This window comes from Salvelinus alpinus, chromosome 15 (genome assembly GCF_045679555.1).
Source record: "Salvelinus alpinus chromosome 15, SLU_Salpinus.1, whole genome shotgun sequence".
In the NCBI taxonomy this organism is placed as follows: Eukaryota; Metazoa; Chordata; class Actinopteri; order Salmoniformes; family Salmonidae; genus Salvelinus; species Salvelinus alpinus.
In genome coordinates, this window is record NC_092100.1 from 38,239,614 (window position 1) to 38,381,610 (window position 141,997).

Genomic DNA, 141,997 nt, shown 5'->3' on the forward strand with positions numbered 1-141,997 from the left:
CCATCACCCACTGTCACAGGACACCATCACCCACTTACCCCAAGGCAGCTCAACTTACCTTGTCCCTATGCTCAACTTACCTCATACCTGGGGTAAGTTGTTTCAAGAGAACACTTTTTTTGGACAAGCTATATTTTCAAAACTGTAATGTTTACATAAATTCTGATTATTTCCAGGGATATACAACATCCTGAAATATATGTACAGTAGATATCTTTGTTAGAAAGAATACTATATTTCCAGTAGGGAAGCTGAATATAAAGAATGTCTCAACGTACCTACTCTCCCCTAACTATTCTTTATTCAGTTGCAAACTGTAATGTTCCACACAAGAAACAAATTCTAAGTTGTAAATGTATTGTTTTTTATTTCACCCAAATTCTGCATAACTACATCCAACTGCATTCTGCATGACATGATTCAAACTGCTGTGCCTTCCGACACCTCAGGGGCCTATAATCACATTCCATCTCAGAAATGTGTCTGTTAAAAGACGCATCACCAGTACATCAACTTGTGTCAACTCATTCATTATGTTCCTTTTGACTGTTTTAATCAATCATATTTTCCATTCATTAGCTTGAAATATGTGTAACTGAACATACCAATGATTTTATTTTAAACAAATGGGAGTACCTTTTGTCTTTTAGCGATACAAGTGATAATGATGATGATTCCAAGCACCAACCAAATTGTTTGTGCTTGACAAAGGCCAAGATGTTAAATGTATAGGCTACATTATGATTCCTTTTCAAGTCTCAACCACATTGTTGAGTGAAACTTTACTGTGAATAAATCTGGAAGAGGAATTTTTACAAATGTATGAGTAGAGGTGAAAAGGGATGTAGTATTACAGAGCAAATCATATAGATTCTCAAAAGGTATTTGCGTTTCAGCTTTTTAAAATGTCATCATATTTCCTTTGGAATATTACGCTTAACCTTTTGGAACTACATCTCCCAAAATAATTGATTCATAATTTTGTAGAAAAATAGTAAAATAACATTTGTCAAACTGGGTAGCAACAGTTGAGATCCATTTAAAGACACTTACCCAGTCAAACGAATGGACTAGATACTGACTTTGCATTTGCGCCATTATCATTGAGTATGACTCAAATAATTTGTTTTTAAAAAATCTAATATTTCAAATATGAATATTGCATGCTTTAACAAAGTATTCGCATTGATACTGCAGTTTTGTAGGGCCAGGTAATCTAAGAAAGTGCTATGTTCATCTAATCCATACTAAACTAATGTCGTACCTACATTGTGATAGACCAAACTGTATTTTCTATTTCCTATTATATCACATTGATTAGACCTTATTCTGTTACTATTTCGAAGTGTGAACGCTTTTCCAATGCTATGTCATTATCAGCGCAGTAATACACATCGCCAAGTCTGGTAACATCTTTTGGTGGCTGTTGATCTACACCTAACTGCACTGATGAACTGAACGTAGCATGTACAGTACATGGTAAAGGGCCCTAGCCATCACGTTTTACTTGTTTTGAGATTCTGGAAACTCAGTAAATACTAGTAAAACATAGAATTATCCATCATTTTGCTTATGTTATGACCGAGTGAGTAATTGTGCATATACCAGCATATGCACCGACATGAATACATTCGAAATGTGGTATTTGTTTTACACTATGTGATCCTGTGTTGGTACCCTTTGACAAATTAGAAAATAGGATTGAAAGCAATCTGACCATCCTTCAAATTCAAAAATGCAGTAAAGCAAGTCAACATGTCTAAAGAAAATGGTGTCAAAATATACAAGAAAATCTCTCGCTCTCTCTTGTCTCTCACGGCTGGCAGAAGTCTCGTCAATAATTCATGTCATCACGTTATATAATATATTTAATCAACACACCTGTGGCCCATCCGACACCCATCTTCTTTACCACTCTGTCCAGTGAACGGATAGGACCCAATATAAGTCAAAATCTCCGAATACAAAACCGTAACACGTGAAGAACCATTGTAAGATCATTTGTGTGCAGCAATATACGCCTCTATCCATCTTTTCATAATCATGGTCAGTAGACAAACTTCATGAACATATGAATGACAGAACAGGTGACCGGTGTTTTTTTTTTTACTGTAATCTGATTGGGTAAAGGTCATGAGTACATTTTAAAAATACAGAATGACATAGCCACTCACACCAAAGCCTTTCTTCGCACGTTTTTTTTGTTGGGCCTTTTAATAAGGTGAGCGCACAACATACACTCACTAAATTATTTTCCCCTTTTAAAAAGAAGTAAAGCATGAAAGTAAACGACAAAGCACACAAATATCCAACAACTGAAACTGAGAGACTAAGTTAGTTTTTTAAATACACACAAACCACCAGTAGTAGGTACAACTCTTCTGTCCATTAAGGAATTTGGATAATCAAAAAGCACAGTTAGTTAGACCAGCTTTGCCAGCCCTGTCGTTGGATGGTGTGGACCAGGGTAGAGGATGTATGTGGCACTACCATGAGGGATAGTGCTGCTGTACTGTAGTCTAGGCCATCCTCTGCTGGCTGGTGGCAGTTGACATGGAGGCTGTGAGGTCTGGGAGACCTGGGGCTCAGAGAGCAGAGCAGAGAGGGCCTGGCTGGGCTGAGGAGGAAGGCCAGGGGCCAGTAGCCAGAGCCAGGGGTGAAGGGCAGGGCGGGGTGCTCGAGTCCAGGGGTACTCAATGTGAGGGAGGGAGGCCCTACTGCCTAACCAAAAGGACACCTGGAAGACAAAGAGAAGGAAATGGAATGAGAGGAAATGAGCCACAACAACCCTGTACATTGATCGGAAAATTCTGTGTTGTGTTACCCACCGAAATATATGCTGTCTCCACTCAGCTCCAAAGACCATGTAATCTCAACAAATGGTTTCTAAATGACACGGATTCTGCAAAGAGAAGAGACTGATTTAAAACAGGGACAAATAGTGGGGATAAATCCAGATCAAACCAACAGAGTTATATAGGGACAATATCAGAGGATATTGTTTGGTTCAGATACTAACAGTATTTACAGTATCATTCCACTGGTGTGGGATGTCCTCGGGTTCTGGTGGGTAGGACATCCAGGATGGGCTTCCATACGACGCTGGTGGAGGCATGACAAAGTAGTCTGAGTAACCAGGGCGGTTGGCTGATATGGCGTAGACTCCTGTCATTGGGTTTCCTGTATGATATAAGCAGTGTTTAGCCAATCAGAGGCTTGAATGAGTGAACTGAAGCAATTTGACAGAGAAAGGTATACATATACATTTACATGTATATACGTATACATTTACTAGTCATAATATATATATATATAATATTTATTATTCTGACCTGAGTAACTGGTCATGGACTGGTCAACAGTAACAGCAGGGAAGGGCGCTCTGTTGATAAGCAGATAGGGGGCACCATTGTGCTGACTCTGCATCTCAGAGGCCTCGGAAACACGAGGCTTCAGGCTGACATCGGGTGAAGAACTGCAGAAGGGGAAACAAAGACAAAAGCCTTGTAATTCATACATCTCACCACTGGGTGGCCTGTAATACCTCACACGCAAACCTGGTAAGAGTCAAGGCATTCAAATGAAGATGCTGTTTGTTTTAAATAATGCGGAAAAAAGTACAGCTCAGAGTAGAATTACAACACAATGCACGAACAGTATAACATCTAAAGCCAAAGGACTTAAACTAAACAATTTTTCAACTTCATATTCATCATCTCTAGCACCATCCCAACATCAACACCAATGGCAAAAAATTGCACATTTCTATGTTTGTAGTAAAAAATATAAAGAAAGACAAGTGTTTCTAATGACATCATCAACCAATTAGCAGGCAATTAGCAGGCAATTAGTAGGCAAAGCCTCCTCTAAAACTGATCAAACTCACACGATGCACACCGATGAGGTCCTAGGAAACGCTTATCTTCCTCTATATTTTTAACTACAAAACATAGAAATGTGCCATTTTCACACGTGTTGACGTTGGGGTGGTGCTGGAGATGATGAATATGAAGTTGACATTTTTCTTCTCCGTTTCCCTTTAAGCGATAGACAAAAATATGGGGGGTTGCACTACAAGGATACACAGTGCACTAGTTAAGTAGACTTAAAAAATAAAATAAAAATAGGTTGGGCATGTTTAGCATTGGGAGGATGTGAATATATCAGAATGAATGTTATGTTCATCAGTTTACTGTCTTTCTAACAGCTAGAGGAGTGTTGAAGGGAAAAGGAGGAGGGCGGTTCGTACAGCCTCATTGAGGTCCCGGTTGGGGGTCCAGGCCTGGAGGGTATCAGAGGAGGTGGGGGTCCAACGCCCATGTCAGGAAGCTGAGTGAACCTGAAGCCCTGCAGCACCAAGCACAACACACACACACACAACATAGTTAAACATAGTTAAATCAGTGTGTTTAAACATATGTACTGTGCAGCTACTCTCTCGACACATCTTGATTTTCTACAATAGCATTCAGGATTTTTGTTCGGAGCACCACCATAAGCAATTCTACAAGAGCACACGTACACAAATGCTTCGTTCTAAATAATGTGCTTTACATTGCACAGTCTAATCAATGCACTCACAGGTTTGGGTAAGCTACACTGGTGGATCTCCGGCCCGTAGGCAGACCCGCGCTGGTGGCCTCCTCCGCATGGATGGTTCATGGTGCCAGGGGCGCTGGTCACCCCCTCGGAGTAAGCGCTAGTGTGGCTGGGATTGTAGGAACTGTGGAGGTGGGGGTGAGGGTGGTGGTGGTGGTGGTGGCTGGCAGGCGAGGGCTCGTCTGGGGCCAGCCCAAAGGCATTACCCAGCAGGATATGCATCTGCTGCCGGACCTCGTCGATGGAGGGCTGAGAGCTCAGAGTGGACGAGTCCGAGAGACCTTTGACCTGATGGCTTCCACCATAACCCAGGGAGCACATCAATCGGTCCACGTTGGTCTCCTGGAACGTCTCTGGCTCTGCCTGACTCACAGGAAGACAAAATACACACACACACACACACACACACACACACGAATCGTACACATACATGGTTATCCATTTGCAATTTAAAAGCACCGAACATTCAGAGCTATTAACTGGTATCGAACTTCCAATCTAAATCACTGAGCAGGCTATAAATCATATTCACTGCCATTGACATTCAGCAAGGTTCAGGCAGCATAAAGAACGGGCTCGCAGGCTGCACTAGATGGAGGTTTTAAAGTTCGGCTGAAGGTAATCCTTTTCATTTCAGCCATGGAGCTTAAAAGTGAGGATTGGGAGAGGTAGGTATAATGGGAAAGGCTTTGTCCTAGGGTTTTCCCTAGGTTATTGCACCCCAGTTCCAGAACTTCTCTAGGCTCAACCACCTTTGCCCCTGCAGTGACTCCAGGAGTACGGTGTTCATTTTAGGACATTCACCCTGCAGTTACTTCGGCAGTACGGTGCACATTTAAGGACATCTATGTCTCATGGATGCAGTGATACTCAGTGATGACTCACGTCATAACCGCTGTTGCGGATGCCTCTCCTGGACCTCTCCCTGAGGACCAGCAGGTCCATCTCCGTCTCCACGGGGCTAGGGCTGCTGGCGACCAGGGACTGACGGCTCCAGTAGGCTGGCTCTCTCGACGGGGGGTGCCTGAAGTAGGGATATCATAGTTGCGGTCGTCATTGTTACAGCCATCATTAATATCATCATCATCATCAGTAAAAAATGTCATCTGCAAACATCTACAGTTGGGCTGATTCAATGATTTCTCTGCGCTGCAGCACAGGTTTAAACTGAACACCTGGATATACAAAATGGACTTACAATGCTCCCTTACAGTAATATTTCAGACAGTTACTAAACAGGTACCAGGGAGAAGTGGCAGTCAAGCATCGCGTCAGCAGATACTCTCGCCCAGACATAGCACCGGTGCTGCAGCACAGGCATTTTGAAAAGTGACTTAAAATAGTGGATCTGCATACGCTGAACGCCCACTGAACGCCCACTCAAACATGAAATGAATGCTTCCTGTATAGCATACTGTATGTCTCTTGGCATATTACCTCCTGATGTGGCATCCTGCATAGGAGGCCCTCTTCTCCTCAGCAGTCATTGGCTCCTTTGCCATCTCAGGCCTACTGTGCCTCTCTCTGGGGTTGAATGGGTGGATGCCATTGTCTGTGATGGGGAAATCACAGTAGCCTTTTCTCTTGGCTTTCTGGCGTACTTTGTTCCTGTAGTGTTCGATGTCGGTTTTCTGCTTGAGCCCCATGTTTGCCTGTGGACAAAGTCATTTGTATCCATTACATTTGTATATTGATTCTAGTTTGGCATTGCTTGGTATTATGAGTATACTTGGTGAGGTTCCTCTTCCCTATAAATAAACAACTGGTTTCAATTCCATTCTTATTTCCCCTTGGCTCTAACTCATTGATGTTTGCAGATCTGTAGTCCAAGTGCAATATACAGTAGCTCCACCTCTACACTGCCTGTTCTGTACCTATCCAGAACTATCTTCAGATCTGGGGGAAGGGGAAGGGGAAGGGGAAGAGAGCAATTTGGGACAGGCTGGCTGGCAGACTCAGTATGACATCATTGCCAGCAGGCCGGGGACGGGCTCTCACCTCCCCGTTGAGGACGACTGAGTCCTGGCTGTGACTGGAGGAGGATGGGTAGGAGTATGTGGGCTGGGCCGCCATTGGCTTGATGGTGATGAGTCGCAGTGAGCCAGTGTGGTCCTCGTAGGGATCTGCTGGGGTGAGAGGACATTGCTATTTAGCACAGCACTAGCTAGCCCAGCTACTACTGATCCTGCTGTTATCCCCACTCACACTGCCTGAGTTACTGCAGTAAGACATGCGGTGTGTGTGTGTGTGTGTGTGTGTGTGTGTGTGTGTGTGTGTGTGTGTGTGTGTGTGTGTGTGTGTGTGTGTGTGTGTGTGTGTGTGTGTGTGTGTGTGTGTGTGTGTGTGTGTGTGTGTGTGTGTGTGTGTGTGTGTGTGTGTGTGTGTGAGAGAGAGAGAGAGAGAGAGAGAGAGCACCGTGTGAGTGAGGGCATGTGTCCATGCATATATGTGTTTATTTACAATTCATTAGCTCTCTCCTATTGGTCCTACAGTGTCTCAAGCCTGTGTGATGACATAACATTGTGTGGACAAGCAGCAGTAGCCTACAGTAGCCAGAGTGTCGCCTCTCTCTCACCGTTCCTCTTGTGCAGCAGATCTTCCTTGGTGCTCTTCTGTGCCGCAGCCCTCCGTGCCGCCAAGCTCTTGCCCGTGTTGAGTTTCCCGGATTCGCTGCTTGCAACCGAGCCGTCCTCGCTTGGCAACCTGCTGCGGGTAACCATAGCAACAGAGGCAGGCAGTGGTAAGCTCTGTGCATACAGTATTATCCAAGGTTAATGCTGCTATCACACAGCCCCCTGGCCACAGTTTTAACCCGCGAAGACTGACTGCAGTGCGTAACATAGACACCTCTACAGGTGGTGTGCTAGCTAAGACCACAGGCTAGCACAGTGGGTGCTTCTATCTTAATGTAAAAATATCTCCCCTGGTATCTTTTCAGGAGTAACCAACAGGCAGACACAAGTGACTAACACACCAGTCTGATGTGATGTCATATAAGATAGCTTGGAACAAGTACACACATCATGTCAGCTCATATCGACATCCTCATTCAGAATGTATGAATCAGATCATTCTATGGGTGTTACGCATTCAGAAATGCAAAATGGAATCCACATTCGCATTCATGAGGCTTGTATAATGAGGTACCGTTCTACCCATGAGAGAGAGAGAGAGAGAGAGAGAGAGAGAGAGAGAGAGAGAGAGAGAGAGAGAGAGAGAGAGAGAGAGAGAGAGAGAGAGAGAGAGAGAGAGAGAGAGAGAGAGAGAGAGAGAGAGAGAGAGAGAGAGAGAGAGAGCGAGAGAATGTATGTCTGTATTCCTGTCAATGTGAGCCCAGAAAAACACTGAATCAAACATGGCCCTGGAAGCATCTCTCCAGGCTGTGTAGTTCACTCACGTTTCCATGCCCAGTGTTCAGCCTCTATTCACTATACACCACTGTGTGTTCACCCCTTGTTTGTTTTTTCCCCAGTTATTATTCTCAGTATCCTTTCAAAGGCGTTTTAATGTATAATCATCACACTGCAGAATCCCAATGACAGCAGCAGAGGAGCTGTGTTTGTAGCCTTGTGAAGCCTTGCTAATCCCAATCTGAATGAGCCCTGGGGTCCATCCAAAGGGTGACTGGAACAGCAGCTGCCGCTGCAGCAGACCTGGGTTCAGATACTATTTCAAATCGTTTCAAATACTTGATCAGTGTTTGATTGAGCTTGCCTGGTTTAATGAATCAATAGAACAGTCAAAAACGACAAAGCCCACTCGTCTGGTACTCCTGGCAGGCTAGAGCAAAGCAAATACTCAACGCATTTGAAGGATTCACAGTACTATTTGAACCCAGGTCTGCACTGCAGTGCCTTCAAGGCCCAGTAATCATTGCAGCAGACTCATGTCACACCTCCAGCATGGCGGCCGTAAATATGGCACTAAAAAGTCCAAGTGGGTCTAAATCAGCCAAAGATAGGGGAGATCTGTTGGACAGCTGACAATGACTGATGTTTTGGGTTGGGTCGGTAAAAAAAAAAATCAAGCCTTTGGTGGTCTGTACATTTCTTCCAGTGTGTTAGAATGAGCATTTTATGCATTGTAAATTCAAAGGAAAGATGTCTCAATAGGCAGCTCAAGCTTAGCTTTGGCTGCGTTTAGACAGGCAGACCAATTCTGATATTTCTTTCACTAACTGGTCTTTTGACCAATCAGATCCGCTATTACAAAGATCTGATGTGACAATATCTGGTGTGATTGGTAAAAGACCAATTATTGGGAAAAAATATCAGAATTGGGCTGCCTGTCTAAACACAGTCTTTACTGTTCTACGCTAGAGGGAAGAGAGAAGGCTGTATTCATTTTGTGGCACGGCAATAACGCATTCATGAATCACATGTTTTTCATGACAAATTTTTCTTTCTATTGCCTTTTCCTAGTGATAGATGGCTACAATTCTTGGAATTGGCAACACCCAGGCAAACTGTAAGCCAGTCAACATGAGCAGATTTAAGCAGATTCTATGCAATCTGTCCAAGACTGTCATATTTCTGCTGCATTTTCCTTGACTTAAAGTATTGCCACAAACAAATCCAAATGTGTTCTGGTAATCTAAAGAAAACAGGGAGATCATTCTGTTTAAATTGAATTCAGTGTTCTTCTTACCCTTTGTGGATGATGTCAACAGAAGGAGGTCTTTTAGAGGCGGTCCCATCCTGGTGCACCTTCCTGTCCAATGACAACGGGGCATCTCTCACTGGGAGGCCCAGAACCAGTGTCTCCTTGGTAACAGAGATGGTCTCCTCACCTTGCTGATGGCCCATGTGCTTCTTGGCATAGTCAAATCCCTGCACATGCTGGGACAGAGAGGGTTTACGATGACATATGATCTATGGTAAAGTAAAGGAGTGCCTTAGGAGAACGACATTTCATTTACAGTTAAGGTAAATGAGCAAAGTTGGCTCGGTGAGCTCTGATTTCTCTCAGTCAGCGAAGAAAAGACTACTAAATGTTAAAACGAAATGTCTAATGGCACCTTTGAAGTTGGGATATATTGGAAGAAAGAAATGGACAATTAAATTGGTTTATGATTTATATTGTACCTAGGCAGTTTCTTTGTTTCACCAAATTACTCTCATTTCATGAAGCCTCTCTGCATTGCAAAACAGCGAAAGGAACAGAATGTACAGATGTATTTGTTTTCAAATTCCATTTTTTTAATACTAATTTTGGAAAACTCTAAATATGTAAATACATTTTCTAGTGCATGTGGGGATAGAAAGGGAGAATACAACCTCACACAGCTTTAATAATTAAACTGTCTTGCACGGTGCCATCAATTGTATCATCAACACCTGGTTGTGAGATAAATCGATACACTGTTTGTGCAGACATCTTTACCTCATCCTGAGATGAGTGATATTTCACAACAGTGAGAGTCTGGCTGAGATAATGTATGAGACCAGCATGGTTTCATCATATTGGACATTCACAGTTAGGGGGAATGTTTCTACAGATGAACCTTGAATTTCACTGGCAGGAGGCAGACCTCTCTGTCTACTTGATGCGGTTAACTTTATAAATGGTCTCCTTTCATCTTTCAACTGCCCAGTTTGATAAAGACATGGAGTTGATCCGAGACTCTGCACAAGGCTACTCTGTGATGTACTGGACAAAGATGGATTCTGTGTTTTGACTTGGGCTCCTTTGGTATACTGATGGAGAAGGAGAGGTTTGATTTTTTTTAAAGCCAAGGGACTTTATGTAAAGAGACCTCATGGTAGAACCACTCGAAACAACTCAATTATGATTGATATGGTTTTTGTTTTTCGTTGCACAAACTGTCAAAAATAAAGCCACGTGACGGACTATACCACATACTGTATTTGGAGAGCAATGAAATACGCTCACATATTGAATGATCAACACAAAAAAACACCCATGCAGACTGAAGCCATGCCATTGATTTGCAGCTTTGTGTTGTTGTCCCACTTTGATGGATAATGATGTGCTGGGACTCGTGTATCAGGAAGTCCACTATCTCCCTAACGGGTGATGCTCTGCTTGGCGTTCTGTCGTCATTCCCAGAACGTTTGGATACAAACACATTCCACGGCAACAGACTGCACATATGTGCAGCGTAGTGGAACCAGAGAGCTCAACTCAGCACATTTACCACTAACGTTCTTTTGTCATATCGCCACGAGCTATTCATAAGCCAAGTAATTAGAAGAACGTGTGTCTAATTTGCGCATGCGTGCCACATCTCTGGATCAGAAAGGGAAAGAGAGAGAAATCTGCCTCGCAGCATCGCATGCGAATCTCCTATTTGGTACCGTTTTAAATCATTCATGTCACATTCAAAACCAACCCAGTGACATTAAATGTTTACAAACAGTTTCACAAATCAACAAAACCTTGAAGCACTGTACTCGCACATGTAAAATACAGTTGGCAAGTATGGTGCTATTTGGCCACGTTTTGGGAGAAAAGTCCTATCCAACTGTCCTATTTTTACTTGACACTAGTGTATCTCTGACCTTGTCCTACACCATAAACTGGAGCTAGCGCTTGTCTTTCCCCATCCAGAAATATGCAATTAAGTATACATCTGTTCTTCTGGAGGGAGTGATTTTGTTATGACGTACAGAAATTACACTGAAATCAGCTGACTTTCTCTGCTGCTGCACGAGTGCACGTTGAGTCGGAAAGGTTGCGGGGCAGATTTAGATATGAATCTAAATGGCACAATATTTAATCCAGTAACAAAATTACTGATCGCTTGGATTGCGCCACTGAGCCACTGGCTGGTATGAGATGAGTAGAAGCCTGGTGGATAAGAATCATTACTATGCATCGGAAGGCAACAAGGATGTATAAAATGGCCCACTGATCGTAGACGATGAGCCATGGTGAGCCCACTCCATCCCTTCCATTGATTTCCCCCAGGCACTGTCAACATGCTTTATTCACAAATAACACTCAGTCAATACCTGGTGGTGATAACTGCCCTCCCTCCGATAGGATGTCTAAACAAGAAGACAATTAAAGGGACATTTAGCCGAGGATTCATTTCCATCACATTAACCATCTGGATTCTTATTTCGCCCCCCCCCCCCCCCCCCCCATCATGCTTATTGAGCACCCATCACTATCGTCACCGTTGGCTATGAGTAATTGAGCGAACGCAAGACGAAGTGTTAAGACCTGCCCAGATGTGACATTTCTCTGAACTGCACATTGAGATGTTAAGAGATATGTAAAGTTCACCTTGGAGCGGGGTTTGAAGCTCCTGAAAGCATTGGTCTTGAAGATGACCCTGTTCCTCTTGCACAGGATGGCGGTGACCATGGCGACAACGACCATCACCAGGGCAACAGGCGTCAGCACAGCCATGATCCACAGATTGGCAGGCGGGACCTTTACCACAGCTGTCGGGAAACCATGGAGACAAAATAAATACACGCCTACACACACCCCATCTATCAATATGTATTTCTGTTTGCAATCATTACAAAATGATTGAGGCACATAGCTATTCAACAGGCTACGAGACAGATAGAAGTGCTTCAGCCTGAGCAAAACTAACATATACTGCAATAACTCCTGTGCATCCATCTGTTTATGACTGAAAAGCTAGTTCTGTACACTTCATGTAAGAGAATAATGTCAAGGCTGTTTGGTAAAGATGTGTAAAAAAATAACCTACGATCAGCTTGGAGCAGGACAAAGTAGCCCAGAGTGAGGGCCATGGTTTGGGAATCCAAGGTACTGAGGGTCTTAGCTGCAGTGGTGCCAGTTATGGGGGCACCGTTCAGTTGGGCATAGTAGGTCATTTCGGCTGAGTTCTTCGGCCCAGGGAGTCGACGAATGCCAACCATCTAGACAAGAGCCACACAATTTGGAGGATTCAGTGCTGTCATATGGCATGAAAGAGCCATTGCAAAAAATACAATAGCAATAACTATGTATCTGAAGGGGCAAACACTCAAAAAAGAACAGCACTCAGGGAACACACTCATGGGATGAATATGAATCAGTGGAATTCATTGTGTTTTGGTATAGATCAAATGTTTAATGTCCATAATACATCATCATGGTTTCATCAAGGGCTGTGATTAAAGCTTGCCATAAAGAAGGGAGGGTGTTAAATGGAAGAGATCAACATCCGTTACTGAGCTCTCCCCCCCCTCATAAAACCTGATCATCTGTGACGTTACATAAAAATGTTAATCTGTGACAAAACCTAAAAGGGGACATAGAAATTACGCGAGTCTTCATTAAAATAGTGAAACTCTGGGGCAAGTGAACATAAAATGGGACTGAGTGGTTTATCAGTGAGTGAACATGCAGTCCCCTGTGTGTATGTGTGTGTGTGCGTGCCCGCCTCACCTGGACGGTGTAGCTCCCGACGGTGGTGGCCCTTCTAAAGCGGCTCCCCTGACTCCCCTGACGCCCAGACACCAGAAACAGCTCAGCCAGCCGCTGCTCCATTAAACTAGCAAAGCTCTGATAATTCCCTTCCAGAGAAGAGCTGTCAACATCCTGAATTACTGCAGAGCAGTGGAGTACAGAGTGAGAGAAAGAGAGAGAGAGGTGGAGACGGGGAGGGGGACGTGAGAGGGGAGAGGGGGGAGAGAGGGAGTGCAGGGAGGAGGGAGGGAGGGAAGGAGGGAAGGAGGAGAGAGGGAAAGAGGGAGAGTTGGAGAGGGAGAGAGGGGGGGAGAGGTAAGAGGAGAAGAGAGGGATAGAGAGGTGGGATAGGGACAGAGGAAGAAAGAGAGGTTTGGTCATTCCTCAATTTAAAACTTGTAAGTCATATTATAGTAGGGCTGACCTGGGCGCACTGCAGTCTCATCACGACAGTGGCAGAAAGGTATGCCATTTAGAGTCCTCTCACAAAACAGGGCCTCCTTCACACTGAGCATTTATCCGATGTGATCTCACAGAAACAGATGTCAGGAAGCTCTAAATAATGCATCGATAGGATTCGGAAGGAAAGGAGGAGCTCAAAGATGTTGGGAGAAGAAACACCACAGGCAAATGTACACAACACACAGTCGACCAAAGCACTAACTAACTAGCAGTTAGTGAAAATCAATGACAGTTTAAATTACCTGTGATCACCCAGTAGTGCTTTGTGGCAGTGGATGTGTTGAGGTTGTGGTACTCTAGTGCTGTGGAGTGAAAGGGAGAGAGAAAGAGAGAGGGAGAGGGAGAGCAGAGATGAGAGAGAGGTTACAGAGAGTAGTGTAGGCTTGGGCAATATACCGTTTATACCGTATACAAGGGGCTGCAGGGGTGCGTGCTAGGCCACTGCTTATAACAATAAGTTAAGTATAACTACAAGAAATCTAAGATTTACATTACATTTAAGTCATTTAGCAGACGCTCTTATCCAGAGCGACTTACAAATTGGTGCATTCACCTTATGATATCCAGTGGAACAACCACTTTACAATAGTGCATCTAACTCTTTTAAGGGGGGGGGGGGGTTAGAAGGATTACTTTATCCTATCCTAGGTATTCCTTAAAGAGGTGGGGTTTCAGGTGTCTCCGGAAGGTGGTGATTGACTCCGCTGACCTGGCGTCGTGAGGGAGTTTGTTCCACCATTGGGGTGCCAGAGCAGCGAACAGTTTTGACTGGGCTGAGCGGGAACTGTACTTCCTCAGAGGTAGGGAGGCGAGCAGGCCAGAGGTGGATGAACGCAGTGCCCTTGTTTGGGTGTAGGGCCTGATCAGAGCCTGAAGGTACGGAGGTGCCGTTCCCCTCACAGCTCCGTAGGCAAGCACCATGGTCTTGTAGCGGATGCGAGCTTCAACTGGAAGCCAGTGGAGAGAGCGGAGGAGCGGGGTGACGTGAGAGAACTTGGGAAAGTTGAACACCAGACGGGCTGCGGCGTTCTGGATGAGTTGTAGGGGTTTAATGGCACAGGCAGGGAGCCCAGCCAACAGCGAGTTGCAGTAATCCAGACGGGAGATGACAAGTGCCTGGATTAGGACCTGCGCCGCTTCCTGCGTGAGGCAGGGTCGTACTCTGCGAATGTTGTAGAGCATGAACCTACAGGAACGGGTCACCGCCTTGATGTTAGTTGAGAACGACAGGGTGTTGTCCAGGATCACGCCAAGGTTCTTAGCACTCTGGGAGGAGGACACAATGGAGTTGTCAACCGTGATGGCGAGATCATGGAACGGGCAGTCCTTCCCCGGGAGGAAGAGCAGCTCCGTCTTGCCGAGGTTCAGCTTGAGGTGGTGATCCGTCATCCACACTGATATGTCTGCCAGACATGCAGAGATGCGATTCACCACCTGGTTATCAGAGGGGGGAAAGGAGAAGATTAATTGTGTGTCGTCTGCATAGCAATGATAGGAGAGACCATGTGAGGATATGACAGAGCCAAGTGACTTGGTGTATAGCGAGAATAGGAGAGGGCCTAGAACAGAGCCCTGGGGGACACCAGTGGTGAGAGCACGTGGTGCGGAGACAGATTCTCGCCACGCCACCTGGTAGGAGCGACCTGTCAGGTAGGACGCAATCCAAGCGTGGGCCGCGCCGGAGATGCCCAGCTCGGAGAGGGTGGAGAGGAGGATCTGATGGTTCACAGTATCAAAGGCAGCCGATAGGTCTAGAAGGATGAGAGCAGAGGAGAGAGAGTTAGCTTTAGCAGTGCGGAGCGCCTCCGTGACACAGAGAAGAGCAGTCTCAGTTGAATGACTAGTCTTGAAACCTGACTGATTTGGATCAAGAAGGTCATTCTGAGAGAGATAGCAGGAGAGCTGGCCAAGGACGGCACGTTCAAGAGTTTTGGAGAGAAAAGAAAGAAGGGATACTGGTCTGTCGTTGTTGACATCGGAGGGATCGAGTGTAGGTTTTTTCAGAAGGGGTGCAACTCTCGCTCTCTTGAAGACGGAAGGGACGTAGCCAGCGGTCAAGGATGAGTTGATGAGCGAGGTGAGGTAAGGGAGAAGGTCTCCGGAAATGGTCTGGAGAAGAGAGGAGGGGATAGGGTCAAGCGGGCAGGTTGTTGGGCGGCCGGCCGTCACAAGACGCGAGATTTCATCTGGAGAGAGAGGGGAGAAAGAGGTCAAAGCACAGGGTAGGGCAGTGTGAGCAGAACCAGCGGTGTCGTTTGACTTAGCAAACGAGGATCGGATGTCGTCGACCTTCTTTTCAAAATGGTTGACGAAGTCATCAGCAGAGAGGGAGGAGGGGGGAGGAGGGGGAGGAGGATTCAGGAGGGAGGAGAAGGTGGCAAAGAGCTTCCTAGGGTTAGAGGCAGATGCTTGGAATTTAGAGTGGTAGAAATTGGCTTTAGCAGCAGAGACAGAAGAGGAGAATGTAGCGAGGAGGGAGTGAAAGGATGCCAGGTCCGCAGGGAGGCGAGTTTTCCTCCATTTCCGCTCGGCTGCCCGGAGCCCTGTTCTGTGAGCTCGCAATGAGTCGTCGAGCCACGGAGCAGGAGGGGAGGACCGAGCCGGCCTGGAGGATAGGGGACATAGAGAGTCAAAGGATGCAGAAAGGGAGGAGAGGAGGGTTGAGGAGGCAGAATCAGGAGATAGGTTGGAGAAGGTTTGAGCAGAGGGAAGAGATGATAGGATGAAAGAGGAGAGAGTAGCGGGGGAGAGAGAGCGAAGGTTGGGACGGCGCGATACCATCCGAGTAGGGGCAGTGTGGGAAGTGTTAGATGAGAGCGAGAGGGAAAAGGATACAAGGTAGTGGTCGGAGACTTGGAGGGGAGTTGCAATGAGATTAGTGGAAGAACAGCATCTAGTAAAGATGAGGTCAAGCATATTGCCTGCCTTGTGAGTAGGGGGGGAAGGTGAGAGGGTGAGGTCAAAAGAGGAGAGGAGTGGAAAGAAGGAGGCAGAGAGGAATGAGTCAAAGGTAGACGTGGGGAGGTTAAAGTCACCCAGAACTGTGAGAGGTGAGCCATCCTCAGGAAAGGAACTTATCAGGGCGTCAAGCTCATTGATGAACTCTCCAAGGGAACCTGGAGGGCGATAAATGATAAGGATGTTAAGCTTGAAAGGGCTGGTAACTGTGACAGCATGGAATTCAAAGGAGGCGATAGACAGATGGGTCAGGGGAGAAAGAGAGAATGTCCACTTGGGAGAGATGAGGATCCCAGTGCCACCACCCCGCTGACCAGAAGCTCTCGGGGTGTGCGAGAACACGTGGGCAGACGAGGAGAGAGCAGTAGGAGTAGCAGTGTTATCAGTGGTAATCCATGTTTCCGTCAGTGCCAAGACGTCGAGGGACTGGAGGGAAGCATAGGCTGAGATGAACTCTGCCTTGTTGGCCGCAGATCGGCAGTTCCAGAGGCTGCCTGAGACCTGGAACTCCACGTGGGTCGTGCGCGCTGGGACCACCAGGTTAGAGTAGCAGCGGCCACGCGGTGTGAAGCGTTTGTATGGTCTGTGCAGAGAGGAGAGAACAGGGATAGACAGACACATAGTTGACAGGCTACAGAAGAGGCTACGCTAATGCAAAGGAGATTGGAATGACAAGTGGACTACACGTCTCGAATGTTCAGAAAGTTAAGCTTACGTTGCAAAAAATCTTATTGACTAAAATTATATAGTACTGCTGGCTGGTGAAATAGGCTAGCTAGCAGTGGCTGCGTTGTTGACTTTGTTTGAAAGTGTAGCTGGCTAGGTAACCTCTAACTGGCTAGGTAACCTCGACAATTACTCTAGACTACACAATTATCTTGGATACAAAGACGGCTATGTAGCCAGCTAAGATCAAACAAATCAAACTGTTGTACTGTAATGAAATGAAATGTAATACTACCTGTGGAGCAAAGCGGAATGCAACTACTCGCTCCAACCCGGAAGATAAGATGTGCCAAATAAATTATATCCAGCTCCGGAGTCCAGCTATGCATTTGGTTGGCTGACTTGAAAGCTACGTGGCTAGATACCAAGATCAAGCCTCTTGGTTACAGCAGAGACATTCAATCCCCTTCTGGATCAAGATCCCTGTTGCCTAAATAGTTTTGTGCTTAAAAAATGCATATATACAGTACCAGTCAAAAGGGTTTTTCTTCATTTTACTGTTTTCTACATCGTAGAATAATAGTGAAGACATCAAAACTATGAAATAACACGATGGAATCATGTTGTAACCAAAAAAGTGTTAAATAAAGATTTTAGACTCTGCAAAGTAGCCAACCTTTGCCTTCATGACAGCTTTGCACACTCTTGGTATTCTCTCAACCAGCTTCATGACCAATGCTTTTCCAACAGTCTTGAAGGAGTTCCCATATATGCTGAGCACTTGTTGGCTGCTTTTCCTTCACTCTGCGGTCCAACTCATCCCAAACCATCTCAATTGAGGTCAGGTCATCTGATGCAGCACTCCATCACTCTCCTTTTGGTAAAATAGCCCTTACACAGCCTGGAGGTGTGTTGGGTCATTGTCCTGTTAAAAACAAATGACAGTCCCACTAAGCACAAACCAGATGGGAATAGTATCGCTGCAGAATGCTGTGGTAGCCATGCTGGTTAAGTGTGCCTTGAATTCTAAATAAATCACAGATAGTGTCACCAGCAAAGCACCCCCACACCATCACACCTCCTCCACCATGCTTTATGGTGGGAAATACACATGCAGAGATCATCCGTTCACCCACACCGCGTCTCACAAATACATGGCGGTTGGAACCAAAAATCTCCAATTTGGACTCCAGACCAAAGACAAATTTCCACTGGTCTAATGTTCATTGCTCGTGTTTCTTGGCCCAAGCAAGTCTCTTCTTCTTATTGGTGTCCTTTAGTAGTGGTTTCTTTGCAGCAATTCAACCATGAAGGCCTGATTCACACAGTCTCCTCTGAACAGTTGATGTTGATGTGTCTGTTACTTGAACTCTGAAGCATTTATTTGGGTTGCAATTTCTGAGGCTGGTGACTTTAATGAACTTATCCTCTGCAGCAGAGGTTACTCTGGGTCTTCCGTTCCTGTAGTGGTTCTCATGAGAATCAGTTTCCTCATAGCGCTTGATGGTTGTTGCGATTGCACTTAAAGAAACTCAACGTTTTTGAAATGTTCCGTGTTGACTGACCTTCATGTCTTAAAGTAATGATGGACTGTCATTTCTCTTTGCTTATTTGATCTGTTCTTGCCATAATATGTAATTGGTCTTTTACCATATAGTGCTATCTTCTGTATACCCCCCCCCCCCCACACACACACACACACACACCCTGTCACAACACAACTGATTGGCTCAAACACATTAAGAAGGAAAATAATTCCACAAATTAACTTTAAGAAGGCACACCTGTTAATTGTAATGCATTCCAGGTGACTACCTCACAAAGCTGGTTGAGAGAATGCCAAGAGTGTCCAAAGCTGTCATCAAGGTAAAGGGTGACTGTTTGAAGAATCTCAAATATAAAATATATTTTGATTTGTTTAAGACTTTTTTTGGTTACTACATGATTCCATGTGTTATTTTATAGTTTGATGTCTTCACTATTACTCTGCAATGTAGAAAATAGTCAAAATAAAGAAAAACCCTTGAATGAGTAGGTGTTCTAAAACTTTTGACCAGTAGTGTATAACAAGGCAATTAGAAATGCCGGACGGGCAAATTTGTCTTACTTGATCACTACTAATCAGAATTATTCGAGTGCTCTTCTCGATCAGTTGATGGCCTGATAAATCCAAAACTATGTGAACTTTCTTCCACATCTAAATGTGATGAGTTTGTGGCATATTACAGAGATACGATAAACAACATTAGGCTGGGTATCAGTCAAGCAATACCTGATGACAGGCTACCACGCAAAGGCACAATGGATGTATTTGACCTGGTTGACACAGACATGCTCAGGAAAGTGATATCACAACCTCAGCCATCTACCTGCCTTCTCGATCCTATCCCCAGCACCTTCGTCCAAAATGGTTTTAATTGCATATCTGAAGAACTGTAAGCTATTGTTAATCATTCCCTGGAGAAATTGGTGTTCAAACAGCAAAATTATTTTTAAGTGCCAGCTGTATTTAAAAAAAAATAATACAATATGGTTTACGTGCCAACCACAGCACATAGACAGCCTTAGTTCAAGTGATAAATGATCTTAGAGCCAACACAGGCCAAACAGCTCTCTGTCCATGTACTCTTAGGTTTAACCTCTACAGGATTGGTGTATCCCTCTCGGGACGGTTGAGCTAACGTAGGCTAATGCGATTAGCATGAGGTTGTAAGTAACAAGGACATTTCCCAGGACATGGACATATCTATGGGCAGAAAGCTTAAATTCTTGTTAATCTAACTGCACTGTCCAATTTACCGTAGCTATTACAGTGAAAGAATGCCATGCTATTGTTTGAGGAGAGTGCACAGTTATGAATTTGAAAGTAAAAAATAAACCAATTAGGCATATTTGGGCAGTCTTGACACATACATTTTTACATAAATGCAATGGTTCATTGGATCAGTCTAAAACTTTGTACATACACTGCTGTCATCTAGCGGCCAAAATCTAAATTGCGCCTGAGCTGGAATAATACATGATGGCCTTTCTCTTATTATCTTTTATCAGATCTAATGTGCTATATTCTCCTACATTCATTTCACATTTCCACAAACTTCAAAGTGTTTCCTTCAAATAATATCAAGAATATGCATATTGTTGCTTCAGGTCCTGAGCTACAGGCAGTTAGATTTGGGTATGTCATTTTAGGTGAAAATTGAAAAAAAGGGTCCGATCCTTGTGCTGCATTTGACACTGTTGACCATGATGTCCTTCTGGACGGACTGGAGATGTGGGTTGGCCTCTCCGGTCCAGTTCTACATTAGTTTACATAACTCAGAGAAAATACATATCAAATGTTGAGTTCCACGAGGTTCGATTTTGGGTCTGATACTGTTCAGTTTATATACTGTATGTTACCCCTTGGCAGTGTTATCAGAAAGTGCAGCATTGATTTTCACAGCTACGCAGACGATACACAACTTTACATTTCTGTGTCACCAGACGACTTTAGCTCCACAGATAAATTATTATACTGTATTAGTGATTAAAATACTTGGATGGCTCACAACTTCCTCCAGCTAAATCAAGACAAGACCGAGGTACTCATTGTTGGAGCCAAAGCACAGAGAGAGAATCTGGCCGTACATTTGAATTCACGGGCAATAAAGATAAAACACCAGGTAAAAAACCTAGGTGTTACTTTAGATTCTGAATTTGTTTTTTAAGAATGTGACTAAAATAGCTTTTTATCACCTGAGGAACATTTTCTCTCTCTGGCTGATAGAGACAGACTCATCCATGCTTTTATTATAAGCAGGCTTGACTACTGTAATGCTCTCCTGTCTGGTCTACCCAAGAAAGCCATTGGTGAACTGTAAAACATACAGAATGCTGCAGCACGGGTACTGACCAAGACCAGACGGAGAGCACACATTACACCGGTTTCAAGGTCTCTGCACTGGCTGCCTGTGAGTTTTAGAATTCATTTTAAGATTCTTCTATTGGTTTTTAAATCAATCCACGACTGTGCACACTAATACATGTCAGACATGCTTTTAAGTTATGTAACCAGTAGGTCCCTCAGGTCCTCTGGCACTGGCCGTTTAACTATCTTAAAACCCAGGACCAAGAGGCATGGAGAGGCAGCCTTTATTTATTACGACCCCAGTCTCTGGAATTGCCTGCCAAAGAACCTGAGGGGGGCCGAAACTGTGGGGGGGCCGAAACTGTGGGGGGCCGAAACTGTGGGGGCCGAAACTGTGGGGGGCCGAAACTGTGGGGGGGCCGAAACTGTGGGGGGGGCGAAACTGTGGGGGGCCGAAATCTTAACACATCTTTTTAGCTCCCCTTTTCCTAAGGGTGCTTTTTAGTTGTTCAGTTTGTGTTATTCTTTGTGTTTTTTATATTATGCTTGTTGTGTAGTGGATATTTTAGCTTTTATTTTCATTGTTTTTATTCGTGTTTTCCTGTAAAGCACATTGGGTTGCATTCCATGTCTGAAATGTGCTGTATTAAAAAAGCGTGATTTGATGGGTTCAAATACACTGAGTGTACAAAACATTAGGAACACCTTCCTACTATTATGTTGCACCCCCTTTAGCCCTCTGAACAGCCTCAATTCGTCGGGGCACGGACTCTACAAGGTGTCGAAGGCGTTCCACGGGGATGCTGGCCCATGTTGACTCCAATGCTTCCCACAGTTGAGTCAAGTTGGCTGGATGTCCTTTGGGTGGTGGACCATTCTTGATACACACTGGAAACTGTTGAATGTGAAAAAAGCCAGCAGCGTTACACTTCTTGACACACTCAGACTGGTGTGCCTGGCACCTACCCCATTCAAAGGCACTTACATATTTTGTCTCGCCCATTCACCCTCTGAATGGCGCACATACACAATCCATGTCTCAATTGTCTCAAGTCTTAAAAATCCTTCTTTAACCTGTCTCCTCCCCATCATCTACACTGATTGAAGTGGATTTAATAAGTTACATCAATAAGGAATCATAGCTTTCTCCTGGATTCACCTGATCAGTCTATGTCATGGAAAGAGCAGGTGTTCCTAATGTTTTGTGTACTCAGTGTATAAATAGAATATTATTTGATCTTCCCTTCGTGCTCAAATCATCCATTTTTTAAAGAAACACCCAGAAGGTGCTGCAAATGATTGCAGGTTAGCATGAAGTGAGCTAATCAGCCTCCTCTCCACTGCACAATATTGGACCATAACTTCACCTTTGTCAATTAGTTCAACATCTAATTATCTACTTACATCTAATTATATGCTGGTATAATGAAATAAAGACACTATTCATATTTTCGTGTTCAGACCACACACTTACAAACACACAAACTCAAGCTTTCGCTGAAGGACAACACTCAGTGGAAATATGACATATTTCTGTACAAAAAATGAAGAAAACAAGAAGAAAACGCCACTGGAAACTTCTATCACGCAAACCCTTCCCATGATGCCCTGGGGCACTTACGCTCAGCGATGATGAGCGGGGGGAAGAAGAGGAAGTAGCCCACCAGCTCTGCGGTCAGCTGGTTCAGGAGACCGCTGGAGACGGTTCCGTTCAGCACCGCGTTCTCATTCTTCACCACGTAGACCAGAGACACGGCAGGAGAGCCAATCACCTGGGCGGTGCTCTGGATCTGAACAAACACAGACGAGGATGTTGTACAATATCAGACATGTCGAAGGAAATACAACACGCTAAACAGGTATGCTAATTGCGTGGGATTGAATTTGGCCCAAAGTCATTAACACACCTCCACAGAAAGGCCGTTGTAAGATTCCAGCACTTTGTCCTGAGCTTCCTCAAATGCATTCTCCAGCCGTTGTTCCATCATTTGAACAAAACTGCAAGAGTTGACGTTGTCTTCTGGCCCTACGAACCTGAGAACTAAAACAAAACGCAGAGCAACAATCAATATACAAGTAGAGTACATTCAGTTACAGTACATAAGAGCGCAGTACTACATTTTCTACAATCATGGTCACATCATTCAGCAGTGTTACTGCGTTGGATGTGTTGTTGTGGAGTGTTGTCCCTATTGGGCCTCACCTGTTTTGAGCTGCAGATGGACACTGAGGCTGGAGGCCCAGGGGGCTACAGGGAGCAGAACAGCCTTCACCAGAGGACTGTGCTGCCGGATGTCTGCCAGCACTTTGTCAAAGCCATAGGCATTCATTGTCTCCACCACCACAGATGCTATGTAGACCGTTTTCCCACTGGCTACATAGTACCCAAGAGTGACATTATGAGGGCTGCAGAGGTCACGTTCAACCTGAGAAGAGAAAACGTGTTGTTTATATCTTGATCGCTATCGCTAACACCCAACACAATTGCAGTGGGTCAAGACTAGTGTTTATAGCCCTATGTACTACCACTCACTCCTCTCCAGTCTCCACCAGTATGTGTTAGCTAGCTATCCCCGGACACATAACTATGCAGCTTGTGTTTGTGTTGTTTCCTGCTGATCACTTCCGGGCTCAGTAATAATACATGGGTTCTGATGGGGAGAGAAGAGGACTGGGATAGAGTAGCAACCACTGAATTACACCTCAGGCAGACAGACAGACAGCACAGACAGCACAGACAGCACAGACAGACAGACAGACAGACAGACAGACAGACAGACAGACAGACAGACAGACAGACAGACAGCACAGACAGACAGACAGACAGACAGACAGACAGACAGACAGACAGACAGACAGACAGACAGACAGACAGACAGACAGACAGACAGACAGACAGACAGACAGACAGACAGCACAGACAGACAGACAGACAGACAGACAGACAGAAAGCACAGGTAGGAAATCAATGGACTTAAACTGAGTCAGCCATCAGAGAGAGAGAGAGAGAGAGAGAGCGAGAGAGAGAGAGAGAGAGAGAGAGAGAGAGAGAGAGAGAGAGAGAGAGAGAGAGAGAGAGAGAGAGAGAGAGAGAGAGAGAGCAGAGAGAGCAGAGAGAGCAGAGAGAGCAGAGAACAAGAGAACTGAATAACGGACATGTCTGAAGAGGAGCTGCTAATAATAGGTTTTAGTCATTCAGCTAGTAGGGTCAATAAAGAGCTATTCTCTTCACATACTGTTAACAGCCTCTATAAAGCAAAGCCTATTCACCATTCAAGATGCCATTTATCATCATATTGAAATCCTTTCACCGTTAGTCACTTCAGTCTCCTCCTCTATCAAAGTGAGAGATTGTACCCCATGAATAGTATGGCTAAGAGGGGTGCCAGAATAAGTAAATACACTCACTATAGTTCCTAGAGCTATATTAGTTACTCTGGCCATCTAGAGTAACTAATATGAAATCCTTGTCCAACAACGTGAACATGGACTATCAACATTTAAACAGGACTACGGCACTGTATTCTGTATTTGATGTAGTCGATTTTCTTCTCCAGTTACACTACAGCAGTAACAACATCCGAACACAGAGAGTAGAGTGCGGAATAATACGGACCTGGACATAAACATTGGTGTCATTGAAGGCCCTCTGTAGAGCATGGGTGAGTCCTTTAGACAGATTCTGCCTCGTCATGATATCAAGCCTGTTCCTCCACAGCTGCATGGACAAAACTTTGGAGGAAAACAAACAGTTATATATATATTTTTTTTTATGAAGGTCTTCATTAGGGATGTAATCATACGGTGGCATCTCAAATCTTGTTTAATTTATTTGCCGAAACAGAGTACACTAACGAAAGGTTTTCAAACTGAGCTGCTGTTGATTGAGAGCCCATACTGTACCTGTTTTGACCCAGGTCTTCTCAGTGATGTTACATGGTAGATGCTCCCCTTCAGGACTGGTGGGGGTAGGTTCAGTTGTGGTCGGTCCAGGGGTTGTTCCTTTGGTGGTGGTGGGGATCGTCAAAGTGGTAGTCGGTGCATTTGTAGTTGTAGTGGGAACGGTTGTGGTTGTGGTCGTGGTTTGGTCAGTTGTGGTTGCCATCACTGTGGTCTCTTGGAGGGTGGTCACTTCCTGTGTGGTCGTAGTGGTCCAGGTTGTGGTTGTAACAGCCTCTGTGGTCGAAGCTGTGATGGTCTGGGGTGTCACAGTTGTGGTGGTCACGGTCAGGGGCGTGACGGTTGTGGTGGTCACAGTTGTGAGCTGTAGACTGTCATTGGTCACAGTGTCTGGTGTTGGGTTGGTGTGTGCTGCTGTGGTGGATGGTGTAGTGGTGTTGGTGTCAGCCCTTGCGGGTGTAGTGGTGTTCCATGTGTGAGTGGAGAAAGGACTAGTCACATTGTCTGGGAGGATGGCGTCGCTCTCCCCCAATGTGGCCAGAGAGGACACTGGGACTGTAGGTAAATCTGGGTTCGCAGGCAAACTGCTGTCTCCCTCCTCTGCAATGAAAGATGGAGCAGCGTTTAAATGATGCAAAAATCGGTTCATATCAGGTCATTCATGTCAGGTGAAAAATGTCCCGTTTGGATGATGTCCCATAATGTGAGGATGAGGTCAGACCTGGAGAGGCAGCATGATGGAGGGGATGGAGCAGGGTAATGTGGGACTGAGCTAGACCAAAAGAAAATGGGATTTTGAGGGAATGAAGGTGCAGAGCATAATGATGATGACGATGATAATGATGACAATGATGAGGATGATGATGATGACGACAACGATGATGACAAGAAACCAAAGTGTGTAGAGACACTAACAACAGTCATGAGGCTGTATGTACGTACATAACATTCCGATTGTTTTTTTTCCCTTCTACAACAAGATGGGGTTGATTATTGTTTGAAGACGTGTCCTACCTGGGCTGATGTTTGAGGTGCTGTTGGTTACAGGGGCTAAAGACAAAGGGTCTGTTGTTCCTGCTGTTTGATTGTCACTGTTGATGGCTGAGGAGGAGGCTAAGGAGGAGGCATTAGCTAGCACTGACGGTTGCACAGGCTGCTCTCTGGTGCTTTCTGCTGTCACCCCTGATGGGTCTGTTGGGTCCGTGGGTATGGCTGGAGGGGCCCGGGGCCCGTCCTCCACTGGCGTTGCCCTGGCAGAGAGGTTAGAGGGCACGGCTGGGTCCTGAGGCAGAGCCGCATGCCTTGATGACTCGTTGTAGTGCCCTTCATCTGGAAAACGAGGAGAGAGATGGGACGTAAACAGCAACTGAAAGCATGTAGATGTAGCATGGAAATGTAGAAAGAACACATTCTATATGGTCACCTCCCTCCCGCGCACGCGCACACACGCGCGCACACACGCACACACACACACACACACACACACACACACACACAGCGCATACATTCAGGCACGGATAGAGGTTTACCTGTGCCTGAGCACCTGCCCCTTTGCCCTCTCACTCTCTTTTGGGTATTGGTATCATTATTTTTTTTTTGTATACAGTTTATGTCGTTGGCCCCAAATCGTTGTGATGTCGTGAAGTTCACCACCCCCCCACCCCTAACCCATCTGTTGGTCTGTACGGAGCTCACGTGTGCCCTTTTTTGCCTTTTCCCAGTCTGCCCTGCAGGGTACAGAGATTGCGTGTGCCCAGTATCCAAACATGCATGGCTTGAGAATTGACCGGTCGAGTGTGTGTAGCAAGCTATTTAGTTTAAATATCAACATTAGGCTACTACCACAGCAGCATAACACTTGATTTAGGCTACATCATCATCAATATTCAGTCTGGTTGGCCTACACACAGCAGCAATTCATCATTTATTTCCTTATAGAATCATAGCTATGGGAAAGGTGCTGGAGGTACTGCAACCCCCTGATGAATTTAAATACATTTGCCAAAGTTATAGAATTAACTGCCGTATGTTCAAATGTAAATTAAATCATTCAGAACAGCCTACTACACCATGAGTAGGCTTATAACATAGACACAGAGGAGCCATAGCTTCTTTTAAAAAATGGCCTACCTGTGGATTGTATGTAGCCCAATAAGAAGGCATAGCCTAGGCTTGCAGTCTGGGAACACGCGATAAATCTATCAGTGAACAGCATGCAGACAAAACAGGCCTTTCACTAAATTTCTGGAAATGGCTCCTACAGAAAAGAGAAGACTATAATCTGTCTGCTGTAGGCTACCAAAATATTCTCTTAACATCCAAATAGGCCCATTGAGCAAACATTGTTTTACAAAGCAAAACAAGGGAGAGATAGGCTTTTAGCACGAGTGCATCAGCCATCAGCGAGTGAGCTGCGCAACGTTAGGTATTTTAGTGAAACTGGAAAGCTTTTTTAGGACTCCTCATATTCAGACACCTAGGCGTAGGCTAATCTATTGATGGATTCAAGATGAGATCCTTTTGATTGATCGCAGATTCTCAGTTTGTTAGTGTCAAAGTAGCCTGTCGTGATCATTTGTGAGCTATTGAAAAAGATTCTGTGAGGTATTAAAAAAGATTCTGTGAGGTATTGAAAAAAGATTCTGTGAGGTATTAAAAACGATTCTGTGGGGTATTAAAAAAGATTCTGTGAGACATTGAAAAAAGATTCTGTGAGGTATTAAAAAAGATTCTGTGAGGTATTAAAAACGATTCTGTGGGGTATTAAAAAAGATTCTGTGAGACATTGAAAAAAGATTCTGTGAGGTATTAAAAAAGATTCTGTGAGGTATTAAAAAAGATTCTGTGAGGTATTAAAAAAAGATTCTGTGAGGTATTAAAAAAGATTCTGTGAGGTATTGAAAAACGATTCTGTGAGGTATTAAAAAATATTCTGTGAGGTATTAAAAAAGATTCTGTAAGGTATTGAAAAACGATTCTGTGGGGTATTAAAAAAGATTCTGTGAGACATTGAAAAAAGATTCTGTGAGGTATTAAAAAAGATTCTGTGAGGTATTAAAAACGATTCTGTGGGGTATTAAAAAAGATTCTGTGAGACATTGAAAAAAGATTCTGTGAGGTATTAAAAAAGATTCTGTGAGGTATTAAAAAAGATTCTGTGAGGTATTGAAAAAAAGATTCTGTGAGGTATTGAAAAAAGATTCTGTGAGGTATTAAAACAGATTCTGTGAGGTATTGAAAAAAGATTCTGTGAGGTATTAAAAAAGATTCTGTGAGGTATTAAAAAAGATTCTGTAAGGTATTGAAAAAAGATTCTGTGAGGTATTAAAAAAGATTCTGTGAGGTATTAAAAAAGATTCTGTGAGGTATTGAAAAAAAATTCTGTGAAGTATTAAAAAAGATTCTGTGAGGTATTAAAAAAGATTCTGTGAGGTATTGAAAAACGATTCTGTGAGGTATTAAAAAATATTCTGTGAGGTATTGAAAAAGATTCTGTGAGGTATTAAAAAAGAGGCTCACAGGTAGTTTAACCACCATACACTCAAATTCCACACAAGCCACTAGCCAGCCAGCCAGCCATAAATCATGAGTTAGAAGGTTATGAATATTAGGATGTATCATAAAATTATTATTAAAGAGCACTGAAGCTAAATCGCAATCAGTAAAACAAATATTTAACGAGCTAACTAGCAGATTTACATCAATCATCAACAATTTTGAACACCTGCCCCCTGAAAGGTCTGTGCACGGCCCTGCATGCAGTGACGTGGGCTGGTGTAGATAAAATGGCAGGGCTGAATTCTTGTCCCAGTCCACCCCTGGCTTCACTGACATACAAGGACTGCTTCCAATAGACCATTCCCTTAATGTCAATCAGAACTTAACCAGAAGGTGGTTACCATGGTCTTAGAATATTTAACATTAATGTTCCTGTCACGTTTCTTGGAAACGTTGCAAAAGCATACCTGCATCTAGTTTTTTATGGGTTAGGAGAATATTCCATCAACGTCCCACCAAACATACACAGTACATGGGTTTCAGGGTTTTTCTTTCTTTTTTACTATTTTCTACATTGTAGAATAATAGTGAAGACATCAACACCATGAAATAACACATATGGAATCATGTGGTAACCAAAAAAGTGTTAAACAAATGAAAATATATTGTATATTTTATATTCTTCAAAGTAGCCACCCTTGCCTTGATGACAGCTTTGCACACTCTTCGCATTCTCTCAACCAACTTCATGAGGTAGTCAACTGGAATGCATTTCAATTAACAGTTGTGCCTTGTTAAAAGTTCATTTGTGGAATTGATTTCCTTCATAATGCGTTTGAGTCAATCAGTTGTGTTGTGAAAAGGTAGGGGTGGTATACAGAAGACAGCCACTACTAAAGGACACCAATAAGAAGAAGAGACTTGCTTGGGCCAAGAAACATGAGCAATGGACATTAGACCGGTGGAAATCTGTACAAATGTGAGATTTTTGGTTCCAACCGCCATGTCTTTGTGAAATGCAGAGTAGGTGAACAGATGACCTCCTCATGTGTGGTTCCCACCGTGAAGCATGGAGGAAGAGGTGTGATGGTGTGGGGGTGCTTTGCTGGTGACACTGATTTGTTTAGAATTTGCTCAGTGGGATGAGTTGGACCGCAGAGTGAAGGAAAAGCAGCCAACAAGTGCTCAGCATATGTGGGAACTCCTTCAAGACTGTTGGAAAAGCATTCTAGGTGAAGCTGGTTGAGAAAATACCAAGAGTGTGCAAAGCTGTCATCAAGGCAAAGGGTGGATACTTTGAAGAATTTAAAATATTAACTACATGATTCCAAATGTGTTATTTCATAGTTTTGATGTCTTTACTATTAAAATAGTCAAAATAAAGAAAAACCCTTGAATGAGTAGGTGTGTCCAAACTTTTGACTGGTACTGTATATACTGTATATATTTTTGTTTTATGTACAAGGGTCCTAACATTAAAAATCAAATAGCTAAATGGTCCATTTTATGACCCTCTTAAAATAATTCCATATGTTAGCTAGGTTTTGCTTCTGGGCAGGCCGAACAAGCACATGACCTAGAGATATCCCTTATTGGGACAGTGATTAAGGTGTTTGTCATTGGCGCTGGTGGCCTGGGTTTGAGACCTGCTAGGGGAGTCACACTACTCTCACATTCTTAGCAACATATGTTAATATCATTACTTGGCAACATTTACAACACCCTCATCTGGTCTAATTAAAATCAGTTCCTCATTGAAAGATGAGAATCTGTAGAATTCTACTTTCAGCACAAATAATATCCACTATCTCTCATAAATGATGAGTATTTATTCATTCTGAATAGCTGAGCATCTCTCCATCGTCTTCTTGAAATGCACTTTGAAGTAAATCTCAGCTCTCCTAAAAGTACACTCAAGAAAAACTGTTTTATTGATTATAGTGATTCAGGAGTAACATTAAGACCGGGTAAAATGCCCCACCAACATTTAGACCACTACACAGAAATGTTCCTGCAATGTTCCCATGAAACGCGTCTACAACATTAATATCTTATATTCTGAGAACATGTTAACCATGTACTGTGTATGTTTGGTGGGACGTTGATAGAATATTCTCCTAACCCTCAGAAAACTGGACACAGGAATGTTCTTGCAGCATACAATGAAATGTGTCTCGAATATGAATATAGGATATTCTGAGAACATGGCAACCACGTTCTGTTTGACATTTAGGGAACGTTCTCCTAACTCTAATTCCAAAACATGCAAAATAGCTTCTCAGGAGAGTTTTGCTTACATACATAGAATGTTCACCTAACTAACTGAGAACTGGACACTTAAACATCTAACAATACAAAAACCTTCTCTCTCTCCCTAGAATTGTTAACTGGGAAGGCAGGAACACATTAATTCTCCATTTGACTCATCAATCCCAGAGGCCTGATGATGACATCCTGACTGTCCCCCTATGTTTCTCATCAACATCGTCTCACTCTATAACTACATCTTGAAAGCATGAAATATTGTTCTCCAAAACGCAGCCTGGCCGTGCCCCCTGTCAACAACATGAGTGGCACGGGGAGAAACCGACTTCAAACTATGGCGCAGAACATTTGAGGATACAAACACTTCTTAGTCATCCAGGAGCAGTATTATGAAACCGTGACGGAGGACAAATAATCTTAATAAGTAGGTCACTTATGTTTTGTTCAGGATAAGCATAGGGAATTAATTTAGATGCTCTCAAGTACATATCTGGGGCACACATAAGCAGCTGCTGTGATTTAAAAAACATAGAATCTCAACCTACGAGGGAAAGCTAGTGCGTTGAATCTGTGCTGATACGGTGGTGGTGTTTTCAAAGACATCTTTCCTCGGTACAAGTGAACGATGAGGAATGGGCAGCTAGCAGGGTTTATTGCCTTCTATAAGGGAGACGATTAAATGCTGGCAAACCTCCAGAGCGCATTTGTACTTCCATACCGAGCACATGCTTCCCCCACACTCTAAATCTATTCATTGGAGGATTGTTTAATTAAAAGGAAGGATTTCCGAACCAGGCTGGCTTTGTACAGTACAACCAGGCCTGTGCTTACATCCCCAGGATGCAAGCCCACCGTTTTCCATTAACACTACCTACTGGACTGTTCATCTCAAACAATGAGTCTAGCAGGAACTAGCAGCGCTTAATCCTACAAAAAGCTCAGATGAACCAATCATTTAAAGCCCTACATGAATATATATATGACAACGAGTTTGTACGTTCTTTATAGCAAACATGATCATTAGATATTTATCCTAAAAGACCCTATAGCCTCAGCAGTGAGAGTGTGACAGTATTTGGTGTCTTCAAGACAGGACACACTGAAGACCTCTCCTGTATCTATCCTATACCCCCACAGAAAGCCACCTGCTCTAACAGGGTGCAACATAAGGGCCCTCCCTCAGAAGCACTGAGAGATCACTGAGAGGCTGAGCCATGGCAGTAGACACCAAAGCTCCTCCATTGGGCTCCTATGACAACACATGGCAGCTCCAGCCGTCCTGGGATTCATGAAGAACCTCTGCCCATTCAAAGCAGTGAGCCGTTGGGGCAGGAAAGAGGGAAGCATGGAGAAACACAGTGCACCACCATCCAAGGCACAGGTGGTGAGGAGGGGGCCTTTGGGAAGTGTCCAACTGAAATTAAACCCATTGCGACAGTGTGGTGTGCTTTCCATGGAGTGACACCTTTCCAACAGGATGTACAGATACACAGTTCCTGAAACTATTCATAGTGTCCATCTGTCTCTCTGGGTTGAATATTGGATCTAGAGAGTAAGTTACACTTCTACAGTACTTTTCAGGAAGACTACAGGACCCAAATGCAACAATTAACCTTGAAAAGGATGATTAGAGCAATTTATTCCACACGCAAAACACAGGAAATGTGAATATGAAAAATACAAAAATAGGTATCACATTTTATTGTACTTAGCAAAACTGCACGAACCTAAGACTCCCTAAGCTATGTTTTATCACAGCTACAGTGGCAACAAAAAGTACACTACCGGTCCAACATTTTAGAACACCTACTCATTCAAGGGTTTTTCTTTATTTTTACTAATTTCTATATTGTGGAATAATAGTGAAGACATCAAAACTATGAAATTACACATATGGAATCATGTAGTAACCAAAAAAGTGTTAAACAAATCCAAATATATTTTATATTTGAGATTCTTCAAATAGCCACCCTTTGCCTTGATGACAGCTTTGCACACTCTTGGCATTCTCTCAACCAGCTTCATGAGGTACTCACCTGGAATGCATTTCAATTAACAGGTGTACCTTGTTAAAAGATCATTTGTGGAATTTCTTTCCTTCTTAATGCTTTTGAGCCAATCAGTTGTGTTGTGAGAAGGTAGGTGGGATATACAGAAGATAGCACTATTTGGTAAAAGACCAAGCACATATTATGGCAAGAACAGCGCAAAAAAGAAAGAGAAACGACAGTCCATCATCACTTTAAGACATGAAGGGCAGTCAATATGGAACATTTCAAGAACTTTTAAAGTTTCTTCAAGTGCCGTCGCAAAAACCATCAAGCACTATGATGAAACTGGCTCTCATGAAGACCGCCATAGGAATGGTAGACCCAGAGTTGCCTCTGCTGCAGAGAATAAGTTCATTAAAGTTACCAGCCTCAGAAACCTCCCTACTCTTCTACATTTGCACACACTGTACATAGATTTTTCTATTTTTCTTTTCTATTGTGTTATTGACTGTACGTTTGTTTATGTGTAACTCTATGATGTTGTTTTTGTCGCACTGCTTTGCTTTATCTTGGCCAGGTCGCAGTTGTCAATGAGAACTTGTTCTCAACTGGCCTACCTGGTTAAATAATGGTGAAATAAAAATAAATAAAACTAAAGCAATTGCAACCCAAATAAATGCTTCACAGGGGTCAAGTAACAGACATATCTCAACATCAACTGTTCAGAGGAGACTGTGTGAATCAGGCCTTCATGGTCGAATTGCTGCAAAGAAACAACTACTAAAGAACACCAATAAGAAGAAGATACTTGCTTGGGCCAAGAAACACGAGCAATGGACATTAGACCGGTGGAAATGTGTCTTTGGTCTGGAGTCCAAATTTGAGAGACACGGTGAGACACAGTGTGGGTGAACGGATGATCTCCGCATGTGTGAGTCCCATCATAAACATGGAGGTGGAGGGGTGCTTTGCTGATGACACTGTTTGTGATTTATTTATAATTCAAGGCACACTTAACCAGCATGGCTACCACTGCCATTGCTACCACTGCCATTGCTGTCCAAATAAACCATTGCTGCACGTCTGAAGTTTGCAAAAGTGCACCTGGATATTCCACAGAGCTACTGGCAAAATACAGTTGAATTGTTTGAAAGGAACACACAACACTATGTGTGGAGAAAAAAAGGCACAGCACACCAACATCAAAACCTCATCCCAACTGTAAAGTATGATGTAAAGTATTGTAAGTCGCTCTGGATAAGAGCGTCTGCTAAATGACTTAAATGTAAATGTAAATGGTGGAGGGAGCATCATGGTTTGGGGCTGCTTTGCTGTTATTAGTTTAAGCAGACTGTTTGTCTATTGTTGTGACCTAGATGAAGATCAGATAAAATTCTATGACCAATTTATGCAGAAATCCAGGTATTTCCAAAGGGTTCACATACTTTTTCTTGCCACTGTATGTCATCTCATTTGAAGATAAGGCAGATAAGAAAAGGGAATCATCAAGTATGGACAGAGTGCGTTCAGCATGCAGTGACAGCAGGGCTTGCAGATTTGAGCTCTAAGCGATATGAAAGTTCAGCTGATATATCACTGTTTTGTTTGTCAAACACAACAGAATATGGCACCTATTTACCCTGAGTGGTACTGCACAGACACCTGCTAAGCATGGTCACACTGCAGCTCAGCATGCATCTTCTGTCACAGCATAGCAACAACATTGCCTTTTAAAGATGGGGAGGTGGGGAGAGGTCTAGCCGCAATAAAGAGATGCTCTGCTTTTTTGACACCACACTCAAAAAGCAAGTTCTGCATGCTCTAGTTTTGTCTAATCTTGATTATTGTCCAGTCGTATGGTCCAGTGTGGCAAGGAAAGACCTAGTTAAGCTGCAGCTGGCCCAGAACAGAGCGGCACGTTTTGCTCTTAATTGTAATCAGAGGGCTGATATAAATACTATGCATGCCAGTCTCTCTTGGCTAAGAGTTGAGGAAAGACTGACTGCATCACTTCTTCTTTTATTAAGAAACATTAAGGTGTTGAAAATCCCAAATTGTTTGCCTAGTCAACTTACACAAAGCTCTGACACACACACTTATCCCACCAGACATACATTTACATTTAAGTCATTTAGCAGACGCTCTTATCCAGAGCGACTTACAAGTTGGGACATGCCACCAGGGGTCTTTTCATAGTCCCCAAATCCAGAACAAATTCATGAAAACGTACAGTATTATATAGAGCCCTTATTGCATGGAACTTGCTTCCATCTCATATTGCTCAGATAAACAGCAAACCTGGTTTCAAAAAACAGATAAAGCAACACCTCACGGCACAACGCCTCTCCCCTATTTGACCTAGATAGTTTGTGTGTATGTATTGATATGTAGGCTACGTGTGCCTTTAAAAAAAATGGTATGTAGTTCTGTCCTTGAGCTGTTCTTGTCTATTGATGTTCTGTATTATGTCATTCTGTATTATGTTTCATGTTTTGTGTGGACCCCAGGAAGGTTAGCTGCTGCTTTTGCAACAGCTAATGAGGATCCTAATAAAACACCAAATACCAAAAGGCTGTTGTTCCATCTGAGTCAATGGAATTCTATTCACAGTAATTCAATAGTATTGTTACTAGTAGTCATTAAATATCACTAATCAGTAGAATCAAAGCAAACAACCTAGGCTACTGTAATTGCATGCACACACAAAAAAATCGTAAGCTAGTGCCACTGTCTCCCAGGTAAGACATTACCATAAATGACGATCTGAAGATAGATATTTTTGTTCTCCATTTCACACTTGAAAGAAAACGCACACCAATTATTCTTACGATAGGAGCAAGGTATTAAGTTATGACAGTAAAGCCTACAGCACACTAACTCATGGAAATGCCAACCTAAAGTAAAATCAGAGCCTGAGTTTTGCACAGCTTATGATTAAGGAGAGTATTATACTTTTTTTTCGAAAGTTGAAAAAAAGCCTATGATGTGATGTTGTGACAGTGACAGTGACAGTGACAGTGCTGCACACACGCTGCTAAAGACAGCTGTGAAAAAAGATTCAGCTGCAGAATAAACTAAGTGCCAAATTCGGTTTGATCTCTTGTTGGAGCCCAGGCCCTGTGTGTATGACCCATATTGCAGTGATCACACTCCTGGGTCCTGGGAGAATATGATGGACATACTCTGGCTCTTCAGTTATCACACACTTAAAGCCACAGTCTGCAATATATGCTACTGCCTGCAATATTTCCCAAACAATTAATGATTGATTAAAGTGGCCAGTGATTTCATAGACTTGAAATCACTGGCCACTTTAATAATGTTTACACATTTTGCATTACTCATCTCATGTGTCTATACTCTATTCTATTCTACTGTATTTTAGTCTATGCCGCTCTGACATTGCTCGTACAAATATTCATATATGCTTAATTCCATACCTTTACTTTAGATTTGTGTGTATTGTGGGCATTGTTGTGAAATTGTTAGTCATTACTTGTTAGATATTACTGCTCTGTTGGTGCTAGAAACACAAGTATTTCACTACACCCGCAATAACATCTGCTAAACATGTGTATGTGACCAATAAAATTTGATTTGATTTGATACGGTGCCTTCAGCAGGTATTCATACCCCTTGACGTATTACACATTTTGTTGTGTTACAGCCTGAATTCAAAATGGATTAAATATTTTGTTCTCTCATCCATCTACACACAATCCCTCAAAATGACAAAGTGAAAACATGTTTTTAGAAATGTAAAGCTGTGAGTCTTTCTGGGTAAGTCTCCAAGAGCTTTCCACACCTGGATTCTGCATCATTTGCCCATTATTCTTTGAAAAATTCTTCAAGCTGTGTCAAATTGGTTGTTGATCATCGCCACGCAACTATTTTCAGGTCTAGCTATATATTCTCAAGTAGATTTACTGCAAATATAAACTGTAACTCAGCCACTCAGGAACATTCACTGTCTTCTTGGTAAGCAACCACTGTAGATTTGGCTTTGTGTTTTTAGGTTATTGTCCTACTGAAAGTTGAATTAATCTCCCAGTGTCTGGTGGAAAGCAGACTGAACCAGGTTTTCTTCTAGGACTTTGACTGTGCTTAGCTCCATTCCGTTTAGTTTTTACCCTGAAAAACTCCTTGGTCCTTAACGATTGATTACAAGCATACCCATAACATAATGCAGCCACCACTATGCTTGAAAATAAAATATGGAGAATGGTACTCAGTAATGTTTTGTATTGGATTTACCCCAAACATAACGCTTTGTGCTTTGTGTTCAGGACAAATGTTATTTTTTTGCAGTATTACTTTAGTTCCTTGTTGCAAACAAGATGCATGTTTTGGAACATTTTTATTCTGTACAGGCTTCCTTCTTTTCCATCTGTCAATTAGGTTCGCATTGTGGAGTAATTACAATGTTGTTGATCCATTCTCAGTTTTCAGCCATTAAACTCTGTAACTGTTTTAAAGTCACCAAATCCCTGTGGGGTATCTTTCCCCCTCGGCAACTGAGTTAGGAAGGACACCTGTATTTGTGTAGTGACTGGGTGTATTGATACACCATTCAAAGTTAAATTAATAACATTAATAACTTCACCATGCTCAAAGGGATATTCAATGTCTGCTTTTTATTTTTTACCCATCTAACGATAGGTACCCAACCTTGCGAGGCATTGAAAATTGTGTTTAGGCCAGTGACCAAAAAATCAAAATTTAATCAATTTAAAATTCAGGCTGTGACAAAAATACCCATAGATTCTTGAAGAATATAAGTTATAAGTTTTAGCTTAGTACAACTGTGTTATAACACAAGATCGCAAAAAAACAACAACGAATAAGCCTACTTGTTAAACTTCCAACCAAAAACTAAAATGATTTGGTGTTAAAGAGCCTGGAAATGTATTTCATTGGAGGAATAAACAAGGTAACTAGCACATTGCACACACATGAAGAATGCTTTCCAAATGTGATAAACAAAACTAGGTTGTTATGTCAATGATGCAGATGGATAGCAGCTCATCTGTGTAGGCATTACATGGTCCCATGTGACTAGACAAGACAATCATGTGACCATTTCCGGCTCGGGGTATGTCAAGGCAGTCTAGCAAAAACAGAGTGAGACATTCTGAGCCACGACAATTTTAAAATTGGTCACGTAAGGACATACTGAGAGAGTGGAAATGATGCAGTTGACAATCTGGCCATATGGTGATCAGGCAGGCAGCAATGAAGAATCCACTAAGTGAGCTGCACTGAGGAGAGAGGCTCCTTTGACTTTTTCTACTGCATGCCTTTGATTTGGAGGGGACACTGCTGGGAGAGCTCTAGTCTAGCACTGTAGCTCATGAAAAGCAACACAGAAGGGGACACAGCAAACAGCATTACAGTACATCGCCCTAAATCCACCTTGGCAAACAAACATATCCTGATCCTGCCACACTGGCTTTCTACAACAAACCTGATGGCTTGCGGGACAGTGATAACGAATGGCGACAAAGATGGATGGAGCATGGATTTCAGCAGGCCTGGTTCGTTTTTGTATTCTGAATCGGGCTCAGTCTGGCTCTGCAGCCTTCTCCTTTGGTTAGCATCACAGCAGCCAGGGACTGAAATATTGAGAGCTTTCTAAGCTCCTGCAAGAGAGAGCATGTGAGATTCCTTCACCTCAGTGCATACTAAGAAACAGATGCTTCAAGCTTCAAGTCCCAGGGATGCAGCAGGCAATCACAACCCTATTCAAAGTGAATGAGTGTCTTGCTCCTCCAGTACGACCCTGCAAAGGAGCAGCGAGAATTTTCTTTCTCATAGCTGAGGAGTCGAAACCGACCTCAGGGTACCAGAAGTAAGACATAGACACTGGGAAAGTTAGTTTCACTCTGCATTAGTTCTTGTTGAATTGTTCTTTGTAGCCTACTGATCCTCAGACAGACAATATCATGTCCACGTGAGTAAGACTCAATCATAAATATAAGACCAACACTAAAGACAATCCACTTAATTTCCAAATAATATCAGAAGCAACGTACGGCCTTTTGACAAAACAAGATAGTGACATGATTGGTGTTGGCAAACACATTACTGATCATACAGAAATAAAACATTTTCATAAACAAATATATGTAATTTAAACAATTCAATACAACATGCCTGTTTTAAAACTGATTTCCTTACACTAGCCTTCTATAAGACCAATTTGTATATTAAGAATATTTTTTCAGTCCGGATATTTTTTTTTAAAGGTGTCAAAAACATTTCTTATAGCTTCTCTCAAATTCAGATATCGTGTGAGGAATTCACAGTTATTTCACTACAGTATGATCAACTGACAGAACTGGCACTGAGGGTAGAGCGAAATTAGAAAAGTAAGCCACCTGAACTTTTGTAGCTAAGTGACAATGCGCGCACACACGCACGCGCGCACGCACGCACGCACACACACACACACGCACGCACACACACACACACACACACACACACACACACACACACACACACACACACACACACACACACACACACACACACACACACACACACACACACACACACACAGTACACTGGCAGGCATGTACACAAACCATATTTTTGATTATGAATTCCTATTGACTCAAATGGCCAAACACAGACAGTAAATCATAAAAGCCCCTAGCAACAGCCTATCCCAGGGAAGCAGAAGCACTTCAATTGATAAGACTTTTAACATGATAGTATGCATTGATTTTTCATAACAAATGCCAAAACTGCTGCAGGACCACGTGACGCCACTTGTCCAATGAGGAACCACTAGCCATGCTTTGCCCTTTCTTGTCCCCTACCCTGGAACAATACATAATAATATAAGCCATTTAGCAGACACTTCTATCCAAAGCGACTTACAGTCATGCGTGCATACATTTTACATACAGGTGGTCCCGGGAATCGAACCCACTAACCTGGCGTTACAAGCGCCATGCTCTACCAAATGAGCTACAAAGGACCCTGATTCATAACCTACTGTAGTGGGAGACTTGCAGGTACATATGGTGTGAGCATTAGAAGCGATTTCATCATCGTTTCTGGGAATCAGAAGCATTAACCTAACAGAGGCCACCACATGATCCCCTGACTTTCCAACCCCTCTTAGGAAACACATTTGTTAACTGGCTCTGATTCCATTGCATATAGTATTCATTAGAAGGCCAGGACTCAGTTGGCTGTCCTTTCCCGTTATATAATAGACACAGTCATACAACACACAGTGAGAAGGATCTTTGCAGCTCTCCGCCAGTTGAGGATACAGCAAGTGGGCTCTAAACGGACGTTAAAGTTGTAGGGAATAATATTTCTCAGATTCCAAACTCATTGGGGTTGTGCCAACCAGGTTTCATTCGCTTTACCTTCAGGGTATACAGCACAAGAAAATGTACATGCAAATTCCAAATACCTTTACAGCCATATATTTAAGCTGTGCCAAATAAATCACCACACAGAGCTTCTGTATGTCAGTGCCGAAATGAATCAAAGCAGTTACTTTTCTGTTCCTCTTTCAGTTTCTTTGAGTTTGACCTGCTGATCTGCTCAGGTCAAAGGTGAGGCCAGCCAGACAGCCCTTCTCTTTGTGTTTCTCTCTTTAGTCGGTACTGAAGCCTCCCAGGCCAACACAAAGTGAAGACTGCTGCTACATAGCAGGCAGCATCTATTAAGGCCGTCACACAGCCGTCACTGTGAGCGATGACGAGAGGGCGCTCTAATACATTGGGAGTTCAGAGATGCTCAAGGAGACGGAGACATACATCCATTCTTCATTCAATCTTGAGGGACTTGATGAAATGTTCATGCAAGTCAAGAGCATTCACTGGCTGTGATTTTTACTGAAAAATCTGTTACCTAATGTGTTGGTTTTGGGGTCAACGCTATTCCCCAAGGAAAGAAATGACAAAACACTGTGTCTATGAATATGGACAATCTCTGGGGACGTCTAAGCTTGTCAGATACAGATTACATGGCTCTCAGAATTACAGCTTTTAAAAAGGGGACACAGTAGCTGGACTTGTAGCTGCTGTGCAGACTCCAAAGTACAGACATTTGGAAAACACACATACGCACACACAGTATAATATACTAACATGTATTTATGTAATAACATGTATTACCCACGAATACATGATATTGTGCATATATAATTACATCTTCTGCATCAAGGATTACACTTCATTACAACAACAAAAACACAAACTGTGTTTTGAACATACTCTCATGTTCAGAACACGATATAGAATTCCCCATAGATCGGGAAATAACTACTATACCTAATTGGGATTAGAAATCAAATTAGCCAACAAGCTCATCCCAACCACATGATTTGTAGAGGCTTGTCATGCATAATGTATTTAATGTACAAGGGAAATATCTATTTAAGATCTGACACAGTGAGAGGGGCTCTAGCAATGCATAATTAACTTTCACAGCACAGGCAATCACCCTAATGAAGCACAGCAGAGTGCATGGGGCAAGGTGCTGTACAGGCCATGTTTGAGGCGGATCTATTAGAAAACACTAGGTATCCAAGCAACCCAACTATTAATCCAAATTGTGGGCATCTTATTATGGGGTTGAATAAAGCCAGTGTTTCCCAAACTCGGTCCTGCACGCCCCCCCGGGTGCACGGTTTGGTTTTTGCCCTAGCGCTACATAGCAGACTCAAATAACCAACTCATCATCAAGCTTTGATTATTTGAATCAGCTGTGTAGTGGTAGAACAAAAAACAAAATGTGCACCCAGGGGGTTCCAGGACCGAGTTTGGGAAACTCTGGTATAAGGAGCTAGCAAGCAGGACACATAACAGAGGCCCACATTTTCCCGCCATCATTTGAGCTACACATTCTTCATCAAGGACACCACTGAGCAATTGGAAAGGGGTTCTATAGTCTATCTCTACCTTTTTATTTTTCATCCTCTGACATGTCAAATTGTATGATTTGAAACCTAAAAAATCGACCAAACTGTGCCATGCTGTTTCCTATGATTGGTATCAACACATATATATATTTTTAAAGAAATCCCATTGGAGCAGCATGCATAAAAATCAGAAACACTATGAAAGACTAAATCAGCAGAATGCGAGTCCTGGTTAGCATAATTGATCAGTGCAATTGATGAAGACAGATTAAATATTATTGGGAATTCATTGCCTTGCGACCAGCAGCAGCTGTCATTATATACTCTGCAATAAATACACTGGCTTTTCATTGGATTACCACCACTAAACTAGTAGTGGGTTACTGGTTGTTTCAGCAGCCTGCTCCAAGACCAGTGTGCTGCCCATTTTTCCACACCAATACTGATACAGCAGCAAGACATGACCACATCATGGACATCATGGTTAAAGAAATGTGAAAGGTCTAGTTGTGTGTAATGGTAGAACAACACTGGAAAGAAAATGGAGCACAAAATTCAGTGTTTTCTTGTGAAGAAAGGCTTATAGGCCTAGGCATGCACTGTACTGTATCTCCAAAATGCCTGTTGATGCTGTCGAGCAGTGTGAAATCCTATCTTCCATAATTTACACAAAGAAGCATTTTGTTTGCACGTACTATTCGATTCACACAGCACTTCTAATCATTTTAAATCAATCTTAAACTATTGTCTAAAAGCAGACACAAATTGGAGCGTGTACTGGTTATTCAGATGCTATAGGGCAGGCTATATATTTCCCAGTCAGAAAAAAAAGCATTAGACAGATCAGTTCCCATGGCAACAAGGCACAGTGAGCTCCATGTTGACTCAAAGGAACAGCTCAACCCCCCCATCCTTCAGGAAATACAGAAAAAACACCTCATTCTAAAAATGGTACGTGGATCTAGCCCGCCCTGGACCACAGCCAAACGCCAAATTCCAATATTGTTTTATGAATGGAGGAATAGGGGTATATTATGGCAATCTGAGAGGACTTGAAAGTGTATAGGTCAAGCCCATGGCTAATTCATGAGCTGTTTTTCCTACTTGAAGGAACAACGAGATGAAAACAACTACCTATGGTTAAATTATAGGCTAATAAACACCAGGTACAAATCAGAGAGGAAAATAAAAAACTAAACCCAATTTAGGCTAGTGGCTAGTTTTTGCTTCTTATGACAGCTTTATAAATAATGAGTATGAACGTTTCACGAGTTGTGTTCTTTTTTTCTTATATATTGTGAATAACCTCCACAAATGTTGCCAACACTGTCGATCAAGTAAGTTAGTATGGATATTATCAAAAGCGCGCTTCTGCGGCGCGCGCACGTTGCAGTATTGACTGCACACAGGCATGCAACCCCAGGCACAAAGGCCACTCCAGCGGTTATTTTACTAATTCGAAAGACAGTGTCTGGGAGGCTGCATTATAGAAAATCAACATTCATATTGATTTAGGGACGTTCAATAGCTTGAATGTGTCTGCGACAGACAACACGGCTAGTGGGACATTTAGATCATGCAAAAATAGGCGCAATGTCATCATTTACGCACAATAAACCACTACTACCCAAATTTTTTGAATATAACAAATTATGTGGATTTGTAAAGTGCCCTCCACAAAGGCTACATTGCAAGTGGCGCTTTTTTTGTTGTCTTCTAGATTGCTGTAATACATTTCCTACATCGACAAAAATAACTAGAAGGTGGCTACTTTCTCCACGGTCATTATCCCCGTGTGTGAGCTGATAGTCATAATATAGGGACAGGGTACGAAGAGTTCCACCAACCTGAAGAGCAACCAATTTGGGGTACGGGTCTATAATAATACAGCCCAACATCTCAATGAAGACCAATTAGTTTGTCCAACCAAAATCAAGAAAAATATTACTCGAACAGGTTGTCATCAACCAAATAAGTCTTACCATCAGCAGCTAGGACCGACGGCATTAAAAGCAAAACCATTCCAACGGATAAAATACATTTAGTCCACATTCGATCCAGCCCCAGTGTTTTTCCGTTTTTCTGTAAACATAAGGTGGATCCCATCCCCATACCTATCCATTCAATCGAACCAAGCGCGCGAGCATTGTTTATTCCGCTGGCGATCAAATCATCGAGGCTGTTATACGCATGTTTTGAAGCCATTTGTTTATCCTTGATACATCTAACAGTCTTAATCTTGTAAAATACATTTGATCAATCCTTCACTGCGGACAATGAGCGGTTCTGCGTAAGCCCGTCTCTCCCCGAGGTTGACACAAAACGGCAGCATTGACACTTGTGTGTAATGCGTCTGTAGGGCACACTCCATGCACCACGTCGACCTGCTAGCGCGTAATAAGCTATTCTCTGCGAAAAATTAAAGATGCACTCATATCCATAGTAGTGAATTCAATCATTCTGACGAAACAAACGTCTCCCATTGAAAAAACGAACTGAGAAATCATACTACACCGTCAGAATATTTACTTTCAAACCAGTCATTTCACGCCAGTGACGCCAGCATTGACTGCTAAAAATATTTGCATTCTCAGTGAGACGACCGCTTGTGGGTATAGATGGCAAACCAAACTAATAAGTAATCAATACTAAACCAACTGGAAAAAGCTAATTCTATCACCAATTTGATTTTCATGAATTAAAATTAGGCTTCAAAAGGACAGGTTGTCACCAGGGGGCAGCCAGGGCGGGCCAATGGTATCGCATACATAAGTGATGAGACATTTGAGATCTGGGTTGTGAACAGCATTGCATAAGCTACATGTCATTTAAAAAAAAATTGGCCTGGTTTCAAAATGACAGCTTATATTAACATGTCTGCTATTATTTAGAACACTCCAGGCATCAGCTGAGGAACATTGTGTCATGTAAATCATAGTGATGTAGCATGCCCTATACTGTACGTGGTCAATGCAATCAACATTACAGGTAGTGCTTTTCTACTCTGCTTGCACAGGGTGGTGCTATTGGCTTCGACCCGTTTCATCTACTGTATTGTACTGCATCTGAAATTGGACAAACTGTAAAATACAAGTTAGCAAAGCAAATACCTTGTGCAAAACTGGAGTAACACAGTGACAAACAAGATGGCTGAAGCAATATCATTTTTTTTTTATTCAAAGTGAATCTTGACAATAGTACACCAATTCTTAATTTGACACTCGCCAATATTCACCAGGAAAACCCGCTTTTTGTGACAAAGTACATAAGGCTTGGTCACATTGAAATCACTGAGAACTAGAGAGAAATACGACCGCAAACTGTAAAAGACATTACATCCAAAATAATAAATTGTCCCAGTCCTCATAATGTATATATATTGCACAGTGCATTTGCTACATGGCAAACTAGTGTAGCATAAAATCAAAAGCAAACAAAATCATAAAGCCACAAAAACTACACATTAAACCAGTAACAGTTCCAATCAAGTCTATATGCTGTGTTGTTTAGATACCGTATATTATCCAATAAATTGAAGTGAAATACAACTTCTGCTAACAGGTGAAATTACTGCAAAAAAGATCCAAAGCAATCAAACAAAGTGGTAAGGATTGGAAGGTTAATACAGTAGAATACTGGACAACACAAAAGACCCTGAATGAATCATATAGGAAGTCATAAAACAATACAGTTGCAGTATATGTGACAACTTTGGACCTAATATTTACGTGGGATGTTAAAGCAAATACCAACAAGTGATTCATCAAAACTAAGGCTGCTATATGGATGTTTATCATATACACAGAATAGAATTCTCTGTAGCCATCAAACAAAAACAAAAAAATAACATTTTGTCAAGTCTGCAAACCAACATATGCTCAACTCCACATATACATTCACATTGTATGTAAAGCTTTGCATTTCTGCATGTCCAATAAGAGAGAAACTGCGTCTTGGGTGAAGAGTGTAAAAAAATATTCCCTGACTAAGAATAACATTGTATTTTTATATTCTGTAGAAAAGCTTTATGGATTCAGACCATATGGTTAAGGTTGCGCATTGGGGTCGAGTGATCTGAAGATAGAAGCCAGCACCCATAAGAGCTTCTCAGAGAGAAGAATGCATTGTATTTGTCAGCTCTACTATACTGTACACGAGTCCAAAAGCAGAATGCTTTCTCACTTGATGGCAAACATGTAAAACATATTTGGATTTGGAGACAGGCTGCAGAAGTCCTGAAAAAACACGAGGCTGCTTAATCCTAACATCCTGCCACTTGGATGTGTAATACTCTATTCTGTTGAGGAGCATCCACGTCTGACTCTACTGCCACCACTCTGCAGGAGAGGGGACTGCCTAGGGGTAAGGGAGCTATCACCACAAATCTGAAAAGGCACTAGGTTGTAGACAGTCAGAATGAGAAAAATGCATCCGTGTGTGTCTGGGGTTGTGGAGCTAGTGAGTAAACAATCTCTCAGTCCACAATGTAATGAAAGACTACAAAAGGAGTAGCAAGATTTGAAAGCGAATAAGATCAGTCATCATCCCCCTTGTTTGGATTAAAGATTTAAGAAAAATCCCACCCATATGCCTCAGTCAATCAACTATGAAAAGGTCAGAATAATCTGTAGAAAATCTGTCTCAATCCACTTTAGATACAAAAAGTGGGCTTAGAAATTTTTTTTAGGCTTAAAATAAATGCCTAAGAAAAAAAATCATAGAGTCAAAGTCCACAGAGCACAGGAATTTCATGAAAACTGAGTGGGATTTTGCTTTATACCGAACCTGATGAGCATATTGAGAGTTCAATCAATTTGAACAAGTGCTTACCGATGCATTTCATAACAAATAGTACGCGTGTGAAGGCCTCTCTGTAGCCCAATGTTTAGATAAGGACCAAATAGATGTGTTGCAGTAAATATATCTGCATGGTAATACAGATCTGTCAATGATAATGTGAGTAAGATATAGGCTCTTGAGCGTGTTAACAGAATAATAACTAAAACTCAACACAAAATCGTCAACACATCAATTACTGTATGCAATGATGAACCCAACCTATAATTAATAAGATAAAATACTGATGCTATATGCGCACACAAAAAATAAAATATAAAACCCAACAAAAAAAACGCTAAATTCCATTACTTGCAATACAGTAGATACAATCGCACTTCAAAACGTCAAAGCAAATATACAGAGGCACTAACAAGTCTTAATGCCATTAAGTATACTCTATACTAAAATAAAATCCACCTCTATTATATGGTAATTAAAACTATACAAAAGTAAGAACGCAGAGTAAGAACTAAGTTAATCATTTTGATGTGGCAATCAGTACATAGCTAGCAGCTTATCTAGGATACATTCAATACATAATATCATACAACTTGCCCAAAATGCTGAAAATAAAACCTCAAACCTTTAAAAAATATATTTCATCTCGATGACTCCAGAATACTTGAGGTCAACGGAAAAAGAAAGAGTAGCTACCTTGCTTAGGATATGAATTAGTCTTTGGTGCTGAAAGAGCATTTTCATTTGAAAGTAAGGAAAGACAAAAACCTAATGCAAGCACTTAAAAACAAAATTCACACAAAAATATATTTCCTCCCTGACGGAATGTAGAAAATAAGCACTAAGCAGTTGACAACGACAAATCTTTAAATGGAACAATGAAAGCAAATTGCACTCAACCAATACACCTTGTCAAGCACTACATAGTCCAGCAATTATACTGTAGGTTGATAGATGGGTATATCAAACACTGTATAGGTGTTCTGAAGATAATGAGATCATACTGTACTAAGAACCAACCAACTATTTGCATGTTTGTCGATAGTCAACATTATGCCTCACATCAGTATTAATCTAAGAAAAAGGCTGTAAAAAACCATAACACAGCAAACCAGCGCCTAATATCTAGATTGTACTGCAATTTCAAAAAAACAATGTCAATACTGTTAGTAAATAAGTACTAAGTGACTAGAAATTGATTATCAAATATTAAAATCATTCAAATTGTGTTTTATGTACATTAGTTCATTTGGGAAAAGTCCAAACCAAATAAACATTTGCCACAGCAAAGCATGCCGGCGTCCTCTGGTAAAAGAAGCCCAACTACTCAAATATACAGTGAGGCCAAATAAGCATGACTTATTTGATTATCTGATAAGCATATCAGAGTAAAAATGATCTTCAAGTGCTGCAGTCCAGTACATTTTATATATATAGACGTGCGATAAGTAACATTAACAACCTCATATATTTAAGGCACTAGTAGGTGTGGGAACAAGTTACGATGCAGCAAGTCTCACAGTACACATATAAAGAGTGACATCTAAGCATCTGTCAACGACTCGACTAAGTTATTTTGCCCATGCGACGTCATGCAGCGCGTGGAACAACCTTTTCAGACCACTGACAGTATCACACTGAAAACACAGAGGACATTAGCAAACACAGTAACACCTTTACACCACAATGAACCAACAAACGAACGGAGACAAACTTCTGCTGTCCAAGCACTGGAGACTGGGATGGCTTAACGAGTGATGTGATTAGCACACGTGCTAGATAGAAGGCAATACAGGAAAAACAGGAAAAGGGGGGGTTGAGAAAACAACCTCTAACCCCCTCCATTTGACCCATTTCATAGAGAGAACCATTCGATCCAAATGACAAAGCAGAGCAAATGTGCAAAAACACATTAAAAGTGAGAATTTCTTAATCATTCACTGATTCATTCATTCTTTTCCATGATGTGTTTATAACTATTATATATATTTTTAAAGCTAACGGTTTCAATTCTATTATCATCACCATCAACCAACATAATTTGTAAAAGTCAAAGGGGATTCTTTATCTGTCATAACTTGAGAGATGACAGATGAAGGCCTTGGTTGTAGTTGTCACTGCTGGCTGCCTCTGCTGGCCCATGGCCCTGGGTGGCTGGTTCTCAGATGTAAGGGTACTGGTTGAGTTTGGTGGGGCTGAGGGGAAAACCTGTATAGGCGGGCGAGGCGATGTAGGAGTGTGGTGGAAAGAGGGGTTTGTACTGGCCCTGGTGGTGGATGGTGGGCGAGGGCAGCAGCCGGTGGTTGATACCCATGGTCACCTGGTGGACAATGCCGTAGGTGGGCTGCAGGACGGGCCGCTGGGCACAGGGCGAGGCCAGAAGGTGGGCGACGGGCGCCGAGGGAGGGTAGGAGAGTAGAGCGGCCTGGGGGTGGTGTCCCGAGTTGTGGGTGGGGCTGCTGTGGGGGAGGGTGAAAGCGTGGCTGTGCACCGTGGGAGGGATGTAAGCGTGTGGTCGCCGGTGCTGCCCATAGTTTCCGTTCCACTCCTTGTTGCAGGAGCTGTAATGCTGGACCTGAGGGTGGGCAGAGGAGAGAGAGAAACCGTTAGACACCACTACAAACTAAGTCGTTCTAGATAAGAGCACCTGCTAAATTACTCAAATGTTAACAAAGTAAAATGATGCCGGTAGAATTAGATTTGAATGTCAAAACTTGGAAGAGACCAGTAAGAAGGGGGGGACTGACCTGGCCAAAGCCCAGGGGCTGCTGCTGGAATGCGGTCATCTTCTGTTGCTGCCGGGGATGGAGAGGTGCGGAGTGGTGGTTCAGTCGTCCGGGGGCGCAACGCCCTTTGGACTGGCACGAGATTTCGAAGACTGCAAGAGAAATCAGAAAAGGGATCGGTAAGACTAACAGATAAAATAAGTATTTTAATATAACAGGGTAAAACAACACCAATAAGGACCCACTGGAAACGAGAGCATGTCTTGCTGAAATAAACACAGAGAGAGAAACTTCGGGCGACAGAAATAGAATTGCTCCTCCTTGCTAGTGGTAATGAAGCCCATTAGTAAGAGTATTCATCTCGGTTTCATCCGCATGGCCCACTAGAGAGGATCTCTATTTGGCACCAGGTCTGAGGCTTACGATCAGCAGATGGCACATGGATTCGATTTCAGGGCTAAGGACGGCAGGTAGCTTAGCAGTTAAAAGAGTAGGGCCGGTAAACGACAGGTCGCTGGTTCGAATACCCAAGCCGACAAGGCGGGGAAAAAATCTATCGATTTGCCCCTGTAGCGTCCGCACGTTTTAACCTACAGAATATTATGACCACTCTATGGAAAGGGGAGACTCATGAACACAAGTGCAATGGGACTCGTCTGAAGGTAACTGGTACCAGTTTTTTAAAAATTATGGAAGTATGAAGGTAGTTTTGTGCCTACCCCAAAAAAGGGGTTAAATGTGCACAAAAATATATACTGAACAAAAATCTAAGCGCAACAAGTGTTGGTCCCATTTTTCATTAACTGAAATAAAAGATCCAGGAAAAAAAGATCCTTTCCATATGCACCAAAAGCTTCTTTCTCTCAAATTTTGTGCACAAACTTGTGTACATCCCTGTTAGTGAGCATTTCTCCTTGGCCAAGATAATCCATCCACCTGACAGGTGTGGCATATCAAGAAGCTGATTAAACAGCAGGATCATTACACAGGTGCACCTTGTGCTGTGGGCAATAAGAGGCCACTCTAAAATGTGCAGTTTTGTCACACAACACAATGCCACAGATGTCTCAAGTTGAGGGAGTGTGCAATTGCCACGATGATTGCAGGATTGTCCAACAGAGCTGTTGTCATAGAATTTTATGTAAATTTCTATACCATAAGCCACCTCCAATGTTGTTTTAGAAGGTGGAATTTGGCAGTATATTCAGTTTTAAAGCAAATTTTCTGCAATTCCATGAATTTTGCCATGCGGTGTTCTTTTGCTCAAACAAAATAAATACTGCTAAAAATTGACTGTTTTCTCAATTTTCTATTCTCTGACTGCCTAGCCATTATTTTAGTGATTGTTAGTTCTCAAAGATTATATTATTACAAAATATATAAGTCCATTATCTTTGACTTACCGCCCCCCCAAAAAAACATGTATTTATTTTATACTGCTTGGATGTAGGTGGCAGAAAAAACCCTGCCATTATGCGCTGTATATGAAAATTCAAGAACATCTGACAGTGCAGATGGATGGTTTGAGGTTCATCATGTCTGGATTGTGGCATTACCAGTGTCTTAACTTCTCTAGGATAGGGGCAGCATTTTCACTTTTGGATAAATAGCGTGCCCAATTTCAAATTCCTTCTACTCATCCCCAGAATACAAGATATGCATATATTAGTAGATTTGGATAGAAAACACTCTGAAGTTTCTAAAACGGTTTGAATCATGTCTGTGAGTCATGTCACAGAACTTATGTAGCAGGCAAAACCCCGAGGACTAACCATTCAGAAATTTCTTATTGAATTCTAAACAAATCACCAACAGTGTCACCAGCAAAGCACCCCTAAACCATCACACCTCCTCCATGCTTCACGGTGGGACTCACACATGCAGAGATCATCCGTTCACCTACTCTGCGTCTCACAAAGACACAGCGCTTGGAACCAAAAATATCAAATTTGGATACATCAGGCCAAAGGACAGATTTCCACCGATCTAATGTACATTAAATCGTGTTTCTTGGCTAAAGCAAGTCTCGTCTTCTTATTGGTTTCCTTTAGTAGTGGGTTCTTTGCAGCAATTCGACCATGAAGGCCTGATTCACACAGTCTCCTCTGAACAGTTGATGTTGAGATGTGTCTGTTACTTGAACCCTGAAGCATTTATTTGGGCTACAATTTCTGAGGCTGGTAATTCTAATGAACTTATCCTCTGCAGCAGAGGTAACTCTGGGTCTTCCATTCCTGTGGCGGTCCTCATGAGCCAGTTTCATCATAGTGCTTGATGGGTTTTTTCAACTGCACTCGAAGAATCTTTCAAAGTTCTTGAAATTTTCCAGATTGACTGACCTTCATGTCTTAAAGTAATGACGGACTGTTGTTTCTCTTTGCTTATTTGAGCTGTTCTTTCCATAAAATGGACTTGGTATTTTACCAAATAGGGCTATCTTCTGTATACCACCCCTACCTTGTCACAACACAACTAATTGGCTCAAACTCATTGAGGAAAGAAATTCCATAAACTAACTTTTATCAGTTCAGAGATCAGTTTATCCAGGCCTTTGCATTACACAAAACTGAAACAAAAGATTACTGTATAGGCCTATTCTTACTGTTAATACTGAAACAATTTTGACTTGAAATTCTCCAAATAGAAACTGACCCGTTCTGGCTGTGTGCTGGTCCATGTTGTTGTTGTTCTGCACCACCCTCATAGGGGGCACCACCATGGTTCTCACTGGGAGCTTGCTGGGCTCGTTCTCGGGGTCCATGCCACGCGTCGTCATACCCAGGGACTGATGGTTGTGGTTGCCTAGGTAGCGGCTCTCCAGGTAGGGGCTGTGGCTCTGGCTGGAGTCCGAGGCGGGGGAACCGTCTACCGTCTCGCAGCCGCTCCCATGACCATCGTCCTCAGACATGCTGAAAACAGACAAACACAATCAATAACAGAATAGCTAACAGAACAACTAAATGCCCAGGTGTGCCACTGATGATCAAGACTTTTGCCCCTCAGGCAAGTTATCAAAAGTTGTGCAGTTTGGCAGTACCTGTTGGGCCTCTTGCAGGGGGACGGGCTGGACTGCACCGAGGCAGAGGAGCTGGTGCTGAGGGTGCTGTCTGGGCTGCTGAGGGAGCACACCCTCTCCATGTTCAGAGAGCCCTTACAAGCCTCGCAGTCAGAGCCGCCTTTGCACCTGCAGGAAGAATCCTCCTCCCCATCCGTGTCACTGCTGATACTGATTACGCTGAGGGTGGGGCTGGGTAGGTCATCGATGACCACAGACTCTCGCTGCTGGTGGGACATATCTATCCGCTCGTCCTCCACTGCCTTACAGCAGCTCACTTCTTCATGCCTTTCCTGCTGAACCTCCACAGGCCTCTCCCGATGGGACGAATCGCCTCCTCCTGTGTTACTAACACGGTCGGACATCTTTGGAGATCGGCACATTGAGATCTGGATGTCCCTGTTGTTGTGTGAGTAGTTCATGCTCCTAATAGGTAGTAGAGTAAAAGTTGTTTATCCGTACATTGACTATTGTTTATGTAAGAACAATATGACTATGCTTTAGTAGTACACTCACTAAAAGGGAAAATCCACTCAAAACTATACATTTATACTTTTTTTATTAGTCCATTATAGTCCAAAAACAGTCAAGATAAAAATATTAGACTTTCAAGAAGCAAAGTGTCAACAGCCCCATTATCATGATGATGCAAAATCAATAATTTATCAAGCCAGAAACAATGAACTCGGGTCAATTCAACAGCATTGATTTGCCATGGACACTATCTAACTGGAACATAGAGGAGAAGCGTTGGGCTGAAGAAGGAAATCTCACCTGTTCTGACTGGGCTGGTTCCTCTTGTTGGCGTGCGGCTGTGGCCACACCACGTGTGCAATGCCAATGTTGATTGGTTGTGGACCGGACATGGTCATTTGGTTGGTTAGAATAGGCTGCATCATGTTGGTGTAATGATTGCTGTGTTGCCGTACTTTCCTTTAAAAAGGCAAAACAACAACATTATATACACGTTTTATCTCCACAGTACAAAGGGGCAAGTGAAGTGTTAAAAAGGTAATATCTTCTATGGTAAACTAACTCACCCCCAGTCACTGAGCCTCTGTGGTCCAGCCACAGTATCAGAAGCCATAGCGGTGGTAGGAGGAGCCACTTGCTGCCAGGCTGGTACCAGGATTTGCTGGCCTCTACTTGGCCACGGTTGCTGCAAAGAACAAAGACAGGACTCATTAGCACGCCATAAACCTTTAAGATGCGGTAAGGGAAGCGGCAAACTCCTGAACCGCCTCACTTGAAAGTGTTACCTCCGACTAGCATTAGTCAAGGACCTCAACTAAGTACAGTGTGGCATCTGACCCCTGTATACAAATATCCCCAATGTGAGCCAGTCTCACCTGTGCCATAACTCCAGGTCGCATCTGCAAAGGCTGTATGGGAGGGGCTTGGTTCACCATTGGTATCGTGCTCTCCATCCGAACTGCATATCCTGACTGGTTTGGGTTACCTACAAAAACAACAAGCATAGCCTAGTATTGGATTTGAACTTTGATCGACATGGCCACTGTAAATCCAGCATTAATATTGTATCTTTCATGAAATGACTTGACTGTGTGCTAATTTGAGGCGATCCATACCTTGCATGGTTGGGGGGCAAAGGATGAGGGCTGGCTGAAAGGAGTCGTTACACCCAAACTGACCATTTCCAGTCTGCAGCATCCCAGGATGCATCCCAGAGGGAGCAGACTGCGTCAAAGCCTGCTTGGGGGGGGATGGGGGGGGTTAAGTTTAATCAACTTTTCTTTTCATTATTTACTTCAGACACTGAAGTGTGAGAGACAGCAGTACCATTAAAGGTAAATATTAATAGCAATTCAATAGCACCAATAATCCTGTAGGTGGCAATATTGGTTAAATAAGAAGTCTATTTACCCCAACCATAAATGTAACATAGATTTCCAGTTTACATCCATTCAGACCATACATTAAGCTTCTTGTAATTGTGATGAATAGATTACCTGGGAGTGAACCGATCCCATCTTACTGAAGGCCATTGGCAGTCCAGCTGAGTTGGTTGAGGGTCTGTGGAACGGCGCTTTGTTGCGGTTGAGTGTATCGTAAGTGTTGGGACGTGATTGACAGGCATCCATGATGTGGAAACACGATTGAACACTGGAGAAAAGGGAGGAGAACGGGTGAGATGGACGATCGGGCAGAGTGCATTCATGGAACATTGCAGCCTACATCTGATCCGTGTCCATCTGTAATCAGTTTGTAGTTAATTTCTTGGTAGAGCATGGAAGAGCTTTTGTTGGTTTGTTATGTCATCGTTTAGCCCTAGGTTAGACTTACTGATTGCTGTGGGGGAAGTCAAGAAGGTGCTGCATGGTGACAAAGGGATGGTTGAGGGCATCTGAGGGAGCGAGCCTATTCTCAGCATCAATCAGCAACATGGTCTTCAGAAGGCCCACAAACTCCATCCGGTCTGCCTTCTCTGCCAGCGAGTCACTGCCCTCCATATTCAGCACCAGATTCACCTAAGGCGGCAAAACCAACATCTTTAGCTACTATGTATCAAAATACACAGGTATTCACTTGTCACACTACTGTATCATATGGTCGTTTTCACAAATCATAATTTACCTGTACGCAAATTCGTAATTTGAATGATGTGATCATCTGACACATTTAAGCAAAGTTCTGTACTCACATGTGCTATGTCATCCAGACTGCTAAAAATGTACTTCCTGGCCTCTTTGGATTTCATCCCCGTCTCAGTCTCATGCTCCTCTGTCGTCTGCAGAAACAGAAAATGTGAGGGGTCTTCAATTGTGAACATGCATTCTCTAGAATTCTACCTAGCGTACTCAGAACTGGGTCTGTTGATGGTTTATGACAGGGGTCGGCAACATGCGGTTCGGTTTTTGGCCAGTGAGCGAAAAAAATATATATATATATATCAGGAAATCTGTTCAAGTATTCCCACAAATAAAATACATATGTGATCGTGTCTCAATGTAATCAAATACAATACATTTTTTGGCTTAGTTGTGGCCCATTTGCAGTACTCAAAATTATTACAATTATGTCCCGGCCCCCCTACCATCTGCTATGACAAAAATCATCCCGCGGCTTAATCTATATTGAACAAAAATATAAAAAAACGTAACATGCAACAATTTCAAAGAGTTACAGTTCATATAAAGAAATTAGTCAATCGAAATCAAATTAATTAGGCCCTAATCTATGGAGTTCACATGACTGGAAAAACAGATACGCATCCGTTGGTCACAGGTAACATAAAAAGGTAGGGGTGTGGATCAGAAAACCAGTCAGTATTTGTGGCATGTTGTCCCACCCCACTTCAATGGCTGGCAAAGTTGCTGGATATTGGCGGGAACTGGAACACGCTGTCATACACGTCGATCCAGAGCATCCCAAATGTGCTCAATGGGTAGCATGTCGTGAGTATGCAGGCCACGGAAGAACGAACATTTTCAGCTTCCAGGAATTGTGTACAGATCCTTGCGACACGGGGCTGTGCATTATCATGCTGAAACATGAGGTGATGGCGGCGGATGAATGGCACTGACAATGGGCCTCAAGATCGCCACGGTATCTCTGCATTCAAATTGACTTGGATAAAATGCAATTGTGTTCATTGTCCTTAGCTTATGCCTGCCCATACCATAACCCCACCACCACCATGGGGCACTCTTAACAACATTGACATCAGCAAACACTCGCCCACACGATGCCATACATGGTCTGCGATTGTGAGGCCAGTTGGACGTACTGCCAAATTCTCTAAAACAACATTGGAGGCAGCTTATGGTAGAGAAATTAACATTCAATTTTAAAGCAACAGCTCTAATGGACATTCCTGCAGTCAGCATGCCAATTGCATGCTCCCTCAAAACTCTGTGGCATTGTGTTGTGTGACAAAACTGCACATTTTAGAGTGGCCTTTTATTGTCCCCAGCACAAGGTGCACCTGTGTAATGATCATGCTGCTTAATCAGCTTCTTGATATGCCACACCTGTCAGGTGGATGGATTATCTTTTCAAAGGAGAAATGCTCCATAAATTTGTGCACAACATTTGAGTGAAATAAGCTTATGTGCGTAAGGAACATTTCTGGGACGTTTTATTTCAGCTCAGGAAACATGGGACACATCACATGTTGATGTTTATATATTTTTGTTCAGTGTAGTTGCCTAGCCCTGGTCTAGGATGCTCATGTTCAGGAATCAGAGAGTGTCAATGTTACCTTCAGTCTCCAGGCAGCATAAGGCGAGTCGGACTCTTTGCAGAAGAAGCGGGATGTCTTGGTCCCCGCGTTTAGCAGTTGCTCCCCCGGCAACACTTGTGTCTGAGATATGTAGCGAATCTGTCGAGGAGAGAGACAGAGGAAGACAATATGATTGCAGCGTTTACATCATATTCCTGCTTGTTGGACCTACTAATATACAGTTCCTTCAGAAAGTATTCATACCCCTTGACTTATTCCACATTTTGTTGTGTTACAGCCTGATTATATTGATTTTCTCACCCATCTATACACAAATACCCCATAACAACAAAGTGAAACCATTTTCATTTTAGCTAATTTATTGAAAATGAAACTAAATGAAAATGTAATCTCATTTATACAAATATTCACACCACTTTGCTATGAAACTCCAAATTGAGCTCAGGTGCATCCAATTTCCTTTGATCATGCCCTGTCTAGAGCTGGCCGTCCGACCAAACGGGCAAGAAGGACCTTGGTCAGGGAGGTGTCCAAGAACCCAATGACAGAACTACAGAGTACCTTGGCTGAGATGAGAGCTCTACTATACTATACCAATCTGGGTTTTATGAGAGAGCGGACAGATATCATATAATGTAAAAGATCCTGTGGTCTGATGAGAAAATGTACCCTCCATGTCTGGAGGAAACCAGGCACCGCTCATCACCCGTCTAACACCATCCTTATCATGAAGCATGTAGGCAGCTTTTCAGTGAGGAGGGACTGAGAGTCTGGTAAGGATAGAGGGAACAACGAATGGAGCCAAATCCTTGAGAACCTGCATCAAAAAGTACAAATAACCTTGGAATGTAAATCTTCGCCCCAGTCTAACAGGACAATGACCGCAAGCATACAGCCAAAGCCACGTTGGAAATTGCTTCAGAACAAGAATGTGAAAACGCCCAGACTGGAATCCCAGTGAAAACCTATGATAAGACTTGAAGATGGCTGTTCACCACCACTACCAATCTAACTTAACAAAGCTAGAGAAAATCTACAAGGAAGAATGGGAGAAAATACCCCAAATCCAGACATACCGAAGTCGACTGAAAGCTGTAGTCACGGCCAAAGGTGCTTCTACAAAATATTGACTCACGGGTGCGAATACATATGAGATATTTCTTTAATAAATTTGCCAACATTTCTAAAAACATGTTTTCACTGTCATTATGGGGTATTGTGTGTAGAAGGATGATTTTTTTTTTTTTTTTTTATATCAATTTCGAATTTAGGCTGTATGTGGAATAAGTCAAGGGGTACGAATTCTTTCTGAAGGCACGGTACATCTACAAAGGAATCACCAACATTAAGGATAATGGAAAAACATGTCAACTTAAATGACTAAAACCAGATGTAAAGTATGTAGAAAAAGATAATGGACTTATATTTTCAAATAAGATAATCTTTGAGAACTAACAATCACCACAATAAAAGCTAGACAGAGAATCAAAAATTCCCCCCAAAAATGTGTATTGTATTTTTGTCATTGAATAGGGACCCCACTCATTTTGTTATGTTTGAGTCAGTCAGATAGCATAAGCCATGGCAAGATGTGTGGAATTGCAGGAAATTAACTTTTGTTACTGCAGTCAACAGGAGGGCCTCTAAAAATGGTGGTCGGCGACCGCACCATTGGCCATGGCCATGCCCCAGCCACGCCAACCACCCAAAACCCCATTTTGATCTTGAGAAAACCCTGATAGCACTACACAGATATTCTTCAAAACAAACTAGACAATAGTATTTTAATGCAGGACGTAAATAGAGCTGACCACTGCACTGCTATTGATGGCATGCGAAGACTGGACCGCCAAGTGTGGTGATGGAGTTCTGTGTGAGGTTTGTGTGAGAGGTGTCGAGCAGAACTTCCCATTAGCAGCATTCCGTCACCCCCACATCGGGAGCCTGACACAGGCACACGGCTATCCCAGCCCTCCCAAACATACCCGCAGAACAAAGACACTTAAGCCAAACAGGGTGTTTCGGTCTCTACTAATCCAACCTAATCAAAAATGTTACATGTAGGTCTTCCAAACGGAGTAAATAGACACACGTCATACACTTGTAAAATATAATCCCAGTAGGAATATCAGTTACTCTTCTATTATAGTACTGCTGCTCATCCCTTGCTACGTTGCCAGGTCAATATGCTGAGAGCCACTTGACATGCCCAGGACAGATGTAATGTGCTCCAAAATTGCCATGGAAACCTTTCCAATCCCACAAAGTGGAGGTAGGGTGACCTAGATAACTGCAAAAAAAAAAATCACCTTACAAAAAGACATGTTGCTCATCTGGTAACATAGCAAAAACAATAATGAAGAGATCTACTTATTATTCAAACAACGTCATTGCTGCCCATGAGATCATTACTAAAATTGTTTTTAAAAACAGCAATAGAACAGACTTAGATTTTTGGACACTTGATCTCCTGTGGGAGCAGTGACACTGACAGTATGACAAATACAAGTTAGCATCTGTCCCTGACAGTAAAGCCAGTAAGGCCTATTGCTCAGAAAGGGTACGTCATAGCTACCCTCTTCCAGCCAAAACACTGTGCCTTAGAGCTGCTAAAACTACAAGACCAGGCATGTGTTAGGACAGGAGGCAGGGGTTTTTCCTCACTCTGCAAAGCTGCCACTGTATCTCTCAACACAGCCAGGAGACCGGCGAGATTAACTGGCTCTGTTTAAGGCTTGATGATTTGGATGTTATAGAGATTCAAATTGGGTTGCCACAACGCTGCACAAACACAGTGAGAGCAATGAAGTGAGAACCTGCTGATGGTGCAGGCTTGGGGGGGGGGGGGGGGGTCGAGGTGTGTGTGTGGTGTGTCTAGCATTAGGCTTATAAATACATTTTGCTGTGTGGCGTGGAACTGGACCCAGCGCTGGTGCGGTGCAGCAGTCAGCGGGGCTCATGGTCAGCAAAGCACTACTGCCTGGTCGTGGTCCAAATGACCACTAGACACAAGAATGACAGCCCTACCCCAACACACCACAGAGCTTTCCCATGGTCTCCCCTTTAAGCTGGGGGACTCAGTCCCAATCACGTAGTTACTGGCCTAAGGGAAATAATCAAAGATGACACAGCCAATTTCCTGTTCCATTAATGTCCAGATTAGACATTTTGTATTCGTATACTTCACTGCTTAGAGAGCACCAACAAAATAAGACAGGGTTTCAATAAGAAAACAAACGAAAAGTGGAGGCTTTAACCATCACATTTAGAATCAAAATGCACCAGCACACAGGCATCAGGGGCTGTTACACTGCTCCACTGGTCTGTGTGTGGCCAGTCTTCACTGAGATGTCAGTTCTATCAGTATCGTTCTCTTCCCTTGACAGTCTGCTAGCTTTGGCAATGTCAGGCAGGTGCTTTGATTTACCTGGTCATACTCCAGTGCTCCTGGGTAGAGGGGCCAGCCCAGAAAGAGCTCAGCGATGACACAGCCCAGGGACCACATGTCGATGGCCTCACAGAACGGCAGACCCAGGATGATCTCTGGAGCCCTGTATATAGGGAACACAAACAGGAAAGAGTTTAGTGGGGAGCACTTTCAACAACCATTGTTAGACTAGTACACACATACACAACAGGCATTGGATTTGTTATACTCATGGGAGGGCAGGGAACTCAAGATCTTAACTAACATGATTTATTGTGGGAACTTGTGTATGAAGACCATGAGGTCACACAAACAAAACGCAGTATGTACATTGAACTCCTATTAGTTCTTCACAAATACTGAGACAGAGCACACACACACAAAAAACAAATGTTTAATCAAGCTGAAGAGTGACGCTCGTGGACATCAAGCAATTTTGCGGGCATTACCGCAAGGTTCCACTTCCATATAAAATGAAGGCCAATCAATCAGATACCATTTTAAAACCAAGGCTGAGCACAGCGGCTGCCTTGACAGATGAAACATCCATTGCTTAGCGATGGTCAGATGCAACACCCTAATTCGACCATTACAGCGTGACACACAAGGTAATCTGTGATGTCCTACTGTCATCACTCGGTTTTGATATCCTGCTGGCAGGAAATGTCTGTCGACGGATAAATGCTGAGACAAATTCAGCGAGAGAAGGTGTGACAAAAAAAACAGGCTCTTAGTTTTAGGGAAAGGGCAGATACCTAGTCAGTTGTTCAACTGAATGTATTCAACTGAAATCTTCCACATTTAACCCAACCCCTCAATCAGAGAAGTGCATGCAAATTGGGAGGTTATATCCAGTCGCGGTGGGTGGGTAAAATAACTGGGTAAGTTGTTTGCTCTATAACAGGTTAGTTCTTATGCCTTGCCACCATGATACAGTACATTCTGAAAGTATTCAGACCTTAACTTTGTCCACATTGTTACGTTACAGCTTTATTCTAAAATTGATTAAAACATGTCAATCTACACACAATACCCCATAACGACAAAGCCAAAACAGGTTTTTAGAAATGTTTAGCAAATGTATAAAAAAATGTAAAACAAATACCTTATTTACATAAGAATTCAGACCCTTTGCTATGAGACTCTAAATTCAGCTCAGGCGCATCCTGTTTCCATTGATCATCCTTGAGATGTTTCTACAACTTGGAGTCCACCTGTGGTAGATTCAATTGATAGGACATGATTTGGAAATGGACCCAACTGTCTATAAAAAGGTCCCACAATTGACAGTGCATGTCAGAGCAAAAACCAAGCCATGCGGTTGAAGGAATTGTCCGTAGAGCTTCGAGACAGGATTGTGTCGAGGCACAAATCTGGGGAAGAAACATTTCTGCAGCATTGAAGGTCCCCAAGAACACAGTGGCCTCCATCACTCCTAAATGGAAGAAGTTTGGAACCACCAAGTCTCTTCCTAGAGCTGGCTGCCCAGTCAAATTAAGCAGTCGGGGGAGAAGGGACTTGGTCAGGGAGGTGACCAAGAACCCAATTGTCACTGACAGAGCTCCAGAGTTCCTCTGTGGAGATGGGAGAACCTTCCAGAAGGACAACCATCTCTGCAGCACTCCACCAAAACGGGCCTTTATGGTAGTGATCACACAAAAGCCACTCATCAGTAAAAAGGCACATGACAACCCGCTAGGAGTTTGCCAAAAGGCACCTCAAGGAAACCAGATTATCTGGACTGATGAAACCAAGATTGAACTCTTTGGCCTGAATGCCAAGCGTCATGTCTGGAGGAAAACTGGCACCGCTCATCACCTGGCCAATACCATCCCTAAGGTGAAGCATTGGTGGCAGCATCATGCTGTGGGGATGTTTTTCCTCGGCAGGGACTGGGAGACTAGTCAGGGTCGAGGCAAAGATGAACGGAGCAAAGTACAGAGAGATCCTTGATGAAAACCTGCTCCAGAGGATTCAGGACCTCAGACTGAGGCGAAGGTTCACCTACCAACAAGACAACGACCCTAAGCAAACAGTCAAAACAACGCAGGAGTGGCTTCGGTACAAGTCTCTGAATGTCCTTGAGTGACCCAGCCAGAGCCCTTGAGAGGATCTGCAGAATAGAATGGAAACTCCCCAAATACAGGTGTGTCAAGCTTGTAGCGTCATACCCAAGAAGACTTGAGGCTATAAATCGCTGCCAAAGGTGCTTCAACATTGAACTGAGTAAAGGGTCTGAATACTTATGCAAATGTGATTTCAATTTCAAATTTGTATACATTTGCAACAATTTCTAAATTATGGGTTAGTGTGTGTAGATTGATGACGGGGGTAAAAACTATTGAATCTATTGCTGTAACGTAACATTTTGAAAAAGTCAAGGGGTCTGAATACTGTCCGAAAGCACTGTGTGTATAGGCCTAATGCCGAGACAATAAGACAGAGGCAGAATAAATTCAACCACACCTTTGTTTCATCACAAAACCAGAGAGCAATACGTCAGGTGAAGTCCACAAAGCATTTTACATGTATCAAACAGTTACATGACCTACAGCAGGATCAAGCAAGTTAATGTTTCCTACATTTTCAGACTCTAAATCAACGGTTGTTTAGTAACCACGGAGAGTTACTGCAAGTCTAAAAGAAAACAGGAGCTGCCTCCACTATTCCACCACCATTTCAACATCAACTCACTTATGCTTAGTCTAATATAGTGACAACTAAAAGATACCAAAAACAATTAAGTCCAAGCTAAATATGAAGTAGCTAAATATGGTTAGCATCACCGTTATAAGCATTGGCCAGTGTGGAGAACTAAGTAAAACCACAAATCCAAATCACTATCTCCATGCATGGCTTATTTTAGGTAAGGGACAATTTTAGGTAGCTAGGTAGCCAGCCACTGGAGGTCAACGACACAAAGATGCAACAATTCAAGTTTTTCTGTAAATTCCATTCTGTTTTCCATTCTGTTTTTGATGTGAAGCCAAATCCAAACTGGCTTCCGTTAACACTTTTTAGCTCAATGCTGGTTGGCTATTATTTTTATGAAACACAGAGACAACATTTTATCTTTCATGTTCTTTTTTTAGGTACATTTTTGGGGTAAGCCTGGCGTCCATGAGTACACGCCACTTGTTATATAGTCTGTCATATTGTGCAGCAGAGACCTATAAAACTTCAGTTCAGATACAGACAAATAGGCCATCTGTAATTATTTCAGGCAAGAAAGAATGAACTACTTTCTCAAAACCTATTTTGGACATCTGAAGAGTGGGCATGGCTATGATACGTTGATATTCTCTTTTCAGACAGTACAATCTGATATTGTGACCATGGGCACCCTCTCTTGCATCAGCAGTTAATTATGTGCCCTGATGACAGCATGGCTTAGCACACCCAGCATACGGGAAGAAGAGATGCAGAGTTACTCTATATCCAGCCCTGGACAACACTGGCAACAGCTGAGGGGGATCATGTACACCCACAGGTTGTTCGCCTCAGGCACCATTGTGAATAAGAGATAACCAGACATAGTATAAAACCTCAGCTATCTGGGAAAGTAACACCTGTTAAAAAAGGCCTTTCTCTAACAGGAAGATAAGGACAGTTCATGTTTTTCTACCCTGTGCTGGAAGGGGAAGCCACAAATAACTATTTCCTGTCATTCCTAAAAAGAGCAGAAAGTTAGAGTTATGTAAAGCAAAGAAAGGACAAGGGACATTGAGAAACGCAAAACATTTCAACGTCAGTATCCGTCGCTTAACTTCACTAGGGTAGGGGGCAGCATAGGGAATTCTAAAACTGTTTGAATGAGGTCTGAGTATAACAGAACTCATATGGCAGGCAAAAACCTGAGAAAAAAATCCAACCAGGAAGTGGGAAATCTGAGGTATGTAGTTTTTCAACTCATTGCCTATCAAATATACAGTGTCTATTGGGTCATATTGCACTTCCTAAGGCTTCCACTAGATGTCAACAGTCTTTAGAACCTTGTTTGACGCTTCTACTGTGAAGTGGGGGCAAATGAGAGGGGATTGAGTAAGGTCTCTCCCAGAGTGCCATGAGCTGACCACGCGCGTTCACGTGAGAGGTAGCTTGCGTTCCATTGCAATTCTAAAGGTTGGAACATTATTGAAGATTTGTTAAAAACATCCTAAAGATTGATTCTATACATCGTTTGACATGTTTCTACGGACTGTAACTTTTTGACTTTGTCTGCACCTAGTGATCGCCCCTCATGAATTTTGATTACTGGGCTAAACGGGCGAACAAAAAGGAGGTATTTGGAGATAAATGATGGACTAACAAATCAAACATTTATTGTGGAACTGGGATTCCTGGGAGCGCATTCTGATGAAGATCAAAGGTAAGTGAATATTCTGTTGACTACACAACATGGCGGATATCTGTATGGCTTGGTTTCGTGTCTGAGCGCTGTACTCAGATTATTGCATGGTGTGCTTTTTCCGTAAAGTTTTTGGAAATCTGACAGCGGTTGCATTAAGGAGAAGTGGATCTAAAATTCCATGCATAACAGTTGTATCTTTTAGCAATGTTTATTATGAGTATTTCTGTAAATTGATGTGGCTCTGCAAAATCACCAGATGTTTTGGAACTACTGAACATAACGCGCCAATGTAAACTCAAATTTTTGGATATCAAAACTTTACCGTACAAAACATACATGTATTGTGTAACATGAAGTCCTATGAGTGTCATCTGATGAAGATCATCAAAGGTTAGTGATTAAATGTATCTTTTATTTTTTTTACTCCTGTACATGGTGTGCTTACGGCTAAGTTCAGAAGAGTCTGTTATATCATATTACAAAATGTCCCGTTAGAGATAAAGCCTCGCCTATATAACACCAGCATGAACTAATATAGATAACATGCAAGTAACTGATTAATCCAGGCTGGAGCAGGAAGTTCATCCCCAGAGAACGTGTTTCCTAGGCTACTGTGACCGAGGATCTGACCGCCTGGTCAACAAGGCCTGGGTATCCGCCTCCCTGTGGTCCAGGGGAATTCTGCACACTGCAGCTGTTCTGGGGAAAACACATGTCTTCCACAGGCCCAGGAGCAGGGAATATCTAACCATGGCCCTAACTAAACTCAATCTACTAAAATAAACACTACATGTGTCAGGGGAATGCCGATTAGGGGGGAGCTGTGGGGGGGTTTCCTCAACCTGTCAGCACAGCTGGGTGCAGGCGAAGACAATCTCTGAGCGACATTGGCTCTCCATTCCTACATCAGTTTATTCCAGTTCAGACGGTTCTCACGCTGTGTCTAGAGACATACGGCTCTACATACAGCTCTCCTGCCACGGTTCTCAACCTGCTGGGCTAAAAATACTCTGCCTCATGGGGTGCGTAGCTAGAAATCTCCACAGCTGATAAACACAGCTATGTGTTCTTTGGAAAAACTTGGAGAATGTTTAAATGTAGTACATCAACCTTCCATTGAGATGCCTTAACAGAAGTCAAGGATAAATGACCCAATTTAGCCCATTACCCAAGCAGCAAGAACAGAAGCGCTCTTTGATGCAAATACAGGTAACAGACAAAATAAAAGGAAACGCCAACATAAAGTGTCTTAATAGGGCGTTGGACCACCACGAGTCAGAACAGCTTCAATGCACCTTGACATAGATCCTTCAAGTGTCTGGAACTCTATTGGAGGAATGAGACACCACTCTTCCACAAGAAATTCCATTATTTGGTGTTTTGATGGTGGTGGAAAAAACTGCTCTCTCAGGTGCTGCTCCAGAATCTCCCATAAGTGTTCAATTGGGTAGAGATCTGGTGACAGACGAACATGGCATAGTTTACATCGTTTTCATGTTCAACAAACCATTCAGTGACCTCGTGCCCTGTCGATGGGGGCATTGTCATTCTATGGGGGCATAGCCAAGGTCGCCATATTTACACATGACCCTAAGCATGATGTTAGTTAATTGCTTAATTAACTCAGGAACCACACCTGTATCCCTCATTTACTCAAGTGTTTCCATTTTGCCTGTACTCTTAGAGCAGAACAGCGTATGAATTTTACAGCCCTTCAAATTCACAGAAAGTCAGAAATTCCTCCATACAGATGCCACAGGACACAAAGACTAGTTTAACAAAATGTTTTGTTAAGACCTAATGTTGGATATTTAGAAAGAGGAGATACGATCAAGTTCATTTAAGCTAGTGCGTTCTTTATGGGTTGTGGCTGAAGTGTGCGTGAGTGAGTGGCTGAACCTGTGAATATATGCATATACATAGACCATTTGTGTAGCGCTCACACCCAGCGGGGAAAGCATACCGCTCATAACTGAACTCCGGCAGTGTGATAAAGGCTGCAGCCACGGCCTGCCTTTCCAGAAGCTGCCCGTACAATGCACACACCATATTTGATGGAACACAGCACTTTGTGGAGCCTCGTAGGGGGGGGGGCAACCATTTCCAGAATTAAAATACACTGGACCATTCACATGAGAGCTGCCTTATCTGGGTAAAAACAGACCAAACTGACATAGCTAGAATACTATGATGCCAAAAGAGCATTTGGAATAGCAGCTAAGAATGTAGATTAGATTACACAGGGATGGAAGATATTAGCTTCTAGCCAACAGCCACACACAAAAAAAAAAATGGGCATAATTTACTTTACTCAACGACCATTAAATATCTTCCATGCCTGATTGGGTGATTAAACAAACGGACTAGAGCCTCTGCACCAGCAGATAACTGCTCTCCAACTCGAGAAGGCACAGAATGAAGACCAGCGCTCCATTGAACCCATCTGCAGTCTGTCGACACAGGACATTGACTGACTTTATTAGGGACTCATCAGCAGCATCAGCCCAGACATGGCCAGATGACCCTCCTTTAATGTGCCAATTAAGAAACAGGTCTTCATCAAGCAGCCACAGGCCATTGTGTTCCTGACCATTTCTACTTTAATGATGTGTACTGCCAAGGGCATGTTTCTCTGATCAAAACAGCAGCCCTGGCTGATCAGACCACACGACCTTCTCTCTACTGTGGGATTGGATAACCATGGAAGCTTCAATCTTTGACTTAAAATTAGATTGTAAAACAGTGGTAGGGCTGGGCAGTAAACTGCATTTTACTATACACATCAGTATTGATGCACAGACCGGTCTGGATTTCTATTTTACCTTACATAATGGTATTTGTCAATGTTTCGTATGTTAAACAGAAATGTAAAATTGATGAAAGTCAAACAATTCTGGAAATCGCCAATTCTTACTGCCAGTAAGAGACTGCTAACAGTCAAGAACTGCCAATTTGCTGAGAAGCATCCAGCTGCAGATGATGCATGCTGACGCCGCCTGGTCTGCGAACCTCAAAATTGTATTTTTTAGATAGTATGTGTGCGTGCAAACGGTAGACGTTTGTTGGTCGCGTGTATCGCACGAGTCAGTAGCTTTGTTGCAGGGCATCAGTGTGCGACGCACACACCAACTGTTGGTGGCGGTAACGCACCATCCTCTCCGGCACCATTAGACCCGTCTGAGCTTGTCTGTGTCCTGAGAAGGACTGAGAAGACTATCTGCTGGAGCCAGACCCTATTGAATTTGCTAGCAAGAGCTTTGGGTATGCATGCACATGTACTTTTGCACCATGAATAGTGCCTGTGAAGCAGCACTGGCGCTGAAGGTACTTTTGGAATGTGCACACATGCCAAAAGCACATTATTATTTTTTAAATGTCTTTAAATCGGCACAATACCCCTTGTGGCAAAAGTAAGAACTGCCATTGAATCCACTGAAAATACATGGTCAATAACAATGTTGTTTCCATCCACAGTAAAGTCATAACGTATATAAAATAAAATAAACGACAGCTGTGATGGAAACAGGAAGTACAATTTAATAAATGCCGAAAGATACTGTAATTTGTTAATTTGACATGGTGGGATCTTTGTAAAATTCATTATGCAAGAAATGGCAGTGGAAAAGCCTTTACAGGCTGACTATACCACTCGCTCGGTTGCAAAATAAATTTAGAAATCTATATTATTCAATTATTGCACCAACGAGCGTCTGCATTGCCAAGGGCTAAAATAGAAGTCAGTTCTATTTGTGACGCAGATCGCGGTGCAAGTCCTGCCTCTCCCATCTCCTCATTGGTTTATAGAAGCAGGTTCCCACGTGCCACCTCATTGGTTATACCCACGTGGGTGACTGAAAGACGAACACGGTCAGTGGGGTAATGCACCTAATTTATGAAAGTTGCCCATCGCAATATAAAGTCAAGAGAAGAAAAAGCCTAGGAGGAGAGATGACTAGAAGCGATTCGGTTGACCGTTGTGTGGATTCATTGTCGGAGTAGAGGACCTTGTGCATTTCAGGTAAAATAACTCTTGTTTATATCCCAGGACAAATTAGCTAGTAACAGCAAGCTAACTAAATAGGACAAATTAGCTAGCTAAATAGGACAACTTAGCTAGCAAGTGCAAGCTAGCTAGCTAAATTGCCATAAATGTTTAATGCTTTTCGACCTGTCCCCAAATTAATGTAATTGGTTCAGAGTTTGTTTGGATATTTTAACCTGCGTGTCGTGAACGCGTTTGGTGTGGGGGGACAAAATACATGTATGCACGATGGCGCACGCGAGCAGCCGGTTTGGGTTCCGTGTTAGGCGCAAATATTAATGTAATAAACATGATATGGAAGTAAACTTGGAGTCAAACGATGACATGGCGTACGGTCCTTCTACTACGACTCGGGGAAACCATGCAGTTTATTAGGCTACAGATTAAATAAGTGATGAACTTCACAGGGTGGTGAATGTGCACGGTATGCGCTTGATGCTCCTTTCCAGTAAATGTTGGTTTTATTCTGGTGACATTATGATCAATGCTCGACTCCCGTTTGACAAATACATACATTCTTGCACTTACGCATAATAATTTTATCATGTTGACCAAGGTTTCCCCAACTTGCAGCCCACGGGTGGTTTTATTTGGTCCCCAAAGTTTTGAGCAAATACATTTTTGCTCAAGTTGGAAATAAGACTAAAAACACCAGCAAATCAACTACAGGTGATTTTAATATTTTGGAAATCTGTTCCAAAGTATTCCCACACAGAGATGTACAGTTGAAGTCAGAAGTTTACATACACTTAGGTTGGAGTCATTCAAACTCATTTTTCAACCACTCCACAAATTTCGTGTTAACAAACTATAATTTTGGCAAGTCGGTTAAGACATCTACTTTGTGCATGACAAGTAATTTTTCCAACAATTGTTTACAGACAGATTATTTCACTTATAACTCACTGTATCACATTCCAGTGGGTCAGAAGTTTACATTTACTAAATTACCTGTGCCTTTAAACAGCTTGGAAAATTCCAGAAAATTATGTCACAGCTTTAGAAGCTTCCGATAGGCTAATTGACATAATTTGAGTCAATTGGAGGAGTACCTGCGTATGTATTTCAAGGCCTACCTTCAAACTCAGTGCCTCTTTGCTTGACATCATGGGAAAAATCTAAAGAAATCAGCCAAGACCTCAGAAAAAAAATTGTAGACCTCCACAAGTCTGGTTCATCCTTGGGAGCAATTTCCAAACGCCTGAAGGTACCACGTTCATCTGAACAAACAATAGCACGCAAGTATAAACACCATGGGACCACGCAGCCATCATACCGATCAGGAAGGAGACGCATTCTGTCTCTTAGAGATTAACGTACTTATGTGCGAAAAGTGTAAATCAATCCCAGAACAACAGCAAAGGACCTTGTGAAGATGCTGGAGGACAGTGGTACAAAAATATCTATATCCACAGTAAAACAAGTCCTATGTCGACATAACCTGAAAGGCCGCTAAGCAAGGAAGAAGGCACTGCTACAAAACCGCCATAAAAAAAGCCAGACTACGGTTTGCAACTGCAAATGGTGACAAAGATCGTAGTTTTTGGAGAAATGTCCTCTGGTCTGATGAAACAAAAATAGAACTGTTTGGCCATAATGACCATTGTTATGTTTGGAGGAAAAAGGGTGGGCTTGCAAGCCGAAGAACACCATCCCAACCGTGAAGCACGGGGGTGGCATCATCATGTTGTGGGGGTGCTTTGCTGCAGGAGGGACTGGTGAACTTCACAAAAATAGATGGCATCATGATGTAGGAAAATTATGTGGATATATTGAAGCAACATCTCAAGACGTCAGTCAGGAAGTTAAAGCTTGGTCGCAAATGGGTCTTCCAAATGGACAATGACCCCAAGCATACTTCCAAAGTTGTGGCAAAATGGAAACAAAGTCAAGGTATTGGAGTGGCCATCACAAAGCCCTGACCTCAACCATATATAAAATTTGTGGGCAGAACTGTGTGCGAGCTCTGTCAGGAGGAATGGGACAAAATTCACCCAACTTATTGTGTGAATAAGACATTTGACCCAAGTTAAACAATTTAAAGGCAATGTTACCAAATACTAATTGAGTGTATGTAAACTTCTGACCCACTGGGAATGTGATGAAATAAATAAAAGTTGAAATAAATCATTCTCTCTACTATTATTCTGACATTTCACATTCTTAAAATAAAAGTGGTGGGAATTCATTTTTACTAGGATTAAATGTCAGGAATTGTGAAAAACTGGGTTTAAATGTATTTGGCTAAGGAGTATGTAAACTTCCGACTTCAACTAATATATATATATATATATATACAGTGGGGAGAACAAGTATTTGATACACTGCCGATTTTGCAGGTTTTCCTACTTACAAAGCATGTAGAGGTCTGTAATTTTTATCATAGGTACACTTCAACTATGAGAGACGGAATCTAAAACAAAAATCCAGAAAATCACATTGTATGATTTTTAAGTAATTAATTTGCATTTTATTGCATGACATAAGTATTTGATACATCAGAAAAGCAGAACTTAATATTTGGTACAGAAACCTTTGTTTGCAATTACAGAGATCATACGTTTCCTGTAGTTCTTGACCAGGTTTGCACACACTGCAGCAGGGATTTTGGCCCACTCCTCCATACAGACCTTCTCCAGATCCTTCAGGTTTCGGGGCTGTCGCTGGGCAATACGGACTTTCAGCTCCCTCCAAAGATTTTCTATTGGGTTCAGGTCTGGAGACTGGCTAGGCCACTCCAGGACCTTGAGATGCTTCTTACGGAGCCACTCCTTAGTTGCCCTGGCTGTGTGTTTTGGGTCGTTGTCATGCTGGAAGACCCAGCCACGACCCATCTTCAATGCTCTTACTGAGGGAAGGAGGTTGTTGGCCAAGATCTCGCGATACATGGCCCCATCCATCCTCCCCTCAATACGGTGCAGTCGTCCTGTCCCCTTTGCAGAAAAGCATCCCCAAAGAATGATGTTTCCACCTCCATGCTTCACGGTTGGGATGGTGTTCTTGGGGTTGTACTCATACTTCTTCTTCCTCCAAACACAGCGAGTGGAGTTAGACCAAAAAGCTCTATTTTTGTCTCATCAGACCACATGACCTTCTCCCATTCCTCCTCTGGATCATCCAGATGGTCATTGGCAAACTTCAGACAGGCCTGGACATGCACTGGCTTAAGCAGGGGGACCTTGCGTGCGCTGCAGGATTTTAATCCATGACGGCGTAGTGTGTTACTAATGGTTTTCTTTGAGACTGTGGTCCCAGCTCTCTTCAGGTCATTGACCAGGTCCTGCCGTGTAGTTCTGGGCTGATCCCTCACCTTCCTCATGATCATTGATGCCCCACGAGGTGAAATCTTGCATGGAGCCCCAGACCGAGGGTGATTGACCGTCATCTTGAACTTCTTCCATTTTCTAATAATTGCGCCAACAGTTGTTTCCTTCTCACCAAGCTGCTTGCCTATTGTCCTGTAGCCCATCCCAGCCTTGTGCAGGTCTACAATTTTATCCCTGATGTCCTTACACAGCTCTCTGGTCTTGGCCATTGTGGAGAGGTTGGAATCTGTTTGATTGTGTGTGGACAGGTGTCTTTTATACAGGTAACGAGTTCAAACAGGTGCAGTTAATACAGGTAATGAGTGGAGAACAGGAGGGCTTCTTAAAGAAAAACTAACAGGTCTGTGAGAGCCGGAATTCTTACTAGTTGGTAGGTGATCAAATACTTATGTCATGCAATAAAATGCAAATTAATTATTTAAAAATCATACAATGTGATTTTCTGGATTTTTGTTTTAGATTCCGTCTCTCACAGTTGAAGTGTACCTATGATAAAAATTACAGACCTCTACATGCTTTGTAAGTAGGAAAACCTGCAAAATCGGCAGTGTATCAAATACTTGTTCTCCCCACTGTATATCCTGCTCAAAAAAATAAAGGGAACACTAAAATAACACATCCTAGATCTGAATGAATGAAATATTCTTATTAAATACTTTTTCTTTACATAGTTGAATGTGCGGACAACAAAATCACACAAAAATGATCAATGTAAATCAAATTTATCAACCCATGGAGGTCTGGATTTGGAGTCACACTCAAAATTAAAGTGGAAAACCACACTACAGGCTGATCCAACTTTGATGTAATGTCCTTAAAACAAGTCAAAATGAGGCTCAGTAGTGTGTGTGGCCTCCACGTGCCTGTATGACCTCCCTACAACGCCTGGGCATGCTCCTGATGAGGTGGCGGATGGTCTCCTGAGGGATCTCCTCCCAGACCTGGACTAAAGCATCCGCCAACTCCTGGACAGTCTGTGGTGCAACGTGGCGTTGGTGGATGGAGCGAGACATGATGTCCCAGATGTGCTCAATTGGATTCAGGTCTGGGGAACGGGCGGGCCAGTCCATAGCATCAATGCCTTCCTCTTGCAGGAACTGCTGACACACTCCAGCCACATGAGGTCTAGCATTGTTTTGCATTAGGAGGAACCCAGGGCCAACCGCACCAGCATATGGTCTCACAAGGGGTCTGAGGATCTCATCTCGGGAACCTAATGGCAGTCAGGCTACCTCTGGCCAGCACATGGAGGGCTGTGCGGCCCCCCAAAGAAATGCCACCCCACACCATGACTGACCCACCGCCAAACCGGTCATGCTGGAGGATGTTGCAGGCAGCAGAACGTTCTCCATGGCGTCTCCAGACTCTGTCACGTCTGTCACATGTGCGCATGTGCTCAGTGTGAACCTGCTTTCATCTGTGAAGAGCACAGGGCGCCAGTGGCGAATTTGCCAATCTTGGTGTTCTCTGGCAAATGCCAAACGTCCTGCACGGTGTTGGGCTGTAAGCACAACCCCCACCTGTGGACGTCGGGCCCTCATACCACCCTCATGGAGTCTGTTTCTGACCGTTTGAGCAGACACATGCACATTTGTGGCCTGCTGGAGGTCATTTTGCAGGGCTCTGGCAGTGCTCCACCTGCTCCTCCTTGCACAAAGGCGGAGGTAGCGGTCCTGCTGCTGGGTTGTTGCCCTCCTACGGCCTCCTCCACGTCTCCTGATGTACTGGCCTGTCTCCTGGTAGCGCCTCCATGCTCTGGACACTACGCTGACAGACACAGCAAACCTTCTTGCCACAGCTCGCATTGATGTGCCATCCTGGATGAGCTGCACTACCTGAGCCACTTGTGTGGGTTGTAGACCCACTTGTGTGGGTTGTCTCATGCTACCACTAGAGTGAAAGCACCGCCGGCATTCAAAAGTGACCAAAACATCAGCCAGGAAGCATAGGAACTGAGAAGTGGTCTGTGGTCACCACCTGCAGAACCACTCCTGTATTGGGGGTGTCTTGCTAATTGCCTATAACTTTCACCTGTTGTCTATTCCATTTGCACAACAGCATGTGAAATTTATTGTCAATCAGTGTTGCTTCCTAAGTGGACAGTTTGATTTCACAGAAGTGTGATTGACTTGGAGTTACATTGTGTTGTTTAAGTGTTCCCTTTATTTTTTTGAGCAGTGTATATATATATTATCGTATACAAAATGTAAGCAAGGTTTGAAATTATTAGGTTTTAGTCTAATTCTGTTCCGGCCCCTTGACCATCTGCTCAAGAAAAATATAAAAACTAAATTCCGAAGGGTGAATCTAGTTGATGATCCCTGACGTAGACTACCCTATCCACAGAGCCTACCAGCACTATCTGCCAGCTGTTGGTTAGAGTGCATGTGCCAAGACCAGAGTAGGCACAATTGAGACAAAACTAAAATCGGTAGAGTTTAAAATCCATGGAAACACATTGAACATTGGATTTTTATTTGGTGAACGAAAACTTAAGCGAAAAAGTATATTGCATGCACTGTAATTTATCCGCAACAAGTCAGTTTGGTGGAAACACACCACTGGTGGAAAATTGCAGATATTTCCTTTGTGCGGATCCCCAAAAATATATTTTAAAAAAATGAGTCTCACCTTTCCACAGACAGTTCATATTAGTGTGTATCCCAAACTGTTCGGAAGCTACAGACAGAAGTTGGCAGATCGGCTGTACCGACTTCAGACGAGTCACAAAACGCTTGTGGGGGTCTTACAGGCAAAACAGAGGACACCATCGTGTTAATGAGAGTCATCTTTCCAGAGGGGTCATAGTAGTTTGTAGGCCAAGCCTTTTAAAACGCTAAAGACAAGTATTTTGTGTAGATCTTTGACAAACAATGACAATTAAATCATTTTTAATCCCACCTTGTAACACAACAAAATGTGGGAAAAAGTCAAGGGGTGTGAATACTTTCTGTAAGCATCGTGCATTTTTAGGCTATTCAAATAACAGATGAAACTCTTATATATTATTTTATTTATTTTTAAAATCGGGGGACAGCCATGCATAAAACGAATGAAGCGTAGCCTTCAGTCATATTCCTAGCCTATCAAATGGAGCGAGCGAATATAGGCATTTTTTTTTTTTTTTAAACAGCTAGACAAGATAGTAAGTCGCCCAACCCTAACCCAGACACTGTGATATGGACAGGGTAAAGCAATCAAACACAGAGCAACAATATCATTACATTTTAGTCATTAAGCAGATGCTCTTATCCAGAGCCTACAGGAGCAAATTGAGGTTGTGCCCTGCTCAAGGGCATATAAAACACATTTTTCACCTAGTCGGCTCGGGGATTCAAACCAGTGTCCTTTCGGCTACTGGCCCAACGCTCTTAACCACTACGCTACCTGCCGCCCCATGAGGGCCAGCATGCTTACCGAGACAAATCAAAGTAGAACAATTGCATAGAGAGCTCCATACCAAGATGAGATGCACTACTATGCTGGTAACTATTAGTAGGATACACAGCTAGCTTCTCTACACTTTTTGGTGTAAATCTTCAGATCGGTCTTTACAGCTTAATCAAAGCCAATGCGTAATTAAAACTGCCCTCATTCCCTGCAGGCATTTCTATACACCAAGAGTCAAGTCAATTGCCAGACCTCATTGAGAGACTGGCCTCTGGTCAGAGGAGACTAATAAGCCCATGGTTAAGACATCCGAGGAGGCTTGTTACACCACAGTTCTGTGATCTGTTGACATGTGATCAGATCAAATACAACTACGCAGGTCATGGATTAGATCATATCCAACACCTTGTGATGAAAACTGCAGTTTGCCCTTAAGTTTAAGAGGGCACTTTTAATATGGACAAAATAGCCTTGGGTGGAGAGAACCAGGGAATGTCTATTGAAATCAAAAACAGACACTTTTAGCAGGCACCTGGGCATGTGAAATTTGTTTTGCCTAAACTTTTCTAATTTCTAAAGTTTACTAACGCTCGGTACAGAATGTTCAGAGTTTAAGGAGGTAGTGTTCAAACACATTGTGAGCCATTCCTGGCTTTATGGAATGGGGTCCAACCTAAAACATAACAGCAGGTATATGCATGTTAAGGCCATTCAAGTCTGCCATACGACAGAGCAGACATGAAAAATGTGCTTTATGAACCAAAGCGAAGAGGAAGAAAAACAGTGATGTTGCATAATGTTGAGGGAGGGAGTAATTCATTTTACTGTGGCAAAGGCAAATAGCTCTGGTTAACGTCAAGCAGCTTGTATTGCACCCACAGACTGAACCTGTCTAGGCTTGCATGCAAGCATTTCACAGGGCATGTACCCAAAGAGAAAGGCCCTGAACGTGTTGTTCCAGGAAGTTTATGGCTTTTAAATTTAAAAAAAAAGTACAAAACCCATATCCCTACCCTATAGCATACTAGGCAATAAGACCAGCGCCTCCTATTCAAAGCTTAACATCGGACTCCGCGCAAGAAAAAACATATTGTTGGATATTTTCCTAGCAAATAGAATTAGAAAGACAACTGCGGAGCACTAATAGGCCTATATCACAGTTATCAGCACTAGATCAATAAGCATGACGTAGGAAATACATTGACCTGGTTGTGTACACAGAGATCCGTGTCATATCAACAACAAAAAAAAGAACATGGCACAGTAACATTCTACAAGTCTAAACTAAATATGACGACCAACAACGTAACCGGCTAGACGACAAGACTGAAGCAGTATTCCTTCCTTCAAAGGCAACAGTCAGCCATAAAAGTAAGGTTCTCCCCTGAGCTGGCACAAGATAAGCTGGTTATGTGGAAAGCACACACGATCTACATCTTAAGAATCCGCACCTTTTTTTCAATATTTGCTTAAAATTACATACCAAAATATAACTGCCTGTAGCTCAGGACATGAAGCAAGGATATGCATATTTTTGATACCATTTGAAAGGAAACACTTTGAAGTTTGTGGAAATGTGAAATGAATATAGGAGAATATAACACATTAGATCTGGTAAAAAGAAAATAAGGAAAAAAAGTGTTATATTTTTTTGTACAATCATCTTTGAAATGCAGGAGAAAGGCCATAGTGTATTATTCCAGCCCAGGCGCAATTTAGATTTTGGCCACTAGATGGCAGCAGTGTATGTGCAAAGTTTTAGACTGATCCAAATAACCATTGCATTTCTGTAAAAAAAAAGTGCATCAAGACTAAACCAATTAGGCACATTTGGGCATCAAGGCTTTCTTGGCGTTTCAGCTCTGTTCTAACGGTCTGTAATTACCTGGCTGTGTTTTAGTGGTGCTAGCCTGTTACAAAATCCAAAAGTCATGGAAGTGGAAGGGAGAAAATGTAGTTCACAATACAGTGTGAGAAGCATTTTATTCCAGATAGTCGTTATCAAGATTTGATCTAGGAGCTGACAAACTGTAAAACACTGATGAAAACCGGTTTACCTCCATCGCTAACATTTGACAGAGTCTTGTCGTTGTCAAACAACAAAAAGAGTGGCTGAGCAGAGATGCCACTTGTGGTAGTACTCCAAGTAGGGCTGGTACAATTACAGTATAACCGACGGTTATGGCTGAAGGCAGTAAATAAAATATCCCCCATAACCATGGAACGAACAGCTGACTGGAGACGTGACGGCTGGGCATTCGTGCGGTTGAGTCAGTTTCTGCTGTAACATGGACTCCACAACGTGATGAAACTTTGTTGCTCCTTGCTAAAACATGCAAGCTGTTGCGGCAAACAAGTCTTCAGTAGCCTAGGCAACGTCCCCCTCCCTGCAGAACCAGCACATGCAGTCAGGAGCGGAGAAGGAGAAATGTGTCTTTAAAAGCAAAAAATGAAGGGCTCACTGCTAATGACAATTAGTGCAAAAATAACAGCATGGACACCGCAAACCCTGCATTTGACAGCCCTGGGGCGGTACAGGGAAAGTCCAACCTCAGGGCAAGGCTAAACCACAAAAAACTACTGACCAAAAATAGCCTAGCGCTCAGAGAAAGTACACTATACCCCAGTTATAGCCTGCTGCCTTGAAACCTTGCATGAAGGCAAACTCTTTGGCTGTGTAACTCCAGACCTCTCTTGTCCAAAAAACCTAAAAACACACACACACACCGGAGCTGGTGGTTGAATTATTCAAAAGAGCACAGTGCTCCATTTATTCTGGGATAAGAACCTGAGGGGAAACACTGCCCAACTACAGCTAGAGGAGGCTAAACATCAGAGTAAAAAATTAAATTAAAAAATTAAAAACTTTTTAACTACACTTAACCCATATCTTAACCACAAAATTAAAAAAACATATTTCCCACAAGAGAATGATTAACTGACTAGCCTAACAATTAATAAGCCTACATTACTGGAGTCACTTCACAATGTCATATTTACAGATTACAATACAGTAGGAACATTAGGTTTATACAGTTGAAGTCAGAAGTTTACATACACCTTAGCCAAATACATTTGAACTCAGTTTCACAATTCCTGACATTTAATCCTATTAAAAATTCCCTGTTTTAGATCAGTTAGGATGTAAAGCAGAGGCACTGAGTTTGAAGGTAGGCCTTGAAATACACACACAGGGACACCTCCAATTGACGTCAATTAGCCTATCAGAAGCTTCTAAAGCCATGATATTTTCTGGAATTTTCCAAGCGGTTTAAAAGACACAGTCAACTTAGTGCATGTAAACTTCTGACCCACTGGAATTGTGATACAGTGAATTATAAGTGAAATAATCTGTCTGTAAACAATTGTTGGGAAAATTACTTGAGTCACGCACAAAGTAGATGTCCTAACCGACTTGCCAAAACTATAGTGCTAAAACGTAAGAAAAGCCCACTGGGCCTCAATTAACAAAATGCTAAGACAATTTGCACAAACTAATAGCGAAATCGTTAACCAAATGCTAACGCGCGAAAACGAACGTAAACAAAATTGCAAAGACAGGCAACTCGAGCTCAAAGTTAAGCATAGCTAATAGCTACCAAATGTCATTTTCTGTGAGTGTGGACATTTACAAGCAAAAGTGAATGAGATAAATTGTGCAAATGAACAAAGTTGTGATGCACGCTTTTCTGAAGGAAAAGCAGCGTGTGTACACGGAGCAGAGTGGAAAAGAACGGAGAAAAAAACAACACTAGGACGCACAGGGGTAGAAAAAAAATGGTATCTGTACAGACTACTCATCCAGAGCTCTTTGACTTATAGCAGTAAGCCATTATAAGATATGATAGCAAACACTCAGTAGTGAATTGCATACAAGTGTAACTTTATCACCTTTTTCATATGCGCCTCACAGACTAGCTGATAGATACAGAACGCTTGGACTCATCAGCTCCCGCCGTCTCCTATTTACAAACAAACACGTGACTGGCTCAACTGTCCTGGGGAACTACAGTAGACTTCATAATGTGACAGGTGAAATGAAGAACGCGATCTGCTTCCTCTCCTAACGTATTGCACAAGCTGACTGCACGTAAACTTAAAAAGTAGCTACAAATATTCAAATGTCGTAAAAAAAAAAAAAACTTCCAATAAACATTTCTGACCGTATTGAAAAACCACCCTGTGGCTTTTTCCAAATACCATTGTATACAGCATAAACAGTATACCGCCAAGTACAACCATAAGAAGTATTTTAAAATGTTTAGTTTGTTCTAAAAGGATGAACTTGTTACCAGTGCTCCTGATTAGGCCTAAATTAGGAATGGTATCCATATTTATGCAATTTTATCTGTTTTCTCCCATCTCAATAGGTTCAACTTCATTTTCTCATAAGAATACCACACTCAAACTTTCACTACATGTGGGCTGGAATCAAGAGCACACATGCCCAAATAACATCCAAACCTGAAAAACAGGGCAATGAAAACACACCCAGCGGTCAAATTCCTCAAAGGAGGCGGCCAGGTGACAGGCACATTATTCTACTTTTAAGAGAACGAACCCCCCCCAAAAATGTTTTTATAAAGTTATCCTAGAATATTCAGAAAGTATAATTTAATCTATAAACTGATCTGAGATCAGCCAGAAGAGTGTGACCCTCGGGGATTTACTTCTGGCATGTTTTACTGTGGTCCATGCCAGCAGCTTACCATCTGTAGCAGTCAGACTGCACTGTCCAACACCCAAAGGCTAGGCCTATTTCTAGCAGCAGTGGATCATGCTCAGCGTCTCTTACACTCTCCTCAGCCAAACTGTAACAACAACCTCAACCCATAGTTGAAGAGAGAAAACTCAAGGTAAGTGCAAACTACACTGAACAAAAATATAAAAACGCAACATGTAAAGTGCTGGTCAAATGTTTCATAAGCTGAAAAAAAAGATCTCAGAAATGTTCCAAATGCACAAAGAAAATGTAGCTCTCTCAACTGCGCACAAATTAGTTTACATCCTTGTTAGCAAGCACTTTATCATTTGTCAACATAATCCATCCACCTGACCGGTGCGGCATATCAAGAAGCTAATTAAAGTGCATTACACAGATGCACCTTGTGCTGGGGACAATAAAAGGCCACTAAAATGTGCAGTTGTGTCACAACACAATGACACAGATGTCTCAAGTTGAGGGAACGTGCAATTAGCATGCTGGCTGCAGGAATGTCCACCAGAGGGGGAAAATTGGAGAAAAATTGACTGGCTCCCAACTGGCTCCCAAGTGTGTGGGCCTATGCCCTCCCAGGCCCACCCATGGCTGCGCCCCTGCTGAGTCCTGTGAAATCCATAGATTAGGGCCTAATGAATTTATTTAAAATTGACCGATTACTCAGCAAAATCTTTGAAATAGTTGCATTTATATTTTATTCAGTATAGCTACCACACATCTACCAGATGCGGTATAATTAAATGCAGTCTCTCATAGTGCGCTAGGAAAGCATTCAGACGCCTTGACTTTTTCCACTTTGTTACATTATACAGCCTTATTCTAAAATGTATTAAATAAAAAATACTCAATCTACACACAAATCAGGCCTTTATGGTAGAGTGGCCAGACAGAAGCCACTCAGTTAAAGGCACAGCAGCCCACTTGGAGTTTGCCAAAAGGCACCTAAAAGAACTCTCAGATCATAAGAAACAAGATTCTCTGGTCTGATGAAACCAAGATGGAATACTTTGGCCTGAATGCCAAGCGTCACATCTGGAGGAAGCCTGGTACCATCTCTACGGTGACGCATCATGCTGTGGGGATGTTTTTTCAGGGACTGGGAGACTAGTCAGGATCGAGGGAAAGATGCATAGAGCAAAGTACAGAGAGATCCTTGATGAAAACCCATTCCAGACCGCTCAGGACCTCAGACTAGGTGAAGGTTCACCTTCCAACAGGACAACGACCCTAAAACACACAGCCAAGACAACGCAAGAATGGCTTCGGAACAAGTCTCTGAATGTCCTTGAGTGGCCCAGCCAGAGCCCGGACATGAACATCTCTGGAGAGACCTGAAAACAGCTGTGCAGCGACTCTCCCCATCCAATCAGACAGAGCTTGAGAGGATCTGCAGAGAAGCATGGGACAAACTCCCCAATTACAGGTGTGCCAAGTTTGTAGCGTCATACCCAAGAAGACTTGAGGCTGTAATCGCTGCTAAAAGGTGCTTCAACAAAGTACTGAGTATAGGGTCTGAATACTTATGTAAATGTGATCAGTTTTTTATTTTAAATAAATGTGCAAAAAAATAAAAGTTATTGCTTTGTCATTATATAGGGTAGTGTGTCGATTGATGAGTGGAAAATTAAACTATTTATCCATTTTAGAATAGGTCTGTAGCGTAACAAAATGTGGAAAAAGTAGGGGTCTGAATACTTTCCGAATGCACTGTCTATGTGAATTAGAGTTCGGAGCAGTCTGACCGTACGTCGGATTGATGCCTTTCTAAAAACGAATTACTGTGTAAGCCCCTCAAGTGTGCTTCGTCATGACAACCCAGCATACGAGCCTGACTATGCATAAAGGCTGCTCTTCACCATGGTCAATCAATAACAGTGTGTATTACTGGCCACATTGACAATAAGAAAAACGGAGGCATGGGTTAATGGCATAACCCAAAACCATAGGCAAAGACACACCTACGCATATGCGCAATTACTTTAATCTAAAAGGTCTGCGCACATAACATTTAGCAACCGTCCTCATTTATTGTTTCTGTCTGATGTTTTAACAAGAAATTAAGCTACCTGCCCATATAAGATATGTCTATGTCCCAGAAAGTTGACTGTTGTATACAACGTTTTCTAGTCACATTATTGCATATTAGGAAACAACCGTCCCAGTATAGGGACACTGATCCTGTAGAGGTTTTAAGGGTATTTCACCAAGCCCTCAAGACCAGGGTTTTCCTGCAGTCCATGGATTTGCATAACTGATGTCAGAAAAGAGGTTACCATTTGAAACATGCAGGTACATATATAGGTCACTTATGGGAGGCAAAGTGAAGAAGACTGCAAACAGCAGGTACAAATGAGAGTAGAGGCAAAAGGCATCGTAGTGACTTTGAAAAAACTAAACGAGAGCTTTTAAAGGCACAGTGCGGTACCTCGGAAAACTCACTTTACATGTTCCGATAAAAAAAACATTGGTCACCAACCAGTAGTCTCCAAGGCATTCCTAGTCAATCACCAAACATTTCAGCTATATATATATATTTTTTTAATTAATAAAAAACACAGCGCTGTTGGTGATAGGTGCACTTGATTCAGCAGCCCTAGTGCCGGGAAGGAAAAGTGTTCCCATTTTGAGCCATTTGTGTTTGAAGGTCGAACACCACCTACCTGGCAGGCCCGGAGAGCAAATTAAGTCCCCTTACAGGCCTACCGCTCTCCAATCAGATTGCAGACAGTGATCTGAGTTCAGTTACCTCATGCCATAGACTGTAAAAAGCCTTGAACGCACAGCAAAGCTGATGTGAGATTTCAAAACCACGACTATAGAGACTAGAGGTCAACCGATTATTATTTTTCAACGCCGATACTGATACCGATTATTGGAGGCCAAAAAGCCGATAGCGATTAATCGGCCGATTTCTAAAATGTATTTGTAATAATGACAATTACAACAATACTGAATGAACACTTATTTTAACTTAATATAATACATCAATAAAATCAATTTAGCCTCAAATAAATAATGAAACATGTTCAATTTGGTTTAAATAATGCAAAAACAAAGTGTTGGAGAAGAAAGTAAAAGTGCAATATGTGCCATGTAAGAAAGCTAACGTTTAAGTTCCTTGCTCAGAACATGAGAACATATGAAAGCTGGTGGTTCCTTTTAACATGAGTCTTCAATATTCCCAGGTAAGAAGTTATAGGTTGTAGTTATTATAGGAATAATAGGACTATTTCTCTCTATACCATTTGTATTTCATATACCGTTGACTATTGGATTGTCTTATAGGCACTTTAGTATTGCCAGTGTAACAGTATAGCTTCCGTCCCTCTTCTCGCTCCTACCTGGGCTCGAACCAGGAACATATCGACAACAGCCACCCTCGAAGCAGCGTTACCCATGCAGAGCAAGGGGAACAACTACTCCAAGTCTCAGAGCGAGTGACGTTTGAAACGCTATTAGCGCGCACCCCGCTAACTAGCTAGCCATTTCACATCGGTTACAACAGCCTAATCTCGGGAGTTGATAGGCTTAAATTCATTAACAGCAGAGCTGCTGGCAAAACGCACGAAAGTGCTGTTTGAATGAATGCTTACGAGCCTGCTGGTGCCCACCATCGCTCAGTCAGACTGCTCTATCAAATCATAGACTTAATTATAACATAATAACACACAGAAATACGAGCGTTAGGTATCGAAAACAAAACATTTATTCTTTCAGTGAAATACGGAACCGTTACGTATTTTATCTAACGGGTGGCATCCATAAGTCTAAATATTCCTGTTACGTTGTACAACCTTCAATATTATGTCATAATTACGTAAAATTCGGGCAAATTAGTTCGCAATGAGCCAGGCGGCCCAAAGTGTTGCATATACCTGCATGCAATGAACGCAAGAGAAGTGACACAATTTCACCTGGTTAATATTGCCTGCTAACCAGGATTTCTTTTAGCTAAATATGCAGGTTTAAAAATATATACTTCTGTGTATTGATTTTAAGAAAGGCATTGATGTTTATGGTTAGGTACACATTGGAGCAACGACAGTCCTTTTCGCGAATGCGCACTGCATCGATTATATGCAACGCAGGACACGCTAGATAAACTAGTAATATCATCAACCATGTGTAGTTACAACTATTGATTATGATTGATTGATTGTTTTTTATAAGATAAGTTTAATGCTAGCTAGCAACTTACCTTGGCTTCTTACTGCATTCGCATAACAGGCGGCCACCTCGTAAGGCAGGTGGTTAGAGGTGGTTGGACTAGTTAACCGTAATGTTGCAAGATTGAATCCCTGAGCTGACAAGGTAAAAATCTGTCGTTCTGCCCCTGAACAAGGCAGTTAACCCACCGTTCCTAGGCCGTCATTGAAAATAAGAATGTGTTCTTAACTGACTTGCCTAGTTAAACAAAGGTGTAAAAATATATATATATATAAATAGGCGTCCAAAATTACCGATTTCCGATTGTTATGAAAACTTGAAATCGGCCCTAATTAATTGGCCATTCCGATAATAGAGACTCAATGATTACAACAAAGAGCTGCTTTTTTATGAGTAAGTTCATGTGTAAGTTGTTATTCGGCCCTGTCAACACTTTGTTCAACACTTTTATAAAGCCATGAAATGTGCGTTTTCCCTACTTCCACTCATGCTACAACCAGCTGCAATGAATGAGTATTGCAAAATGTTTTCGTTAAGTTTCCGCGGCTTGTGTCTTATTAAATATCAAGGAATATTGCACTTTCTCTGATCTCGGAGGCAGAAATAATGCAGTGCGAGTTAAGTTTCGCCATCAGCTGGAAGACTGTGTCCCCTTTTCTCAGCGGAAGGAGGGAGAGCGGAGGGGACGGTGTCTGGTGAGAGGCAGCCTCACGGCTTCTCCCTCCATCCCCTCAGACTGACCATCAGATGCAGGCCATCAGTTCAGTAACAAAAATGTATATATTATGCTCACTCAGCTGTGCCACAAGTAATACAACAAATTATCTATTACTAGCGTATACCAAAGATGTTGAAATAGTCTGATAAGAACAACATTGGCAGGGCAATTCAAGCACAGCTGTGATAATGTATTGGGCCTATAGCCTACTGCACAAACCTCATTGCTACAGAACTGTTTTTTTATTGGTTAATGTTGCATAGGCTTATGTTTAAATCATATTATTTAAAAAATGTGAATGGTAGATCTCAGCTTACATTTTGACTCAGTGACCTGGACTCAGAAAAGTTTGGTGACCACTGCTATAAAACGATAAGGCCTAAACTACATGTCACAGGCAGCAGTCTATGCATTGTAATTTGAACACATTTCTGATTTAATCCAGCAGTAATAGTTGAGAGCTGCATTCCGGGCCTAGTTGAGAAGTAAAAAAGTATAGCTTTAGTCACCTCCAAAATGTGAAGCACTATGAATGAAGTAATATCCCTCTTATGAAACACTCGGTTTCAACCTTCAGTTTATGCACTCAGTTCCTCCTTATATTTATTTGACTGATAACCTGAGTGCAACAAAGTCACACATGGGTTCCGTAACATTACATAATCAACATCAAGAAAGTAGATAAGTCCAACACCTACATGAGCAGCGTAGGGGGAGGTTTAGCAGGTGTGCAACTGCAGGGGTGTTCACATACTGCTGTCTGCGTAGGTTGAGTTCACTGGACATACTGGCATGTCTACACATAGATAAACTACAGTTATCACAATGAAATGGAAATATTAATCCAAGAGAAGCCAATTGTTCACTGTGTACAGTTCATAAGGCAGGCGACCAGCCTTAGCTGTTGTGAACCTCATGTCAGCCTCCGACACATGCTCCATGGCTGGCTGAACATGAGAACTGCTGTTTCCAATACCAAGATGCAGATAGAAAGAAAATAAAAATACCTTGGTGCCGTGTGCTGCACACACACGTGCACTCTAAAACAGAGGAACGTCCAAATGCCTTTCTCCGGTCTCTAAATGTGCGTTTACACGCAACATTCTTCACCCCGCCTACTGACCTCTCTGGCTATATGCAGCCAAGCCATGAGAATAAACTGGCCCTCTAAGCTCTTCATAGACCAGGACCATTTCTGAGAAGCACCATAACACCGAAGCGGGTCACGGAGGTATGTTACGTAACACTGTTTCAACATTTCACATACTTGATAAATTGGAAGCATAGGCCTATATATGGTAGTGGCCACAAGGATTAGACATTGAGAATTTTCCATGTGTCTCATCCGGAAACATGTAAAACATTAAAGGCATTCTTGTTCATGTAAACACTTCTGTTCCTTCAACAGGTTACGTAATGTAGGCCCATTTGGGCGTAACCATCTGATGGTTAACAGAGGCAGTGCAGGGAAAGCGTTTGCATGCCGTCAAGCTCCCTCTGAAAAATCTGCAGGTTATTACAGGGCCCTTTGTTCATATTACATAATGGCCTAAATGCATAAAGCTCTGGACAATAGACTAACCCTTGTGAAATGCTACCCCTGTATCTTGAACTGGTCAGCGCTTAATTGGTAACCTAACTGGAGTTGTGCTGATTTGTCATCCCAACTTTTAAAATATTTCATATAAAGGCATGAACAACACTCTATTCATGTAGTCAGGTCACAGTACTAAACTGTATTATTGTGACGTAAAAGGGCAGGCCCAACCTACCTGTAGTAGCGTGACTGCAGGTACGTGGAACACACAGCTTTGGACACGTGGCTGGCCGAGCCAAAGTCGATCACTTTCACCCGGTAAGGTTGTCGCACCGGGTCCACCAGCATGATGTTCTCCGGCTTCAGATCAGCGTGGATCAGGCCCAGGCTCTTGAGCTTCTTCAGCGCAGTGGCCACCTGCTGTAAGACCGGCCGGATCACCTTCAGCGGCAGCGGGCTGAACTTGTTCTGCTTGAGGAAGTCATAGAGGTTCTGCTCAAGCATCTCAAACACCAGGCAGGTGTGGCTGCGGTGCTGGAAGCACTCAAAGGCCCGCACCAGGTTATGCTGATCTGCGTTCTCGCCACTCAGACGGGCAAGGATGCCCACCTCTATCTGGCCCTGTCGCGCATACGATGGGTGGTTCTTTAGGATCTTGATTGCCACGACCTCTCCTGTGCCCCGCTTCCAACACTTCACCACCTGTCCGAAGGTGCCGCGCCCCAGGAACTCCAGCACCTCGTAAGTGTTCTTCATGGAGCACAAGACCTCGTGCTGCACCAACTGGTAGTCCCCATCCCCGACCACATTGCGAGCCCCAGTCCCTCCCCCATTCTGTTTGCGAGGCACTCCCCCCACCGTGTTCCCTATGTTAGTTTGCAACATGGCAGGTATCATGGAAACGTCCTCCACTATCTGCATGGCTTTCCCACTGTTCTCCGGGTGCTCACCCTGACGTTTCAGCCCACATTGCAGGGGGCTTTTCAACAAGTTCAAACCTCCCCCGCTCTCTATCTCCTCACCTCCTTCACTGTTGCTTCTCTGGCCACAGTCCCCTCTACCCAGTCTGACTGCCTATGTGGCTCCACTGCTGTTCCGGCTTCTCTGGACAGTTGCCTTGACAGGGGGGACCCTGGTCCTGGGTCCGAGGTGTTTTTTGGAGCAACTCACTGTGTACTACTTTTAGGGATGCAGCGGCCTGCAAAGATATGTCCTGCCCACTCAGGGGTCTACAAGATGTTGAAGTTTGTCTTAAATGGAGGATATTGGTAGGCTGGGCAATGCCAAAATGTATTCCAATTATATAGGTCGACAGGCTCCAATCATCAAAAAAAAAAAAACAGCTGTTGAGCTCAACTCTGTTTCTTCACACTGCAAAAGGCACTCGTTTGTGTTTGATAAAGATGTGGTGGGTACACCAACTTTTGAGGCCATACCTGTAAGAGAGAAGGAATGGGAAAGATTAGTTTACAACAATTACCCCAGCTCTGGTTTTGCAGGCAATAACTATCCAAAATACATTTTTCACGCTGTATAATAAAACTTAGCCAGCCACGTTGTTGTTACGTGGCTGATTGTTAGGCCATCTCAACACAACTTCCAACAAAAATTGCTATGGAGGAGGCAATTAGACATTTCAGTTAGATCAGATAGCATGTGGTTTCCAGAATTTCCATCGGTTCTCCATAGCAAGCTCGACCGGGGCACATTCAGCAAAAAACTAAAACCATATCAATGTAATGAGGGGGGAATCCCATCCCTCTGTGGGTGAGCTATGCTGTGTCTGTCTCCCTCAGGCAGGAAAAGCAGAGCAAGCAAAAAAGGGAACTACAGTAGATGGGGGGGGGGGGGGGGGGGGGGGGCTTTATTCAAACAGCAAACTGTGTGACACTTTAGACCACAAGCAAACAGACAGCCAACCTGCCAGCCTGTCAAAAGCTAACCTTTCAGCATTACCTTTTAAAATGTCTCATCTTGTCACTATAGTCTCTGGAGTACCAGCACTTGTTAGATCATCAAAGTTTGGAAACATGAACGTTTTAGCTGTGCTGCAGATTCTATCAGAGTGAGTGTTTGCTTCAAACAGTATGGAAAGGTTTTATGCTGACAGGGCAATAGTTACACCATGGGCACAAATACAGTGCCTTCAGAAAGTATTCATACCCCTTGACTTATTCCACATTTTGTTGTGTTCCAGCCTGAATTCAAAATAGTTTAAATAATTTTTCCCCCGTCACCCATCTACACACAATACCCCATAATGACAAAGTAAAATACATTTTTTTTTTTTATTGTTAGCCAATTTATTAAATAAAGATCTAATTTACATAACTATTCATACCCCTTTACTATGATGCTCCAAATTGAGCTCAGGTGCATCCAATTTCCTTTGATCATCCTTGAGATGTCTCTACAACTTGTAGTCCACTTGAGGCCAAATCAATTGTTTGATTTACGAAACACCTCTCTATAAGTTCCCACAGTTGACCGTGTATGTCAGAGCAGAAACTATGCCATGAAGTGCAAAGACCTGTCCATAAATTGAGTGTTTTCAATAATAGTGGTCTTCATCATTGGGAAATTGAAAAAAATGCAAAACTACCCCGACTCTGCCTAGAGCTGTCTGACCAAACTGAGTAACCGGGCATGAAGGACATTGGTCAAGGAGGTGACCAATAACCCAATGACCACTCTGACAGAACTACAGAGTTCCTTGGCTGAGATTGTAGTCCTTCTGGCATGTTCTCCAGTCTCTACAGCACTTCAACAATCTGGGATTTATGGGAGAGGCCAGAAGAAGCCACTCCTGAGAGAAAAAAACACAACAGCACACCTTCAGTTTGCAAAAAGGCACAAAGATTCTGTGGTCGGAGGAGACAAAAATGTAACTCTTTGGCCTGAATGCAAAGCACTATGTCTAGAGAAAACCAGGCACAGCTCATCATCCGTCTAACACCATCCCTACCATGAAGCTGGCAGCATCATGCTATGTGGATGCTTGTCAGCAGCAGGGACTGGTACAGCTTAAGGGAACAATGAGTAAAGAGAGACAAATACTGGCAAATCCTTCATGAGAACCTGCTTCAGGGAGCAAACGACCTTAGACTGGGGCAAAGAATTACATTCCAAATGGACAATGACCCCAAGCATACAGCCAAAGAAACGCTGGAATGGCTCCAGAACAAGAACGTAAAACTCCTTGAGTGGCCCAGCCAAAGGACAGACTTGAATGCCATTTGAAAAATCACTGTCCACAGCTACTCCTGAACTAATTTAATAGAGCTTGAGAAAATCTGCAATGAAAAATGGGAGAGAAATCACCAAATCCAGATGTGCAAAGCTGACAGACATACCCAAGACGACACAAAGCTGTAATCATCGTAAAAGGTGCTTCTACAAAGTATTGATTCAGGGGTGTGAATACTTATGCAATTGAGATATTTCTACATTTAATTTTCAATACAGTTTTAAAAATCATGTTGTTTTCACTTTGTCATGGGTTATTAAACAATCTTGAATTCAGGCTACAACAAAATGTGGAATAAGGGGTATGAATACTTTCTGAAGGCACTGTATGCCACGTTCAGACAGACGAAAAGGTGTGTCTTTCGTATTGAAATGGATTTAGTTTAGGGAGGGGCATGGTTAATCGAATATCCGAACAGACGTTAGTATTCAATTACCGTTAAACTACAAATAATTAAGCCCCGCCTGTGTTTTAATAGCTGGGCAACGGAGTTCATATTATATACAGTGGGGAGACCAAGTATTTGATACACTGCCGATTTTGCAGGTTTTCCTACTTACAAAGCATGTAGAGGTCTGTAATTTTTATCATAGGTACACTTCAACTGTGAGAGACGGAATCTAAAACAAAAATCCTGAAAATCACATTGTATGATTTTTAAGTAATTAATTTGCATTTTATTGCATGACATAAGTATTTGATACATCAGAAAAGCAGAACTTAATATTTGGTACAGAAACCTTTGTTTGCAATTACAGAGATCATACGTTTCCTGTAGTTCTTGACCAGGTTTGCACACACTGCAGCAGGGATTTTGGCCCACTCCTCCATACAGACCTTCTCCAGATCCTTCAGGTTTCGGGGCTGTCGCTGGGCAATACGGACTTTCAGCTCCCTCCAAAGATTTTCTATTGGGTTCAGGTCTGGAGACTGGCTAGGCCACTCCAGGACCTTGAGATGCTTCTTACGGAGCCACTCCTTAGTTGCCCTGGCTGTGTGTTTCGGGTCGTTGTCATGCTGGAAGAGCCAGCCACGACCCATCTACAATGCTCTTACTGAGGGAAGGAGGTTGTTGGCCAAGATCTCGCGATACATTGCCCCATCCATCCTCCCCTCAATACGGTGCAGTCGTCCTGTCCCCTTTGCAGAAAAGTATCCCCAAAGAATGATGTTTCCACCTCCATGCTTCACGGTTGGGATGGTGTTCTTGGGGTTGTACTCATCCTTCCTTTTCCTCCAAACACGGCGAGTGGAGTTTAGACCAAAAAGCTCTATTTTTGTCTCATCAGGTCACATGACCTTCTCCCATTCCTCCTCTGGATCATCCAGATGGTCATTGGCAAACTTCAGACGGGCCTGGACATGCGCTGGCTTGAGCAGGGGGACCTTGCGTGCGCTGCAGGATTTTAATCCATGACGGCGTAGTGTGTTACTAATGGTTTTCTTTGAGACTGTGGTGCCAGCTCTCTTCAGGTCATTGACCAGGTCCTGCCGTGTAGTTCTGGGCTGATCCCTCACCTTCCTCATGATCATTGATGCCCCACGAGGTGAGATCTTGCATGGAGCCCCAGACCGAGGGTGATTGACCGTCATCTTGAACTTCTTACATTTTCTAATAATTGCGCCAACAGTTGTTGCCTTCTCACCAAGCTGCTTGCCTATTGTCCTGTAGCCCATCCCAGCCTTGTGCAGGTCTACAATTGTATCCCTGATGTCCTTACACAGCTCTCTGGTCTTGGCTATTGTGGAGAGGTTGGAGTCTGTTTGATTGAATGTGTGGACAGGTGTCTTTTATACAGGTAACGAGTTCAAACAAGTGCAGTTAATACAGGTAATGAGTGGAGAACAGGAGGGCTTCTTAAAGAAAAACTAACAGGTCTGTGAGAGCCAAAATTCTTACTGGTTGGTAGGTGATCAAATACTTATGTCATGCAATAAAATGCAAATTAATTACTTAAAAATCATACAATGTGATTTTCAGGATTTTTGTTTTAGATTCCGTCTCTCACAGTTGAAGTGTACCTATGATAAAAATTACAGACCTCTACATGCTTTGTAAGTAGGAAAACCTGCAAAATCGGCAGTGTATCAAATACTTGTTCTCCCCACTGTATATATATACACACACACACACACCTACTCATTCAAGGGTTCTCTTTATTTTTACTATTTTCTGCATTGTAGAATAGTGAAGACATCAAAACATATCGAATCATGTAGTAACCAAAAAATTCTTAAACAAATCAAAATATATTTCATATGAGATTCTTCAAAGTATTCCAAATTTGAGATTTTTGGTTCCAATCGCTGTGTCTTTGTGAGACGCAGAGTAGGTGAACAGATGATCTTTGCATGTGTGGTTCCCACCGTGAAGCATGGAGGTGGCGTGATGGTGCTTTGCTGGTGACACTGTCTGTGTTTTATATAGAATTCAAGGCACACTTAACCAGCATGGCTACCACAGCATTCTGCAGCGATACGCCATCCCATCTGGTTTGCGCTTAGCAGGAGTATCATGTGTTCAACAGGACAATGACCCAGGATGTGTAAGGGCTATTTGACCAAGGAGAGTGATGGAGTGCTGCATCAGATGACCTGGCGTCCACAATCACCCGACCTCAACCCAATTGAGATGGTTTGGCATGAGTTGGACTGCAAAGTGAAGGAAATGCAGCCAGAAAGTGCTCTGCATATGTGGGAACTCCATCAAGACTGTTGGAAAAGCATTCCAGGTGAAGCTGGTTGAAAGAATGCCAAGAGTGTGCAAAGCTTTCATTAAGACAAAGGATGGCTACTTTGAAGAATATAAAATATTTTGATTTGTTTAACAGTTTTTTGTTTACTACATGATTCCATGTGTTATTTCATAGTTTTGATGTCTTCACTATCATTCTACAATGCAGAAAATAGTAAAAATAAAGAAAAACACTGGAATGAGTAGGTGTCCAAACTTTTGACTGGTACTGTATATATAGATGGCCTATTTTAACAATTGAAAGGCTTTTGTCTAAATTAAATTATCCTTGACATTTTTACCAACAAGTATACCCCATGACATTTGAAAGTCTTAATTGAGTAAAAACAACTTTTAAAACGCAGTTTTTAATAATGGTGCATTGAGCTACTGCTGCGCATTTAGCCCCCCAGGTTGCCCTGACATTAGTATGCCATTTCCCCCCCACTTCAAAAAGCAATTACAGGCACTCACCTAACAGTTTTCACAATACCTGACAGATGAATGCAAAACACTCACCCCAAAAACTTTTGTTACAGAATCAGTTATTATGGTGAAAATCTGACTTTTCATTCTGTATTGCTTTTAGCCAAACTACCGGAGAAAAGCAGCATGCCCGCTGTCTAGCATTTACATCAGCGGTCTCCAACAGGTTAATTGCGCACTACCAGTAGCTCGCTGAAAGTACATGCAATTTTCACATGTTCCACCGACAAAAATACTTGCCCCAAAACCTTCAATTAAATGTTAACTGCAAAGAAGGCTTACCTGGCAGAAGTATATCATGAATAAGTGTATCTATTATTTGTTATTTGCAAACGTTGCCATGAAATGAACAGCAGCAGTTGAGAACTGTCACTTGACCAGCAGAATAGACAGCACATTCTTCCCTCGCTAGATCTGCAACGTAAAAAGGGCCAGAGGTGCAATTTAAATGATTCCAGATCTTCTGTGATTTACACATCGACAAGGACTCAGAACATCACATTTTGTTGTTCCTTTAAGAGGGGCGGCAGATAGCCTAGTGGTTAAGAGCGTTGGGCCAGTAACCGAAAGGTTGCTAGATCGAATCCCCGAAAAAAAAATCTGTTGTTCTGCCCCTGAACAAGGCAGCTAACCTACTGTTCCTAGGCCACCATTGTAAATAAGAATTTGTTCTTGATTTCCCTAGTTAAATTGTCATTTTTACTGAAAAAATATTCTACAAGGAAAAATATAATTTTGGAAAATATCAAAACACAATATAGAGTTGTTTATTAGCCACTATTTTATCAGGTATATTGACAGAAAACAGAGTGCACTTTTTCTTGTACACTAAGGACCCGGGGAAGAATTGCTAGGGAGAATAGGAGAAAAGTATGTGCCTATTTGAAAGGAGAAAATGATTAAAAATGAGTAGCTCACAGTAAGTAAAACATTTTTTTAAGTAGCTCTCATGTTGGAAATGGTTGGAGACCCCTGACAAACATCATTCTGATTGCTCGATTGTCAAAATACAAAATAAAATAGCTACTGACTATCAGAAAATCCCCCAAAATTAATATGAATAGTAACATAATATGAAATGCCCATCCCTACTTCAGTTCCTAATTTAAATTGGAAAAACAAACAGATAACAAAAAGCAGATCGCTAGTTGCATCACACATGAACTGAAATGATGTCATCCTACAAAAAGGAACAGTGCAAAATAAAATAAACTGATTACCCAATGAAAGGTTCACTTCACACTCAGGGGTACCCTGTGGTGATATAAATCAGAACAGCAAGTCTTAATTCTTTATAATTATTTACATAAACCTTGTCCAACACTTACTAGTTACTACACTAGCTAAGTACAAAAACAGAGTCAGCTGCAATGCCTTCTGTCCATACACGCAGTAGCTTGATTCCCCATCGTTGGTAGGAGACCCTGGTCTAGTGTTGAATTACACTCCTCACCATTTCAGGATTGTAAAGGCTGCCTGCTGTAAGAGGCCACTAGTAACTAAGTCAAATCACTAGTGACTGACCTTTCTGTGTAAGTAATCAACAAATGGGTGGGGGTGCAAACTGAGGGGTATGGGTGGTTGATAAGGCACCTGTTGACAACGTAGCTTTAAGTAATTTCAAATAAGTAGCTAAAGTTAGTAGTGCCAAGGCAGAAATCCAATAGTATGTAAGTTATATAGTTAGCTAGGTAGTTAATGTTTTAACTAGCTATATGTCTGAGGGATAAAACATTGTTATTATAAGTTAGATGGCTGGTGAATGTAAGCGTTCATCTTGTCAGTTGACGTTATGTCACAACAAGAGGAAGGACATGACTGGGACTTCTCGTTACCCCCCGAGTGGATTACTACTCAGTGCAGTAACGTTACTGTTGCTATTCCACGAAATGTAGTTAGTTAACGTTAGCCATTCCATGACGTTGGCTAGCCAGCTAGTTGGTAGGCAATAATTAAATCACCCAAAATCAGATAATTAAAATGTACATACAAACCAATGGACGAATCAAAAAGGCAACCCATGCTGACGAACAAACGTTTTGCTAACATTAACTATTGGCTAGCAACTAGTTAACTAGTTTGACAGATTTGCTAACGTTAGCTAGCCAACGTCTACGTTAGGCATTGAAGTCAAACTATGAGTAAAACTAACAAGCTAGCTATTTACTAGTTACGAAATGCATTGAAATTCGCACAAATGGCTTGATAATTTTAACGTTAGCATACATAAACGTTGGCTATCTTTATTAACAGTAGTTAGTGACAGAATACAGTTAGCAGGGCTTCTCTGAACATGCTAACGAGTTTAACAAGTACCCACACCATGCTCAGTCTGCCTGCAATGCTGCCATCTTGTTCTCCTGGACAACGAGGCTTTCGATAAACCCACCATCTCACACATTTTAAACTCCAAATAACTCACGTATTACACCATTAAATGAAACCAGTCTTCGTCCACAGCGTAGTCAACAACTGCCAGTTTCGCAAAAAAAGTGGCTCTTGTTTTCGTTTCAAGGGTAACGAAGCCCATATTTCTAATCTTTGTTGGGACCAGTTATCACAGAGAACGTACAGTTCCAGCACTTTGCTCGTTATTTCATCAAGTAGCACGAGCTATGTTGGAAGCCAGCAGAAAAAAAAGTCTCCCCACTCCGTTGCGTGTGCAATATTTGAGAGTCATAGAACAAGACCAGAGAAATCAACCATCGACACATTACGATCTGACTTCTGAGCATGATATCGTCAAAGCCGATGGCCGAGTTCTTTTTGCATGGCCCGGTTCCCCATGTTAGCGGAGTTAACTGATTTTAGACCATTCCATTGGTCCTTAAGTGAAATCGCCATTCACCCGGGGCACCGGGCCAAGCAAAACGAACTGCACCAATTGTAATCTATAAAGAAAATAACATTTATGAAACATGATTTATAAAAAGAAAAAAATACAATTATGACAAATTTGAGCAAATATAAACAGTCCCCATAGCCTCAGTCACGTGATGTATTTCCTCAGTTACTAAAATCCAATTATAAATCAGGTTTACCAACCTAATTAGGACAGTAAAAAAAAAAAATTTGACCAATGCATGGTCTACGGTCTGTTATAAACTGGGTGGTTCGTGCCCTGAATGCTGATTGGCTGAAAACGGTGGTATATTTAAGCATTAAGGCATCTCGGGGATTTGTGGTACATGGCCAATATACCACGACTAATGGCTGTACACAGGCAAACTGCATTGCGTTGTGCTTTTATGAACAGCCGTGGTATATTGGCCATATACCACACCCCTCATGCTTATTGATTAATTATAGTATCAATTTCAAAATGAACTTTAGTTACCTCCAATATCTAATGCAATTAATGCAATTCAATTTAATCTATTTTCAACGGCAAGGTGAAGACCCCACCACATAAAACATCATAAATAGGATTTGTTATTCAGTGCAAAATGCAACAAAAATATTGATAAGGACATTTCTGCATTCTATCCATAGCTAATAATAATAATAGTAAAATAATAATAGGCTGTGTTATATTATGAGAAATTCTAAAATAACCCTCCCAGGCCCTCAGAATGCCCTTCTGTTTCAGCAATTGATAAAAAGAGAACACCTCTGTCATTTCCCCACAGCAATACATTAACCTTTTCCTAGATGATAGCGCTGGCCACTTTAATGTATGAATAAACTTGATTTGAATGTCTGTTTCAATATTGAGTATTGTTTCCCTCTGCTGTTAGATATGTGTATTGCATGCAACTCCAAATTGAAGGCTCTGCTAGTCCCAAAAGCATGGGGTTTAAAACAAGTGTATTTTTCAGCAAAGGAAATAAATATACACTACAAGTCAAAAGTTTGGACACACCTACTCATTCAAGGATTTTTCTTTATTTGTACTATTTTCTACATTGTAGAAATATATTTAGATTTTAAATATAAATATAAATATATTTTGTATTTGAGATTCTTCAAAGTAGCCACCCTTTGCCTTAATGACAGCTTTGCACACTCTTGGCATTCTCTCAACCAGCTTCATGAAGTAGTCACCTGGAATGCATTTCAATTAACAGGTGTGCCTTCTTAAAAGTTAATTTGTGGAATTTCTTTCCTTCTTAATGCGTTTGAGTCAATCAGTTGTGTTGTGAAAAGGTAGAGGTAGAAGATTCGATGACTTTGAAAGTTTCTTCAAATGCGGTCGCGAAAACCAAGCGCTATGATGAAACTGGCTCTCATGAGGACCTCCACAAGAAAGGAAGACCCAGAGTTACCTCTGCTGCAGAGGATACGTTCATTAGAGTTACCAGCCTCAGAAATTGCAGTCCAAATACGTAAACGCTTCACAGAGTTCAAGTAACAGACACAACTCAATTGTCACACACCGTCTCTATTTCACCTGTCCTTGTGCTTGTTTCCACCCCCCTCCAGGTGTCGCCCATCTTCCCCTGTGTATTTATACCTGTGATTTCTGGTTGTCTGTGCCAGTTATTGTTTGTCAAGTCAACCAGCGGTTTTGTCTCAGCTCCTGCTTTTCCCCAGTCTCTTTTTCCTCACCCTCGTGGTTTTGACCCTTGCCTGTCCTGACTGCTTGCCCCTGAGCCTGCCTGACATCCTGTACCCATACCTCACCTCTGAATTAACGAAATCTGCATGACCTGACCTTAACTGCTGTCCTGTACCTTTGCCCCACTACTCTGGATTATCAACCCCTGCCTGCCTTGACCTGTCGTTTGCCTGTTGCTGTAATAAACATTGTTACTTTGACACAATCTGTATCTGGTTCTTACCTTCAAACCTGATATCAACTGTTCAGAGGAGACTGGGTGAATCAGGCCTTCATGGTCGAATTGCTGCAAAGAAACCACTACTAAAGGACACCAATAATAAGAAGAGACTTGCTTGGGCCACGAAACATGAGCAATGGACATTAGAACGGAGGAAATCTGTCCTTTGGTTTGTTGAGTCCAAATTTGAGAATTTTGGTTCCAACCGTTGTGTCTTTGTGAGACGCAGAGTAGGTGAACGGATTATCTCCGCATGTGTGGTTCCCAACGAGGAGGAGGAAGTGTGGGGGTGCTTTAATTGTGACACTCGTGATTTATTATGAATTCAAAGCACACTTAACCAGCATGACTACCACAGCATTATGCAGCGATACGCCATCCCATCTGGTTTGCGCTTAGTAGGACTATCATTGGTTTTCAACAGGACAATGACCCAAAACACACATCCAGGCTGTGTAAGGGCTATTTGACCAAGGAGAGTGATGGAGTGCTGCATCGGGTGACCTGGCCACCACAATCACCCGACCTCAACCCAATATAAATTGTTTAGGATGAGTTCGACCGCAGAGTGAAGGAAAAGCAGCCAACAAGCACTCATGAAGCTGGTTGAGAGAATACCAAGAGTGTGCAAAGCTGTCAAGGCAAAGGGTGACTACATTGAAGAATCTCAATTTTAACATTTCTAATTTGTTTAACACTTTTTTTTTTGGTTGCTACATGATTCCATATGTGCTATTTCATAGTTTTGATGTCTACACTATTATTCTACAATATAGTAAATAAAGAAAATCCCTTGAATGAGTAGGTTTGTCTAAACTTTTGACTATGTGCATACTATCGTTTGGGATCACTTAGAAATGACCTTATTTTTGAAAGAAAAGCACTTTTTTCCCATTAAAATAACATTAAATTGATCAGAAAAAGTGTAGACATTGTTAATGTTGTAAATTACTAATGTAGCTAGAAACAGCTGATTTTGAATGGAATATCTACATAGGCGTACAGAGGCCCATTATCAGCAACCATGACTCCTGTGTTCCAATGGCACGTTGTATTAGCCAATCCAAGTTTATCATTTTAAAAGGCTAATTGATCATTAGAAAACCCTTATGCAATTATGTTAGCACAGCTGAAAACTGTTGTTCTGATTAAAGAAGCAATAACACAGGCCTTCTTTAGACTAGTTGAGTATCTGGAGCATCAGCATTTGTGGGTTTGACTACAGGCTCAAAATGGCCAGAAACAAAGAACTTTCTTCTGAAACTCGTCAGTTTATTCTTGTTCTGAGAATTGAAGGCTACTCAATGCGCGAAATTGCCAAATTGCCTTTTCTGTGGCCTACAGGCTTGAGATAAAATGTATGACAATGTAATGAGACAGGCTATTTGATCTGATAAATCTGCATGATGTGTCTAACACAAATGGTGCCCAATAATAAACAGGACAGGTCAAAGTAAAATGCACAATATGGAACGGATAATCAGGATACTCACAACTGCTGTCCAGGAGCTTTACACCGTGGGCTAAATTGTCATGATAAGTGGTTTCAATTTTTGACGAGCTGATCATTACATTTTAGTCATTTAGCAGACTCTCATCCAGAGCAATTTACAGGAGCAATTGGGGTTACATGCTTCGCTCAAGGGCAAATCAACAGATTTTTCATCTAGTCGGCTTTGGGATTCCAACCAGCGACCTTTCGGTTACTAGTCAAAACACTTAACCACTAGGCTACCTGCCGCGAAAAAGAAAATACTTACAGTGCACTCGGAAAGTATTCAGACCCTTTGACTTCTTTTTACACATTTTGTTATGTTACAGCCTTATTCTAAATTGATTCAATTGTTGTTTTTGTTCCACAATCTACACACAATACCCTATAATAACAAGGCAAAAACAGATTTGAGTTTTTTGCAAGAATGTGATGGAGTGCTGAATCAGATGACCTGGCCTCCCCAATCACCCAATCTCAACCATATTGAGATGGTTTGGGATGAGTTGGACCGCAGAGTGAAGGAAAAGCAGCCAACAAGTGCTCAGCATATGTGGGAACTCCTTCAAGATTGCTGGAAAAGCATTCCAGGTGAAGCTGGTTAAGAGAATGCCAAGAGTGTGCAAAGCTGTCCTCAATGCAAAGGGTGGCTACTTTGAAGAATCTAAATTCTAAAATATATTTTGATGTTTAACACTTGAGTTACTACATGATTCCATATGTGTTAGTTCATAGTTTTGATGTCTTCACTATTATTCTACAATGTAGAAAATAGTAAAAAATAAAGAAAAACACTTGAATGAGTAGGTGTGTCCAAACTTTTCATTGGTACTGTATATTTTTATTCATCAAAAAAAAAAAAATGCGTTTTCAGGGGTGCTGCAGCACCCTCGACACCCCTACTTCCCACGGCTATGCATTGAAGGAGAGTTAATGTTGCATGGAATGAGTCAAAAGATCGATGGACATGCAGTAGATGTTGAGAAAACAATAAGTTAAACAGTAACATCAAGCTCTTACAGTATATACACATTTGTATGCATGACTGGTTTTATCTGCATCTATAGCTGGGTTTCCATCCAATTGGGGACAGATTTTAAATGTGAATATTCAAAAATTCTTAAAAACAATATGTACATTTTCCCATCACGTTTCCATCAAATTGGCTAGTGGCCAATAAAAGGCTGTGCCAGATGACGTAGTGCCGAATAAAACATTTCCATCGCATTTTCAACTCTACTGATGGTTTTGTCACAAAACATTTTGTGTAATATTGCGAACGTCCCATTCTGGTGAGTGCATGGGCGCTCTAGCCAACTGCTCGCACTCGCAGATACAGTGTGGGTATAGTGTGGGTATAGCCTACTACATGATAAGATTATTATGGACAAAAGAGCGAGATTGTTATTATTTGTCAAACGGCAGACAAGCATCAATTATCATGTCAACAGAATAAGACCCTCGATAGGTATTGGAAATGAGCATCAAGCTCATCGCCGTGCACTTTCACCACCCAGTGAAGTTCATAACTTTTCATCTGTCTCCAATCCAAAACTAAATCTAGAATCGGCTTCCTATTTCGCAACAAAGCATCCTTCACTCACGCTGCCAAACATACCCTCGTAAAACTGACTATCCTACCGATCCTTGACTTCGGCGATGTCATTTACAAAATAGCCTCTAACACTATATTCAGCAAATTGGATGCAGTCTATCACAGTGCCATCCGTTTTGTCCACCAAAGCCCCATATACTACCCACCACTGCGACCTGTATGCTCTCGTTGGCTGACCCTCGCTTCATATTCGTCGCCAAAACCACTGGCTCCAGGTGATCTATAAGTCTTTGCTAGGTAAAGCCCCGCCTTATCTCAGCTCACTGGTCACCATAGCAGCACCCACCCGTAGCACACGATCCAGCAGGTATATTTCACTGGTCACCCCCAAAGCCTATTCCTCCTTTGGCCGCCATTCCTTCCAGTTCTCTGCTGCCAATGACTGAAACGAATTGCAAAAATCACTGAAGCTGGAGACTCATATCTCCCTCACTAACTTTAAGCATCAGCTGTCAGAGCAGCACACAGATCATTGCACCTGTACATAGCCCATCTGTAAATAGCCCATCCAACTACCTCATCCCCAGATTGTTTTTTTGCTCCTTTGCACCCCAGTATCTCTACTTGCACATTCATCTTCTGCACATCTATCAGTCCAGTGTTTAATTGCTAAATTGTATAAAGTCATTTAGCAGACTCTCATCCAGAGCAATTTACAGGAGCAATTGGGGTTACATGCTTCGCTCAAGGGCAAATCAACAGATTTTTCATCTAGTCGGCTTTGGGATTCCAACCAGCGACCTTTCGGTTACTAGTCAAAACACTTAACCACTAGGCTACCTGCCGCGAAAAAGAAAATACTTACAGTGCACTCGGAAAGTATTCAGACCCTTTGACTTCTTTTTACACATTTTGTTATGTTACAGCCTTATTCTAAATTGATTCAATTGTTGTTTTTGTTCCACAATCTACACACAATACCCTATAATAACAAGGCAAAAACAGATTTGAGAAAAACAGGTAATTGCTAAATTGTAATTACTTCGCCACTATGGCCTATTTATTGCCTTACTTCCCTAATATTACCTCATTTGCACACACTGTATATAGATCGTTTCTATTGTGTTATTGACTGTACGTTTGTTTATTCCATGTGTAACTCTGTGTTGTTGTTTGTGTCGCACTGCTTTGCTATATCTTGGCCAGGTCGCAGTGTAAATGAGAACTTGTTCTCAACTGGCCTACCTGGTTAAATAAAGGTGAAAAAAAAAAGAATAAAAAAGAAAATGTAGCCTTACCTAATAAATTGCATGCTTTCCCGACTCGTAGTGGGAGGATCACAAAAGATCATTACGTGACTCCAATATGATCAATATTTGCACATAGAAACATTTCCACTGCCATGTCTCACATAATACATTTTAGACAGAAAAAGATCCACCCTTGTCTAGTGTATTTTGTTTTGTCGAGATTTGAAAAGTTTACAGACAAATTTGCTGTTTCCATCAGGCCTGTAAATACATTTTTTATCCAACATGTACTTTACTCACATAAAAAGGTTGGATGGAAACCTGGTTTGCCAAAAAGCAAACAGAGCTTGTAAAAACATGGTGTTTTAGACTCTCTCTACCATACCTGCTGTCTCGACCTCTGAATGCCAGTGGTGGAAAAAGTATTCAAACGTCATACTTGAGTAAAAGTAAAGATACCTTAATAGAAAATGACTCAAGTAAAAGTGAAAGTCACCCATTAAAATAATACTTGAGTAAAAGTCTAAAAGTATTTGGTTTTAAATACACTTAAGTATCAAAAGTAAAATTATTAATAATTTCAAATTCCTTATAGTAAGCAAAGCAGAGAGATAGCCTTGGGCACACTCCAACACTGACATAATTTACAAATGAAGCATGTATTTAGTGAGTCCGCCAGATCAGACTCAGTAGGGGTGAGCAGGGATCTTCTCTTGATAAGTGTGTAAATTAGATCATTTTCCTGTCAAAATGTAGTACTTTTGGGTGTCAGGGAAAATATATGGAACAAAAAGTACATTATTTTCTTTAGGAATGTAGTGAAGTAAAAGTTGTCAAAAATATAAATAGTATAGTAGAGATACCCCCCAAAAAACACAAGTACTTAACACCACTGCTGAATGCTTGGCTATGAAAAGCCAACTGACATTTACTCCTGAGGTACTGAACTGTTGCAACCTCTCTACAACCACTGTGATTATTATTTGACCCAGCTGATCATCTATGAACATACTGAAGACCAATCTGGCCTTAATGGCCATGTACTCTTATAATCTCCACCTGGCACAGCCAGAAGAGGACTGGTCACCTGTTTGAGCCTGGTTCCTCTAGGTTTCTTCCTAGGTTCCTGCTTTTCTACAGAGTTTTTCCTAGCCAGCGTGCTTCTACATTTGCTGTTTGGTGTTTTAGGCTGGGTTTCTGTATAGCACTTTGTGACATCTGCTGATGTAAAAAGGGCTTTATAAATACATTTGATTGATTGTATGGTTCAGTATTACCTTTTGTCCTTTCATTAAAATTGTTAACATGTTTAAACAATTACCAAATCATGAATCTACAGCTGGTCACATGAAGGTGCAAGGCACCAATCATGATCACTGTCAATAACCAGGTTCCCATCCAACCTTTTTATGCAAGTAAAGTACATGTCAAATTTTAAAAAATTATGAGAGGCCTAAAGACGCTAGACAAGGTGGAATTTGTGTTGGTATAATGAATTATGCGAGAAATATCAATGGAAACACTTTTATGCGCAAATATTGATATAATAACCATCACATCAAAGTAAACTTGGAGTCAAACGATGACATGTTGTGGTCCTCCCACTACGACTCGTAGGGAAAGCATGCAGTTTATTAGGCTAAAGATAAAATAAATTAGTGATGAAGTTCACAGGGTGGTGAAAGTGCAAGGTGGTGAGCTTGATGCTCCTTTCCAATAAACATCGAGGGTCTTATTCTGGTGACATGGTGATTGATGCTTGTCTGCCGTTCGAGATATATCAAATAATCTCGCTCTTTTGTCCTAATAATCTCATCATGTAAACTATACGTGCGCACTAGCCAACAGCGATGCCGATACCAGAGTGGGCACACTCACTATATAATCCAACATTTTGTGTGTGAAAACCATCAGTAGAGTTGAAAATGCGTTGGAAACCCATTTAACTTGTTTATTTATTTTTATTCGGTACATGGGAATTTAACCGCAAAAGCTATTTTTAGTTGCACTACATCATCACGCACAGCCTTTTGTCTGTCAATTTGATGGGAACACATCACTGTTCGGAAAATGTGCATATTGTTTTATGCAGATTTTAGACTATTCGCATGAAACTGTCGCCAATTGGATGGAAACCTAGGTAGCGATGTGTGCTTTACAGTATACATAGCAGTTTACAGTGGAAATAAATATCCAACAAGGAGGGTCTCTACACAAAAAGTCCTCTTATGTTCTCCCCTTTACCATCGAGGACCACTTTGGAAACGTGTATTAAGGAATACTTTTTAGTGTTATCTTCTGGGAATAAATCCTACATCTTGCTGTATATGTTTTTAAGCAATTCAATTCATGAGTAGCCAGTACCAAATAGTTTCCAGATGCTATCACAGAACTCCTTATTTAATGCAAGTAAAAGAAAACATGCCGTTTTGTATTATGCTTTTTTTTACCCGTGTTTGTCGTACCAATCCAGAAACAGAGGAACCATCATCAAATAAATAACATGTGAATGCAACAGCGCTTGTGTATAAGTATTTTCATATCAATTAATACTGGCATTGTACAATACTGTCATTATTACATTATCTTTAGCCATACAATGGAAAGCATGGATAACCTACAGTAATCCCATTTTAATTAACAGTTCAGTGTTAAAGCCTAGGTGTCATGACTTTCTCCTTCTTGCACAATCTCCTGAAGGATCTTTTGGTAGAAAGGGGAATAGACCAACTTGTTGAAGTGGACCAGACGGCCAAACTTCATGGCAATCTCTTCCAGCTCTTTGCTGACTGGAGCTAGGCCCCCTGGCAGGGTTGGAGCACTCCTGTGACTGGACTCCAGGAAGGCAAGCAGGTAAGTCTGGATGCGGGAGCCTGAGTAAGGAAAGAATGTTCATGCTCAGAGGGTTAAAGTGACACAGAGCAACAAACTAGGTATGCTATCATCACAAGCACATAGTGTCATTGGCATGACCACACATTTAAACGATGATCAAATAGACAGAAGATACAGACCCAAACTATATTCTGCACAAAACTTCATTGAGGGGAATTGGGGATGGCATTGGCAAAATACATTCAACTATGGTTAGATTACCTATAAGCCTGCGGATGGCGTTGTCTGGGAGAGTAACAGCCGAGATCTGGCCTTTTAGAATGCTCTGCCGGTTGGTGGAGAACGGGGAGAAGCCATGTTCAGACAGACATCCACTTAGCTCCACACACATCCTCTCTCCAATGGTAGCCAAGGCTTCATCTGCACTGAAAGACCTTCAGACCAAAGTTAAGAGTTGGGCGAGTTCATAAATTCCTAAAATGAATGAGGGCTCTGGGTATTATGTATGACGAACAAGAGTAGTCACTATGCCTAATGTCGTAGACCATGGTTATGAGTATATTCAAGTGTGTGTATGATCATTCAAACTGTGTGTATTTAAATGTGTACTTACGGCATGTGCATCTCTGTGAGCAGAACCCCGATGGTCCTCTTCAGTCTGTCCATAAGGCCTGGCAGGCCTGAGATGGCCTCTCCCGTGGTGTTGTACACTATGAGTAGCACAGACGCCACCAGAACCAGCTGCTCCAAGTCCTGCTGCATTTCCTGGAAACGCACCTGGTCCATGAGAAGAGTCTGGGACAAAGGAAAAAGAGAGAGAACATAAAAAAGCGATGATTTGATTTGGAATTTTAGGTATTAAAAAAAAGATATAGATTTGATCAAATATTGAATTTGGCCTTTACTACTATAGCCCATAGAAACGCATTGAATAAAACATTTATAAATGGCAAAAAAAGACAGTCAAAAAATAAATAATAAGGAATAAGGTTTTGAAGTGTCTGTCCTTTATCTAGGAGATATAAGAAAGCTCAGGAAGTATTGTTGGGTTTTTTGACATACAGTACTTAACCCCTTATTATTGTTGGCACAAAACGACCTCCATACTTCCATACATTTGTATGGGTTACCTTCAGACGAGTCCCATGGGGTCATATTAGTTTGTAGCCCAAACGGTTCGGGCGTTACAGACAGAAGTTGGCACATCAGCGTTACAATTCAGATGCTACAGATGTTTTTGTGAGATGATCTGGATTGTTTCATGGTCTGAATACCGCTGTAGCTCAGCCACCTTCCCCCGCAGATGCGGAAGGCCAACATAGGCGAATGCGGTGGACTGAAACGCATATCTCTATCTTAAACTGATGGATTTTAAAAATGGGGGATTTTTTAAATTATGTTACTTACGACACCGCATCGCGGTCATTTTAATCCATAGAGACGTGAAGACTTAAGACATCAATAGACTTAAGGATTATTAACCACTGTTAGGCCATTGTTTGGCTTGTGTAAGGTGTATGACAGACAAGCCTACCTCAGGGAAAGGATCAGAGGCGTGGTTCCATTTAAGCAGACGCAGGTAAGCATGGTTGTGCACAGCGAGAGGAGTGGGTAAACTACCCGCCCCACCCGCTTGATCTTCATGAAGTACACATTTAGCAGAGTCTTGAAGCCACTTCTCAGTAAAGTCTAAGGCGTCTGAAAAAGTCTGCATGTTATTCCACAAACATTTACATCATCTACAGTAAGAGCCAGCACAACATAGCTTAAGTAGGATTTTGCTCAACCAGGAATGATTGAAGCATTAGTGATTAGCAATGATCAGTTGTGAGACGCTCATGATGTACTCCTTACTGGGTTGTTTTTCAACAAACTCCTGGAATTTCTTCCGTTCGTACTCAACGGATTGCTGCAGGAGGTGGGGTCGGATACTGCTGACGGCAAAATTGGCCATATCAAGTTTCATTTTATCCATCACTGGAAATATCGCCCTATGAGAGAGAGTATGAACATGTTTAAGTACTGACAGGGATGAAGACATTCCAAGCACAAAACTTAGCAAAATAAGGCCTTATGTTAGAATGACAAAAAGAGGGAGACATCAATTGTGACACATTAACATATCATTGAAAAGATAACCCCATTCCAGCACTAAAAAGAATTGACTGCCGATTTACTTTAACAGAGGCACAAGATCTGTGATTTCCCGAAGCTTCCGGATTTCCTCATCCCGGCTCGGAGCGCAGAGTGAACCCATCATACCAATGACAAACTCAACCACCTTACTGATGTCCAGAGCTCCGTTCTCTGCCTGCTGCTGGATCAGAGAGAGGTCTAGCACCTCCTCAATTCGCCCCCTCAACCGACCATGACCCGGAAGCAGAAAGGACAGCAGAGTCTACAGTGGTAGAGAGAGTGACCGTTTAATGAAATTTGCTCTTCTGAATGATAAAACATAGATGCGGTAAAGAGGTCAATGGAACTCGACCAAAACAAGTTAAGTTGTAATGTCACATGCACAAGTACAGTGAAATGCCTTTCTTGCAAACTCAAACCCCAACTATCAATAACAATGTATCACTAGAAGAAGAAAAAACACGAGAAATAAGAATAGGAAATATGGAAACATGTGGGGGAAAGATCCCGAATCTCCTCATTGCCCTCCAGCAAAATTAGCCTACATTTAGGCTATTGTTAATACTGTATGTGTATTTCACACGAGGTAAAAATCTGAGTATAATACTTGTATGGACTTCAACACCAATACATGTTCATGTCATCGTCACCAATCAACCGCATTACAGTTAAAAAAACGACTTTGAATACCACCCTATGATTTCTCCATGCTAGCTATGCTACCAGCTCATACGAACTGGAGTTACCATTTAGCAGTCACTTTTTCTAAACCTGAAAAGGGACTACTAAATGTTATGCAGCGAAAACATATCCAAATCGGACTTTAGCAACCACCCTTTGGGCCTGATACAATACATCAATCGTGACGGATTTGACGAATATCTACTTTGTTAGATCAGAATTGTTGAATGTATGCCAATCAGGCGTCATTCTTCTATCCCACACGGTCTGCGGTCCATAGACCTCTTTACTGCATCTATGGCCTAGCAACAGCTGTCTTACCTCTTTGATCTCAGCAAGAAGTTTGATGGCGTGATTATATGATGGCGGGTTCTCACTCAGTTGTGCCTCTAGAACGTCCCAGAATGCTTTATGCATAATTTCCTTCACTCTTTTTTCCAAACTGGGAGCATAGCAAGATAAATAATTAAAAATGGCAATACAAAATGCAAAAATAGCATATTTACAAAATTGTGGATTCTAGCATCAGTACATCAGGTCTTATAATTGTGCATGGCACAGCAATCAGAATACATAGTGACAGCCACTTCTATAAGACTATCCATTGAGCTCACCTTCCTTCTGCTGGCTCTGAGGGCTTCACCTGGAAGTCATTATTCACTACGATCTCATGGGCCAGGGCCATGTTGGTCACACCTTTCGCCGTCTCCATGAGCTCCTCCACTGACACAAATCTTGGTGGGCTGGCTGTGAAACAGGGGTGCAATGGCAACAGGTTATGCAGCTCTCAAAAGGGATGTGGACCAACTTCACCTTAAATGACATCTGTTCGTTTTGGACTTCAAATAGTACACCTGATTTTGAACCATTAAGGCAGCTGGGTTGCGGCTAGACACATAAATTGTCAAAATCATATTTTATGGTCGTTTCAGGGAGATTTTTTTTATTTTAACTAACCCTAAACATACCTTAACCCACATTTTCTAACCTGCTACAAAAAGTAAATTATGTTTGTAGCTGTATACCATCTAGTTCTCACCCTATAGGTGCTACTCACATTGTGGGGTGTTCCCTCTGTGAGGACTAGGTGTGCCTCTCCGGACTCTCTTACTATGGGACTGTTCAGAGGAGTCAGTTCTGTCCTCTCCATCCCCAGGTTTGTCAGAGTCCTTGGGCATGTTGCTCCTCTCACTTGAGTCCCGGGACTGAAAAATTTAAGTTGGGATAAATTAGGATAAGAAACATATTCAAATACTTTCAGTTGTGTGATGGCTGACCACTAGCCTCTACAAATCAGAGAGTGGAAGACTCTCTCGTCTCTAACATGTAGGCTCACTTTTTATGTTCAGTCCCATCACAAGTCAGACTGTGGAATAAACTTCACTTGAACATACGTCACCTGTTGTCCTCTGATTTTGGCCTTATGTAGGAGGTAATCTGAGCCAAAATAGCCACAGAGTAGTGTTATTAACACTACTTTCAGTATGATGGTCTGTAAGTTGGTTTGTATTTTCAATGCTGCCGCAAATCACACGCGATTTGCACAATATGTCAACAATAGCCGAGTTTAACCAAAGCACAGACCAAAAGTTGTCCCACACAATCATCTGGCAAATTCCCACACAATCAGCTGATTGCAAGGGAAGAGCTTTGGTCGAGAACATTTGGTTACATTCGGCTATTGTTTACATACTGTGCACCACGTGAAATGCATCAGGAGATGGAAAATACAAGCAAGCAACAGAACCTAACGGTGCCGCAAAAACTCGGGTAAACAACACTTTCCTGTGGTTACCCTATCTCCAGTTCCTACCTCCAAAAGGACCAACAGCACGGACAACCGATAACGTACGTTTAAATATCACTGTATTCAACATTCTGGCTTGTAGAGACAGACTACAGCGTTTTTTACAGCGACGTCTTTCAGACTGATAGCATGGAGTAACCATGGTAACAGGCTGATGTTTAGACAACCTGACCCCAACACAAGGCAAGCATTAAGACAACTTAAGGCAGACAGGACATCGCACCATCCTAATGGTGTGATTGCAAAACAAAAACAATCAGAGCTCTGTGGCGTCTGGTCATAAGATCACTGGCGCATAACAAACAATGCACAGTTCTGTCAAGGCTAAACCAATAGTGTGATTTCAATGACGTCACCGAGTCCTTACACCTCGACAGCAGAGACAGCCTAACTTACGTCATGAGCTAGCAAGCAAAAACACTATTATTGTGAGCAACATACCGTATACTGTGGTTAGCTAGCTAGCAGCGTAGATTTCTTTGGTCCTACTTTTGCCAGACCTGAAGTGAATGGACAGTGGAGTGATGGAGTAGTAGTCTCTCTGCTGGCTGAAAACAAAACAATAACGTTACCTACTGCCTGATGTTCATCATCTGGCTGCTAGGCTAACTATAGCTTCGATACAACCAATATAGCTTTTTACAGCACAATGTAAAAACTATCTAGGTTGCATCGAAGCCAGGCTCGCTAATGTTACATGTAAAATAATTAGAATCAATTTGGTTACCTAATCAAAGTGTACTTTTGGCATGGTGAATGAAGTTACATAGCTAGCTAAATGCGTTGTTGATCTCTGGTGAAAATTAAGGAAGTCTTCCGGTAGTGGGTTGGGCCAAAGTGACGTCAAACTTCGACCACTCTCGTCGTGAGGTCCTGCTAAATAAATTCTCAGACGGAAGATGGCTACAATATTTATGACTGCAATGTGTCCCTCAACACAAAAACACGGAAACTTAAAGAAAAATAAGACTGATGCAATCAGAGTTCTCCCACTCGAGTTAAATTCAAATACCATCCATCTCCATGTATTAAAATACTTGGATTATTTAAATGCAATTCATAATGCATGTTTACAAAGTTTGTCCTAGGCCTATACAAACATGTACAAAGTGTGATCTTTTGACAAAATTGACACTGGCTACACACTGACAGCAGACATAGAAAGGATCCATTCTTCTCTTTGGCAGAGTACTTTGGATCACTGGAGGATGGTGGGTGCAGGGCCGATTCCAGGCATAATCGGTCGCTTAGGAACCCCAGCCGCTAGGTGGCCCCGACCAAAATAATTAAATATACACTGAGTCAAATTATGAACGCAACAAGTAAAGTGTTGGTCCCATGTTTCATGAGCTGAAGTAAAAGATCCCAGAAATGTTCCATACGCTCAAATCTCTCTCAGACTTCAGTGTTTTAAAAACAACTTTAACCAGCTCCAACTGGTAAAAATCGATTTGAATTGTCATCCAACTCGGGAACTCTGCTTCTTTCTAGAGCTCCGACTTTCCGACCTGAATATCACTGACGTCATGATTTGACCTAGTATTTTTCTGAGTTCCCAGTTGTTTTGAACGTGGCATGTCACCCCTACTCTTACGATAAGTACTATGGGATCTTTACTGACCACAGAGAGTCAAGACGATAATTTAACATCCCATCCGAAAGACAGCACCCTACACAGGGCAAAGTCCCCAATCACTGCCGTGGGGAATTTACATATATATTTTTAACTTCCAGCAGCATCTGGTGTCCCATCCAGGGACTGACCAGGACCAACCCTGCTTAGCTTCAGAGGCAAGCCAGCAGTGGAGATTACGTGACTCAAGGTCATGTGGAATTTTACTGCGGTCATGACTCATGACTGCTGATGTGACGGTAATACAGTCACCCCAACAGCCCTATGCACAACTGAAGAATTTTGTCACAAACTGTCAGAAACCATCTCAGGGAAGCTCATCTGCGTGCTCGTAGTCCTCACCAGGGTCTTGACCAGACTGCAGTTGGGCGTCATAACAGACTTCAGTGGGCAAATGCTCACCTTCGATGGCTACTGGCACGCTGGAAATGTGTGCTCTTCAAAGATGAATGTCGGTTTCAACTGTACCGGGGAGATGACATGTGTATGGCGTTGTGTGGGCGAGCAGTTTGCTGATGTCAACATTTCCCCCGGGTGGTGGTGGTGTTGTGGTATGGGCAGGGATAAGCTACGGACAACGAACACAATTGTGTTTTATCGATGGCAATTTGAATGCACAGAGATACCATGATGAGATCCTGAGGCCCATTGTCGTGCCATTCATCCGCCACCATCACCTCATGTTTCAGCATGAGAATGCAAGGCCCCATGTCACAAGGATCTGTACACAATTCCTGGAAGATGAAAATGTCCCAGTTCTTCCATGGCCTGCATACTCACTAGACATGTCACCCATTGTGTCACATTCGTCGTATAGAGGAGACCAAGGCGCAGCGTGATTGGAATACGTTCTTCCTTTTAATAAACAAAGAACACTTAACAAACTAACAAAGTAACAAAATGAACGTGCCGCTAATAAACACTGAGTGCTGACATTCAACTACATATAGACAATAACACACCAAACCAAAATGGAAAATGGCAAACTAAATAGGATCCCCAATCAGAGACAACGATAAACAGCTGTCTCTGATTGGGAACCAATTCAGGCCACCATAGACCTACATTTACCTAGACAATACCAAAACCCCATAGATATACTAAAACCCCTATACAAGACAAAAACACCCATACCACCCTCGTCACACCCTGACCTAACCAAAATAATAAAGAAAACAAAGATAACTAAGGTCAGGGCGTGATACATTGAGCATGTTTGAGATGCTCTGGATCAATGTGTATGACACCATGTTCCAGTTCCTGCCAATATCCATCAACTTTACACAGCCATTGAAGACGAGTGGGACAACATTCCACAGGTCACAATCAACAGCCTGATCAACTCTATGCAAAGGACATACAGTACATTCGGAAAGTATTCAGACCCCTTTCCACATTTTGTTACGTTACAGCCTTATTCTAAAATGGATTAAATTGTTTTTTCCCCTCATCAATCTACACACTATACCCCATAATATCCCAGACATCTTTGCAAATGTATAAAAAAAATAGAAAAAGACTGAAGAATCACATTTTCATAAGTATTCAGACCCTTTACTCAGTACTTTGTTGAAGCACCTTTGGCAGCAATTACAGCCTTGAGTCTTCCTGAGTATGATGCTACAAGCTTGCCACACCTGTATTTTGGGAGTTTCTCCCATTCTATTCTGCAAATCCTCTCAAGCTCTGTCAGGTTGGATGGGAAGAATTGCTGCACAGCTATTGTCAGGTCTCTCCAGAGATGTTCGATTGGGTTTGTCCGGGCTCTGGCTGGCCCAGTCAAGGACAGTCAGAGACTTGTCCCGAAGCCACTTCTGCGATATCTTGGCTGTGTGCTTAGAGTCGTTGTCCTGTTGGAAGGTGAACCTTTGCCCCAGTTTGAGGTCCTGAGCGCTCTGGAGCGCTCTCTACTTTGTTCATCTTATCCTCGATCTTGACCAGTCTCCCAGTCCCTGTCGCTGAAAAACATCCCTACAGTATGATACCGCCACCATGCTTCACCGTAGGTATGGTGCCAGGTTTCCTTCAGACGTGATGCTTGGCATTCAGGCCAAAGAGTTCAATCTTGGTGTCATAAGAACAGAGACTCTTGTTTCTCATGGTCTGAGTCCTTTAGGTTCCTTTGACAAACTCCAACGGGCTGTCATGTGCCTTTTACTGAAGAGTGGCTTCCTTCTGGCCACTATACCATTAAGGCCTGATTGGTGGAATACTTCAGGGATGGTTGTCCTTTTGGAAGGTTCTCCCATCTCCACATAGGAACTCTGGAGCTATGGGTGACCAGGGTGACCATTGGGTTCTTGGTAACCTCCCTGACCAAGGCCCTTCTCCCCCGATTGCTCAGTTTGGCCGGGTGGCCAGCTCTAGGAAGAGTCTTGGTGGTTCCAAACTTCTTCCATTTAAGAATGATGGAGGCCACTGTGTTCTTGGGGACCTTCAATGCTGTAAAACATTTTAGGTACCCTTCCCGAGATCTGTGCCTCGACACAATCCTGTCTCGGGGGCTCTACGGACAATTCCTTCGACCTCATGGATTGGTTTTTGCTCTGACATGCACTGTCAACTGTGGGACCTTATGTAGGCAGGTGTGTGCCTTTCCAAATATGTCCAATCAATTGAATTTACCACAGGTCCAATCAAGTTGTAGAAACATCTCAAGGATGATCAATGGGAACAGGATGCACCTGAGCTGAATTTTGAGTCTATAAGGTATTTCTTTTTTTGTTTTTTTATACATTTTCTAAAGTTTCTTCAAACCTGTTTTGACTTTGTCATTATGGGGTATTGTGTGTAGATTGATGAGGGACCTTTTTTATGTCATCCATTTTAGAATAAGTCTGTAACGTAACAAAATGTGGAAAATGTTAAGGGGTCTGAATACTTTCAGAATGCACTATACATGATAAGATTATTATGGACAAATGAGCGGTAGCTAAGCATCGATCGTCATCATGTCACCAGAATAAGACCCTCGATAATTATTGGAAAGGAGCATCAAGCTCTTCACCTGGCACTTTCACCACCCTGTGAAGTTCATCATAATTTATTTCATCTGTAGCCGAATAAAGTGCATGATTTCCTAAAGAATCATAGTTGGAGGGTCACAGAACATGTCATCGCGTGACTCCAAGTTTACGTCGATATGAGGGTTATAATATAAATATTTGCGCATTAACGCATTTCCACCGACATTTCTCTCGTAATTAATTTTACAGACAAAAAGATCCCACTTTGACTAGCGTATTTAGTTTTGTCTACATTTGGAAAGTTTACCGTCAAAAGTTCTGTTTCCATCAGGCATGTCATGACATTTTTTATCTGACGTAATTTAATCATAGTCGAATACCAATCGAGCACGCATGGCACCCGCCCAGAGGCCCTGACCTGCAACATTTTCTCTACGCCACATGGCAAAATGTGTAGAAATGCAGGAAATCAACTTCAAAACATAAATGTTTCTCTCCACCGTCAAATCTCGCATGGGCCCCCCAAAAGGCTAGAGCCGGCCCTGAGTGGAAGGAGTTCTAGTAGGACGGGTTCATTGCAAGGACTGGAATGGAATAAATGGAACGGTATCAAACACGTCAAACATATGCAAACAGTTCAGTTTATTCCATTTCAGCCATTACAAGAAGCCCTCCCTCCTATAGCCCCCCCTTCCCACCAGCCTCCTCTGATTTGGCTCTTCATCAAATCAAATTTCATTTCTCACATACACGTGTTTAGCAGATGTTATTGCAGGTGTAGTAAAAAGCTTGTTCTTCAATAATGCCAACAGCTCTTCATTTGTTGTTCTTTGAGTATAGTCCTTCTTTGAGTATAAGGCTTTGTTGAGGCTTGCTGACAGAAGGTGGAGCCTAAGGATAACAAAGAGAGCAAAATGTGAGACATCTGAGTCAGAGCACTCTCCACAAAGACTACCGCCAGATAGATATTTTACCTCTGGTTGTTTCCCGTGCACAACTCTGGCGAGTTTGTCTCTGACCAGCTTGTGCAAAGATTCTGGTATCTGAAACAGACATTTTTTCAATTAAGCCATGTGTCAAATGTAATGATGTAATGAATGCATGTTCATGAGAAATCCTCACAACATACAATGTTAATGAAACATTCGTGTAGCTTTTCAAGGACCCAAATAAATCAGTCACTGCTCTATCTGCAAAACAAGAATACCTTAAAAATATCATGATGATTGTCCAGCATTTGCTGCGATTTGCTGTGGATAATGGCTCTCTAAAAAGATATCTTCATAACCATTTTGTTCTCAATCTGAAAATGAGATCATATAATGCCGATAGTAATTCCAACATAATTTGAAATGGAATATATTCTGGTTAATCAAGGTCTGAATTAGAATGCTCTGACTCCCTACAGAAACAGTAACTGCCCCATATGCATTATCAATCAGTCAATCAATCAAATGTATTTATAAAGCCCTTTTTACATCAGCCGATGTCACAAAGTGCTATACAGAAACCCAGCCTGAAACCCCAACCAGCAAGCAATGCAGATGTAGAAGCACGGTGGCTAGGAAAAACTCCCTAGGAAGGCAGGAACCTAGAAAGAGACCTAGAGAGGAACCAGGCTCTGAGGGGTGGCCAGTCCTCTTCTGGCTGTGCCGGGTGGAGAATATAACAGTACATGGCCAAGATGTTCAAACGTTCATAGATGACCAGCAGGGCATTAGTCTTACAGTCTCACCTCTTTGTCTAGCTTGATTCCCAGTGGGTCTGTAGCCATGAAGTACAACAATGTGCACAGCTCCTCCCGCTTAACTTACGAGGGTGCAGTTGCTTTTAACACAACTGCAATGCCTCCAGAGCTTTATCGAACTTTGTATTAACTGAATCTGCAGTTCAAACAACAACAAAGCAGTCACACCACCACAGTTTTGGGTAAACAGCTTAGGGGTGGGACTGGAGAAATGTAACCAAATTCATAGACGGGTATATGGATGCAAGAACTGACCATCCGTGAGATCAAAATGATAGTTTTAACCATGATTTGAAGCTATACAGTGTTTGTTTACAATTACAATGTTTACAAACAATGGAGTAAAACAAGCTTATATTTTGGGTTCTGATGGGGTTAGACAGTTGAACTAAGCGCATGACACATTGATAAGTAATATTTTTCAAGAATAAATGGCTGCATATAATTAATAAAAATGTAGCAACCACAGATTTCCCCTTTAATGCAGCATTACAAATTGCTTGTGATAGAAAAGGTGCCATCATGACCTAGGTCATATGAAGTGGTCACCTAGAAGTTCGGTAACCCCAATGTATATGTCGGACATGTGATTGGCGATCTGGGGCGAGCGGTCGGCTGGGCCGTAGTATTCACCATTGCTTCATACAGCATCAGTTTGGACTACTGTTTGCCTGTGCAATGGTGCTGGCCCTGGCCAACAACAACACATCATCTGGACACCTGGGCAGCTCACGGCTCACCTCCACCACCTGCTGGTCAGGCAGCAACTCCAGACAGACCAATGCTGCTGTAAGCCAATCATCCTCCCTTCAACAGAAGAAAACATACAATTGTGTGCCACTGAAAAAAACTGTTGTCCCCAGTCCCTCACCAACAGGAATATTGTACTCTGTAGGCCTGTATGAGATCTTCAATTATGGTAGAAATATTAATGTAAGATATTAAATTAAGAATGATAAAAAAATCACACTACATACTGTGATTCCTTGAAGGCCCTCAGGGTCTCATTGTCCAGGTAGTTGCTGGTGTATATCAAGTGTTGGTCCCACTGTGCCATACGGTGGGGAGAGAGAGGCCTCTCTACCTTCCAACAGATTGTCAAGCATAGGAAGCGCTACTAGCTGCAGCAGTCTCAGAATTGTCTCCTCCTGCCTCACTTCATCAACCAGAGTAAAGGAATGGACTGTGAATGGACTGTTCTTCAATCCTAGTCCTGGGTACCTTACATGGCTCGACATTTAAGTTTTTGCCCGACACCAGCATCCCTGATGTACTTAGTTTTAGTTGAATCTGGTGTGTAAGTTCTGGGCTATAACAAAATGTGCATCCCTGTGGGTTCCCAAATGCTAAATTGAAGAGTATTAGACAATATAAACACAGTAAACAGGTTTACATCCAGACTGTTTATGAGAGTACAAAAATGTAACCTGATGAAAACAGCTAATTTGTCAGTGAACTTTCTTGATGTCAACAAAACAAAATGCACTAGAAAAGTTTGAAACATTTTTTTGTTGGTGAAATAGATTATGCGACAACTGCGCTGGAAATGCTTCTGTGCAAATATTGACAAAATAACCATAATGTCGAAGTTAACTTGCAGTCACGCGATGCTATGTTGTGTGGTCCTCCCACTGAGATTTGGAAACTTATGTGCAGTTGATTAGGCTACAGATGAAAAAGGTTATGATGAACTTCACAGGGTGGTGAAAGTGCACGGTGGTGAAAGTGCACGGTGGTGAGCTCGATGCTCCTTTCCAATAACTGTCGAGGATCTTAATTTGTATTGTGGCGACATGATGATCGGTGCTTGGCTGCCAATTGGCAAATAAAAATGATCCCGCTCTTATTTATAACCTCATCATGCACCCTCCGCACTGTAGAGTGGGCTTACAGTGACTTTCAAATTGACATCGTCATAGAATGCCACCTTTCCAACAAGTCAGTTTGTCAAATTTCTGCCCTGCTAGAGCTGCCCCGGTCAACTGTAAGTGCTGTTGTTGTGAAGAGGAAACGTTTAGGAGCAACAACTGCTCATCCGTGAGGTGGTAGGCCACACAAGCTCAGAACGGGACCACCGAGTGCTGAGTTCCAAACTGCCTCTGGAAGCAACCAGCACAAGAACTGTTTGTCGGGAGCTTCATGAAATGGGTTTCCATGGCACGACAGATGCACACAAGCCTAAGATCACCATGCGCAATGCCAAGCATCAGTCGGAGTGGTGTAAACCTCGCCTCATTGGACTATATATCAGTGGAAACGCGTTCTCTGGAGTGGTGAATCAAGCTTCACCGTCTGGCAGTCTGACAGAGGAATCTGGGTTTGGTGGATGCCAGAAGAACGCTACCAGCTCCAATGCATAGTGCCAACTGTAAAGTTTGGTGGAGGAGGAATAATGGTCTGGGGCTGTTTTCATGGTTCATAAATAAGCACTTTTATAAGCTTCCACTATCCTTAAAGTGTTGCTAAATTAGCTCTTCACTTCAGTTTGATTCTCAAAATATGCACCTTGGTTGGAGAGCGAGTAACGTCAGTGATTCCTTCCCTTTGCACAGGTAAAATAATGTGCAGTCACATATCTGGCATGTACCCAGTCACCAGTCGGATTTCCACTAGCTTCTGTAGCCACAGTCAGATTCCACAGCCACAGCCACAAAGTCAAAACTCTTAATTTAAGGTTAGGTTATGTGGTTATGGTTAGGTTGCAAATGTAATATTAAGATGATACGTTTTAGAAATTGGCTTTTTGTAGATATGTGTGCTGTGCATTCAGGTGTCAGAACACAGCTCCAAATTATGTCCATTTTGTTTGTTTTTCTCGCAGGCAGGCTGAAAGTGCATTGATCTGGCTGTGTGCGAGCTGTGCTAGCGGCTGATTACATTTACACAACAGATGGCTAGCTAGGCCTACAACATTGCCTTTGTTACTTTCATAAATGTAGCTAACTAGCTATGCAAACAACACTGTCACTATATAATATTAGAAACCTTGCTAGATTTACTTAAAATCACTTATTGTGTATTCTCAAAAGTGTGCTTGTTTCTTCACATCTAAAGGAAATCAGCTGTGAAATTGGTAAGTCACCAACCATGCTACCTAACCAGCTAACGTTAGCTCGCTGGTAGTGGCAGGGGAAGGGGTCTACCGGTAAGTCGGTGCCTTGTTCTGGTTTATAGGCCCTTGGTCTTGAAGACGGTTGGTGAAAATTATTTACAGGTAGCCCAGACTTAACCAGGGTTGTACAAACTAGGAACCAAATGAAACGGGGAAACCGACCTGAATTTGTCCTGTAGAAAAAAACGTAGTAAAATACCATGTGCGACTAATACACCCCTGTGACCCCAGGCTCTGAGGTACATTTACATTTAAGTCATTTAGCAGACGCTCTTATCCAGAGCGACTTACAAATTGGAAAGTTCATACATATTCATCCTGGTCCCCCCGTGGGGAATGAACCCACAACCCTGGCGTTGCAAGCGCCATGCTCTACCAACTGAGCCACACGGGACCATAGGTAGACGCCATGAGGCTAGTCAAAGGCACATTTCTCTAAACAGGGGTCTGCTAACTATATAAGCCTGGAGCTACACCAGTGGTTCTCAACCAGAGGTCCTATGGGTGCCCGAGAGAGCTTTTAGGGGGTTCCTGAAAAAGCAGGGAGAAATCTAGCCCAACATAGCTAGGATAACCTACCGTTACTCCTTAAGGTCCATGGACCTTGCTATTTTCATAGGTAGGCTGGCTCTGACAGCCAAAAACTATATCTAAACGTGAATTAATTCTCAATTGTTATACGGTTCTAGAAAACATAAAGCCCTTTACTTTCATATCACACCAAAATCATTTCACAAATACAAAAATATACACTTACTATTACACTGTTTTAACAGCTTTATTACAGTTGAAGCTGACAGTATTCTTCAGTTACAACATGTTTCTGGCAGCCTTACTTTACACACAGGTGTTCAGAGCATGCTAGATGTCTAATTAGTACAGGTGGTCGCCTTGACCGTCCGTCTGTCTTCCGTAAATACGCGCTGTAACATGGAGATATGGACATGTGCGACACCAACCCTTTAAATGTGTTTAGTCATTTTAAAAAACATGTATGTTTTGGGGTATTTTTCTCACTGTTATGAATGATACGTTCCTTATGTTTCCAAAACCATTCGGCAAGCTATGGGTGTTCACGTTCAGACCGAGCGCGGGGGATCTTAACAAAAGTCCCCCAGGAAAAATATACCTTCATCAATAAGCGCTAAAGATACCTCATCAATAGGCGGTAACGGTAGTTAGAGTCTATGAACGGGGAAGGAGCAATCTAACAAATAGAAAACTAGAAGATTGATCAACTAGAAGATGGATCACACCGAGACAAGTGGATGCTGAACGCTTTTATTCAAAGAAATAGACATGGAAGCAATCAGTGAGATGTACAGGACACAATTCAATTAATTAATTTGTTATTCCAGTTTAGTGCTGAGCGATTAACCAAAATGTTGGTTATTTTTCTGTTTTCAAACAACTAATTGACCAACATCGGTTAAACTATTTTAATTCCATTTCATTCTGGGTTTTTTTTCTGTGAGCTCAATGCCCACATTGCACAGTTTCTCTAGAGATAAATCAGATCCAGCCTGAACTTTGCAAAGTTTTTCTTCCCTTATTTAACTAGGCAAGTCAGTTAAGAACAAATTATTTTTTACAATGACGGCCTACCCCAGCCAAACTCTAACCCCGACGATGCTGGGCCAATTGGGCGCCGCCCTATGGGACTCCCATTCACGGCCGGTTGTGATACAGCCTGGAAAAGTAGTAGGGAGTTGTAGTTTCCAACAGGCCAAAGTCCAACATTTAGCACATAAAGGTAATTAACTACAGTGACCATAATCCATTGAGCATCTACTTGTCCATTCTGCTTCTTTTACACCTGCTACGGAAGAGACAGAAGAATGTGCGATCGTGAGGAGATAGAAGAACAGCTGTTGCTTCACGAGGTATCACGACCTGAAAATACGTCGATAGTTTCTATTCGGCAGTCATGGCCTATTTCGCAACAAAACCTCCTTCACTCACGCTGCCAAACATACCCTCGTAAAACGGACTATCCTACCGATCCTTGACTTTGCCGATGTTATTTTCAAAATAGCCCCCAACTCTCTACTCAGCAAACTGGTTGTAGTCTTTCACAGTGCCATCTGTTTTGTCATCAAAGCCTCATATACTACCCACCACTGCGACCTGTATACTCTCGTTGGCTGGCCCTCACTAAATATCTGTCGCCAAACCCACTGGCTCCAGGTGATCTATAAGTCTTTGCTAGGTAAAGCCCCGTCTTATCTCAGCTCACTGGTCACCATAGCAACACCCACCCGTAGCATGCGCTCCAGCAGGTATATTGCACTGGTCATCCCCAAAGCCAATACTTACTTTGGCCGCCTTTCCTTCCAGTTCTCTGCTGCCAATGACTGGATCGAATTGCAAAAATCTCTGAAGCTGGAGTCTTATATCTCCCTTTCTAACTTTAAGCATCAGCTATCAGAGCAGCTTACCGATCACTGTACCTGTACACAGCCAATCTGTAAATAGCACACCCAACTACCTCATCCCCATATTATTACTTACCCTCTTGCTCTTTTGCAAATCATCATCTGCACATCTATCACTCCAGTATTAATGCTAAATTGTAATTATTTTCACCTCTAGGGCCTATTTATTTCCTACCTCCCTACTCTTCTACATTTGCACACACTGTACATAGATTTTTCAGTTTTTCTTTTATTTTGTGTTATTGACTGTACATTTGTTTATGTGTAACTCTGTGTTGTTGTTTTTGTCGCACTTCTTTGCTTTACCTTGGCCAGGTCACAGTTGTGAATGAGAACTTGTCCTCAACTGGCCTACCTGGTTAAATAAAGGTGAAATACAAAATAAATAAAAGTATACCTTATTTAATTTGACGATCTACAAGGTGCCAATTTTGTCAGACAGCACAGGCAGCAGCTCAATAGAGATGACTTGGAATGAAATAATAAAGTAATCAAATCAAAACAAAATTATCTACACAACAACTGAAATACTTTAGTAAAGAAATTTGAAGAAATTATGGTTAATAACTGATAAGCAGTAATGGGCAGTCACTACCATCATGGGACTTTAAAAAATATATATTCTGTGTTACAGCATTAATCGGGAACCGACCTCAAAAAGCCCTAGTCGCTCATCACTATTCCAGGTATGCACTGTTCCCTTATGGAGTAAGTATAGAGAATATTCTTTGCTCTATTTTTCAGTTGATTTAGGTTAGGTTTGATTTAAAGTCCTGAATCATATTTGGACACAGAGAACCGATGTCATACCTGCTTAGTGCTCGGGTTCAAATAAGCTCCTGTTGAAGTGAAGCAACCCGGTGATGTTGACATACAATGATGCAGAAGAGTTTCTAAAAGCACAAGCTTTTGATAATTCAATGTTACAAAGTTACAGTGACCAAGGTTTTCAAAATATGGCAATTTGTGTGTTTTAGAATATTTCTAAAACTATTCAGTTGTACCATCCATCTGCTGCAAGTGGGTACTCTGGTCATCTCACGCCTCCTAGTGCTAGTAACAATTATTGTTGAATGCATAGGATTAAATGCAATTATTAGGCTACACATGTGTTAAACACATCATGGATTATAGCTGGAAGGGATGATAAAGCTGCCGACAATGCAGAAGCACTTGCACATAAAATGTTGATGTCGCTTGCTAGATATCATATATTTTTTTGTCGAAATACTGATAAGGTAAAAGACCATAGTAAAAAGTATGTTACTGCTTGGCTGAAACAAAAGCCTCCACTCACCCTGGCCCACCCTGGCTAAGGATTTACTGTATTGTCTAACTTGGATGTTATATTTATTGTAGTTAACCTTTTATTTAAACAGAGAGTAATATGTGAGGTACTTTAGTGAGCTGTCATATCCTGTTTGGCAAGTGATCATGTAGTTCTGAACCTCCCAGTCATCTAAATAATTTAAAATCATCCCATAAAAGAATCATCATATAATGGAAGCATACTAAACAAAAATATAAACGCAACGTGTAAATTGTTGATCCCATATTTCCTGAGCTGAAATAAAAGATCACAGAAATGTTACATACGCACAAAAAAGCTACAAAATGTTGTGTACAAATTTGTTTATATCCCTGTTGGTGAGCATTTCTCCTATCCCAAGATAATCCATCCACCTGACAGGTGTGGTATATCAAGAAGCTGATTAAACAGCATGATCATTACAGAGGTGCACCTTGTGCTGGGGACAATAAATGGCCACTCTAAAATGTGTCACAAAACATTATGACGCTGATGTCTCAAGTTTTGACGGAGCGTGCAGTTGGCATGCTGACTGAAGGAATGTCCACCAGAGCTTTTGCCAGACAATTGAATGTTCATGTCTCTACCATAAGCCACCTCCATCTTTTTAAATAGTTTGGAAGTACGTCCAACTGGCCAAACAACCGCAGACCACATGTATGGCACCGTGTGGGCGAGCGGTTTTCTTATGTCAACGTTGTGAACAGTGCCCCGTGGTGGCGGTTGGGTTATGGTATGGGCAGGCATAAGCTATGGACAATGAACACAATTGCATTTTATCGATGGCAATTTGAATGCACAGAGATACCGTGACGAGATCCTGAGGCCCATTGTTGTGCCATTATTCCGCCTCAATCACGTCATGTTTCAGCATGATAATGCACAGACCCATGTCGCAAGGATCTGTACACAATTCCTGGAAGCTGAAAATGTTCCAGTTCTTCCATGGCCTGCATACTCACCAGACATGTCTTCCATTGAGCATGTTTGGGATCCTCTGGACCGACGTGTACGACAGTGTGTTCCAATACCCGCCAATATCCAGCAACTTCGCAGTGCCATTGAAGAGGAATGGGACAACATTCCACATGCCACAATCAACAGCCTGATTAACTATGCAAAGGAGATGTGTCACGCTGCAGGAGGCAAATGGTGGTCACACCAGATACTGACTGGTTTTCTGATCCACGCCCCGACCCATTTTTTAAGGTATTTGTGACCAACAGATGCATGTCTGTATTCCCAGTCATGTGAAATTCATAGATTAGGGTCTAATGAATTTATTTCAGTTGACTGATTTCCTTCTATGAACTGTAACTCAGTAAAATCTTTGAAATGGTTGCATGTTGTGTTTATATTATTTTATTTGCACAGTCAGTATTTTCATGCTATTGTGTGGTCATTGATTGTCTATGGCATGAATTTATGATGCTTGTTTACGTTATCTCTTACAATATTATTGAGCTCAGTCATTACCTGGTGGTAATTACGTAATTGTGGTACAAGAGCCCTAAATACTTTGCTGTAGCTGTGCTTTAAGCATTTAAGTCAGCCCCGCCGCCATGATCGATGACATTGTGATTAAATACGTGTCAACTTCACCTCAGGGCTTTGGTTATGGCAGTGTTTTCCCTCAGTGCATTACAAGACAATAGTAATAAAACTCGAAGGTAATAAAGCCTTCATGTTGCTGATGGGAATTATCCCGTTGTATGGATGGTGTCCTTTTAATTTCGCTTTTCATGGCTTATAGAATTGTTTAATATCTGCTCAAATGAATCAGAGGACAGGCAAATAAAGAAATTGCCCCCCCCCCCCCCCCCAGGTCACAATGTCATTTATGATAGTAGCAAATTCTAACGGGTTCATTTAATCCCTGCACTTGATTGATAATGGTGCAGGTTGAATGGAGAAAATACTATTTTCTATTAAAGGATCGTCGGCAGTGGAGACCTCCCACTTAAAAAGTGGTCATGATGAGGAGACAGGGACCATCTACAGGTCAAATTAAATAACTTATATAATTTAAGATGAATGACAGGGCAATTTGTCCATACAGTGTAATGGCTCTGACCCCTATTAGACTCTCAGGACAGCTTCATTTCCACCTTGATGGGTTGAAGATGTTATTCTCAATGCAGTAGAATTGCTACAACTACCAAATCATTGCACTGTATACCCTGCAGTTCTGTTATGTTAGGCGTATACCAAATATGACTTGTTAAATATTATATATTTTTTTACTTGTACAAGAGTTATCAGAGTGTTAATTAGTCCCAACAAAACCTCCTGACCTGAACGTCTTGATGGATCTCAGTGCACACTCAGGAAAACTCCCCGCCACCCTCAGCTAGGGTTACTGTAGAAAGACATAAATTATGGAATGCATTTGAATTCTTATTTCCCTAACTTACATCATAATTATTGTAGTTTTTTGTTGTTGACTGGAGGACACGACTTTGAAAAGGAGCTGTCGTTATCGTACACCCCTCATGAGACAGACAGTGGGATAATTTCCTTACAAGTGTTGGAATTTAAAACAAGTCTTCTTGAAGCAGTGGAAGAACTACATATTCACATGGAACGAGGATTTATTAACATCCTTTAAATATCTCTTGATGTTACAGTAACATAAAGCCGGATTATCGATTTATACGTTCTTGGAAAAACGAACATTTTCAGGAATGTCTCCACAATAACAACTTCCTTTTCATCCCATTATTTACCAGGAAGAGCTCGTACACTTACGGCTCTATTTGGCCAAGTCATGAGGAATTGGGGAGTGTAATTTCGTAGGAGGTGTATTATGATTTTTCAGAGGAAGCTCACAGACATTTTTGGCCATCTGGACACAAGCCAGCTGTAGTTGCACATCAGAACGGGGTCATGCAAGCAAAAACCTGATGAATTCTCGTATTTGCTTGTAAAAAGGGGTACCCTGGAGCAAGCACTTTAAACCGGGCACTGGACATGTTTAAGATTATAAGAGGAAAATAAACTATTGTCTCTTGCCTTTTATTGTTATTACCATGTTTCTGGAACAGAAACAAAAGTATTCAATCTATGTGATCCTCAGGCATGCCATTAAAGTAACACTTTGTAGTTCTTGGGTTTATAGGTTTGAGGTTAAAAGAAGAGGATGTCACGTCAGAATATCTTGCGCAAGATAAATTCCATCACGTTTGTTTTCCTATACAGTGTGACGATGGAGTAGAGATGCTTTAATGCCCAGACTAGCAATTAAATGAAAACCGATGATAGGCATTTATCTGATCTTAGAATACTGTGTTGGGAATTTTCACATAAGGTTATTTACATGTATTCAGATTACATATGGGATAGGCCTGATATTTACAATGTGTTTTGGCTCGGGCATTATTTAATCTGCTGTTCCCTCTTGATTTACTTGGATACCCAAGTTTAATAACCTATTTACTGGGCTCACCACCCATGATTCCTCTGCAAACTAACAGCTTAATCTTGTGTGCACTTTTCGAGTATGCAATGCATAGTTTAATGGGAACTTAAATAAACTCCATGAGCCAAATGCCACACACATATACAACTGAACTATATGTAGAAAGCTTTTTCATTTTACCTGCTTTCCAGGGCACTAATATCACCACTCTAATGTTCCGCTACTTCCCCGAAGATATCGCGGTGAACTACTGAAACTCAATTCATAGTTGAGCCTCCCTCTATGAATTTATTCTGTAGACCGGTATCCAACTCTGTCTTTAGGAAAAATATATTGGTATTGATCATGATTTGTTCAATTATTTTAAATGATTGCAGCCGTTTTTATCTCAATATCAAACCATTTCTGGTTAACAATTAAGTACCTTACTGTGATTGTTTTCAATTAGAATGGTAAAAAGAAACAAAACTCGCTAACACTGTCTGGGAGTTGTCTGAGTGGGGAGGGGAATACTGAAAATTAGCTGTTATTGGCAGAGAGGTTTGGAACTCTTTCTTATTGGTCTTTGGCCATGCAAGGCCAAAACTCCCACCTAAACAGGCTGAAATTTCAGGTGGCGTTTTCAAACATCTCTTACGCTAAAAGGGCAATGTCATCATTTTCACAGTATTATTCCAACCTCATAGTGTGGAAATATTTATAAAACACAGGAGAATCAAGTTTTTGCCTGCACTGGGCCTTTTTGACGGCACTGCGAAGAATACTCTAGTAATAATTTTAAATCTGAGATTGACTATGTATTTTATATATTATTTGTATGCACTTTGCTTCAGGAGGCTGAAACTCAGTATGAAGAAAAGATTAGTAAAATTGTATCGAAGAAGCAGAAACTAGAATAGCAGAATATCTCACAAATGACAGCCCCTCTTTTTTATTTTATTTTTCTCCAGATTTTTCACCCTCAACACCCCTACTTCCCGCGACTATGTGGTGGAGTGGAAGCATGCGTATGGTTACATGCACACAATAATACAATTATTGTGGATTGTCAGATTAATGTAATAGTTTGTTTAAAATGTTTACATGCTTTGCAGGAAGAAGGATTACCCTACTAATCCTGTGTCACGCCCTGGCCTTAGAGATCCTTATTTATTCTCTATGTTTAGTTAGGTCAGGGTGTGACTCGGGTGGGAGATTCTATGTTTCCTATTTCTTTGTTGTTTTTGCCATGTGTGGTTCCCAATCGTTGCCTCTGATTGGGGATCATATATAAGTTGTGATTTTCCGTTTGGGTTTAGTGGGGAATTATTTTCTGTTTAGCTGTTTTGTTGCCTGACAGAACTGTGCGCTTTCGTTTTTTTCTACTTTGTTATTTTGTTGCGGTGTTCAGTTTATTAAAAATCACGAACGCCTACCACGCTGCACCTTGATCTCCTTCTTCATTCGACGAGTGCCGTTACATCCTGTTTACATGGACACATCTGAAATCAGGCTAACTGATGGGACTCAAATAAAATGCAGAAAACCGGCAATCAAAATGAACGTTCTAACACATCTGAAATCAGGCTACCTGGTGGGACCTAAATAAATGCAGAAAATCGCGAATGAAAATAAACGTTCTAACACATGGTTATACCATGTTATTTTTGCAAAGCCCATTTGATTCCGAGTTCGGATATATAAAGGTTGTATGTGAAAACTATTTATAAAATGCATACTTTCAGTTTCTCTGAATTCACTACACTCGTGCATAAGCAGGAGGTTTGCGTTGCTGGTGCTGGCACATGCGCAGATCAAATACACCGCTGGATAAAACTGTTAACATTTCCTTCCAAAGATTGCTCAGAAAACCAGGTGTTTATCCGTAGGATAAGCAGAGTAAAGTGTTTACATGACTATTGCCATACTCGGCCTACTGCCATAATCAGTTTTATATCAAATTATTGGTGTGCATGTAAACATGCTCAATGTAGCCAGCTTTTTTATTTTATTTTTTGTTTCCAATTTTGCTTTATAGTTTGGTAACATTTGATTCTGATATCATGACATAATAATTTTGCAATTTGTTTAATTTTCTCCCATGAATTAAGTGTCAGTCCAAAATCAGAGGTGTCGAAAATGAAAATTTATGATAAAACTATTCTTAACTTTTTTCCCTTTATTCATATTGTTTTTTATTATTACCTTTCCCACCCAATACTGCGTGGAAAAGGTAGTATGCCATTGTTTCATATTGTGTTGTACAAATACAGTAATTCAGTAATTCCAAAATTAAGTTACTGAGTTTAGTTTATAGTTCACAAATACTATTCTATTGATTCTAATAAACGAAATAAATATATTGTGACAATGTTTAATTGAAGGGAAAGCACCAGCTGGACAAGGAGATTAACAGTCTGAAGGAGGAAGTGAAATTGTTACAGGTAACATTTCTAGAAAACACACAAGGAAGATTCCCTCCGCTTTTTTCCTCTTTGGAGGATATGGGTGAACGATGTGAAAAGCTATCCCACCGCTGGCCTTATGAGTTGGTGTGTATGTGGAATAGATACTGGTTTGAGACAGCTAAGGTGATATATGGCAGTCCCCATGGTTCACTGCATTTACAACCTAACCTTGCTATTGAGCAATACAGCCTATTTTTTACATTTTATTTTGGAGTAATATAATTGACTTCTTGCTTATATTATGGCACAATTGTGTTGATTTTATTTGATGTCGCACTGTATATTAAATCATATTAAATCCATGTGTTTTGTATTGTTAGTTATATTGCATGTTATTTGCACATATGCAAGGCTTTGCTTATACTATAAAACTTCCCTGAAAGTCTGCATTGTAGACTGTAAACATAACTGTCTTTTTACTACGGTTTTACAGTTGTTCGAGTACAGTTTGGAGAAGAAATTAAGCGAGCTGGTAAGGATTCCAATTATATAAAATGTCGACGGGGGAGAGTGGGAGTGGGCGGAATTAAAGAGGAGGATGAGGGGAGGGATTGGCTCATCAGGAGTAACGGATAGGGAGTGTGTGACACTTGAACTGCCAGTGCAGCCGAGAAAATATCACTATACTGTTTTATAACTGAGCCTCACTCTGTTTAACCTTCCAGTGGCAAAGAAAAAAAGCGGCTTGATACCGACAATCAAACAAAAATGACAGCGACGAACAATAAAAGGCTCTCAGGCATGTGTCAAGTTGACTCCTTATCTCTAGGAGGGGAGCCGGCGGCCAAGATGTTAAACAAAGGTCCTCTCAGCCCAAAGTGACAGCAAACTCTTTCCCAGTATCCTCCTTTGTGGCGGCTGACTTCGAAAAATCATACCAATCCTGACCATTCTACTGAGCGAGAACCCACTTTCCTTCTTATTAGAGGAGCAGAAGCTGCAGCTGCGGACCCAGACTAAAGACAGCCACCTGAACCAACTGGCGGAAATGGAGAAGTGGTTACAGACAGTGGGTCATGGTCAAGCAGGCCCACAAGAAGCTGGAGCAAAATGGTACTCCCACCACAGCCATGGCCACCAGAACATTTAGACATTTTATGTCAAACTTAAGTTGCTCTTATACCTGTGCAGAGCTACTTAATGTAAAGTGTTACCATACGTTTTAAAAGACAGAATTTGCCCCAGACTCTAATACACACTGAGTGTACATAACATTACACAGACTGACCAGGTGAATCCAGGTGAAAGCTATGATCCCTTATTGCTGTCACTTGTTAAATCCACTTCAATCAATGTAGGTAAAGGGGAGGAGACAGGTTAAATAAGGTTTGAGGCGATTGAGACACGGATTGTGTATGTGTGTCATTCAGAGGGTGAATGGACAAGACAAAATATTGAAGTGCCTTTGAAATCAGTGGCAGGCCATACATTATCAGGTAGCTTGTCTGGCATTCAACCAGTAACTCTGTTGTGCTTGGTTTTTGAAACATGTTAATATTTTGCCCCTAAACCATAGTATCACTATTTATGTAAAGTGGTGATACAGTTACGGTGTGGTCAGCAGCTGCTGTTCATTTAAAGAAGATAGGAACCATTTTTTCCACCTTGTGGAGTTCATCTGGAGAATGTTACTTTTCCATTGCAGTAAAGATAAAGCTACATGTGCATTCGGGAAAGGATTCAGACCTCTTCCCTTTTTCTACATTTTGTAACGTTACAGCCTTATTCTAAAATGTATTAAATAAAAAATGCCCTCATCAATCTACACACAAAACCCCATAATGAAAAAGGGAAAACAGGTTTTTAGAAATGTTTGCAGAAACAGAAATACCTTATTTCTTATTACCTCCGAGACGGGATTGTGTCGAGGCACAGATCCGAGGAAGGGTACCAAAAAACATTCTGCAGCATTGTAGGTCCCCACGAACACAGTGCCCTCCATCATTCTTAAATCGAAGAAGTTTGGAACCCCCAAGACTCTTCCTAGAGCTGGCTGTCCTGCCAAAGTGATACATCGGGGGAGAAGGGCCTTGGACAGGGAGGTGACCAAGAACCCGATGGTCACTCTGACAGAGTTCCACAGTTCCTCTGTGGAGATAGGAGAACCTTCCAGAAGGACAACTATCTCTGCAGCAATCCAACAATCAGCCTTTTGGTAGAGTTGCCAGACGGAAGCCACTCCTCAGTAAAAGGCACTATTTGGCCACACTTCACGTCTGGAGAAAATCAGGAGCCGATTATCACCTGGCCAATACCATCCCTAAGGTGAAGCATGGTGGTGGCAGCATCATGCTGTGGGGAAGTTTTTCAGCAGCAGTGACTGGGAGACTAGTCAGGATCGAAGGAAAGATGAACGGAGCAAAGTACAAAGAGATCCTTGATGAAAACCTGCTCCAGAGCACTCAGGACCTTAGACTGGGGCGAAGGTTCACCTTCCAACAGGACAACGACCCTAAGCACACAGCCAAGGCAACGCAGAAGGGGCTTCGGGGCAAATGTCCTTGAGTGGCCCAGCCAGAGCCCAGACTTGAACCTGATCGAACATCTCTGGAGAGACCTGAAAATAGCTTGTAGACCAGAAGAATGGGAGAAACTTCTCAAATATAGGTGTGGCAAAGCTTGTAGTGTCATCAATCAATCAATCAAAAATTTTTAAAGCCCTTCTTACATCAGCTGATAAATCAAAGTGCTGTACAGAATCCCGGCCTAAAACCCTAAACAGCAAGCAATGCAGATGTAGAGGCACGGTGGCTAAGAAAAACTCCCTAGAAAGGCCAGAACCTAGGAAGAAACCGAGAGAGGAACCAGGCTCTGAGGGGTGGCCAGTCCTCTTCTGGCTGTGCCGGGTGGAGATTATAACAGAACATGGCCAAGATGTTCAAACGTTCATAGATGAACAGCAGGGTCAGATAATAATCATCACAGTGGTTGTAGAGGGTGCAACAGGTCAGCACCTCAGGAGTAAATGTCAGTTGGCTTTTCATAGCCGATCATTCAGAGTTAGAGACAGCAGGTGCGGTAGAGAGAGAGTCCAAAACAGCAGGTCTGGGACAAGGTAGCACGTCCAGTGAACAGGTCAGGGTTCCATAGCCGCAGGCAGAACAGTTGAAACTGGAGCAGCAGCATGACCAGGTGGACTGGGAACATATGACCAGGTGGACTGGCGTCATACCCAAGAAGACTTGAGGCTGTAATCGCTGCCAAAGGTGCTTTAACAAAGTACAGAGTAAAGGGTCTGAAAATGTATGTAAATGTGATATTGCAAAAAATATATACACTGCTCAAAAAAATAAAGGGAACACTTAAACAACACAATGTAACTCCAAGTCAATCACACTTCTGTGAAATCAAACTGTCCACTTAGGAAGCAACACCGATTGACAATAAATGTCACATGCTGTTGTGCAAATGGAATAGACAAAAGGTGGAAATTATAGGCAATTAGCAAGACACCCCCAAAAAAGGAGTGATTCTGCAGGTGGTGACCACAGACCACTTCTCAGTTCCTATGCTTCCTGGCTGATGTTTTGGTCACTTTTGAATGCTGGCGGTGCTCTCACTCTAGTGGTAGCATGAGACGGAGTCTACAACCCACACAAGTGGCTCAGGTAGTGCAGTTCATCCAGGATGGCACATCAATGCGAGCTGTGGCCAAAAGGTTTGCTGTGTCTGTCAGCGTAGTGTCCAGAGCATGGAGGCGCTACCAGGAGACAGGCCAGTACATCAGGAGACGTGGAGGAGGCCGTAGGAGGGCAACAACCCAGCAGCAGGACCGCTACCTCCGCCTTTGTGCAAGGAGGTGCACTGCCAGAGCCCTGCAAAATGACCTCCAGCAGGCCACAAATGTGCATGTGTCAGCATATGGTCTCACAAGGGGTCTGAGGATCTCATCTCGGTACCTAATGGCAGTCAGGCTACCTCTGGCGAGCACATGGAGGGCTGTGCGGCCCCACAAAGAAATGCCACCCCACACCATGACTGACCCATCGCCAAACCGGTCATGCTGGAGGATGTTGCAGGCAGCAGAACGTTCTCCACGGCGTCTCCAGACTCTGTCACGTCTGTGACATGTGCTCATGTGCTCAGTGTGAACCTGCTTTCATCTGTGAAAATGTGGCGAATTTGCCAATCTTGGTGTTCTCTGGCAAATGCCAAACGTCCTGCACGGTGTTGGGCTGTAAGCACAACCCCCACCTGTGGACGTCAGGCCCTCATACCACCCTCATGGAGTCTGTTTCTGACCGTTTGAGCAGACATGCACATTTGTGGCCTGCTGGAGGTCATTTTGCAGGGCGCTGGCAGTGCACCTCCTTGCACAAAGGCGGAGGTAGCGGTCCTGCTGCTGGGTTGTTGCCCTCCTACGGCCTCCTCCACGTCTCCTGATGTACTGGCCTGTCTCCTGGTAGCGCCTCCATGCTCTGGACACTACGCTGACAGACACAGCAAACCTTTTTGCCACAGCTCGCATTGATGTGCCATCCTGGATGAACTGCACTACCTGAGCCACTTGTGTGGGTTGTAGACTCCGTCTCATGCTACCACTAGAGTGAGAGCACCGCCAGCATTCAAAAGTGACCAAAACATCAGCCAGGAAGCATAGGAACTGAGAAGTGGTCTGTGGTCACCACCTGCAGAATCACTCCTTTTTTGGGGGTGTCTTGCTAATTGCCTATAATTTCCACCTTTTGTCTATTCCATTTGCACAACAGCATGTTACATTTATTGTCAATCAGTGTTGCTTCCTAAGTGGACAGTTTGATTTCACAGAAGTGTGATTGACTTGGAGTTACATTGTGTTGTTTAAGTGTTCCCTTTATTTTTTTGAGCAGTGTATATAAATGTGAAAAAATGTCTAAAAACCAGTTTTTGCTTTGTCTTTATGGTGTTTTGTGTGTAGATTTATGAGTGGAAAAAACTATTTCATCCATTTTAGAATAAGGCTGTAACGTAACAAAATGTGGAAAAGTCAAGGGGTCTGAATACTTCCTGAATGCACTGTATATAAATCCCAGAAATATTTAACTTGGTCAACAATTGCATGATGTAATTTCATTAATTAATTTAGTTCAGCAAGCTTACATTTGTTCAATGACTTTCTCTTTGTGGTCTCTGATGCCTCTCTTACAGTTGAAAATGTCATGAGACTCAACAATAAAACTAACGTCTGTAAACAGAAAACAAGAATCCACAATCATCTCCTTAAAACACTTGACACATGATTTAAATATGATTTTTAAAATGCATGGTACATCAGCAGAGCATACCGACTGCTGTTTATAGGGAACGATTGTGTAGAGAAGGCAGTGTCTGGAGGTGTAACTCAAATAATTATCTGCCAAGGAGATCAAAGATGATCATATATCATTGTTGTGCAGTATCTCTGTAATATATATGTACAGCATTCACTGTGCTAAAGGGCATAGTGCACTATAAAGTGCCGGAGACTGAAGGTTACACACATTTTACCATGACATCATTTTGTTACTTTTCCCTCTTATGGATGTGGATCGGAGTTTTGGGGTCTCCAAGTTTGTAAATGAAAGCACTCTTATGTTCTTGTCTTCGTCAAGGATGTGGAGGAACTTAATAACAAGCTTCTTAAGGTCAAAGTGTCATCAATGGGTGGATCTGGAGAACTGCAACCTCATAGTCAAAGAGCAACACAGACTGCATGTGGTAAGAGTGATTTAGTTTTGGGGAGAAAACTGTTTTTCTGGATATGTAGCAGGGTATTTATTACCTTGTATATCAAGACAACATGAATGAAATGTTAATAATTAAACAGGTTTTTATTTAGCAGGAAACAGAAATTAATTAAAGAAACTCAGCGATGAGTGTACGACTGAAAGGGTTGGGAAAAAGGTCAGTATCCAAATTGTCTTTCCCTGCATAGCATAGTGTGTTACATTGACTGCTCGATGGGGTGAAAATGTTAAAAGGTGACATTTGATGGATTTGGGGAAAGTGTGTCAGTGTAAAATAAAGGGGGTTGGTTAGTGGGGGTTGGGAAAGGGGATTTCCACACGGGGCAGGCAAGCGGTTGTGCTTTATGTCATTAACACAGCCCCCACCCCTTTGTGTGTGTTCAAGAGGTGATGATCTCACTACAGCATGTCCAGCAGCTTCTGCTGTCATAAACTCAGGCTGTGAGCCGAGTGGAGCTGGAGGTTGAAGCACAGCGGAAGGAGTACCAGATCAGGCCTTTCAGCAGGTATTAGTGTCTCCTCGTTTCAAATAAGCAAACTACGCTAAAGAAAATGGTTTTTCTTTTAAGATTACAAAATGGTCTGCAAAATTCCCTTTCCCGTTCCATGTTTATTCTGTTCTATTAAAACTTATTGCATTTTTTATTGCCCCATGATTTTCTGAAAATAGAACACAATTTGATAGGTATGATTTAAATGACCAGAGAGCACTGTTGATGGCTTAATACAAAACGGTGGAACAAACACTTCCTCTGTCACTCTCTTTTCGATCAAAGACTTCTTAAAACCAGTTAAATGATTATGAAGTGAATTTATACAAGGACAGAAATAAATGATGACAGTGTTCGCAGCACATAAAGATGACGGACTGCATTATATATCACACTTTGCACATTAGTACCCACGAAGTGCAACTGAATGATAGTGTGTTTATTCTCTGTTTACAGCCGCGTATCTTATTGCCTCTTACTCGCCCCTCTACCCCAGTTTAATTCACATATTCATTCATTTATTAAAATCATTATTAACATGACACAGCTCAGCTGATTTGTATTGGCTTCCATTCCTGTTTAGATCCCTCTGTCCAGGTTAAATAAACACATAAAAATGTATTATTGCACAAAAAACCTCTCGGGTGATTAATTTTATTGCAGGCCCTTAAAAGAGAACATGAAGTGATCCGAGAGAAAACCCAGGAAAAAGAAGACTGATCTGATGGAGGAGTACAGAAATTCAAAGATGACATGGGACAATGAGGTATCCCTGAATATTGTCAAATACGGTTGAATAAGATGTTGTGATGCACTGGACAAATATATTCAATAGACCAAGTCTCTCTTGTGATGTAAAAGCATGGTCAAACTTAACTAGACATTGTATGTTTGTGTCATTGTTCCACATATCTGAACACACTAAAGTTGTGTTCAAATTGTGTGTACTGCGTGTGCTTAAACAGAAGCGTATGTGACATGTGAGAATCCGGTCAGAGCACCTGAGATCTGTGAAGAAGGCTTCTGATCACCTTCACGAGAAACACACAGAACTATCATCCCATGCTACACTGCAAGCAGAACGCATACAGGGACTAGAGGTGGGACAGCAACATTTGCCAAGTAAAAATCGGAGTTACACATGCTGATATATGCCGAGTGTACAAAATACTAAGAACACCTTCCTAATATTGAGTCGCACCCCCTTTTGCCCTCAGAACAGCCTCAATTCGCTGGGACTCTGCAAGGTGTCGAAAGCGTTCCACATGGATGCTGGCCCACCTCAATGTTTACCACAGTTGGCATGTTGGCTGGATGGCCTTTGGGTGGCGGACCATTCTTGATACACACGGGAAACTGTTGGGTGTGAAAAACCCAGCAGCATTGCAGTTCATGACACAAACCGGTGCGCTTGGCACCTATTACCATACCCCATTCAAAGGCACTTAAATAGTTTGTCTTAACTGTCTCAAGGCTTAAAAATCATTCTTTAACTTGGATTTAAAAAGTGACATCAATAAGAGATCACATCTTTCACCTGATCAGTCTGTCATGGGAAGAGCAGATGTGCATAACGTTTTGTACAGATGTTTAATTACTGTATTTCGACCTTACACCATGAATACCTCAATAATACTGTTATCTGTTATCGTTCGCCTATACAGAGTGGGCTGAAAGACAACCAGAATCCAATGGGTGAAAGCAGAGACCAATCTGCTAAGGACATTCCTAGAGAGGATGCAGGTGTAGTGGATGGAGAGGCACAAACAGGGGAATTGACATGTCACAAATGTGTCAGGTAAGATGCATTATATTGTACAAAAATAACATTATATTGTTTGCCAGTCATTGCCGTTGCATGATTCATTACCATCGCATTCAAGTTAATTGCATATTTAATTGTGGCATTGATGTCAGTTCAATAACTTTGTAGAAATTGTACCAAATGTATCTTTGATGTTGTTTGGTATGTGATTTACCTACACAGATCAAAGCTGTGAAGTCGGTCCTGAGGGGTGTTTGGAGACTGTGATGGATGTCTCTCCACAGACAGCCAACTATAAGGTTATCAACAGCGTACAGGCCACCCATGGTTCCGATCCAGCGTACACAGACGTAAAGGGAGGTGGAGAGCCGTCAGGGTATTGACAAACCTAGCTCAGTGCTCCAGCCACCAGCAGGAAGTCTGGAGTGGTTGGCCTCGCTCCAGTCCGGATCTGCAGATGGTCCGACCACGGTCACAGACGTTGTCCATGTGCTGAGTATCTGCAGAGCAGGGGAAGGTCAGCCAGCTGACTCAAACAACAAACCTAACTCCAGTTATTCCAATGATCCAGTCTGCAGTTTGATTAATAATGTCTGGGTGTCCATCTAACCGACAAAGGTCACTCTATGGGGGTGCAATCTGGCTCTGAGAACAGGTCTGTCTGTGGTGCGCTAGACGTTGACCCAGTGGCTGGAGGAACAAGGGATGGATAGCAAGAACAGAGGGTGTATACACCAGAGATGACAACCAGCCAGACATGTGATAAACACGGAGGCAGCCAGAAAAGCAGCATCATAATTTCAGGACATTGGCCCAGTCCGAGCTGAGACCCCATTGGCAGTCTCACAGTCCTCAGATCCATGCAACGCGCTTCCTCAGAAGGTCATTGAAATCAATGTAATAAGATGTCACATGCCAGAGGTCAATGATGAGTCAACTAGAAGGTCATTACCAGCTTCAGCCCAACACAGCAACACACGCATTGAGAATACGACAGAGCAAGAGATAATGGGCATATCTTGTCTTCCATCAATGCCCATGAATCTTCCACAGCAAAACAGTCCCCCAGAGTGTTGTTGCACAGGACTGTGCTCAGTTGGACTATAATATTGGCACCAAGAAGTCGGAGGACAAGCATGAACAACCAGCTGTGACAGAGGATCCACTGGATCCTAACTGTCAGGAGACCTTGCCAGAGAGTGGAGAGCTTGATGCGAGCCCTGACGGAACCCATGGAGATGATGTCCCTGAACATCCTTCTTCAAATGTTTGTGTGGACGTTGCCGGCCCTGATGGATCACAGTCCCAACCTTCTCCACTTGCTATGGGCTCACCACAGTCTGAGAGGGTTCATGAAGGCCACTGCCGTAACTCTACAGTGGAGGTGGAGTTGAGATCACAACATGCCAATGAAAAGGATGCTGAAGTTACAACAACCCACCGACGTCAAAGCCAACCAAGAATTGAGACCGATCTCTCCTCCAAAAGAAATCATTCAAGACAATCTGACCCGCTAAAAGTTGAAGAGAAGACATTTGACATAGACAATGCATTTTTTTGCAAACAACAAAAGATATCAATCATCATTTGTGTTAACTGCAGAAAAAAAGGGCCATACATTCCAGGAACATGCAGGGCATCGCAAATAGTCAAAGTATCAATGACAGTAGGCCCACAACCTCTACATGCCAGATATCTCCAGTGTCTGAACTGAAAACCAAACAGTCCTCTGGGTTCCGACAGCTTCCTTCTCCATTCACAATACCCATCATCCTAAAGGGCAAGCAAAACAGTGAGTATGTGAGTACAGGTGAGTATGGCAATCGTTTAGTCTTCAAGTAATCTTTCAAAGTACTTTTACTCTGAAAAAGGAACGTCGTTGTTTTACGACTTCATGATTGCCTCCTTGCGATCGGCATACCTGATATTTGATCAAGGGAATCTGATTGGCTTGAGTATATCTTCCATTCCCTGTTTGTCATTCAGATTCGTCAGTGATGACCACGTCTGCAGACTCACAGGAAGCTGACAGCATCCTGACTTCCCACAAGACAGATCCTCAAGGGAAATGGAACAAAATCAGAGATACCTTTTATGAAATATCAAGAGAAAAAGTGAGTTCATATGCAGTATCTAAGGAGCAGTTATGCAGAGCAATGAAAATAAAAAGTGAGCTTCAAGTTTTCTTATTTTACAAAAACGTTTCAGCCGGGTGAAATGACGGCATTTTTCTCAGTTCGAGGCTGATGGAGAACAGTAGTATCTCGACTCCGAAGGGATAGATTGGTAGATGCGATCAACCATGCTTTGGGAATGTCTAGAATGTTGAATCAACTCATACGTTTATAGGGAACTCTCAGACATATCTGTCAAATGACAAGTGACAGGAAACAGTTTAAACTATTTCAGATAATTGTTTCCTGTAAATCTTTTTTATTTTGTATCCAGGCCTCTGGGTTGAGGGTCACAGAGTCTGAGTCTTATTGTTGAGGGTCACCGAGATGCTACTGTGGAGGGGTTGGGATTTTCACCGTGTGTTCAACACAAACCTCACATTGCTAGATAGAGAATGGAGTGGCTGTGGGAATAGGCTACCTAATGATACTTTGCTACCTCTCCTCACTCACACACACTCACTTACTCTCTCGTCACAATCATCGCAGTGTGACAGTCTGCTGTTTATTAGAGCCAGGTGCTGTGAAATGAGAAACAATGAGCATGAGTTACATGTATGAGGGGAAAGCACCTAAAACATGTAAAGGGACAATTTCAACAAGTTGGATCTATTATTTAAGCCTAAAAGGCTCATAACTAATAACTAACTGTCAGCTCTGTGTTGCCAAACATCCTGACCCCTTCCACTATGCCGCACAGCAGGTTGTGGCAGGAGTACCCCAGGACCGACTCCTTTCCCTGTCACCCCAGCTTCAGCAGAGGGAGCTTCTGGTGCTTTTCCACCCAGCTCACAGGACAACGAGGTGTGGCAGCAGTCTAACATCAGAGCCCAGATTGCCAAGATCGAGCAGTTCCTGTGCTCCGAGAGGTTGAGACTCCCCAAGAGACTCCCCAAGAGACTCAAAATGGATGAAACTACGCAGTTATAAAGAAGTACTAGAGTAGATTCCATTCATTTATTGATCATTACATTACACAAGTTCACTTGTTCAAACGATCAAATGTTCTGTTGTTGAGATTTGAAAACTACTCTCAAGACAGGAAGGCATTGCTCGAGTATTTTCAGTGGTTTCCTGTATTTATTTTCGGATCCATGCAGTTTGTTATTTACCTACTGTTCAGTCAATTAAAAATAGCCTAATTCTTTGTACCTGGCTTGTTTAAGTTGCATTGTTATAGACTTCAAAAGGGTCGCCAGCAGTCTTACGTTGCAATATAGACACACTGAAATAGATAAACAAAGGTAGGAAGAAAATTGCTTGGTCTAATTGTTTACAAGCTAATTAACTCTTAATTACTCTACAGCCAATCTGGCAGTGTCTCAGAGGGAATTTAATGGCGAATACACCACTCATTTCCAGCAGGAGCAGGACCACTGGGCAACTGTAACTTGGGTTAATTGGAATACACAAGTTACAAGAATCAATTAGTGCACAATAACCCAAATTAACAAATGCAAATGAGCTTCTCATTAAGTTTATGTCCCCCCTGTGAGGAAGCAGTAGAGACCATATGAACACATGTTAGGGCGATACAGTATGTTGCTCACAGGCCTCACCGGTCAAGATTAACAAGTGGATATTTTATCCCGACTAACAGCGGGTGTAGAGAGCAGTGTTGAGAATAAAGAACTAGTCTTTAACCACAACACTTATACTATTTGTAACCATGGATAATTACTATGCTGTAAATTGGCTATTGGGATGATCACTTTGAAATGGATGCCAGAAGATGCTGTCAAATTGACTCGATCTAATCGAAATGCTGTACCATTTCCAATTTTTACAAATATAGAACCCTGGAAGATACAAAGGGAAATTGAATCGTTTTTCAGCCAGTTACACTGGCTACAATTGCAGTTACAATTGCACGAATGCAATTAAAACGGCAATTATCATTTTGCTCTTACGGATACTCAGTAGGCTTACCACTCAAGATGTATTCCACAAGAAAATTCCTCACACAGCACAAATAAGACTCCACACACCTTCGACAGTAGCACAAGGTCTCTCCGAGGTCCATCTTACTACACTTACTCATTATGAACACGTCAAAATGTTAATGCCTTCATAAAGAAGTCTTATGTGTTTGAGTGTCTCAGCCAGTGGTGGTGACCCCTGTCCTGAAACGGAGGGTGGGATATGGGGCAATATGGAGAGGGTAATATTAATACACAGCCAGGATTATGAAGCGGTGGTCCTTTTGAAACAGTCAATTACACTTGAGCGCGGGAGGGCGCCCCGGTGTTAATTACCAGTTGGTTTTTATATAGTGTGTAAATAAAGAGGCTGCTGACATTCACATTCCATCACTGTGTCCTCACTGAGTGCCAAGCGAATTAGCCAGGCCCTTCCTCTACTCTTCTCTGCATGCTCCACTGGGTCGCGTGCATTCAGCTAACATTAGAATAACACTGTTGAGGAAGGTGCCTCTCTCTGGGAACAAGGCACCCTGATCAAAATCATGTCAACATAGTCTTCTTTCGCTGTGGGGTGTGTGAATCATAGACCTCAATGAATTACCATTTTTAATTAAGCCCTTCCTGTCTTATCATTTGAATGTCTCAGCTGTGCTATTGTTAATCTTTTTTTGTTTTTTTGTTGATCAGATAGACAATGCTGTTCATCGCGGGTGAGTGTGTGAGCGATGATTACTGCCAGAGAATGAAAACAAAGTTTTCATACTAGTTTTCATACTAGCAGACCTTGACGTTCTTAACGTATTCCCCATAAACTGTAGGTGATGAGCCTTGAAGCCCGAACAAACACCTCACATCTTTACTGTTGGAGTCAAGTTTAAAGTTTGCTTCTGATTTACATCCCAGATCAATTTAATTGAAAGTCTTTATAGGCGGGGAAAACATTTTATTTGCCAATTTTCTGCAACCGTCGACTAAACAGATCCCTCGGAATGCTCAGCACTTTGTGGAATATCCCGAGGTTATAGAGCTTGTTTTTTTGTCACGTTATGCCTCTTTACTTCAAAAGCCATCACAATAAATCTAACCAGGAAGTCTTATTAAATTGAGAAGAAAATGTCCTTTTAAGAAAGCTTGAGTGCAATCCTGGCACTCCGAGTGCACTGCCTCGTGAAGTGAAATACTGCAGCTGCTGGTCTATAAAATACTTCCGGTACATGAGCACATTATACTGGGCTGATTTTACTCTGGACCCCCCCCCCCCATAGTGCCTCTGTAGAGAAAACAGAGTTTTTTTTAGAAAAGCATTGCCCACATAAGAGTGTTATAGCAATCCAATGAAAACATAAACCGAAGATGTGTATTTGAAGTAAGAAGGGATCTAGTGTTTGATTATATTTTCAATAGTTTTAAAGATCAAACAACCTTGAACTTTTTGCATTCATTTAACACATCGACTTTGTAGCATTTTTACACTTAAACATTGTTAGAAAAATGATACAGCCTCTGCAAGCAATAGCTGTACTAAAACTCAAAACTTAACAATGACTAGCTGACTTTACCTTTGCTTGTAAGGTTTAAGATGAGCGACTACGCTCTTGGTCTCCCTGTGTACATGTGTACCGCTGTGAAGCACTTCTGTTCAGGCCCTCTCATCTTACCCCGGGTCTAGAGCATAGAGAAGATAATCTTAGGCCGTCCCCCACTGTCAAAGGTCACCAGGGTTTGAAGTTCATCCTTTATATCATTTATGCTCTTAAATAAGCTCAGCCCTTGTCTCTTCGCGGTCTCACTTTTTGCCATCAGTTATCAGTCTTCAAATTATGAAATATCCCTCTGGTGAGAGATATGGAAGTAAGGCTAACACTCTTTGGATGGTTCCTCTGATTGAATTATACACATCAAAGACCACCATGCCAGCGCCACACGCGTTTGACATGAGCAAGGT

General features: G+C 42.2%; 3 protein-coding genes and 1 long non-coding RNA gene across 11 annotated transcripts; all 4 read right to left on the reverse strand.

Moving 5' to 3' along the window:
• Window positions 1-350: 350 nt before the first annotated feature.
• On the reverse strand, window positions 351-44,159 carry LOC139540021 (UPF0606 protein KIAA1549L-like). Of its 7 annotated transcripts, none has more exons than XM_071343513.1 (23): window positions 43,450-44,159; window positions 25,844-26,158; window positions 24,833-25,429; window positions 24,546-24,661; window positions 23,133-23,355; window positions 22,837-22,970; window positions 22,551-22,719; window positions 13,698-13,757; window positions 12,973-13,133; window positions 12,290-12,461; window positions 11,851-12,011; window positions 11,574-11,609; window positions 9,247-9,437; window positions 7,175-7,302; window positions 6,598-6,725; window positions 6,037-6,251; window positions 5,485-5,623; window positions 4,582-4,962; window positions 4,250-4,347; window positions 3,333-3,475; window positions 3,020-3,180; window positions 2,825-2,902; window positions 351-2,737 (listed from the first exon to the last, which is right to left on the reverse strand). In XM_071343513.1, the coding sequence occupies exons 1-22, from the start codon at window positions 43,670-43,672 to the stop codon at window positions 2,873-2,875; spliced, it is 3,981 nt and encodes a 1,326-aa protein (XP_071199614.1). In that variant the 5' UTR covers window positions 43,673-44,159; the 3' UTR covers window positions 351-2,737; window positions 2,825-2,872. The 7 variants fall into 7 exon arrangements, with proteins under 7 accessions (XP_071199614.1, XP_071199615.1, XP_071199616.1 ...); XM_071343514.1 differs by having other exon boundaries at window positions 2,829-2,902; window positions 3,029-3,180; window positions 7,175-7,305; XM_071343515.1 differs by having other exon boundaries at window positions 3,029-3,180; window positions 7,175-7,305.
• A 459-nt stretch (window positions 44,160-44,618) lies between these two features.
• On the reverse strand, window positions 44,619-95,805 carry LOC139540022 (homeodomain-interacting protein kinase 3-like). 2 transcript variants are annotated; one of them, XM_071343517.1, is made up of 15 exons: window positions 94,817-95,805; window positions 86,163-87,363; window positions 59,677-59,800; window positions 56,268-56,387; window positions 54,708-54,794; window positions 54,350-54,534; window positions 54,016-54,169; window positions 53,635-53,758; window positions 53,395-53,504; window positions 53,086-53,204; window positions 52,820-52,978; window positions 52,028-52,471; window positions 51,643-51,899; window positions 49,012-49,142; window positions 44,619-48,839 (listed from the first exon to the last, which is right to left on the reverse strand). In XM_071343517.1, the coding sequence occupies exons 2-15, from the start codon at window positions 86,846-86,848 to the stop codon at window positions 48,426-48,428; spliced, it is 3,114 nt and encodes a 1,037-aa protein (XP_071199618.1). In that variant the 5' UTR covers window positions 86,849-87,363; window positions 94,817-95,805; the 3' UTR covers window positions 44,619-48,425. The 2 variants fall into 2 exon arrangements, with proteins under 2 accessions (XP_071199618.1, XP_071199619.1); XM_071343518.1 differs by having other exon boundaries at window positions 53,635-53,755; window positions 94,817-95,801.
• An 8,032-nt stretch (window positions 95,806-103,837) lies between these two features.
• On the reverse strand, window positions 103,838-109,816 carry tcp11l1 (t-complex 11, testis-specific-like 1). Its single transcript, XM_071343519.1, has 11 exons — window positions 109,656-109,816; window positions 109,370-109,476; window positions 108,179-108,326; window positions 107,736-107,868; window positions 107,443-107,563; window positions 106,482-106,702; window positions 106,159-106,295; window positions 105,839-106,002; window positions 104,918-105,099; window positions 104,566-104,738; window positions 103,838-104,342 (listed from the first exon to the last, which is right to left on the reverse strand). The coding sequence occupies exons 3-11, from the start codon at window positions 108,297-108,299 to the stop codon at window positions 104,128-104,130; spliced, it is 1,467 nt and encodes a 488-aa protein (XP_071199620.1). The 5' UTR covers window positions 108,300-108,326; window positions 109,370-109,476; window positions 109,656-109,816; the 3' UTR covers window positions 103,838-104,127.
• Window positions 109,817-114,106: 4,290 nt separating this feature from the next.
• LOC139539279 (uncharacterized) lies at window positions 114,107-115,359 on the reverse strand. Its single transcript, XR_011667909.1, has 4 exons — window positions 115,263-115,359; window positions 114,735-114,830; window positions 114,502-114,570; window positions 114,107-114,418 (listed from the first exon to the last, which is right to left on the reverse strand). It is a non-coding gene; the product is annotated as an uncharacterized lncRNA (long non-coding RNA).
• Window positions 115,360-141,997: the final 26,638 nt, after the last annotated feature.

Coding starts and splice junctions, on each gene's coding strand:
- LOC139540021 (XM_071343511.1), bottom strand. CDS start 43,672: ATGGCTTCAAAACATGCGTATAACAGCCTCGATGATTTGATCGCCAGC. Junction 26,159..43,449: donor GTCGGTCCTAGCTGCTGATG/GTAAGACTTATT, acceptor CTCGTTTTCCAG/ATGAAGGGCACTACAACGAG. Junction 11,610..11,850: donor GCTTCAAACCCCGCTCCAAG/GTGAACTTTACA, acceptor CTTCTTGTTTAG/ACATCCTATCGGAGGGAGGG.
- LOC139540022 (XM_071343517.1), bottom strand. CDS start 86,848: ATGCAGATAGTGGAGGACGTTTCCATGATACCTGCCATGTTGCAAACT. Junction 53,205..53,394: donor GACCTGGAGTTATGGCACAG/GTGAGACTGGCT, acceptor TGTTCTTTGCAG/CAACCGTGGCCAAGTAGAGG. Junction 52,472..52,819: donor AACCAGCCCAGTCAGAACAG/GTGAGATTTCCT, acceptor ACTACCTATTAG/GAGCATGAACTACTCACACA.
- tcp11l1 (XM_071343519.1), bottom strand. CDS start 108,299: ATGCCCAAGGACTCTGACAAACCTGGGGATGGAGAGGACAGAACTGAC. Junction 107,869..108,178: donor CAGAGGGAACACCCCACAAT/GTGAGTAGCACC, acceptor CCTGTTTCACAG/CCAGCCCACCAAGATTTGTG. Junction 106,003..106,158: donor GTTTGTTGAAAAACAACCCA/GTAAGGAGTACA, acceptor AGACTTTTTCAG/ACGCCTTAGACTTTACTGAG.